This window comes from Cyprinodon tularosa, unplaced genomic scaffold, assembly GCF_016077235.1.
Source record: "Cyprinodon tularosa strain WSP-4 unplaced genomic scaffold, ASM1607723v1 ctg434, whole genome shotgun sequence".
In the NCBI taxonomy this organism is placed as follows: Eukaryota; Metazoa; Chordata; class Actinopteri; order Cyprinodontiformes; family Cyprinodontidae; genus Cyprinodon; species Cyprinodon tularosa.
In genome coordinates, this window is record NW_024039157.1 from 347,268 (window position 1) to 491,446 (window position 144,179).

Sequence of the window (144,179 nt, forward strand, 5' to 3'; positions counted from 1 at the left end):
AGTGGGATTTTCTGCACAATGTAGAGCTAATTTTAAGATAGGAAGGAAAAATAAAATATATATTAATATGTATATTTATATTAAACATATACAATATAATATATATATATATATATATATATATATATAGTATTTTTTTATATTTGGCCTAGAGTAGCTATCAATGCTCAAAGTCAGTACTTTGTAGGAAAAAAATCACTGCAGTTCAAACTTAAACTTTTCTATTTGGTTGGATTATGTATTTGTGAAGGTTCATTTTTAAGCCTTGCAGCAGATTCTAACTGTATCTGGATCCTGGATCCTGACTGGACCAGTTTGACACACAGTTCCATAACCACTGCTGTGGAAACTCCCTTGCCTGTTTCTCTGATTAAATCTCTTCTTTATCTTTTGACGGGTCCTTCCTGGTGTCTACATAGTCATGGTATGCATCACCTTATCACGATACAGTTTTACATAGTGGGAGCTGCCAAAACACAGGACATGAGGAAATGTCAGATATTATCCTTTGGCAGCTTTATGTAACTCCTGAGCGTATGTCAGCGGTAATCCTCTTATAGGGGAGAGTTGCCTCAGTAGGAAACAAACCACAGTTTGTCTCCTCTGTCCCCTCCACTTAATAATGAAAATTGAGGGAGGTTTTTTTTTTTTGGACTAAGGCTGCTAGTGCTGAATAATCCTCGTTGGAGGACAAGCCTCTGATCCCTAATCTATGATTACTTGGATGTTCAGGACGATCCTGTTGGATGAACACGTGTTTGTGCAATGAAGAGTATCTACAGGGATGTCCCACAGCACATTGCCAGTCAGGGTACTGCTGAGGGTGGTGAGAGAAAGGCCATCACAGCAGGAGAGTAAACACGTTTTTTCCTAAAAGGATTGTTTTGTTCATGGTGAAATTTAGTGCGAGTTTTGTTTGTTTGTGTTTTTGCAACTGAAGTTGATGAAGGAGGCCTAACATAAGTCATACAATTTCCCTTTTTTGCATCAAGAACATAAGTATTAATTCATTCATTAATGATCATTCAGGTAGTTCCTTTTCATTAAATGCATTTATTTGACAGGTTAATCCTTAATGGAAAGGATCCTGATGTACTGTTAGAATCTGTGCATATTTAAAATGCAAACAGACTCTAGCCTCCTCTGGTGGTGCAATAGAAATTTGCAATTTTGGCTAAAAATTAGGCTCATAATTAATGTTTCTTTCATTTTAGGCTTCTGTGTTTTTAAAATACAGGAGTATGCAGATGATATATTTACAGTGCCTTGGAAAAGTATTCAGCCCCTTTGAACTTTTGGACCTTTTACCACATTTCAGGCTTCCAACTGAATAATCATCCATCAGTGGTACACAATTATGGAGTGGAATGATTATTATTATTTTTAGATACTTTAAACTATTTTCAAAAAAATAAATAACTGAAGAGTGCAAAATGAATTGGCCCCTTTACTTTCCTTGCAGAAAACTCTCTCCAGAAGTACAGGGAGGATCTCTGAACAGTGGTGTGCACAAATATTTTTGGGGCAGGTGTTCAGGTTGGAAAAAGGGCACCTTTTACATCGCATGGAGCTGCCAACAGCCAGATACCATCTGATGCTGATGTTAAAAGATCTTCCGCAGTCCATAGGTAGAAATGTGAGATCAAATCCACTAATATATATATAGAAACCTGAAAAACAAGATATTTTTTCTTTTTTTCATTTATTGTCACGGCTCAGAACAGAGGACCCAGTATCTGAGGCAAGATGGAAGGTGGGATACTCAAAAAGTGTTTATTTAAAAGCTAACTGCGCATCTGCAGTAGCAGAGGAGAGAAATACAGGTTAGTGCCCACAATAATCTGATGGAGGATGACTATGAATGCGTAAGTCATTAAACTGGTTATAGTTCAGTCCATGCTCAGAGAACGATGCTGATTCCAGCCAGTCAGCTGACAAGACGCAGCAGTTGCCGCACAGATTTTCAGACAATGAAGCCTTTATAGACTACAGAATTGAAAGGAGATAAGATCCAAGCAGACAAAGAAGGCAGAAAAATCCAGACGTCGAAGTCAAGAGGCAGATCCAGGTACAGACCAGTAAAAAGTACAGTAAAGTAAAGTAAAAAGGAGCACTACAGCAGGTCATTCATCCCTGCTGCAACCAGACTCTACAATGTGACACTACAACGACAATAACTTGCGCAATGTATAGTATATATATATATATATATATATATATATATATATATATATATATATATATATATATATATATATATATATATATATATATATATATATATATATATATATATATATATATATATATATATATATATATCCATCTATATAAATACCCATCTATATAAATACCCATGTGCACCCTGTTCAAGAAACCTGTATAATAATAAAAAAATAAATAAAAGTAAAAAACTCATTATTAGAGTTATTTTTGGTGGCATCTATTTGACTCATGTCTTTTAGGTTTTTCTTTAAAAAGAGCAAATCAATAAATACATCTATGAGATGCTGTAAATTCAATTTTTCTTCTAATTTAATGAAAGAGTTGCATTTTAAACTGTTCCTTGGCGCATAGTAGAGGCCATTAAAGACTTTATTCTATAAACTAAGGAGGTAAACATGCGTGTTTAGATACCTGGATGGTTTGCTGGCCCTTCATCAGGGCAAGGCTCTATTGAGATGGTGCCACATGCGTCCTTTTTCAATAAACTTAATAGTATAATTATTAAATTTCTTTGGAATGGGAAGGCCTCTCGTATACGCACTGAACTCTTACAAAGACCTAAAAAGCTTGGGGGGATGGCCTTGCCAAACTTTAGATATTACTATTGGGCTTCAAACATTAGACTTTTAGATACTGGCTCCGGTAAGATAGCCCTTCCTCTCCGACTTAGCTTAATATAGAGGCAAATTCTGTAAAACCTGTGTCCTTGGCAGCCTTACTACATTCACCATTGCAATCTTCAACTAATCCTTATACCTCTAATAAAATAGTTGACGCATCCTTAAGACTGTGGAGACAATTTAGGCGGCATTTTGGTCTGCAATCTCTTTCTGTCTATGCCCCTATAGCCCTGAATCATACGTTCCCGCCGTCCCTCGCAGATGATACTTTCTTGTCATGGCGGAGAAAAGGAATTTCAACCTTTTACGATCTGTACATTGATAATACTTTCGCCTCATTCCAACAAATCTCCGAGAAATTTGATATCCCGCGATGTCAGTTTTTTAGATATTTACAAGCGTGCAGTTTTGTCCGTTCTACTTATTCAAATTTTCCCAACCTTCCCGGGGATTCTCCTTTAGACACTTTTCTGAAACCTATTGTCAAACTGAAGGGGGCCATTTCTCTTATTTACAATCAAATTACGCTTTTCCGTCCACACACCCTGAACTCCCTTAGATCACTTTGGGAGGAAGATCTTGGACGGGACATTTCAGAGGATCTCTGGACACTTATCTTGTCATTGGTACACAAGTCCTCTATTTGTGCCAGACATAATCTAATTCAGTGCAAACTTGTGTATCGTACTTATTATACTAAAGCACGTCTAGCCAAGTTCTACCCCAGCGTTACTCCAGCCTGTGATAGATGCCAACATTCCCCAGCCAATTTGATCCACACCATCTGGCTCTGTCCTTAGCTCTCTAATTATTGGTCTAAAGTTTTTGTTGTTCTATCGGATGTTTTTGGTGTAAAATTTGAGCTTTGTCTCCCCTGATTGCGTTGTTTGGGGTTGCACCTCCACAGCCCATCTTGTCCTCTCTTCAGAGGTCCTCCTTGGCTTTCCTGACCTTTCTGGCTTGGAGAGTGATTATAATGAAATGGAAGTCGCCTCAACCCCCATCATACATCCACTGGCTTCGAGACACATTGTATTTTATTAAACTTGAGAAGATCCGTCTTACCTTAAGAGGCTCTTCCGCAAGATTTTTGGGTTTGTGGAGTCCCTTGTTAAAAGCCCTTAGGAAGATTGATTTCCCTAATATTCCAGACTGATAAAGTTGCATGTATGTAGCTGATGTTTATTATTCTAATCTATTTTTTCTTTTGTCTTCTTCTTTGAGTTAAGTCTGTCTGATTTATCAACAGTGGGGTCTCCTGGCACCTGAGAAGTTTTTCTTTTCTCCTTTTTTTTTTTTTTTTTTTTTAGTATGTACGGACTGAGGGAAAACATTTACATAATTTTAATACTGTGGACCTTTTTACTTCTACCAACTTATTTTTTATTTTTTTATATATCTGTCCCCAGTATCTCATTGTGCTTGCTTTGATTTGATCATTTGCTTATTTCTTTATCTATTCTTTTTTTTTTGTGTATTGAGTGTGTTTGTATGTGGGTTTATTTGGGTTTGTTTTAGCCCAATTATGTTTGTATGCTAAAGGTACTTTACTAACTGTATAACTGTTGCTCCATCTGTACATTGTGCCACATGTAAAAGCATAAATAAACGTGGGAAAAAAAAAAAAAAGAGATGGTGCCACATGTCTCATGGAGCCTAATTATAAAAATCTAGACTTTACAAAACACTATTTCAGGAGGGAACTTTTTTTGTCCAGAGGGGAAAAGGACAGGTGCTCCAGCACCACCTAGTGTCTATCTGTGCATGTGATCCAATTTTACCTAAATGACTGATGTTAAGAAATAGAATCCATCTGTGTTTAATCACATCTCCTTATAAATGCACCTGCTCTGTGATAGTCTCAGAGGTCTGGCTAAAGTGCAGAGAGCATCACGAAGAACAAGGAACACACCAGGTAGGTCCAATATACTGTTGTGGAGAAGTTTAAAGCTGGATGCTGATACAAAAAGATTTTCAAAGCTTTAAACATCCCAATGAGCACTGTGCATGCAATAATATTGGATTGGAAGGAGATTCAGGCCACTGCAAATCTATGAAGACCCTGCCGTCCCTCTGACCTTTCAGCTCAAACAAGGAGAAGACTGATCAGAGATGCAGCCAAGAGTTCCATTATTCCTCTGGATGAACTGCAGTGATCTACAGCTGAGGTGGGAGACTGTAAATAGGGACAATTAGTCGTATACTGCACCAATCTGGCTTTTATCTAAGAAAGAAAGATATCCATAAAAAGTCTTGTTTAAAGTTTGCCACAAGCCACTTGGGAAACACACTAAACGTGTGGAAGAAGGTGCTACAGTGCAAAACGTTATGTTTGGCGGAAAAAACACAGCTCATCACCCTGAACACACCACCCTCACACATAGTGGGGACATAATAATTTTTTGAGCCTACTTTTCTTTAGCAGGGATAGGGAAGATGGTTGAAATTGATGGATGGAGCCAGAATCAGGTAGGCTGACGTAGTCCTACTCAATTCTAGTCAGAATATGAGTCTGATACTGCTCCATAGAGCTGTGATTATGGGGCGTGTTTTGAATGAACCAGGAAAAAAAATGCCTCTGCACTCAATTGGATAGACCTACAAACAATAAGAGCAACGGAGTGCTTGACGTATGTTAAGCAACGCATAGTTGTTGTCAACAAAAATCAAAGCGTGCAGTTGCACGCCTAGAATAAGAAGATGAGCCCTGATCGCGTTTCTCTGTTCCTCTTTTAAAATTAATTTGCTGTCGATATCTTCTAGAACAGACCTAATAGCAGAATCTACTCACCTCAACTCTCCGGCAGCAGCCATTGTTGTTGTCACCCAAGCGCGCATTGGCCACATGGTTGATTACGTTACTGTTGATCATCTGTCCATCATCGTATAAAGCCCGCCCTGACAATTTGATTGGATCGCCAGAGAGTGGGCGATCATACTCGCGCTACTATGGAGCAATGCCAGACCGAACTTCCCGACCTCAAACCTTGTGGGCGGGACTAAGTTCTGACTGGCACCCAGGCTAAGAATCAGGACCATTCTGGAAGAAAACCTGTTGAAGTCTGCTAAAGCCCTGAGACTGGGACGGAGATATATCTTCCAACAAGACAATGGAGTTGTTCACAAACATATTTAGGTTTTAGAATGGCCAAGTCAAAGCCCAGACCTGAATTAAAACAGAAAACTGCTGTTCACAAACTCTCTCCATCCAACCTCACTGAGCTCCAGTTGCTTTGAATGGAAGAATGAGAGACTGATATTTTTGCCCAATCTGCAAAACTAATACAAACAATCCCCAAGTAACTTGCAGCTGCAGTCGCAGCAAAAGGTGGCTGAACAAAGAATTAACTCAAGGGACTGAAGAATTTTTCACACTCACTTTTCCAGTTTTTATTTGATAAAAAAGCTTATAATATCCAATAAAGTTTGTTCCACTTAATGATTGTGTCCCACTTTTTCTTGATTCTTCACAAAAGATTTACATTTAGCCTGAAAGTTGGCAAAAGTTCAGAGTTTAAGGGGGTTGAATATTGACGCAAAGCCCTGCATCACTGGTTTGATTACCTCATATGACGACTTTTGTTGCAAAACTGAGTTGGAAAATTCAGTGTCTTGCAGTGAGGAAAACAGCTTGGTAGAGAACTCACCTTTTATTATCGTTTTTAACAAAAAACAATAAGGTGTAACCTGTTTTTATAAATACTGTACAGTACTCTGGTAGCTCAAATTGCTAAGAGTTAGAAATTCTTGGTGTTTCTTTGTCAAACAGCTTTTATCTCAAATTTGAATACCAGTGAGATTATCAGAAAGTCTCAACAGTGGATTTTCTTTCAGTATAAATTGAAGGACTTTATTAGTAAGAAGCTGTTAAATTCCTACTGTTGTGTGATAGAAACAGATGCGATTGCTGTAAAGTTTGGAAAGGCTTCTGCTGAAAGGAACATTTTAAACCAAGTTTTCCTCTCCGTCACTCTGACTTTAGGTGTTGATTTGTTACACAAAGACTTCCGCCACCATTAAGCATCCTTTGCTTCCTGTTTGAACATCTGTCCTCTAAGAGGAGCAATCAGGTAATAAAAAGGACATCACGTAACAAAAAAGCACTTTACTACAAACTACATTGACTTTACAATGTCTTTAACATGCAATTTACTCTTTTTTACTTTGGTTTTAGTATTTGTTTAGATTTTTTATGTGGCAATCTTGTCATATTTAACTGGGAGGCTTTTTTATAAATGGAAAATCATGAGCGATTTGCTCCTTTTTCCAATACTCACTTTTATATAGTAAATGATAAATTAACCAATAGTGAAAAAAAGCGAAAGACAGAAACAACATATTTCTGCACAAACTGTCATCTATGGAGATGGTTTAGTTATAGACGGTACCAACACTTCAGGATGTTTGAGGGGGAGTTCCATCTAAACTGCAGTAGATAAATATCTTCATCAGAAACCCATATCAGTTGTCCCCAGGCAGAAACTACCAGCTGAACCAATAAGGGCCACAACCAAAGGGTACCTTTATTATTTTTAAATCAGTTTCAGAAAAACACAAACTGACAAAAAAAATTATCTATTAACTGTTAAGAATCCAGTTTGTGTGGGTTGTTTTTGTGTTTTCTTCTCTCCAACACCAGGTGGTGCCCTGTTCCTTGTTGGGCCTCCCTGCATACCTGCGGCACGTTGGATGATTACCGGAGGAGTATTTGAGCAGCGGGCTGTCACTACCTCGACGCCAGAGTGTTTGCCAGTTTTGGGTACTCTAGCCAAGCTGAGATTAGCAGAGTCTGACCGAAGCTAATCTTGTTTTTGTCTTTGCTCTTCGGCAGGAAGCCTTTCCCGTGTATCTGGATAACCTGGACCTTCTCCCCATGGAAGGATTACTGAGGACACACTGAGCAGGGGTAAACCTCCATATGATCGGTTCAAGTCCTCTTCAGAAAACCAAGTGACAGTCTGCTCCTTTACTCCTCTGGGTCCAACGTAAGTCTACCTTTCTGATCTCTAACGAGTTCCCTTTCCTCTGGATTAATTCCCCACAAACTAGATTCAAGGATTAACAAGAGCCCCCTTCAAACGTGAGTTTCTCTCCAGCTATATTCAAGCCTCAGTAAATTTTCCTACGGTCCCTGAACTAATCCCTGTGACCTCTCCTTCAGACTTTCCGGTTCCGGTTCACCAGTCCACCCAGTTCCAGCTCCTACTTCTTTGTTTTATCAACATTCAATAAACCTGTTAAACTTTTTCCCTTGGTCTCTGAGTGGTTCACTGGAAAAAATCAAAATCTAGATAAGTCATTTTTTCTTAAAATAAGTTCATTTGTTCTTGGATTGAGGAGGCAAAAGAGACATTTTGCCAATGGAACAAGACAATTTACATTTAAAATAAGAAAACACAATTGCATTGTCTTATTTCAAGTGCATATTATCTAATTATTTTATTTTAAGAGTAAAAATACTCATTCCATTGGCAGATCATCTTATTTATCTACTCAAATTAAGGGTAAATACACCTAATTAAATAAAAATTTACTTATTTCTAGATCGTTTTTGCAGTACAATGGCACATTTAGTTTGCCAATTTGGTTTAAGAGAACCAGTTCTTGTTTAGACAGAAAATAGAGGCTGGAGGAAGTGCGCCAACAATCGTCTTCCTATGAAAAACATACTGAAACTGTAAAAACAAAACAGACTCAGTTTAAACAAGCAGATTACCTTTGTGTCCAAATTTAGCTTAAAATAAAATAGACAGCTGAAAATAATAGTAGTATACATAAATTTAATTGAATAAAATAAATTAATTAAAAAAGGAAATTCAATTAATCTGAAATTTGTTTTTTTCAGCTTTGGTGAAAATTTCAAAACAAGGAAACAGATTTAAAACAAATCATGTTTTATTACTACATTACAGCAAACTGTAGGAAGTACCACAGCAGCCTGAAAGGAATAAATCTTGTCTAAGTAACTTTTATTGTTATTGCACTACACTACAGCAGAGCGTACGGCCGGACATTCATTCAGTTCCACGTTTTATTTACAAGAAAGCAAAAATGAACCCCCTTAAACAAGGAGAAATGTAAACAAGGTATCCTTCCTTACGCTCTGCGGAGCAGCTCCAGTCACCTACAGAGGAATAGTTTATTTTTGCTTGTGATCTACATTCAGAAGCTGAAGCAGAATACTGCTAAGAGTCTGATTAAGAGAGAAAATATGGAAAAAATCTGCTGCTAAAACTCCCCACGTGCTGAGTAGATCTAACAGAGGCTCCACGGATCACTCTTTGCTGGATGCAGTTCTGGAACCGTCAAACAGGAGGTGCTGGTCTAACATGGCAGGAGGAAGACGTGTCGGTCCAGAACATGCAGAACCCTGGATGCTCCTCCTTTATTTTGAAGTTACCAGATGAGAGCCTAAAAAAAAAGGAGAAAGGATCTGAGTAGAGAGATCATTTACAAAGCCAACTTATCGACAGAAAACAATCTGAAAGTTGGTCTGACACAACAATTACTTCATGTTGTAGCTTCTGTTTTAGTGAATTCGGCTGTAAAATGTAAATTTCTGAAAATATAAAAAAATGAATAAGATGTAAAATATTTTTAACTGGTGCAATGGAGTTAAACCATAAATAAAAAGTACCATATAATTTACAGGTCTATGGAGGACTATTGGCCCTAAATCTACTAAATAAATAAATATAAATAAATAAAAATAAATTATTTTATCATTTCCTTCAATAATCAAATAAATATATATAAACAATTAAAAAAATAATTCAATTTACTTTAATTTTAACTTTTATTGTAGTTTATTTTTTACATTTTCTTATGCTTAGTTTTTTATCACATTCTTTTTAATTATTATTTTTTTATGAAAAAACTAACTTAATAAAAAACAGATTTCAATGGTTAAAGATATTGAAAGCTAATGTTGGAAATGATGGAAAACATCTAATAAGCTGACCTTCAGAAATATGCAATTGGCACCTATTGGTTTCAAGGTTCTAAAGAGGATAATTACTTTCTCTTACAGTCCATCCAAAGACAGTAATATTCATGGCCATTCCTTATGGTGAGCCTTGTTTTTCTTCTTCCTCTCATCCTTCTCCTTCTGCAGTCTCTCCAGCTCAGCCTCGTACATCATCTCCTGGATCAGGTACTTCTCTCTGCGCATCCTGTCCCTCAGGTCCTTGGGTAGATCCGGGATTAGATAAGCAATCAGGGTCTTAATGGCGAAGACCATATGCTGTGAAAACAAACCTGCCATTAGAAGGCTATGATTTCCAGAATGTGAAATTCTACTTGACTGGTGGGTCAAATCAGTGGTACTGATCTAATACACTGTATGGCTGAGGTTTTTGAAGCTTTGGTTTCAACATCTGAATGCCATCTAGTATCAAAGAAACCTTAATCTAGTCATGCTATTACTCCACCCCCCCAAAAAAAATCATTTTATATATATATATATATATATATATATATATATATATATATATATATATATATATATATATATATATATATATATATATATATATATATATATATATATATATATATATATATATATATATATATATATATATATATATACAGTATATATATAAATATAAAACGGACAGAAGTGAGTAGCAACACTACTTTACATAAATTTCTATTTTTTAATGTTGTATTCTGTAGATAAATAAATAATGCTTTCCTTAATCTGTGATCATAAGTGCATCTATATTTCGTATATAAGCGTTCCTGGAGCACAGCGTGCACAAGCAAGCGCCTGGTTCACCTTCCTGTACCAGCTGCTTAATCGCTTGCCATCTCGCCCTGTCTCCCTCAGCAATTCCCCGCGCCATTTAATTTTGAGACCTTTATCTGTGGTTGTGACATCTACCCTGGAGTTCATGAACTGCATTGTGCCCACTCTATGCAATTCATTTCTCTTTATTGTTCTTCACTCCAAACACAAAGTTTAATTTATTTATTTTTCCACTTTTTTACACGTCTCTCCGCTGAATAGAGCCGTAAATGGTGCAAGGTGGCTCTCCGTCTGAAACTTCAGCACTGTACCACAATCTTGCGACTTGTGCAAGAAACGAGAGGAGGAGGTACGCCCTTTCCTAAGATCCGCCCCCTTCTTCTTCTGATTGGTTAATACTGTTAGTTTCAGAGCGCGCCTTTGCTACCATTGGCTGACAAACTCAAGAGGGATTTCGATAGTCTTTTAAAAATTTATTTACCATCAATTCATTTTCAAGTGATTTTTTTTTTTTTACCAATGAACGTAATTGCTACGTTATAATTGATTACAAAAGAAATGTATATGTTCCTAAAACAAACAAAAAAAATTTTTATTTTTTCTTTTTCAGATATTTAGGACCTTTTTGTTCTGTATAACAATTCAATTCAATTCAGTTTATTTATATAGCGCCAAATTCACAACTAGGGTTGTCACGATACTAAACTTTTCAACTCGATACCGATACTAAGGAACATATTCGATACTCGATACCATTTTCGATACCACAAGGAGAAATATTTTCATTAATAAATAAAATACAATAAATAAATACAATAAAGGTTGTATGCTGTGCACTATATTAAGCAAGCTTGATAAAAAACGTATAAAATTAAAATTAAGTGTTCTTTCCTTGGCTATGCTTCGCACACATAACAATGAAACTGGCCAAACCAGTTAAGAAACAAAAATAATTCTCAGCAGCTGCAGTTCTTACAAAAAAAAAGTGTGAAACTGAAAAGTGCACAGAATTATTTAATCACACAGTGCTCTGAAAGTGCATTGTCCTCTATTCTGCACTTTAGATGAATGACTGCTTAGGTGCCACTGGTGGTAGCACTGTATCGATACTTTTAAAAACGAGTATTGTATCCGGATACAACATTTTAGTATCGATACTTTTCTGAGTTTCGATACTTTTGACAACCCTATTCACAACACATGTCATCTCAAGGCACTTTACAGTTCAACCAGATCATACAGTCAAATTGATACAAAGTTTTCTATCTAAGGAAAACCAGTTGATTGCATTGACTCATTGACTCAAATACAATCCCCCACACTAAGCATGCTTGTAGCGACAGTGGAGAGGAAAAACTCCCTTTTAACAGGAAGAAACCTCCAGCAGAACCAGGCTCAGTGTGAGCGGCCATCTGCTGAGGCCGACTGGGGTTCAAGAAGACAGAAGCAGAGATACAAAAAGCAGCTGTAAAAGGCGGAGAAGATCCATCTGTCACTACTTGGTTTTATTTACAAATGTTAGCATTTAAAAGACTTAGCATGTTTAGCTAAAAAATAAACAGCTTATAATAGGTTTCAATAGGAAGAGAGACAAAGTTTGGCTTTGGTTTTGCCAAAACCAGCTAACTTTCAAATTTGAACCAGTTCACTGATCTGGAGAACCAATGAAATAATGAAAATAGATTTTAGACAGAATTTTAAGTTGCTTATTTGATCCTTATCTTTGCCAGCTATAACAAAACTCCTTCTTGTAAAGGCACAAAAATCCTTTAGATTGTCATTTTTATTCATTTTAACTGAACTTTTATTTTGTTAAATTAATATAAATAGTTTATGCAAACATTTTATTGGTTATGTTTCTTGAGATCGCACAGATCTTCTGTGAGCACACTAAAGGCTCTCCTGATATGTCAGTCATTATGGATATCATTTGCTATATAAAATAAAGTTAACCTCACTTTGTTTCGCAAGGGAGGGTGGAGCACAGGCCCCTTAGATAATTGGAATATCAGAAAATGTCTTACTTAATCCTCCTTACATTTTCATTCATTGCTGTAAGACATGACATGCTGGCCTCAACTTTTGCAGATTTTGTATTCTACCGATTCTAGAGATTGTCTGTTGGTGAGGATGGGGTATTTTTAAAGGAAAATAGTATTTCATTTAAATAAGAAACAAAAAAAAATATCTGGTGTCACGGTTTTCTTCATTTGCAGAGATATGTTGAAGGACCTTGATTAACTGATTAGGGATCAGTAACCTGGTCTAGGTCCAGCAGAAAAAGAGTCAGCTGCCATATTATTCACATCATAACAAAAAGTGATGACAGACAATGAGCAGCAATTTTGAATGACAATATTTTAACATTTCTCTACACAGACCTCAAAAACAATAATGAACGCCAGCCGGGCTGCCAGGACGTGCCAGAACTGTAGAGTGTAGGCGTAGGGCTCATCTGAGTCTGGAGGCTCCCTGTAATCCCGATACCTGTTGTGTTAAAAAAAAAAAAAAAAAAAGCATTGTGGTAACAAAAGCAAAAGATTATTAAAATTGTTAATAAAGTGGAAAATATTACAGATGCACCAAAAATCATCAGGTGAGCTTAAGAACCAAAGTTTTTTTGCAGTAACCATAACACTCTTCAATGTGGAAGTTGTCACTGAGGAAAAAAAGGGTTGAAGTTGTATATTTTCTGCAGTTTTAGTTGTTTCTTAACGTTCATCTGATATAAAAATGCAGCAGGATGATAAATTTTACCCATCCTGGGGCTATTTCATTTGATTGGCTAAAGAGCAAACTGACCCACAGCTAACAGATACGACAAAGTTCTGTTTGTTTGTTCAACCCTTTCGAGGCTCTGAAGTCTATGTCACAGAACAAGCATAATTTAGAAATGTTGGTAGGCTTTTGGACATATTGGAGTTCATGACAGGGTCAATATTTTCTCAGGAGTACACAAAAAGAGATGAAAAGTTCCAGATGTCAAATGTCAACCTAAAGTTTTTTTATGCTGTTAAACTGACAAACATCTAAATTCAGAATTAGCAATGTTTGGCAGGTGCAAAAAAGATCAGAACTCTGCAATAAAACTTGTTTTTTTTACGTTTTATTCATTGTCCACATACAAACTTTACCTGCAATACTTCACAGCTTCTTCAAAAAGTTCCGAGCCATTAGTTCTTGGCTGGGATCTCTTTTCAAAGTCAGAAACCCGGAAGACAGACAGACTGGCATTGACGTAACCCATCATACACCTGAGGAACACAAATAATATCATTCAACACATGCATTGTCTAAAGGGGATATCAGACGCCATTGTGGTTTCTGCTTCCTTAATGGACTCTTACCCCTCCCCTGCTCGGCCCTGACCAGCACATGGTCCGTACTTGTAGGCGTAAACTAGACGAGGGATAAAATCCGAGGTAACGGCAATCACAAAGGCGTTGGTGATGACGGACAGGATGCCGATACCCTCCAATATGCCATACCAGATTCCTGAGACAAACAGAAGTTCGACATGGAGAAGAGGAATTTTTAAAAGAATTTACATAGCCCTGCATTTACCGATGTCTTTGGCTTGTGATGGCAGAGGTCGCCGCCACTGTGTCACAAACTTGTACGCATCCAGACGGATCTCAATGATGTTGTTGATCAACGCTAAGAGGGGAGCAAGAGGAAACGCTGCCACAAAGATGGTGGTGAAGCCAAACTGCAAAACTGAGACAAAGAGAGCACGTCTTCAGGAGTCTGTTGACATTTGTTTTTTTAGTGGCTTAGACAGTGAGACCTTCCATTATCTAACACATCACCTTTCAACACTGCTCTGGTTTTCCTTTGTTTATTCCTCAGTTACTTTACTTGCTCCACTATAAGACTGCATCCATTACTCCTTAATTGATTCTCAAAATATAAAGCATGAAAACAACCTTCCTGTGTGATTAATGTGTGCATGTTTGCCAGTGTTTCCTGGCTTGTTCTAACACCCTGCAAACAAAGACAATATCATTTCTGAACATGAGTCATTTTTAGATCCAACATACAACATTTCAAAGAGACATTCTTAGATATGGAGGAGGAAGATCTGAGGGTGAGTTCAGAGAGGCATGGTGAGGCAAGACTGATTTGAAGTGAATGCAATATTTAATAGGACGCAATAGATGTTCTTAATTAAAAGGAGTTATATGATTCGCAGATAGGGTTGTGGTGATGGAGGTGGCAGAGTTATGAGACAGTGAAAATTTATGTAGGGACTAGAGAGCAAGAGCACAGACAGGAGTTGAAATAATCAATGCAGGATGGTGCTACGGATTAAATGAGTATAGAGCTGGGAGTCAGGGATGGACAGAGGGGATTTCTGTAAAGTAGATGGAAATTATTCATGTTGGCTGTGCGGTAAAGTTACACCCCTGATGGCAGCTGTACCTTTATTCTGAAGACAAAGGGAAAATGGTCCCTGGTTTATATAACAAAAGGAGGCCTTAGAAAGAACTTTTGTCTTTTTTTTTTTATTTAGTCAGAGTTTAATTTTGACTAACATTTAATTTAAGACATAGAGGGGATGGGTTTAGAGTTGATTTCTTCTGGTGAGCATTTGAAATGAAAGTTTAATTCATGTTTTACGTTTATTTAAATATTTTCAGAGAGTGAACACTTTTGTTTTTTAATACGTTTATTTAATGTTTTCTGTTTATTTAAATGTTCTTTAGACACTTAACTTTTTTGTTTTTTTTATACGTTTATTTAACATTTTACGTTTACTAAAATGTATTCAGACAGTGTAAACTTTTTTTTTTTATTAACCTTTTATGTTTATTTAAATTAATTCAGACATTGTACACTTTTTTTGTTTTTTAATATGTTTATTTAACGTTTTATGTTTATTTATATATATTCAGACATTGTAAACATTGAGAAAAAAAAATCAAACAGAACAAAACACAAAAAATTTTGCTGACCAATGGAGAAAAAGGAGCCTTTATACATAATAAAAGCTTTAGGACTTCTATGTTCCAATAATATAAATGTTTAGGTGAATGTTTCTTAAGGTAGTGGGTCTCTATATTCTAAAGGGTAACTATTCACTTAAAAAAACAGTATAATCCTGTGACATTTTTAAGAGTCTTATCATGGACAACAGCTCTATTATTTAAGGAAAAAAAAGTTTTTTAGTCTGACTGAGCTGAGTTTTTCCAGTCCAATGCACCAAAAGAAATGTGTGTTTATACATCATGTGCAGAGAAAGGAGTGCTGAAGAAAATTGGAGCAGATGGATGTTAAAATTACGTAACATGTACAACAACTGAAGCAGATCAGCTCCGTAATGAAAAAATGTTTTATTTGAAAATTTGATGATACCATAAGGGATTAAGCTCTGTAATGCATTTGAGGTCATCTCAAAATCCAGTGCTGATATTAACTATTTTCTGAAAGGCAGATTACAAAATATATACAGAAGCTCAACAGAGGTTCAACTTACTCATCTTCAAGTATTCATCAAAGAGTCCATAAGCATTCATTGACTGCAGGTTGTAGTCCTTCTCCCATTGGGGGAGGCTGGCCTTGGGTATGTGGCCATGGTCCCTCTTTAACCTCTGTCGAGTCCACCAGTTTTGAATAAGCCTATAAAAAACGATGGTAGATTACAAGAGCATCTTAAAGGTATAGAGGAGGATCTTTTATTTCCGGGTGGATCATCTAAATAAGTGGTCCTCCTACATGTCAATCATTCTGGTGACATGTTTAGGTAAGGATGCCCAACGTGCTCGTCCCGTTAGGTATCTTTTTCTGCACATGCACACTTTCAGGCGTAAATATGTGGTGAGCTACGGTTTGAAACAGTCATTGAAGGTCACCTTTCTCACCACGGTTCTGTGAAAATGGCCAATGGTCGTAAGGGAAAAAGAGTCTACAAAGTGTATGAGAAGCAGAGAAAGGCCTCAGAAGAGTCAAATTTATCCTAGAATGCTTTTCGGGGAGAGCTCTCCTTGCAAACATTACTTGCTGTCACAGCAGCCCGCTGTCACCATAGGCTGTCGCAACCTGACAGCGGTGACTAATAACAAAGATGGCGCAGGCACCACGCAGTGGAGGAGGAGTTACGTGCCTTATTTGTGTCCTAAAAGCATTAATATGAGGTCCAGTTTCTGGCCGCTGTTTTCATTTTTTTCCTCTGTAATGCATGATGCCAGCAGATGGCAGTACTGCAGTCAGGTCATTTGTTGTCTCTGCAGTGGTCTGTCATCATCTGGGATCTTATTTTTTTTTTTTTTTATTATTGTTTCTTTTTCAATAGTCTTGAAAAGTGCTGTTTTGCTATCGATAATTTTTTTAATAACTTGAATTAAAGCGCGTCAGCGTGGCATGAGTGAAATATACGATAGCATCTCATTGGAGCATCTTTTTTAGATCACCAAATAGAAGCTGTTGGCGTTAACACTTTCCTCCAGATCCATGATGCAACAATCAAAGATTAAAAACAGACTAAATTAAACCTGATAAAAGTTGACAAAGAGCCCACGCCATGCTTAGAGCTTAGCATAGCTTAGAAATTATATTTAGCAGCAAAAAACAACAGTTTTCATCAGCCATATTCTTTAAGATCCCTTTCACATAAGATCAGTACTGCCCCAATGTCTCCAGGAACCATTGCCTTGAATGGTGCTGAATTGTGTAAAACTTTGGACAACCTAGGCCACCGTATACATCCTATCTAGGTACTGTGATGTTGATACTAATTAAATACATTTTTCTTATTGCTTTCTCATGGGCCCTGACCATAGATATCATATTTATATCAGTATGTTAATTCATTGTGTTTGGAATTGCCCTTTTTTTTTTACACAGAAGGTTTATACACCTCTACCATCAGTTTCAGCATTGCTGTTAAGAGACAAACCCTGTCAGACTGAAAACAGCCTTTTTAGCACTATTAGAGGTTCATAGTGTCTTAAAGTGTATCATCCTGCACCAAAGAAATTTCATTGAAAAGTTATGTGTTTGCATATCCAAGAAACTGATCACTCTTAGTGAGGGACACAGAGAATGCAAATGTTATTCAGTTTTGTTCTTTTCACTAATCGTAGATTTTATTTTTAATTTGTTGCCTGTACAATTTCCACCATTAACCAGTAGTTGTATGCACAATTTGGAGTCGTGTGCTTTTTATATAGTTTGGAAACCCCCTCATTAGACAATATTGATTTCTATTTGAAAGGTGGTTGGTGGTGATAACTGTACTTCCACATCACACCCAGGAGGTAGGCATGCTGCCAACTGAATAATTTTGTCCCCAATATCTCACCAAAAAAGTATCACTAAACAATCCTTAGGTTAAACACTCTTGTCTTACATCATGTGCAATGGGGAGGCATTTTGCTCTTGTTGCATCTTGAACATCATGGAGAGACTATCTAAGTAATGGTGGGTTTTTCCTGCTGTGTTATGTTTTAGTTTGGTATAAAGAAGTTAGAAAAAACCTGATTGTTTTGGTTTGAAAGGGGGACAATAAAACAATGGCAATGGGTCATAAACTGTGATGTTCTCAACAAGAGCATAAGGATCTTCTAAATATGCAAAAGATAAGACAAAAGTTGAGAAAAACGAAAAAAGGACCAGAACCTACGGGTAGCCAAGCTCCATGAAGTTGTTCCATGTCTGTTTTAGTACCATAATGATGCCCATCTGCATACAGAGGTCAATCAGACAACCGCTGGGATGGCACTGCAGCGGAACAAAAACAAATCAGATCAGCAATTATGAAAATAAAAATGAAAACAAAGAAAGAGTTATCATTCATATGCTGGGTTTAATTAGTAACTCTGAGTTTGAAACATAAAGCATATCAGTACGTTGGAAAATACATATTTTTAGAAACATTTTTCTCAAGAATCTGTCACTGTCATCCTTACTTTGGGGAAGATTTATGCTTGCAATTTTTTGCTTTTTACAGAAAATGTACAAAAAGCAACAGTGAGTTCTCCCAGGTCAGTCATTTTTCTGCAAAACAAAAGGCAGACTAGGACTCCACTTTATACTATTTTTCTTATTACAAAGGAGTTCTCCAGTTCTGCAGCTGCAGAATCACAAGTGGGAGTACATTAACGCATCAGTGAAAAGTGTCTTTTATCCCAGTAGACTACTTCAGTATCTATTTTTTTCCTTGCATGTTCCCCAAAGTACCACTTATTGATGATTAGGGTTAAATGCTTTTTTGTCTGGGCATACAGTAATAGCACAATGTCTAATTTCTAACTTTATAAATTCATAACTCTGAAATGCTCCCTCAGGAAAAAACAAAACAAACAAAACCTCATTACTCACTTCCTCCAATTTCCAGCGATTGATGAGGCGTAGATATGCACCTGGCCGACCAGTGAATCTGTCAATAAGATAATATTCCTGAAAACCACAGTCAAAGTTTTGGAAATAATCATCTAGTATTTTCTGAACACTAGGCCAACACTCCCCTAAAGCTTAAACAAATTCTTATTATTGCCTTATTTTATATTTTTATGCTGAATTTTATTATTTTATCATGTTTTATTATGTTTAGCTATGTTCAGCACTTTGTTTTCAGTTGTAGATGTTTTAAAGCCCTCTACAAATAAAATTGTGGATGATGATCAAGTCAGTGTAACAAATATCTGTTTGATCTAATTCATGGAACTACATATGTTAGCTTTTTAACTGATATTAGTTGTTTCCAAACAGGATTATATCAAATGAGATAAAAAGAATAATTAATGCACTTGAAATAATGCTTAGTTAACACTTAGCCAAATGGCAGATGATTCAGATCATGAATGTAAAAAACTATGCTGTGTGTTTTCCTGCATATAAGGAATATTATGTCTGCTCTTTATGGTTTTATTTAATCAAAAAAAAAAAAAAAAGATTTTTGTTTAATTAGGTTGCTATATCCCAAAACCACCAAAAGGGGGTGGTGACTTTTCCTCGTTCTGCGGAGGATGAGGAGAGCCCACCTGCCCCCACCCATCCTCACCACCTTCTACAGAAGCACCATAGAGAGCGTTCTGACCAGCTGTCTCACTGTGTGGTGTGGAGGCTGCAGCTCCTCAGACTAGAGGAAGAGTGGTGAGAACAGCAGAGAAGATCATCAGGGCTCCTCATCACTCCATTAAAGACATTTCCTCCCAGTGCTGCGTGTCCCGAGCCTGTAACATCATAATTGACCCCTCACACCCCCACCATAGACTGTTCTCCCTGCTGCCCTCTGGGAAGAGGCTTTACAGCATTCAATGCAAGTCCAGCAGATTCCAGAACACTTTCTTCCCCACTGCCATTAGACTGCTGAATGTTATTTACCGGTAAAATGGGTTATAAAAAAACCCTGAATGTTGGAACTGTAACTATACAGTGTAACTATGTTTACATCATTAATTTTTTTCACCACAGTGAGTTTTTTCATCAGTGTTTTTATGCTTTATGCTTTTCTGCTTACCTTATCAAGGCTGCACACAAAAGTTCTTTTTCTATACACTTGTATGCACAAAATGACAAAGTAAAATCTCTCTCTAAGTCTAAGTTTAACAATGAAGAATACACACAAAGACAAGGTTGTGGTTTATTCTTTTGCACTAGTTTGAAATCATGAAATAAGATCTCTAGATTGATTGCAAACATGTTTAAATCTTTGCATCATTAATATTACTTTTATTTGTTCCCTTTTTTATATATTTTACCAATTTTCTTTTTAATTTTGCAAGTTAGGTTCAGTTTATGCTTTTGCTTCTCTTTTTTTTTCTAAATCTAGTTGTGTAGCATTGTAAGATCCATTTTATGCAGGTGTCTTTACTTAAAGCACTTGTAGACAGTTTCCTCACCTTCCCAAAAAGAAAGCGATGTAGAAGGTTGAGCTGTTGAGATTGACGAACTGGAAAAGGAACATCTTGAAGGTAAAACTGTTCTCCCACTCTGACTCGGTCCTCGGCTGCTCTGTAGTCACAAATAAGAGAAAAATTAAAGACGGAGCACTAAAAAAACTCAAGAATTCACAAGTTCTTTACCAAATCTATAAGATGCAAGCAGTTTGTTTACATTTCCAATTTGTAGGATGCCAACATCCTGAAGGATAAATCAAGTTGAAAGACACAGCGATATTTATGACTACTACTTAAAAACATCTTAACGTGGACTCACCTAAATTTGTGAGGAAAAGAGCAACTTTTTCATAAAGCTGTGGAAAAACAGAGAAGTTATAAAACATTTTACTGACATAACTAAACATGCAAATGCTTACATAATAGTAATAGTAGTTTTGCATGAGTGCAAAATGCCAAAAAAATGAAACACTGAACAGTTTGGCATGCAGTTAGACATATCCACCTCTAGGCTGATACCCCTGGATAAAATGTAGAACAAACAACTGCCCTCTGATTCACCTAATGGCTAGATAGGGGATAATTAAATCCCTGTATTGCAGAGGCCCATCGTTATTTTGGGGAAGCTGCACAGAGACAGCAAGCATGAGAGATTTATTGCTAGTTCACTCCCTAAGTCTTTATTCTGGCCTTTATGATTGCAAGGTTTCTGCATGGTCAGTTAAAAGGAAAACAATTGTAGGCATTCTAAGACCGTTGAGATTACTGTGGCACCCAGGTGAATTAAAGCACATCATTTTAGAGACAGAAGAGAAATTCTATCAGGGTTTCATAGAAACAGTTAATTTCTTGATGTTGCAGTTTGTCACCCTCTTTTAATACCTGAATTAAGTAAAACTCCAATACTAACAATGAAGAAAACAATGAAAATGTTCTATTGAAGAAGGAGCTAAATGTGATTTCAGACTTGTTCATAAAACTTGTTCATAAGCATATTTAACATTTTATTTAACAACATTGATGCAGACCTTTAATTTTCCAAAACTGCATAGAATTCATGGAGGAGAAACAAGACCGATTGTTTGAGGAACATCATAAGAAGTCCAATTTGAAAGTATTCTTAAATGCAAGTGAGGGACAGGGTAAACATGCAAGAGAGTGCTCAAGCCAAAAAAGGACAAATTAAATTATTTGCCAAATACTGAGTGTTTTCAAATCCAGTGTATGACCTGAGATAAACCACTATAAAAACATGGTGGAGGCAGTATCATGATGTGAGGCTACATTTCTTTAACAAGCCCTTGGAAACTGGTCAGATTAAATGGAAATACAGACTGATCTTAATACAGGATACCATGAAAGAAAATGTATTAAAGGCAACAAAAGACTTGAAACTAAAGAGAAGGTCCCACGTCCAGCAGGATAGCATCCTAATCCCATAGCCAGATCTCCAATGAAAAGGTTAAACTACATTGTTTTGTTTGGTTTGACAGTCAAAGTCAATAAGCAAAGCAATATAAGATCCTCTGACAAAACCTCAAAATCGATGCTGACCAAGATTAATCTGTTCTGGAAAGAGGAATGGGCAAAGAATTCAGATTCTAGATGTGCAATACTGGTGTAGAAAGTCACTATAAAAATATAGCTTAATTATAGCTGAAGATAATAAGCAATAAATCATGGCAGCACAGTGGGACAGTGGGTGGCACTGCTGCCTTGCAGTAAGGTTTCAGGTTTGATTCCTGGTCAGGGATCTTTCTGCATGGAGTTTGACTCCCTTTGCATGCATGGGTTCTGTCTGCATACCCCGGCTTCCTCCCACATTCCAAAAAACATGACTGTTAGGTTAACTGGCTTCTCTAAATTCTCCTTATATGTGAGTGTGTTTGTCTCTGTGTTGCCCTGCGACAGACTGGTTCTGAATTTCCTATCTGAATGCAAAGCACACTTTTCAGATTTTTATTTAAAATAAAATTCAATATAGTGCAAACTACTAAGGTATTGTGATGTAACAGACTCTAGAAATGTTCAACTGAAAATAAACCACTATTGCAGGAGAGACTGCACTATAACACAGTAGAGTTTGTATTGAAACAAAAGTGCCTGTTTTTCCTGCTGCAGAGATTAGTAAAGCATGCGTAACTTACCACGTTGAGAAGCATAATGACACAGAAGTTGATGCAGACTGCAGTGCCTGTGGTTGCCACCTGAGAGTTATTCCTGATGAGCGCCCAGCCAAAAGCAGCGAAGGTGCTGACCGTGATCACACGGTAAATCACAATGCCAAACACAGCAGCAATCACCACCAGTATCTTTGAGGTCAGAATAAAAAAAAAAAGAATGTAATATACATAAAAGCTGGTGAGTTTTACTTTAATACTTCTATCTTTATGGCTCTTCTAGCTTTATGTTATTTAAACCTTTAAAAAAATGATAGTTGCTAAGAGACTGAAGGTAAATGAGATGAAGCGGTGGCACTGATGGGATCAGGCAGTCACATAAAGTCTTAAAATGGATAAAACTTACAGACAGACAGACAGACAGATAGTTTACAAACTTTTATATCAAAGATCCAAATAAAATATTGGATTAAATGAGCAACAAATTAAAAGAACAAATTAAGATGTCAGTTTTGACTAAAAGTAACATTACAGCCATATAGATACAAATAAATATCTAAAATATTTAAGTTAAAGAAATTTTTTAAAACTGAACTGTTCTACAGCTAACAGTCTTCAAAATTGTCACACGCTGCATCCAATAAGTAAAGATTATGTGTTTCCACTCAGAGACCAAAGCTGTAAATGGCATTACTAATCAGTTTAGGGTGTTGTAGGTGCAATTAAGAAAAGATTAGGTTTGCTAATTGTTGTGCTGCTAACAAATAGAGGCTAACAACTTTTGTAAATCAGGTTTATAGCTAGATTGTAGCAGAATTCAAAGTCATCTACATACAAGACAGTAATAGATTTATTTTATACATATTGACATTTAAGCCATATACTAAACCTGGGGCTGCTCCATATCTCTGACTCTCCCAGATGGGGGCGCTGTAGTTCAGATTCAGACTGGAAGCTCTAAAACTAGAAGCTCTAAATACAGAAAGGTCAACAGTTTAATTCTGACTGCTTAACGTTTGGTCTATTTATCTTTGACTTCCACATAACTGTCCACATTAACACAGATATTATTGCAAATTTAAAAATAAATCCTAGATTTACCCTTCCTGTAGATTCACTGTAGACTATTTAAAATGATACGATGATCCGCTTTTAAATGTTAGCACATTGTTCTGTGCTAGGAAGTTTTTTTTAAATATTTTTATTTTTGACCCCAAAATGACTCTCACTCTATCCCAACTCTGTTGCTGTCCATGATAACTAATGCTATGTTCAGACCGCAAGCCCTGGAAGCAACAAAGAAGCTTTTGCTGCTTCATTTTTGCTGCTTGTTCACATTAAGGCAGTGGTTCTCAAACTTTTTCTGTCATTCCCCACTTTGGACAAGGGGGAATTTTCAAGCCCCGCCTGTCCCCATCGCCCCAACACAATGCTAATGAAATATGAAACAATCTTAAAATGTTCCAATTTTATTGAAGTAACAAGTAGTATCTAAATACAAACTATCTACATCAAATAACAGCAAGCTCAAAAATAAAGAAAATAAAAATGCAGCTGTGTCAAAATTTGTATCAAGCTCAAAGATAGAAAAAATTAAAGTGCCACTCTGCAATCTGTTAATAAAAGAAAAGAAGTGAAATCCATCTGGCAAGACAGGTCTATTTATCCCTGCATTAGTGGCTGCAATGAGCCTGTTTTGCATTGCAGTTTCTCAAAACGGGGTTGCAGGCTCAATACTGCAACTCTCAAGTCATGCTCAATGTTCAGCTGAGATCTCTATTTTGTTTTCAGTGAAGCAACAGCTGAAAAGCCCATCTCACAGAGATATGTGGCAAAGGGAAGAAGAATGGACACAGCTCTCTGCCCGATGAGTGGATACTCCCTCTCCACTCCAAACCAGAAACATGAACACATGAACATGTGGCTGTGTGAATCAAACGCCGTTATTTATTTAAGATAAAATATTTCAAATTCAGTTATTTATGATCAACCTGCGCCGTCAATCCCGGCGCATGTGCGCTTCATTTGCAGTCTGGACGCTGAGGGTAAACGTGCTGTGTCTCTGACTGCAGCGCTGAGAGGGACTCCTGCGATAGCGGGGGAGAACGGGGTTGGGACGGGGGAGGCGCCCCACGGCAGCAGGACAAGAAAAGGAACGATACGTGCTTTCCCGTAACCCCCAGATTCCACATACTCTTGTCTTTCATGGAAATCAATGAGAGCTGTTCCACATCCACCGCTACTCCTCCGCACGTCTCCGTCCACGTACGTCTTCTCCGTCCGTCACTGACAAATTACGGAGCCGAGCTATTTTTTGCTCCGCTCCGGTCCGGCCAGGTCAAGATCCGCAATTGCAATCGCACCAAACAGGAAAAAGAACCTCGACAAATTCCGGTTCGTCAAATTAAAATATAGTAGCAACAGATCGGTGACTAGAAATTATAGCACAATTCTTATATATAAAAAAAAAAACTAACACCGTAAATGATTGGATGCAAACTATTGGTTATTCACCAACCAGGAAGCAGATTTCTCATCTCCATTAAAACATTTATTTTATACCGAGGGACTTAAAGTTTAATCAAATCCATTCAAAAGAAACTTCTTATTACATGAATGAAAAGAGATGCTGAGTTGTAGAGAACAAGTTCATAAAAAAAAAAAGCAGTTTTGAATTATCCCTATCTCTGTTACAAAAATCTACAAAAATATATATATATATATATATATATATATATATATATATATATATATATATATATATATATATATATATTTGGGCAGAAACTGAACATATGCTGGATGATGGTGGGATTTTTTTAATATGTCATATTAAATTAAGCGCTCACAGGGTTCATACAGGAATGAGTGACTCTAATTTAATGCTATTTTAATGCTATTTGAAATGATTTTAATGCCATTAACAAGAACCATGTACACAAGTTATTAGTGTACATGAAATATGGAGCTGTAAGCAGAGTTCCATGACTCCTGTATGTATGTAAACACACACACATACACACACACATATATACGTATATATATTCTCTAGCTTTTTCTCCGCCTCGAGCTTCCTTTCCGAACATACGGCTTTATAAACAGTTCCACGCAAATTAATAGCGATATAATATATCTGACGAAATTGTTTTTAAAAGCATTTTTATTAAAGAATCATAAATGCAACGATAAACATATTTAATTAATTTTAGTGCCAATTAAGGGCTTGATTAAAAAAAGAATTATGAATTGTAATTATTTTTACTGATCCGCGGAAACCCTGGTTCATCTGGCGCATGCCCTCTACGATCTCCAAGGAACTCAGAGCGGAGCGGAGGGGACAGCGGCGGCTATAGGCTTTGCTTTGTGCAGGCGGTCTGGAGCGCAGCGGGGCGGAGCGGAGCGCTGACGGAGTATGTTCTCCAAAAGTCGCTAGATTTGTCGCTAGTCGCTTTTTTGAAAAAGAGTCGCTGGAGGGTCTGAAATATGGCGACAAAGTCGCTGAGTTGGCAACACTGGGGCGCGAAAGTTTATTCCGTTACAAATAATATGCCGACGTCACGTCAATCATTATTTTGGCACTTCAGTTCCAGGTGAAATGTTTCTCATATCTAATGTTCTTTTAATTAGACTGCATGTAGGCTAGTAATGATTACTTTGTGGGTTTGATTGGTCTAAAAAGCGGCAACATACAGCTATAAGGACAGTTTGCTCTCACACGTTATAGTCACACACACACACACACACACACCGGAACTTGGCGCGCCCCACCTGTCACGTCTCAATTCCCCACCAGTGGGTCGCGCCACACACTTTGAGAACCGCGGCATTAAGGTCAGAGGCACCTCAAGTGCATCCTTGACACTCCTGAAGTGCATCTAATAAAGTGTGTCAAGATGTGGCTGATGCTTCTGCTGCTCCTGTGTTCAATTTGCTTTGCTATATTTGCTGTTATAAGTGGGTGAAAAGTAGTTTTAATATGTTTTTAAGTGTGAAAGTCCACATGAACACTTCTTCTGTGCAGTTCATAAAGATTACGATCCTGCCTTAAAATATTATTTCGCTCTTGGACTAGCTCTGACCCCCGTACACCAGCGGAGCTGTCACTGGAAATCCCCTTCAAAGGCAGCCTCTGGCCCAGTTGCTCTTGAGGAATTTCAGCTACTGTTCCCGGCAGCTGGAAGGTGTTTTTTTTTTCATGTACGTAATCCAAACTGCAGGAACTAGAATAATAAAATCGAACATATTTTGCCAGCAGGTTTTGACATTTTAAGTTAATTTAGACGTTAATAAACTGTTTCAGGGGAGTGATCATAGCAATCTGCATTAGCTGTGCTGTGTCTGTCTCCTTGTCAGCTCCCAGATCAGCTTCTCTGATTGGTTGATGAGGGGCAGCAAAAGTAAAATTTTTCCAACTCTAGCTTTTTTTTTTTTTGTGTGCAGCGCCCCGTAGGTTAGATGCTCATGCAGCTGCTCAGACGCGTCAAGATGCACTGCTCCCGTTGCTCTAGATGCAGTGCAGGACCTTTTGATGCTCGTTGATGCGCGTCAACAAAAGGCTTTGCATGTAAACTAGCCGCTTCTTCTGCCTCTATCACCTGTGGTCTGAATGTAGCATTAGTCTAGGACTGCTTTACAATCAGGATCCAATTTTGCTGCCACTTGCTGGCACAGAATCGGTATTACACCGTTTTTGTGACTAGCATCTCAAAGAACCCCTTAATTTAGAGATGTTCTTTTAAAGGGGAAAACATATGATTAAATAAATAATAACTAGTGCCTGTGTTTTTGTTGCTCTCTGCTTATTAAAAAAGTTTTTGTTTTGTTGTGATTTCTACCAGTTGCCTCTTTCTAGCTTCTTATTGGCTCTTTCCAGCCTATTTAACATCATGTTAAAACAATTAATTAGCCTCCTTTAATTTGAGATTAAACATTTCCTACTGCCAAAAAGTTAGCTTCAAATGTAAATTCAAATGAAAAATCACGTGTTTATACTATTTGTACTACAAATGTTTCAAACCTTTGTAATAGACAATTTTTAAAACATTAGAAGGTGTTAGACATGTTTAGATTTAAAGAATGTCTCATAAACCCACCATGAAGAATATTCCGGACGATGAAACAAGTAGGCGACTGTATTTTTCAGTGAAGGCCTGGTAAGGCTCTGGCTTTCCAGATATAGGGTTCATCCTTTCCTTCTTGGAGTATTTGGCCTCAAATTGGGGTCTTATTTCATCCTAAAGGACAAAAAACAAAGTGTAAATATATCAGAAAGTAATACCTGATAAAAAGAATGCAAATCTTAGCTTCCTAAAGAACAATACAGATAACAAGGAGTAGAGATGAAGGGAATATATTTTACCTCTTCTTCCTCCCAGTCAATAAGATCCCAGTCATATGCCAGGACAGCTCTCCGTCTTTTCCAGAATTCCAGGAAGACTGTTGCTAAAGAGCATAAAATGATGATTTCATTAATAATATTGTGTGTTTGTTTTGTTTTTTTTCCAGGTAAAAGCTAATTTTGCACTACATAATAGCTGATCAGAAAATCCAGTTCACTGCCTTTTTAGAAATGATTATTCCTGTTTTTTGTCATTGTTGCCACGTTTTTTTGTTTGCATTTTCCACAATCTTCTTTCTTCCCTTCATTTAATTTTTGTCTTTCATAAATTCAGAGCAGCCCATCCGCTTAGATGTCCAACCTGGTGCCTTTTACAGTGCTTTCAGTTCAATAAAGGCAATCATGTAACAGGAGAAATACCCCATTCAAACTGCATAACCCAACTCACGGCAGTTTGAACTAAGAAAAGTACTTAAAAATATAAATGTTTGTTCATATCTCAATATGTACTTTTACATTAAAATTCCTTTAAGTGGCTTAAGTGGCTCTAATGTATATTAAGGAATTGCCTACAAATATATATATATATATATATATATATATATATATATATATATATATATATATATATATATATATATATATTTATATATATTTACATATATATGTACATATATATGTGCAATTTTCTAGAGGAAAAAAAAAAAAAAAATAAAAAATATATATATATATATATATATATATATATATATATATATATATATATATATATATATATATATATATATATATATATATATATATAGATTTTCCATTTTGCTGATACTTTCAGTCTTTAAGGTTTTATGTCTAGATTCCAGGGTTCCAATTAAAAATTCTGCCAGCCAAACAATCATTACAGCATTTCCAGTTGGTTAAAGCATCTTTTTAAAAATCAGTAATGAGTGACATAATTAGGTTTGACAGCAAACATGCTTACAGTGCATTCAAAATGTATGATTAAATACTTTACAGTAGGGTTGCTCACTTTGAGGAACAGAGGTTAGTTAGTGTGTCCCTGATCAAAGTCCCATGGATAGCTTACTCATTGAACACATGTTTACCTGCCCCTCTGCTTGGAGCTGCTTTAATCAGTGGCCTTTATTCCCACTATCTCTACCCTCCTCTCACTGCGTTCTGTCTGCCATGCCCACGTCCCTATTTACCACTGAGCAGGGAGAGATGTTTTGAATGTGAAAGGCTCAGCTGTTTGGGAAGGACCCAGCTTTCTACTTGGAACCAGCAGGGAGCACATACTGGAGAGCCATAATGAAGGGATTTGAGCGCATTCTCTGTTGCTAGTGAACCCTAACTACATTCATTAGGACAGCAGAACTAGCAGAACTAAAAGAAGAAAGAGGCAGAAGCTGCAAGGTTGGTATGCTTTCCGTTTGAGATTTCTTCAAAGCTTGACAGAACTACTGTTATTTGGAACTGCTCAGCTGTAAAAACAGGTTTTTTTGTAACTACACAGGGTGGAAGATTCATCAGATGTTTAGTATAAAGGCAGTTTAGGATCCTGTTATCAGTGTTAGAAATATTTTGCAAAACTTACTTATACTCTAATATATACAGTAAATCAGTGGCATTTACAACACAAATTCAATTGCAGTTGTTTTAATTAGAATTAGATGAATCTAATCTGATCTAGATGAATCTAGATGAAAACACATTCTTTATTGCAGCTGTGTTTGTGTATATAAAGCACCTTCTCTGCATGCAACAGAGCCTTCTCAGTCAGTTCAATGCTTATATTTTACAATTCGTGTCTAAAACCGTTTAGTTCACACATTGTGAATAACATAGTATGGTTTGCATTCCTTAATAATTGTTCTCATAAATAAAGTGAAGTTGTTGAACAAACAATGTTGGAGCTAAATGCTGCTAATCCAGTGCACGTGATTAATTGACCATCATCACAGTGATCACCTCTAAGAAAGAGTTTTTTGCAGATGTGGGCCCATGCAGAAGAGCAGAGTGACCGTCAATTATCTTAAAGAGGCAATTGTTGCCACTTAATCTTAGGAGGCTTTTAAGGTCATTTTAAACTATTTCAAGATTAATCTAATCTTTTTAATCCAAAAAGTGAACATCCAAGCAAATTTTCCATGTTAGAACATGCATTGCTTTCAAAAGCCTAAAGAGCTCCCTATCAGACTCTAAAGGCCTCAATCAGCCAGTTACATGTTACAGCAGATTTTAGCATGATTAGCAAAAGGCTGATTATGTTAGGGTTGTTGCAACAGCTGCCAGAACAAGACAGCCTTTTTTCTGTAAAATTAACATTTAAGCTTCATTAATGATTGCAACGCTGCATCTGAATCGAGGATTTCTAAAGGTAAACCAATGACCAAACAAAAATCAAGTAGGGATGTTGAGTCATAACACGCATCTTTTTTTTTTTTTTTACATAAATACCTCATATAAACCAGTACCTATACCGGTGAAGGAGGGATGATGGGCTTTTTTGTGACTACAGAACCTGGGTACCCAGCAGTGTTTGAGGGAGCCATACACCTCTCTGTATAACAAAAGTCTTCAAAGTCTCGATTGCATCTTGTCATCCCAATTGGAACCTTTTTAATACATTAATCTAATCAAGGCAGAGCTGAACTTGGACCAAGATAATGGTCAATAATAACAGACATGACAATCCAGCTCATAAGAGCTGAGGATACTTGTTTCATAAGAGCAAAACACAGACAAGACATTTATTTGCATTGTTGTATGCATAAACAAAATAAAGATGTTGCTAAACAGAGTGTTTTCTATATGAGTTTAATAAATAAATTCTAAATTTGTCAAATCTATAAACTGAAGAATGTATCTATAATTAATTTCTAAGATTGTCATAATCACCAAAATGCTGTAAAAACACTGCAAACCCAAAACTTTCTTTTAGCTATGACTGTATGTCCCAAACTGTGGCAAGTGTGGAGACAATCGATAAAAAGTGACTAAATAATAAACAAGGCTATTTTATACGTAGACATTGTGCTTATTTGCCATCTTCAACACAGCAACACAAAAAACAAGTTATGGTGTAGTGATCGGACTGATGGGCTGTCAGCATTAGATGAAGACTTTGTTTAAAAATACGGCGTGGTTATACTCGCACCAGCCATGGTAGAGGTGGTTTAACTCTGTCCTTGCTGCAGGATCCAAGCATTAAGAAACACTTCTTGGTGATTCTGGTTGTTATACTAATGTTATACGGAGGCAGCTTACTTGGCAGAATATCTGAATAGTAAATAAGAAACTCAGCAAAAGGGAGTCTGACTCCAAAGACTTCTTGTAACAAATTTAAACAAGAGCAACAACATTGTCTTTCTTTGTTTAGAGTATCTAAGAAACTCAGAAGGGGTTCCCCGTTCCAGAGTATTTCAAACCTAATGACCCTCTTAGGGTGCCTCATTCCAAGAATTAACACCCAAACACAAGCGCAGAGGTGAAGTACACTATATTGCCAAAAGTATTTGCTCACCCATCCAAATTATTGGAATCAGGTGTTCCAATCACTTCCATGGCCACAGGTGTATAAATTCAAGCACCTAGGCATGCAGACTGTTTTTACAAACATTTGTGAAAGAATGGGTCGCTCTCAGGAGCTCAGTGAATTCCAGCGTGGAACTGTGATAGGATGCCACCTGTGCAACAAATCCAGTCGTGAAATTTCCTCGCTCCTAAATATTCCACAGTCAACTGTCAGCTGTATTATAAGAAAATGGAAGTGTTTGGGAACGACAGCAACTCAGCCACGAAGTGGTAGGCCACGTAAACTGACGGAGCGGGGTCAGCGGATGCTGACGCGCATAGTGCGAAGAGGTCGCCAACTTTCTGCAGAGTCAATCACTACAGACCTCCAAACTTCATGTGGCCTTCAGATTAGCTCAAGAACAGTGCGCAGAGAGCTTCATGGAATGGGTTTCCATGGTCGAGCAGCTGCATCCAAGCCATACATCACCAAGTGCAATGCAAAGCGTCGGATGCGGTGGTGTAAAGCACGCCGCCACTGGACTCTAGAGCAGTGGAGACGCGTTCTCTGGAGTGACGAATCGCGCTTCTCCATCTGGCAATCTGATGGACGGGTCTGGGTTTGGCGGTTGCCAGGAGAACGGTACTTGTCTGACTGCATTGTGCCAAGTGTAAAGTTTGGTGGAGGGGGGATTATGGTGTGAGGTTGTTTTTCAGGAGCTGGGCTTGGCCCCTTAGTTCCAGTGAAAGGAACTCTGAATGCTTCAGCATCCCAAGACATTTTGGACAATTCCATGCTCCCAACTTTGTGGGAACAGTTTGGAGCTGGCCCCTTCCTCTTCCAACATGACTGTGCACCAGTGCACAAAGCAAGGTCCATAAAGACATGGATGACAGAGTATGGTGTGGATGAACTTGACTGGCCTGCACAGAGTCCTGACCTCAACCCGATAGAACACCTTTGGGATGAATTAGAGCGGAGACTGAGAGCCAGGCCTTCTCGTCCAACATCAGTGTGCGACCTCACAAATGCGCTTCTGGAAGAATGGTCAAAAATTCCCATAAACACACTCCTAAACCTTGTGGACAGCCTTCCCAGAAGAGTTGAAGCTGTTCTAGCTGCAAAGGGTGGACCGACGTCATATTGAACCCTATGGATTAGGAACGGGATGTCACTTAAGCTCATATGTGAGTCAAGGCAGGTGAGCAAATACTTTTGGCAATATAGTGTATATGCAGTCTTTGTAACTTTAACCAAAAAAAATAACAAAATACCTTAGAATTGTTCTTAAACAAAAAGGGAAAAAAGTCTAATTCAAGATTTTTCAGTGTTATAAAAGCTGTATTTGCATATAATTTCCACTACAGTATAATACATTTAACAAAACCAATTCTTTTTTGTCCAGTTTTTTTTAACTGTGAGACTGCAAACAAAAGGTTCTTACTTTTACATACATTTCAAATGCTTTTTTGGAGAAAATGGTTTTATTGTGTATAGTTAATGTTTATTATTCTGTTCTAAACTGTAAACTCAGATACGTTTTTAGTCCATAAATTCAACTATAACATTTCAGAAAGGGTCAAATGGTTCTGTTTTGTTTTGTTTTTTTGCTCTAATCACTAATAAGGTTTGCTATGAATATAATGTTCTGGCTACTGAAATCCTTAACAGAATACATTTTTTTTCTTTTGTTGGCAGTTGGAGAGATAAGGGAGATTGTGATGGGTTTCACTCAGAACCAGAACCTGACTCTGGACTTCATTCAGACAGACATCACTTACTGGGAAGCCACCACACCTTCATCATCTGGTATTGGACCATCTTTATAAATGTCCTAAAAGCTGAAAATCATTTTAACTATGACTTCCATTTGTGTTACACTCAAACGTATGGCTGTGGGATCTGCTAATAATAAAAGTTGCTTGCTGTCAGCATTTAACTGGCTGGTGCTTGTGTATGCTTTTTCTAAGGCACCAAAATAGGGTGGTGTGTGGTTTGTTTGCCAGTCTCCATCTATTTCTGACTCTTTTTTTAAACGAGAGGAAAGTGGATGGCCACTCACACTAAGCCTGGTTCTGCTGGAGGTTTCCTCCAGTTAAAAGGGCGTTTTTCCTCTCCACTGTGGCTACAAGCATGCTTAGTGTGAGGGATTGCCTTCGAGCCAATGAGTCGATGCCGCCATTTAGCACAGAGCAGCCAGCTTGCTTGGACTCGCAATGAATCACAGGATATCCAAGGCTACGTAGGATACACTGGACCTGTCCTTCAAAACAGCCAAAAAGAAGGCTCCATTTGTTGGCTGCATAATGAGGAGTCTTTCAATCTGAACAGGCCATGGCTGCACGCTTTTATGTTAGGGGCCGAGTAGTCTTTGGACGATGCAACAGCCGAATGTGAATGCAATGTGTCGGAATGTCTGCCCTAACCCCTAAATCCATCAATTGCTATATAGTGGACTTTATAGTGACAGTTGAGTTCTCGCAAAGCAATCTGGGATATACCTGCTCGTTTAGTGACCATGGATGATTACTACTTTTAAAGTTGCATTGCGGGAAACTTCCGGTCAAGTACTTTTTCTATTCACTAGACTTTTGGACACTCATCTAAAATGTCGTTACCATTAGAATCCTATATAGTGATTAGTGTGGATGTTGGGACACAGTCTCTATATTGCAACAGAAAAAAATTAGGAATGCACGATATAATCGGCCCCCTAATGGTATCGGCCTGTATCGGCCTTAAAACTGAATATCGGACATCGGCCACCCCACCGATATTTAACCCGATATTTGATCAGCTTCTGAGTTTCTAAAGTCTAAAAAAAAAATAAAAAATACTACTTCTTCTTCTTCCTCAAAAACTTATTTTTTACAGACTTAAAAACTTCTAAAGACGAGGAAAAAAATATTGATACATTAAAATATCACAATATCTTCATATGCTGATATATTGCCATTTAAAAACACCATATCAATCTCTTTTACTAATGAAATATTGCTATATGTCATCAATCCCCCGAAAATTCACAAAATTTTGCCATATTTTTATATGTTGATATATTGACGCAGTATCGATCTATTTTACTAACAAAATCTCACAAGAATTTGCAAAATATCACGAGAGTTTGTAACAGAACAATGAAATTTCACGAGATTTTGAAACTAAAATAGATCGATACCGCGTTTTTAAAAATCTATTTGATATAAGCATATTAAAATATATTTGAGTTTATTATTTTTCAAATTAGAAATGGATAACAAAACTGCTATTTTCAATGACTACTTACTTTTGTCCAGCTTTAACATCGGTATCAATATCGGTTATCGGCTACATGATTTTTAAAATATCGGCATATCGGATATAGGCCAAAATCCCAATATCGTGCATCCCTAAAAAAATATTTTGGCTGTATCCAGAGGTCTTTAGCATCCAGAAGTAGCCTTTACAAGCCACCAATCCACATGACTGACCAAGCTAACAGATTGTCTTTGGTTGGCTCTGACTAGCTGAAACGATCATATTTTTTTTTGCAAAAACTTTGTACCATCCCTGAAATATGTGGCGTTGAAAGCAGCAGTTTATGTCACTCTGAAACCTTTGAAGAATTTTCCTTGTTATAGTCACAGACAGTGCTCAACAACAGCACTGAGGAAACATTGAAGATTTACCTTTTTTCAAATGACAGTCTAGATCTTTTTTTCCTTACGAAAAATAAATCTGGGAACGATTTGTCTGAGCACTTTATGTACTTCCCCAGTTCCAGGGGCCCCCTATCAACTCCATCAGGATTGGTCTCCCAAAGAATTCCAGTGTGGCCCCCTTTTTGGTGCCACTTGTGCAACAAGTCAAGCTGAGAAATGTTCTCAATCCTAAATAGTACTCACTGATATGTCAGCAATATTACAACAAAGTCTAGGCTAATGGAAATCTCATCAACCTAGCCAGGAAATTGAATGCTATCAAATCTAAGAGTGGTTGGCAGGCATACAGTGCGAAGACGTCACCAATTTTCTGCAGAGTTGGCAGCTGCAGACCTCCAAATGTCCTTTGGCTTTCAGATGAGCTCAAGAATAGTTAATACAGAAATTCATGGAATGGATTTCATCGGTAGAGCAGCTGTATCCAAGCCTTACGTCACCAATTGTCATGTAAAACATCAGATGCTGTGATGTAGAGAGTAGAGACATGTTCTACAGAATAACAGATTGCGCCTTTCTGCCTGACAATCCAATAGACGAGTCTTTGTGAGGCAGTTGCCAGGAGAGCAGCACTTGTCTGCCTGTATTGTGTCAAGTATAAATCGTTATAGTGTGGGGCTGTTTTTCAGTTCAGTTCAGCCTCTTACTTCCTCTATAAAGGGACCCCTAATGCTTCAGCATGCCAAAACATTTTTATGCTCCTGATTCTGTGGGGTCAGTTTAGGGAAACGAATGTGCTAACATGACTTGAATAAAGATATGGATCTTATGGAGGTGTTTCAGCACAATGAGGAAAACAGCTTCATGTGTGGATCATGACAACACAGATGGGAGTGTTTTTTCTTGCCAAGCAACAGCTACATTACCATATAGCCTATTTTATTTCCCTGCATTTGTATGTTGAAAGGAAACTGGAGTACATTATAAAACTGTCTGCCTGTTCTCTGTTCCTCCCCCTCAACAGTCAACAGCACCATCATCGTGCTGGGAGTGTTGACCTTTGCCCTGCAGCTGTGCCTAGCTCTTCTCTTCATACTGAGATGTTGGAGGCTTGAACGAAGAGTTCAGGAGGCTCTCAAAAGACCGCACTCTGCTAATAAGCTAAGTGGTGAGTATTTCTGCTGCATTTGTTTGTGTTTCAATGACCAGAGTTACTGAAGATATGGAGGAAAATGATGCAAGATCCCCAATTTGAATAAACCACAGACATAATTGTAACACTGTTTTTATCATGTCTTATAAATAGAGGCCTTGCATGTTTTGTTATTCGGTCCCTTTAGTCTAAAACCCTTAAATAAGCAGTCACATGATTATAAAGCGGGTATCATAATGTCAGTTTTGTTAGAAAACATTAGTGACAAAAAAAATAAAAAAATCATTAAAACCAAGGAACCCAGCAGATGGTTTAGGGATAAAGGAATTGTTAGATTTTGTCAATTGGATTTTACAACAAATTGAACTCTTACCAAATGGCATTTATGGTAGAAATCAAATTAAATCAAAGTTGATTTATATAGCACTTTACAACAACACCAGGAGAACCAAAGTGCTTCACAGAAAAACATTGCAAAAATAAACTAAAATCATAGGCATAAAACAATGTGTCCTAAGTGTTATAAGCCAGCTTGAAAAAAAATAGTCTTTAATCTGGACTTAAAAAGGTGCAGATCAGTGAGAACCCGCAGACCGAGGGGCGGGTTGTTCCAAAGTGTAGGTTCGGTAACCACAAAGGAACAATTGCCCCACTGTTTATACAGAGACCTAGGGACGTCCAGAACCATTTGATCAGCAGACCAGAGAGCTCTGCTGGGGCGATGTATGGTCAACATCTTAGTTAAATATAACGGAGCGAGACCATGAAGGTTTTAAAGACAAGTGTTAAAACTTTAAAATCAATCTGAAAACGGACCAGGCGCCATTGGTGGGAGTGATTTGGCTTTGCCTAGATGAGCAAGAGAGGAGACGAGTTGCTGCATTCTGTACCAACTGTAACCGTTGGAGTGATGACTGTAAAGTAGAAGGCCAGAGTAGAGGGCATTGCAATAATCCAACCGAGAACTAATAAATGCGTGAATCGTCTTCTCCAGGTCTTGTTGTGAGAGGAAGGGTTTCACCTTGATCAAAAGGTGCAGCTGGAAAAAGCTAGCTTTGACAACAGCATTTATTTATTGTTTGAAGTTCAGTTGACCGTCGAAGACAACTCCCAGGTTCCTGACTGCATTGCTCACTAAACCTCCGTCTCTGAACATCCTTGGAACCAAAATTGATGAAGTCAGACTTACTTCATTCGGAATGGCAAAAGTGAAGCTTATTAAAAAATTTAAAGCTGACCAAAAGCTTCTTCATTATTTTTTAGGTTTGTGGCACAATATTGGACCATGCAAAACACAGATTTACCTTTACAAAGCCTCAGAAGGGAAAGATTTATGTACAAAATGTAAAGCTGTTCATGAAATTTTGTTTTGTTTTTATAATGTTTTTTGTTGTAGGCATTCATATAAATATACTAGTGTGATAACTTAGTATACGTTTGACTGTTTTTTTTTTGGTATACGTCTATTTTGAATTTATAGCCCCCCCCCCGGAGAAAACTCCACGAGCCGCCACTGATCAAATGCCTTTAATGTAGAGACATGTTTATGTTTCAACATACAGCTAGAGCTACAATTACATCATTTGGATCAAAGGATATATGTCACAATGGCCTAGTCAAAGTCAAGCCGAAATCTAATTGGGCCTCTTTAAAAAACTTCCAAATCGATCATCGCTCACACTCTCCATTTAAGCCCCGTCCACACGAAGTCAAAACGAACACGAAACGCTGATATTTTCCAAAACGTTTGCCGTAAAGACGGAGACGTAAAATAAATGTGAGCGTCCACACGAATGCATGAAAACGCTGCAAAATGTATGCCAGGCCCGTAAGTGGCGCTGTGGTGCCAAAGCAAAAATAAGCGACGAAATGTTGGGCATGTGCACTAATATTTATACATGGTTGCCCTGCGGGTCCATTTTCGTGGTTAAGTGAAATTCAGGTGCTGAACTATGTCGTCGATATTGCTCTGTTCTTCCTGGAGATATTCCAGAAGAAGAAGATTCTGTTGTAAGCCTGACAGCAGGGTGAGTAGCATTAGCAACGGCGCCATTGTTGTTGTGATACTGGTCGCGCATGCGTGTGTAGAGGCGACGCTATGACGCATGCGTGTAAAAAAAAATATGCGGTTAGGGCGTAAAGATGGAAACGCGAAAACGGCGTTTCAGAATCTTCCCACTCTGAAGGCTGAATAAAAAAATGATCGTTTACAGACCCCCGAAACGCCGGCTTCGTGTGGATGAGAGGCTGGTTTGGTGAAAAATTTGTGCGTTTAGGCCAGGGTTCGTCTTCGTGTGGACGGGGCCTTAATCTGATCAAGTTTTAACTATTTTTGACATAACATTAGCTAACAATAACAATGTGTGAATGTATGAAACTGTTGCTATTAATTTGTTAAAAGTTAGTTTTACTAATGGCTGACTCAGGGGACTGAATATAAATACAAAGTACAATTGTGAAAACCAAGAATAATTCCCCCTTCGACATCACAGCTATGCTCTTTTGTGTTTTGGTCAAAACAAAAAACAAAAAAATCAGTTGAAGTACCTTGATTTATCGGTTTAATGTGACAAAATTTGGAATGTTTGGTGTGTAAAAAGTCTTGTAAAGCACTATATATGAATGAAGTGTTTGTTTAGTTTCTTAATATGTTGAAACTTTTTACACACAGAGAATTTTAATCCTAATTTTTTCATCCAGATTTTTTGATATTATAACTTCACATTTAGAATATAATCTGTCTAATTTCTCATTTGTTTCCTTTCAGAGCTCCCATACTTCTACCCAGCGGGTTATAAGCAGAACACTTATTTCTTCAACAATAATTCCCCTGATGCTGTATTACATACCAAAGCCTCTGCAGTAGAAAACTACAACCATCCAACAGAATTTGCACTTTCACCACCTGTACCCTGGGACCTCGTACAGTAGCATCTGTTCAATTGAACTGGAAGTGATTCAGTGTTACTGTCTACATTTGACGCCTGGTTGACATAAAAAAATGCATTGTATCAAATTTGAAAAATTGAAAAGAGGCAGGAAAATACTTTTAAAAGATATACATGCATGCTGACTGCATAATGGAAAAGTATTGATTGGGAAATTCCACTTACACCAGTGTCAATCAATAATAAGCTTTTATAACTAGCCTTTACCACCTATGTCTCTGACGATCAGGGATGTCAGAAGTCACAAGAAAACTTCTTACCTGAATTCTAAATGCTAAAATTGATCAAAATTATTAAAACTTCTCTGACTGTATAGTGACTTAATTTGAAGAAATTAATGTAAGCCAAGAAAAGTAGTTATTGGCTGTCCTAAAAGGCGCTATATGACATCATCACCTAATTTACATACTTTGTGTCATCCAGCTGCAGATGAGTTTTTTTTTGTTGTTTCTTTTGGCTGTGTGTCAATGCTGCGCAGAGAGATAGGACAGCTGGGAGGAAGAAACATGGAGATTTTAAGAGTTTTAATAAAGACTTGCAGAAACAAGTAAAAAAAAATGCATATAATTCAGCTGTTTAGTTCCAGATTCCATAACAGTTGGTTGTATAAATGCACCATTACTTTGTGTTGTATTGAGAGAATTTACTAATAAAGGAGCTTCCACAATATTTAAATCGTGTAGTTAATACATATAGAAAAAAAAAAAAAAAAATAACTAAAATAAAGAAACCGGAGGGGCCAGTCTTATAATATAATACATATTTTAGAATATTATTAAGATTTCAATCTGCCCTGGATATAAAGAGACACAGACCAGTGGAAGAAATTGTACAGAAATGATTCACGTGTATTTTGAGATACAATAATGATTGTAAATCAACTACTGGCTATGAAAAAACTTTATCTGACATTTTTGTTTTACTTTTTGTGCTTTAGTTCAAGAACATAAAACTGTAAATACTTTCTTTCATCGTCTCATTTTGATTCTTTTAATATTTTAAATAAAAAATGTATTAATACATTATGTGATTTGAATGTATCACAGAGAATCTCAATGAATGGTTAAAGGCGTATTTCATGTACAGCCATTTGTGTTATATTATTTTTTTTTATGCAACATAAAAGTTTTAGGACACAAATCATCAACCATTTATAATATATATATATAATATATGTAAAATATATGTTGACTATTATCTAACAGGAGAGTTAATTTTCCATCAATTGTCTTAATCTTTTCACCTGATACTGCATGTCTAATACCTTTTTTTTAAACATTTTTTAACCTGCAAACTAGATGAGATATCTTACATTACAGTAAACTAAGCAGACAAAAAAAACCCACTAAATGACATCTAACTGATTAATTAAAAGGGACTTACCCCAAACTGCCATGAACACAGCAAAGAAAACCGTTGCGCCGTTGTCAAAAAGATGGGTGACCTTAAAATACAGACAGGAAACTAACATCAAACACTCAAAAAGTAGCTTAAATATGTACATTTTAAACATTAAATTAAAATACCAGATTACTCTAACAAGCTTGGGAGCCTAAAGTGATAGTACCTTAGCATAGATGCAGCTGTCAGACAGCCTCAGGTAGGGGCAGTACTGGTCACATATGGGACACATGATAGTGTCGGTTGCCTGGCAGATTTCTTTGCTGAAAAACCACCAAACCCAAATTTACCACTATAAATTAAGGTTGTTTGTCAAATCAAGCGTAAAATATGAATGAGTTCTGGGGATATAAATACTCCTGAAAGGTGTTGCACATGTAAAAATAGAGCTTCAGTGTTTACCTGACTGAACAGTGCTCCAGAGTGAAAACACCGTATAGAAACACAAGCAGACCGACAAGAGCAGCAGGGAACAGCATCCCTGTGTACCAGCCGAGCCAAGCGAAATACAGGCCGATTTTCTCACCAAAGTACCTCCTGAAACAACAGTAGGAGTACAAAGTGTTTATGGTTAATGCTACTACAGCCTGCTCTAAGGTTTTCCTCTAAATTCAATATAAAATCTAACTTGCTGCATACCTGATGAGGTCCAGAGGTTGGTACTTGTACCAGACCCCCCACCAGGCCCAGCATTCATACAGAAGGTGTCGATGGTTCTCTGCTCCGTGAGTTCGGATGGAGTTTTTGCTGTGGTAGCTGCCCTGGTGCAGTAAAAAAAAAAGGGACAGTTCCAAGCATGCTGACCTCAGCGAGTATTGCTGATATGAAAAACAGGTGGTGCAAATCAGGAAATAAAGGGCTGTGAAGGAAGGTCGATGTAATTACCTCATGCAGAGGAAAAGCCGCTTCATACGAGTTATTGGTCAGAAGACGATTCATTCCTGCAACCAGCAGAGAAAGATGATGGAGCGTCAGATGGTAAGGCTGCAGATAGGCAATGTACTTTTTTATCTGGAATTTTTTTTCAGTGCAGTTGTTAAGCAGGTGAGATCTTACAAGATTCTGGTACTTTTACTTTAAGCAAATGTTAAATATTATTTCCCACAGGCCAAATTTATCCTATTTTTCATTTTACTCTTCAAAAAAAGGCAATTTAAGGGTTAATAACCGATTTGGTGAGTTTGATTTATAAATATAAAATGTTCAGCTGACAATTAAAATATGTATTTTTATCCCTTTAAATGGATTTTTCCCCCTTGTATAGAATATTATCAAGTATTTTCTGAGGTGTGATAAACGAGTTTTAAATTTTTATATCGTGACAACCCTATGAGGGAACAATCATTTTTTATAGAATAGCAGCCAATTAAGTGAGTTATTTTAATAATTATACAACAAAATAAAATATGAGGCTCATAAGAAAAAAAAGCAACATTATTTTAGAAGTGGGTAGAGTACCAAACTAATGTACTCTAAAGGAGCGGTCCCCAACCACCGGGCCGCGGACCGGTACCGGTCCGTCGGTCATTTGGTACCGGGCCGCACAGAAAAAAGAATATATATGTATATATATATATATATATATATATATATATATATATATAAATATATATATATATATATATATTAGGGCTGGGCGATAATTCAATAACGATATATATCGATCGATAGACGTGTGGCGCAATAGAAAAAAAGAGGGTCGATAAAAGTTCGATAAAAAAGAAACACAGTTTCCTTCCTTCTCATTGTAGCCTAGCATGTAGGTTTATGCTAGTCACTGCTTCCTCCCAACCAATCACAATCGCGGACCCAGGCACGCCGTCACCAAGCGCCGCCCTCTCAAACCACAACACAGAGCAATGAAGACGTCGCAGCAAGGAGAGGCGGAGGAAATTGTTTCAAAAAAGGGTTTTTGTAGTTCATCAGTCTGGCAGTATTTCGGACAAAAAACAAACCACAGTCATCTGGAAAATGTGTCGGGAACAAGTGAAAACGAAGCCTGATAACACAACCAACTTTTTTTTTTTTTTTTTTTTTTTTATCGTCTCTCTCAGCCGCTCACAGCCGCAGGAGTACGAGCTGTGTAGGCCCCGACGCGGCTCTCCTCCGAGGAATCTTCGGAAAATATATATATATTTTCAGTTCTGGGAAGTTTCCCACGTAGTTCTAACGATTGAGAGAAAAATGCTGAGGGGCCAGAAACTTCAAAGTACTAACTCAGGTTAAAGCAGGAAACGGGGGCGGCGGTGGGGGGGCATTTATTTATTTGTTATATTTATTTTGGTCACTTTAGTTTATTCTTTGTTAGTATTTAATAACATAACTCAGGTCTCTTAAGTTATTTTTCTTTAAAACAATTCTGTTATGGTAAAAAAAGTTGGTTAAATAAAGATTTAATTCGAAGTCTGTGTTTGTGTTTTTTATTAAAATTAAATCATTTAGCAATATTATAAAAAGTCCAGGCAGAGCTGCACATAAAATATGGTTTCAAATCTTTTCAATAATTATCTAGATCGATCAATATGCATTTTTTTTTATCGATAAGCTTTTTTTCTATATCGCCCAGCCCTAATATATATATATATATTTCTGTGTTTTACACATATATATATATATATATATATATATATATATATATATATATATATATATATATATATATATATATATATATATATATATATATATATATATATATATATAAAATTTATCGACGATCAGAGTCTGAGTGATGTTTTATTTTGAAAAATATAAAAAATTGAGGTATTCTCTCCCAATTACATCAGTCAGTGCATCTGTGCCTCTTGACACAGGTTAATTCAGTTCAAGACTCATCCTATCTATAACATGCTATCTTTGTGAAGCGGGATTTTCTGCGGTTACAGCGACCAAAACAAAGCTACGGAGCAGACTGGACATCAGGAGCACACTTCGTGTGTCATTGTCTCCGATTACGCCTAGATGGGACCGGCTTGTTGTTTTATTTTTATGCTGTTTGTATTTGATTTTATGCCAGTCGTATCAAATATTGTCTGACATATAGCGGTCCGTGGTGCAAAAAAGGTTGGGGACCGCTGCTCTAAAGTATGTAAGTAATGTATCTTAAGGATACATGATGGAACAAGGAAAACAACCTCCAAAGGCAATTACACTTTTTTACTGTATATTACCTTGATAACCTCCAGGTCATAAGAGTATCATAAGATAAAAGTAACAATAAAACAAAAATGATTTTGTAAAAAGGGAATACTTTTTTTTGTTAAACTTAAATAGTTTCCCTGTGTTTTAAGTTTAAATGTGCTTCTTCTTTTTTCAGTAAAGTTACTCACAGTCGATAGAGAGGCCAAAGATTTTACTCGGGCAAGAGTAGTGATACTTCATAATAATAGTACCTGGGCAAAATTAAAAAGTATGGTGCAGTAAAACTACTTGCAAACATAAACTTGCATCAGAAAGTTATTCAAGTAAATGTAACAATGTGAATGCAACTACCCGACTCTGCCCTATCTGCAGAAAAATGATTAAAAATAATGAAAAATGTTCCTGTCGCTTTTGTTTTAAGAAATGTCAACCATTTGTTCCAATTTAAAACTTCTCTCTTCTGTCCGTTAATTTCTTAAATTGTGTAAAGTAGCCACAGAAGGAAAGTTAAACAGCTACATGTGGTTTTGGGCCCTTCTTTCAGGCTCTGTAATTTCTGAAAGCGAATCGCCATAGTGGTCGACCTATTCGAGCAGTTAGTCAATGTGTGATGGATGACCACTGAGTTGCAGGTTGTAAAAACATAAACCAAAATCAACTGAATGAGAAGAGCAAGGCGATAAACTAAATAGTTCTTTGTTATATCCCTTGCTCTTGAGAGACTCTAGAGCACCATACAGGTCAACAGTAAATCAACACTGTGGTCCGTCCGTCCGTCCGTCCGTCCGTCCATCCATCCATCCATCCATCCATCCATCCATCCACTCACCCATTTTATTCTTCCCCTCCTCATATCTGACCCTTTGAAGGATGTGATGTACGATCCGACTTCTGGTGGCATTGTTGAAGAACGTGTCTTTGTTGTGGATGATGAAACTGACGGAAAAAAGAGTGATGGACATCCGTCTATATGCGGCTTCACTTTAAAAATGCATCAGAAATATTTCTAGAGCACCAAATTAAAAACAGTCAAAACAAGCTCACTGATGGATTCTTGATCGACTGAAGGGGGCTGTAAAGCTTTCGTTCTCCTCTAAGTAGGGCAGGGTGTCATCATCAAACTTCATAGGCTTGCGGGGAAGCCATCCGCGAAACTTGTTGATGCGCTTCTCCATTCTGCAAAAGAAGTTTGATCAACTGGAGTAACTGGGTTGAAAACTGGTTAGAGGTTCCTGCAGTTGCAGTCCTACCTGCTCAAAAACTTGTGTCTTCTGTGCATGCAAAAGATCTTCCTCCTATAAAAAATGGCAACAAAAGGTTTAGAAGAAGCTTAATAAGCTCAGGGATACAGTATCATACTAACCTAATTTAACTATTCCTGGTTAAAACTAGATGTTTCCATTCAACAGGAACCTTCTACTTTTATTAAAAAACATTTTCCTGGGTTTGAACAGTACATTTTTTTCTTTTAATTTAGAAAGTTTAGAAACATTTCCAAATGTTTGTCAAATAGCTTTTAAATCCAATCACTTGTACAAATGCCTCTAACTATAGCTTGCTGGAATTTTGTCCCATTCTTCCACACAAGAATGGTGAACCTGGTTTTAAGGTCTTCCCACAGATCTTCTATTGCACTGAGATCAGAACGTTGCAATCAGAGATTGTCAAGGTCGGAACCTCCAAGGCCAAGACCAAGATAGAATCCACAACACCAAGAGAAAGGTTGAATCTTTAGAATTTGAATTTGGGAATATTGTTTTTTTTTCCCCTAAAAAAAGATAACATTTTATAGCACAAAATTAATCTAAGAATGATTACTTGTCCAATTAATGCTACTTATTCATATTAAATAAGAAACAATTTCTACATAACTGTATAAGCACAACATTCTAATGCCCCATACCACAATCTGTGCAAATATTCTTGTGTATAAATATTTTTCTCTATAACTGCACAGTCCTTTTATATTGTTTTTGTAATATTTTTTCCTTTTTTTGGACAATTTGCCTGTACTGTATTGTTTTATATTGTTTTGAGCTGCTGAAACATTTTGTTGTACACTTGAGGAACAATGACAAATAAAGACTTCTGGCTCTTCTTCTGATTCTAGATCAAGCTAACAAGTTCTTGAAAGCAACAATGCATTGATACTTACTAATTTAAAATGTACTTTTAAAAACATAGTCTGACATATATCATTACTGATCAGAAAGAGTGTTTATTAATAGTACTGTAAAGCACTTTTTTTGTAAAACTTGGATAAATTGGTACATTATGATTTATTTTAATAAGACTGAATATGCTAGGGGAAAAAAAGGCATTTGTTTAACGCCTGCACAGTGTTTGCTTACTCTACGCTAACGGCTGGTTAGCTGGATGGATAAAAATGCATTCTTTGGTCAAAGACCAGATGATATATTATTATTGATATTTTTCTGATGCTACACAGAGTGCATAAGGAATTTTCTTTAAAATATTTTTTTTTCTTTTACTTGAAATGGCAGCATGCAGCTATATTCACATTACTTAAGTCAATTTGGCTTGAAATTTAGTTTGCTCCTTTTTTACTGATGTGGACCTGAAGCAAAAGTCAGGTTCTATTTCTGAGTAACTACAGGCTTTTGGACGATCCCAACAAAATTTTTTAAACCAATAATACAAGACAGAACTCAAGAAAGAGGCATCTTCTTCTGTGACAAAGTTTGTTCTTGAGTCCTCCATCCCTGGATATGATGGCTGCTAAACAATGACTTTGTTAAACTTAAGCCCCTTTGTAACTAATCAGGTATCATGCTTACGGTTGGTGTCCCTTTCAGAAGACCCATTTCAGCCCAAAATTTAAATCAACTTCTTCCTCAAAAGTTTTATGACTTTATCTTTAATGGCCAAATATAAATATTTAATCAAGACATGGATTTTCTATTAAAAAAACAAAGATGTTTTGAGATCAAGTGTCTAAGTTGACATTTTCTGGGGACGAAAGGTAATAAAAAAATTTAACTAAAAATTTTGTGCAGAGTGACTAGTTTCTCACATTAACTTTTATGGCAAGAGGTGATTGAAAAAACAGTTTCAATGAAAATAAAAAAACTCACCTGAAAGGCATTCGGATATTCATGAGCTCTGCATAGCGACAGAGAACATCCCACGGTGCATGCAGTTTCAGGAAAATCACATCGCTGTTTGTTAAACAAGCCTGTGCAGGGTGGAAAACAGACATGGAGAAAACAATTTCAGCACCCAGGACAGCTACTTTTCCCCAGGTTGCTCAGGAATGTCTCCTCTAACACAGCACCATGCATATTGTACTCATCTCAGCACTTTAGGTCCTTAAATTTCTATCACACTCCATCCATCTTCTCCTGTTTATTCCATTATACAATACTTTTATGTAGTTTTATGCCTCTACTATGAACCTGATGCTGATTGGCTGCTTTCAAGCAAAATATATTTGGTAACACTGATCACAGATACAATGGTTTTAGAATCTCTAAAAGACATGGGAGGTAGATCTTTTAGCTTATGTAGCTATAGGCTTAGACTGGTGGAGGACAAAGGGACCACTTTTTATCATTCTGATTCATTATATTTCTTTTTACCAATTTGCCATTTTTGTTATTTAAAACCATAACTTTATATTCTCTGTTATTTTATCATCACAGTAGCCTTACCTGATCCTATTTGGCTGTGAGATCATCCTGGAGGAAGTCAAAAACTGGGGTTCTGTCACCAACAACTTTAAATAAAATAAAAGTGTTGTGTCTGTTTTTCTGTGTTTAGTCCTGTTTCTCTCCCCTGCGCTCAGGGTTTATGGAGACTAACTGTATGTGCTCTCTTTATTTCCTATTTATATGAAAAGCCTAAGAGAAGAGTTCATCTGCTTAACTGTTTCTTTTCTAGGCAGAGCCACTTATGGACCTAGTTAGCTGTTATCTTTTCCAACATAGAAAGTATTCATGGATTATTTATTTTTGATCTTTTGCAAAAGATTATTGCTTCTATGTTCCTTTTGTAATGGCTGCATCTTTGTTCTTAAACTCCCCATTCGGCCTCAGCAGAAAGCCGCTCGCACTGGGCCTGGTTCTGCTTAAGATCTCTTCGTGTTAAAAGGGAGGTTTGTTTCTCTCTACTGTTGCTGTATGCATGCTCGGTGTGAGGGATTGCTGTAGAGTCACTGAAAAAATGCTAGAGAATATCTACTCTCAACACATACTACAACGAGGAGGAATAAATGATGCAAAGTTAATGAATTAGTTGCAATCAGCTGGCTTTCCTTTGATAGATTTTTGACCAGTTTGACTGTATGATAAAAATAGTCTCTGTTAAGTTCCTTCAGAAAGCATTTGTTGTGAATCAGTGCTACATAAATAAACTAAGCTCTTGTCAAAAGTTCTTGTGATAAAAAGGTTTTCTTTTATTTTTTTTACCTCTTTTTCCAAGCGCAACCCTTCAGCACGGATGTTCCGCTCAAATATCTCCCTCTTCTCAGACTGGGAGCTGGACTTCCTGTAAACCAGGATGTAGTCTATGAGACTTTTTCCATCGCTGAAGCAAAGACCAGTGGATTTCGCACTCCTCTATGGACAAAAAGTCACAGAGACAATTTTTCTAATTCTGTTGGAAATAGTTTTTCTTATTCATTTATTCATTTTATCTTACTGGCAGGGTGCTGTACCTCTGGGATGTCTAATTGTGATTTGCTGTTTTCATCAAGGATGCTGCTGTGAGTTCCAGGGTTCTGAAGGGTAGCGTCATCATCTCTGGATGGGCTGCTGATGCCATCTGATGTTTCTTTCTGTAGCACCACATTAATGCCCTTCACAGCTAATTTATGATAAATAAGAAAATAAAATGACCTGTTAAAGAAGATCCCCATTTTTCATTTTTCATGCTCGACTCAAACTCTCACCCAGTTGAGGGACATTGCCTTGAATGCTGGAATCCGAGGTTTCAGCCGAGGTCTCCTTCATGACGTCCTCCCTCTCACAGTACAGAAAAACGAGAGGTCTGTCTGCTGGCTGGTAACCAGAGGCAGAGGGCTGCAGCAGCTCTCTGTGTTGGTGGGGGCTCTGCTGCTTGGGCTCAGATCCATGTAGGGACAAACTCACATCTGCAAAAACACAAGGAAGCTCACCCGGAGTTTTTCTTTGTGCCTTGCCCTTATGGGACAAAAAATAGAAAATTATAAACACTATGTGCTTTGTTCTTTTGATATGAAGGGATTCAGAGTTATAAAAGCACTTCTCTCTGCTTTAAAGAGAAATAGAATATTTATTCTATTCCATTCCATTATACTGGTTCTAAATATCATCCCTATTCTTAGACATGCATTCAGGGTTTTATTTTTTTGTTAACTGTGCAGCTTTATTCCTTCATGCTGAGGAAACAAAAATGGCTACCAGCTAATCCACCAAATACGAAGCAACATTTTTCCATTGTGCTGGTCCAGAATGTCTATCAGGGCACACCAAGGAGACGGTTAACCGTCCGTCTCTACAGGATCAACAAGAGGACAATGCAGAAACAATCAACCAGAAACACTGTAGTAGAGATTTTGCCTATTTTGTAGCATATTTTGTCCTTTATAACAGGAAAAGAATGCAATATATCTGCTTCTTGTGAGTTTGAACACTGGGAGACAGATCACTAACCTACAGGGTGGATTCAATTTTATAAGGACCAGTGCTTCTAAAAAGGATAATTGGACCTTGGATAATCGAGCAGGTTTGTTGTTTTCTTTTTATAAACAAATAAATAAAAAGGCGGTTTTCTTTTATCATTAAATACCTCTTACTTATCTTTTATAGGAGGTTCAGAAATACAGACTAAAGCATTTTTTGCAAAGGACCAGAAGTTTTGGAATAAGTTTTTCGGGACAGACGAATCTAAAATGTATATTTTTCTTTGTTTTTGTCTAGATTGTTAATATTGCCACAATGTATGGTTCTTTTACAAGGCAGTGATGGAACATTAATTATAAGTATAAAAGAACTCCTGAAACAAAATAAATTATATAAGACTTTTTTTTTTTTACCTTATTTTTGAAATCTTGGTAAGATCTAGAGATGCGGACAATAATTCAGCATACTTTTTGGAACATCTGATGTTATGAAAGAGCACAATAACTTTTAGCCAGGGAAGACTAAAAATAAGCATGTTGGGAGCTGGAGAAGTTCCACCTTCCTCCAGCAGAGTCCGCCGTGGATCCTTCTGAGTGAGCCTCCTGCACAGCTGCAGCCCATCAGATCATCAGAGGATCCACTACATAAGCTGTCTTCAGACCTTGCCTCAACGCCGCAGTGTTGATCCAGTTGGTCAGCGCCTAAGCCTAGACTCTCAGTGAATCTTTGTGACTTTGAATCCAGCCTGGATTCTAACCGTTGTCTCTATCTTCCAGGAAACCAGTTTCTCCTCTGTGAAGCTCTGGAAGAGTTAACCTGCCGAGCCGACCCTCAGAGCCAAACCCGAAGAACCACAGTGAACTTCCATGCAGCTCAGGACTAAGAGCTGGAAAACCCAAAGCCAAGGTCTGCTCAGTACTAGATGTAAGACGCTGAAGCAGCAAGCGGACTCTGCTGATCAACTCCTCTCCAGATCCAACAGTGACCCTCCCAAAGCTAACCACAGGAACCCTCAAGGTACAATCAGTTATAATCAAGAAAGCAAGCTCCAACGTGCAACGCTAACTGAACTGTCTCTCACGCAGACTCCGGTGAACCAGTATCCAGGCCCGAACCAGAACCAGTATTATCAGTGTGCTTGTGTTCAAATAAACTTGTTGAACTTTTATTCCTGTGTCCGTCAGTGGTGTTTTGCATAATTGGGTCACTCTTAGAGTACCCATCATGACAAAGCAGCCTGCAAGAATCGCTTCTTAGGAAAATTTCCCAAATAAGGGAAGAGATTACTGTGTTCATTAATGGTAATATAATTGTGTTTATTAAAACACATACACGTCTCTTTATAATGTCAAACATAATCTCAAGAAACTTGCTGAGTAAGCAAATTACAGTTATAATCATTCAACTAATAATCATTCATTTGACCCTCGATTTGAATTACTATAACTTCCAAATCTAGCTATTTAATATATTCATAATCTTCTGGTAAACTTGCACATCACTAATAATGAAAAACAAGACAGTTTTATTCATAATGCACAATACATGTACTGCAGTTTTCCTATATCAACTCACTGCAGTTAAAAGAGCTTAAAAGCACAAAAAGCAGAGAGAATTAAATAAACCCTTTATGGACAGGTATTCCTGGATTTAACCAATAAGGCCAATCAGGTCTTACTTCTTTCTCCTCTTAAAAAGATTTACTAATTTTCTGCTCTTATAGTTCAGCTTTAAAATATATATATATATATATATATATATATATATATATATATATATATATATATATATATATATATATATATATATATATATATATATATATATGTGTGTGTGTATATCTATATATATATCTATATATATATATGTATATATATATATATATGTGTATATCTATATATATATATATAAATGCATACAGATGCATTTACAGCCCCTGGAAAAATATATGAATGGTAATGGCAATAATAACATTAAAGATCTCCGGTATCCCAACGTATAGGAATCAGTGGTAATCCATATTTGGCTTCAGGACAAGTGGATAAATGTGGATCCCTATTAAAAATGTGCATAAAATCTATTTCCCGAAGAGCAAAATATGTACAGTTTTTTTATAAGTGGTCTACCGCTTCAAAAGGCCCTCTGTCTTAATGTTTTTTTTTTTTATTTCTATTATAATAGTTTTCTTTCAACCAGAGTAACACCTATATATTTAATTTGTTTTCAGTCTAGCCAAAAGCCTTAAATTAACTCAATCTAATCGAGTCATTTTCTTTTTTTTTTACCTGCAGTTTTTGATGCCTGAATATATTGTGACACTAGTGTGACTCAGCTGTTTTTTTTTTTCTGCTGAAATGTAGTAAGAGAGTCAGAATTGGGGAAAGCCGTGGAACACAGGAGCCCATGGATGCAGCAGAGTAAGACATGAAACGAATGCTCAGCATAGTCTTCTTTTATGGGGTTCTGCTTTGCTGGGTTTTAGCTAATTAAATCCGAGCTGAATCAAAGAGCAAGCTAAAGCTGCTGTCACATTGTAAGCTATTTTACCATGTAAGCTGGAATATTAAAGAAAAAAAGGTGTTAGGATTGGTAAAACAAGGGGAAATTAAGCTGAAACATTGAAGTTTGTGTGTTGCTTCTGATGCCATCATAGTGCATTAATTTTGGGATCACTTTTACTACAACAGGACAGAGGACATTGCTCAGTTTATGATGCCACTATTGCTCCTTATTCATCTTTTATAACATTTGTCCTAAATTTATGCATTACCTTACCCTTTCTGGATGGAATGCTTTAGAGTAGCACAAAGCTGTAGCACAATTAACTACATGAACCAAAAAATAGGCCTTTCCATCTGTTTCACTTTGAGTTTCAAGCATTATGTCTGCTGAGGTGAGGGAATCTTCATCAGTGGATACAAAAGCATCTGTATAGTTAAGTGTGAACAATTAGCAACATTAGCAGTATTAATAACACTGTGAATGATCTAATAAAACAGAAAGTGTTTTATTTACTTTAGTTAAAAAGTAGAATTATAAGATTAGATTTTTGTCTTAATTGTAAAAATAAAGGAATAGTATGGCAATACTTTTTCAAGGGATTCAGACAGAATGGCAGAGATTGCTCAGTTTCTAGAGGATAGTAACTCTCACAGACATCAGAAATTTTTTTTGTCCATTTTACTAAATATATAAGGTATTGATGACCCTCAAGATGGAAGAACCATTTCACTTAACATAACAAAAGTTTTTATAAACAGGATTACAAAATAAAGCTCTAACTTCCACTATTCAATGCATTAATGACACCAAATACCTTTGGAACCACAAAAACTCAACTCCCACTTTCATTAGTGGAAATTGAACTGTTTCCTATAAAAGTTAGCTGTCAGGGGACTACGACATTATATATTGGCGTACATTATGCTTCCAGCCTGCATCCCACTGTTACAGGTCAAACAATGTGACCATCAAACTTTAACAGTGCGACTGCAAATGTGTAACACAAGCCACATCTGAGGCCACATGAACTGAAAGGAACAGACATAAAAGAAAAGGTAATCTGATCTCAGTTTCACCGCTTTCTCTGTCATCTACTTGTAAGTTTGTATATACATATAGTTTGTAAAGACAGATCTGAATTTATTTTATTAAGTTGTCGATCCATAATGCGTAGGTGTTAGTAAAGGTTATTAGTGGGAAATTACAATAGACTTGTGGCTCTTTAGCCAATTCCATTTATGTTTTTTTATTTATTTTAAAGATTGTCTTCAGGGTGAAAATATCCTACTAAACCATTTTAAACTGTGGTATTACGTCATTTGCTGGTTCTTTAATGCTGTCAATGTACTATGAAAATTTTAATTAGGAAAAAATTAAGTCTTATATCCAAGGCATAAAAGCAGTACCCACAAACATAGGTACTTTAAGCTAATTAAGGCTTTTGTGTCAAATTAAAACCCCCAAAAAGAGAATAAAATATACTAAATAACTATTTATCATATGCAATGTGCAACAATGTGTTTCCACCATTATGCTGTGGGTTTAAGCTGAGGTAAATACGGTCCTGCAGATCATAACTAAAATCTGTTTTATTCTGTGAGGCTTGTGTTACAGATGAATAATTACAAACTTGAATGGTTTTGCAATCTACTCTTTAGATAGAAGAGGGTCTTTTTCAGCCAACCATTTCAAATAGTCAAGCTTTTCTCGGTTTTTTAGCCTTTCTGACACAAATTTGAACATTTAAAACACTAACTTGTAAAATCGGAAATGTGGGATTTTTGCAAATTCACCCACGTACAAAATTTTAATAAAAGACTAGATTTACTAATAGTGCAAGATACATAACATGGCGAACATGGACTCATCCTGGGATATGGGTATGTTGCTATTTGTATGTAGCTTGTAGATGTTAGCAGCAGTGTTGCACCGATACCGATACCAGTATCGGACGGGGCCCCGATACTGCCCTAAAATGGTGGTATCGGTATCGGCGAGTACCAACAAATAGGGCACCGATACCATTTTGAGAGCCATAAGTTTATTCAACTATTGTCACCCACTCCTGGTAGGCAATAAAAAGTTCTACTGGATTCACTTTGTATTAGTTTTTTTCCTGCTTCACAAAGGTAGGCAGCAGCTTGACAAAGCCATGATGGCAATTATTTTACATTATTATGGTATCGGTATCAGCCGATACTGCACAGCCAGGTATCGGGGCCAAAAAATGGCATCGGCGCAACACTAGTTAGCAGTAGACCCAACAGAACCAGAGAAGCACTTATTTGCAAGGTGGGATCTCCACAGACAGGACGCGTCTCCCCAGGATCTGACCCATAGCCAAACTCAGGTGCATTATCTGGCAAAAAGAAGCTGTGGCCTTTATGGGATGATATTTCCAAAGCGGGGAACATAGTCAGTGACTGAAGACAGTGAGGTCAAAGCACCCTTAAAACTGATTGAAGTACCCTTAGTTTCCAAAGGGAGGTCTACAATAAAGCATTGTTTCCTTCTCTGGTTCGCCCCCTTCCTATTGTCCATACAAGTGTCATGTTTTTCAGTTCAGCGCCAAGCAAGAAACTATGCAATAACATATAGAAAATACAATTCATCTGATCAGGTAACATTCTGCCATATCTACATGGCCGGTTCTTATTCTCATTCCATTTGTTGGTACTGTGAAGCCATGAAGCAAATTTTCCCGCGTATTTTCAGTGAGAAACATTGATCTCTCGCTATTTAATAGCGTTGTCGTAGAAATTAAGTTCCCTGAAAATAATGTTCCTCGTTTAAAGTTGGAGTTATGTCATGATAACTGGTAATGATGTAGTGATATATTAGGTGGTTTCTCTTTGCATCATTGTCTGGCTGATTCATTTAAGGACTTACTGAGGGAGCTTGTAGTGAAAGTCAGATTTTAAGGATTTTCTGGTCCGGAGATTAAGACATAAAGCAAACCATCAAACAAAAAGCTATTAAGGTTTTTTTTAAGACCTTAGCTTAAAGCTATTAAGGTGTTTGGCTTAGACAAATGTTCATGTTCTCTAAGCTAAAACAAGGCTTTGCTTTTGGTTCACTCTATAAAGCCACAAACTTAACGCTATGTCTGACATTTTGAATTAAAAAGCTTCCTGGATAGGAAGCGAAATGTTTTCAAACTCGGAAACAAAGTCCAGTGGATTTTTTTTTTTTACGTTTTTGGAATCACCTTAAAACTATGTATGATTTTTTTGTTTTGTTCTGTTTATTTTTTTAACATTTTTATTCTTTTTTACACTAAATATAAAGGGTCTAAATGTTCCTCTTTATCTTGTTTCACCACAAAGCAAATATAAATCAAACCTTTGTGTTCTTCTTGGTCAGCTTTGGTTTTGGCTTCGTTATGGTCCTATGACCATGAGGCCTCATTGCACAGCCTATTTTTTATCATTTATTCATGATCTGTGATTTTTACTAAGGTATTTGAGGCATATAGATGTTGTTCCTGCATCTTTTTCTTTTAGTTTTTTGGAAGTCCTTAGGAATATGTTCTAGCCATTCCAGATACAATTAAATTTTTTGAAATCTACTTCGGAATTTCTTTAAATATAGATATTTCCTGTTGCTGTTAAGTGTTTTGACCCTACTACATGCTGACAAACAGGTTCTATCATGCTTTCCTTTTCATTCTAAAGCTTTAGCAGTAATGGAAGCCATATATTAGTTAAAATTGGCATTCAGTTTCTAATCAGTTACTCCCTGTCTGATGTAAAAAAAAAAAAAGATTCCTGCTTTAGTTGTTCTCATTTAAAGCATGTGCCTGCTTTTAGATTATCTATGACACTGAGAGGAGAATAGAATAGGAGATGGAGGGGGTGGGTGGTATGATGCTCAGAGGATCAAGTGTCAGGAAAATCATTCACTCCATCCGATGAGCCCATCATTTTGTTATTTTCCATCAGGAAACATGGAGATTTCATGCTTCCTGAGCTGCCGCTGGCGCACAGACAACACACTTCCAATAGACACTTACTCATACTGCTCGAAGTCAATTACATGACCTATATGTGTGTCTTTGAAGTAATGCATCATGGATGATGGAGAGGTAGAGTGTATAGAAAAGAGTTACCACTACAGCAGATGGGGAGCGAGCGATTGAAGGTCATTTGCTCGCATGGTCAGAGGAAGCTGAGTGTGAGGAATGAGCCAGATTAAAGACAAGTGAGAGGAGGAGGAGGACATGGCAAGACATGAAAGAGAGCACTGCAGCACTCTGAAGAACAAGCTGCCTTTGCTTCAAGACAACTTGACAACACTCACCGTGTAAAGGTGGGCAGATTTAGAGGGAGCTTCACCCCTCATAGCGGAGAGGGGGAGAAGGGAAGGGGAGGAGGGCTTCCCGGCTGAGCTGAAGCAAATGCCAAAACAGCCAGAGGACTCCTCCACATACAAACATGCAAACAAACACACAAACACTGAAACCCAACGATCAGCCCTCGCTTCCCTCCAGAGGCAGCATGCAAACAAACCGAGCGTCCCAAGAGGGTAAAACAGCATTCCCACTTTCTTTTTTTTTTTTACCCCCTTCTCCCCATCACTGCATCGAGCCAATCAACATCCCAAACACGCAGAAGCGCACGCATACTCTCTGACTGCTCTGTCAAGCTTGCAGGCACATTCAAAAGATCCTCAAAGAAAAGAGAAGAAACGCATAAGCAGGATGTTTACAGTTTTAGGGAGAGAGAGAGAGATGGAGTGAGGGGGTGTGCGTGCCGCTCATCAGCTTCTCCGGCAAGACTTTCCTGCCAGCCAATCAGAGGTCATGCAGCTCTGACAGCGGGCCTATAGGAGCAGAGTGCTGGCTATGGCAGTGTTGCTGCAGCACGGCACAATGACAGTTGGCACCGATTACATTTTCAGCAGGTACCATTAATGGAGACTCAAGGGCACATATCCACACGGAAATGAGGGAGCATGTCAAATTAAAGTCTACAGAAGACCATTATACGGCAAACAGAAACAACGACACAGATATTATTCACTTACTTCACAGTTTATAGAAAATTGATTTTTAAAAGCTCGGATTTTGACTTAAAACTGTGTGAAATGTTTATCATTTTCACAATTATACGGAAAAAAGAAACATAACTGCAAATTCATTATGCCAATGTTTGAATCTAACCTAATTAGTTTGCAGGAGCAAAAATCACTTAATAGAATAAAACCATTAAAATAACAAAAACCCCTACCATCACCTACTAGAAGTTATTAACAGAAAAGTCACAGACAATCTAGAAAGGGTTAAAACATTTTCTGCCACAGTACCCAAATTACTCCAAGAGTGTATTACGCACTCATCCAGGAGCCCTGCAAGAATCCTCCACAAAATCAAATGTATTTACGGCAAAAACGATGGGAAAATATTCTGTAGACGGTAGAGGACTATTTCTAAGAATTTGTGCCCAGTGGAAAAAACTAAAAGACACAGGCAGTACAGTGTGTGTAGATAACATTTATAAACTAAATTTATAAAAAGATTCCAGAATAAATTCTTTTATCTTGTTCCAGCCACAAGGTATGTTTTATTTGAATGAACATTATAACATTAAAGTTATAATGAGCGGAGAATATAGCATATGGTTTTCAAAGTATAAACACATAAACAAATGTTAATATAGTTATCCTTCTGAGAAAGCTAGTTCTATAACCAGCTGCATTTATAGCTGCAAGTTTCTTTGGGGATGCTTCAAAAAGCAGCTTTACACGTCGTCTAGAGGCTCTAACAGGTTTTACTTCAGGTTTGCCATATATTTAAGTCTATGCATCTTTTACTAATCAGCTCTGTCCAGCTTTCCTGTCCCCTGCATGCATCCAGCCACCATGTTTTCTGCATAGTTTTTGTATGCATTGTTTCCAAAATTAAGTTTGCTTTAATAAGAACAGATTAAAATGTCTTCTTCTTTTATTTTGGAAAACATAAAATATTTGTTTTTGACCTGTTTTGAAAGAAATAATATTTCGTTCTGTATCTCTGCTTCTGTCTCCTTGAACCCCAGTCGGCCTCAGCAAATTGCCGCTCACACTGAGCGTGGTTCTGCTAAAGGTTTCTTCCTGTTAAAAGGGAGTTTTTCTTCTCCACTGTCGCTACAAGGATGCTTGGTTTGAGGGATTGCCACTGAGTCAATGAGTTGATGCAGTATGCTGGTTTTCCTTAGATAGAAAACTTTGTAGCCTTATTATCTGGTTAAACTGTCTCTGTAAAGGGTCTTGAGATGACATGTGTTTTAAATTGGCGCTATATAAATAAGCTGAATTGAATTGAAATTGAACTTCAATTTTCAAATGACAGCAGAATCTCCTGTCTAAGCAGTGGATCTCTGCTTCTCCTCCATCATAAAGATGTAGCAGCTAAGCTGTTGACAAGTTTTTTTCTTTCAATTCTAACCAGATCACCAGCCTTTAAGCAATTCCTCATGTAGCCTGGAAACCAGCTTATATGTGCGCCATTACAATATCTAACCTACTTGTGCTGCTGTCACAAAGAGTCTCCTGACTGGCACTGCAGGTTGGCAGCGGATTGATGGACAGAGAGGCAGGGCAGGAGACCGGCTCTGGATGGTCCACAATTGGCAGGGCTGCTGAAGCCTCGGAGTGAACACCGTCGGGACTGGGGAGGTTCTGGCTGCTCGATTCGACTGGACTCTTCCAGTGGGAGAAACCGATTTCCACCTGACCCCCGAGATCAAACCCTGTCAAACAAAACATGCAGGATACAGACAGGTGATTGGGACTCTGAGCAGATGTGAAGAAGGTTTTGGTAAAACAACACTGCCCTCTTCTGGTGCCGGATCCAAAATGTTAACAAACCCTAAGAGGTTATAAAGATAATATGCAGAAGATTGTCAATAAAAAAGAATAAATATAATAAAGTAATCATTTTAAATATATTCAGAATAACAGTAGTTTTCCAGTGCAGGTTTAGCAGAGTGAAATGCTCTGAGGCTCCTCTCTGCCACTCTTATTATCTGCTGCTCTCTTGCTTTGTGAAAACCTGCAGACTGCTGATCTGGCCTCCAGCCTTCGATTTTCCCTCTAAAGGCTTTTCCTTCAGCATTACAACATCTCCAAGACTGGTGACCCAATGGAGCTGAGCTGTCTGCTGCAATCTGATTCAGTTTTGTCTTTTAGAAAGTGATGGCTTGAACACGGACATCATGCTTAGAGACAAGCTAAAACTACTGAAATATTATTTCATTCAATGTCATTCAACACAGAATAAATTATGAATCCGAAGTGGATGCTTTTTAACCTGAATGAAGTAGTAAAGTGATGTATTTATTGAGGTTTAAAGCCCCATTTTATCCAGAAAAGGTGGAGATTTACTAAAGTACAGGTAAGAGTAAAGATTGCATCGAAAAGACACTTAATTTCTTCTCATTCTGAAGTTAAATCTGACTAACAGTGGGCTCTTCAATTAAATCTCTAAAAATTAGTCTCTATTTTGTAATTTAAAAATATTGAGAGAAATAATGGAATAATGTAGCTTTGCAGCCTTTTGATAGGCTCGTTTAAAGTATCTAAGTAAGTAGGAGCCAGTAAATGTGTTTTAATGGAAGACCTTAAACATATTGCTTGCTTGTGTGGCCTATTTCTGACTTCTTCCAAAACTAAATCCGAACCGTTTGGCGGGGGGCTACTTAAGTAAAACCTTCTACAAGGAGTTGCTGGTTATCTTCCCAACTTCTGTTAAGTCTATTTTGGGAGTTCTAGACTCAAACAAATAAGTAGACGATATCTGCAGAGAGAATAATCAGGGTTGACCTTCCCACCATCCAGAGCATGTGCAGATCTAGGGTGAGGATAAGGGCTGATAATACCTCTATAGACTCCACATATCCTGGATACAAACTCTTTAGACTGTACCTCTTAGGCTGGAGAAAATTGAATTATGAAAACTATAAAAACTATGTCTAAGAGCTTTCTTCCTTGAGCCTGTTACCCCATGAAACCAATGTATCCAGTACCTTCCTCCCTGCTCAGTGAGCAAAACATAACAGGAGCTATTACAAACTGCCTTCCTTTCTTTTTATAAATGAAATGTCAGTACACAAACGTGTACATTCTGTTCCTTCTATTCTTTTTTCCTATAGTTTATATCTATACTTCATGTCTGTATGAACTGAGTAAATTAAACCAAAGTCACATGTCTTTGTACACCCAGTCTTGCGCAAATAATGTGTTTAGATTGTAATGAGTATTGTTGCATTTGAAGGAAAACGGGGCTGAGAATACTTTATGTGAAGCACACCATGTTTTATTGGTGTTTTGCTGCAGGGGAAACTGTTGTACTTCACCAAAAGGAGGAAATCATGTGAAAAGAACATTAGCTTGAAATATGGAGGCAACATCTCAGAACAGCAGCCAGGAAGTTAAAGCTTGGTTTAAAAGGGACCAAAGGATAAAGATGCCCCCAAGTTAGCAACAAAGGGGCCCTAAGATTACAGTTTTTTTTTTTAAGCCATTTGAGCCGAAAGAACCCTTTTCATTCTCAGATAGAAAGAGTAGAAGATTGCAGAGATAACAAATCTGGTAACTCTGTTCTGCCAGAAGATTTATTTAAATAGACGATTAAAATGAAAGGATTTTGAGAGGTTTGTTGAAGGTTAACCAAAATGTTAAACCCAAATCTTAGTTTATACTTAACTGTAGCCTATATGAAGAACAGAAAAACACAAAAATAAACATCTAAAGTAACATTACTGTATTGTTTTTAAAGTAGAAACAAATCTAGTCATCCAAACTAGATCAAAAGCATTATAATTTTATGTGGTACAAATAAATGTTACTTGATGTGTGTTTTCAAAGAAAGTAGTCCAATTGTATAAGAAAATTAGCATGGGTTCTAACATGGAGCCTTGTGGTACCTCAGAATGGAAACCCCATTGGTATGCATGTCTGGAACCTTTAAGTGCTTTAATGGTTGAGGTATGACAGAAAAATGTGACTGACTGCATCAACGAATGTAGCCAAACCAAACCAAAGACATTTCTGCACTACATTTTGAATAACCCATATTTTACAGCAGCTTTGGAAAAAACAATCACCAGACAAAGCATGGCTGTTAAATAGTTTTATTTATATTTTCTTTTTTAAGTGGATATTATGGTTTTTCTATCACATTTTAAAAATGCTAATCAGGTAAAAATGCAATTTGAAAGTTCTCCACTGAAGGGTGCTAAATAGTACGCATTACTCCTTTAACCGTAATTAAAACTGAAATACTGCGATTTAAACAGTTTTTTTGGCTTCAAAGATGCCACAGAAAATGTGAACATTTAATTTTTAGAACAATGACATCTAATTGGGATGTTACCTAAAATTCATAATGCATAACAGTAGATATGCATTTGTCATTAAATCTACAGCAATACCCAACTTTTTTTGTTGTAGTTTGCCCACAGAGCCAACAGGTCTGTGGATGACTTACTATATCCTTAAGCAACCAAACTCCCCAGGAACCCAGACCAAGATACTGTTTGTGAACATCAGCTCTGCCTTCAACACTTTAATTCCTGCTGCAGGATGAGCTCTTCTTGCTGAGTGTACCTGATTCCACCAGCAGGTGGATCAGTGTTCTTGACAGACAGGAAGCAGCATGAGAACCCCTTTGGTCTCCTTTTGATTGTTGGGAACCATCAGGACCTCAAGCGAGAGCTGAACATCCCATCCACCATTTCACATGATGGACTGAGCTGGGTCTGTGAGATGTTTAAATCTGATGATGCTCTTTAAGACCTTCCTTTATCAGGTATTGGTTTGAAATTATTTGTGTTATATCACTTTCACTGGGTGTTGAGTAGATTTGAAAGGCAAAGCAATCCCTTTCTTGGAGGGTAAACTCTCACATCCAATGCTGCTTTCAAAGAGAACTTCTCTTGGTTTACGTGCTCTATATCTACACATAACTGTAATTGTTCTCTAGGTCCATAACCATACACACTCCGCTTGACTACAGCCAAATAATCTGAGTAGTAAACCATCTGTTACCATTTTTAATGGTTGTTGATCCGAAACCAATGGCCTTCTTTGACCAACTAGTTTAGTTGCTTTTGCAACCAATCTATTCTTAGAGTGTGGGGTAATACTTGACATTATAAACTCATTGTCCAAAAAAACTGAACATGAATTGTAAATGTATATTTCAGCAGCAGCAGAATGAGTCTAAACAAATGTCCAGGTCAATAGAAATGCCCCCCAACCCCCTCACCATTATTATAACTGCATAACCTTATTATGCAGTTTTATTATACAAAATGTACAAATGAAAAGCCTTTTTTCATTCACAGCTTGTATTACTGCCCTCTGTACAGAGGTGAACAGAAGAGCAGGGAAGGTTGGATCAATTATATGATAGCCTCACATATGCAGGTGTATCAGTTACTGATGCACAGTCTAGGGTAGGAAATCAGCTTTGTTATGGTGTTCTTTACACAGCACAGTGAAGCTGCTAGCTGTTTTGGAAAGCATAATTTCTCATGATGTTGCTTGTGTTCACAGCAAAAAAAAAACTGTCTTCAAACATCCTGTTCTCTAGACTGGATATATACGGTACGTCACATGAATACATCATTTGGTATATTCAGATATTATTTCAAATCCTTAAAGTTAGATTCCATCCATCCATCCATCCATCCATCCATCCATCCATCCATCCATCCATCCATCCATCCATCCATCCATCCATCCATCCATCCATCCATCCATCCATCCATCCATCCATCCATCCATCCATCCATCCATCCATCCATCCATCCAATATTTGTAACTTGTATTGTGATAAGGGCTTCAACAGTGAGCCTTTGATTCCATAAAGATTTGAGTGTAAAATGACAAATGTATTAATTCTAAGTGGATAATCTTCAAGAGATTTCATAAAAGTCAATGGAAATGGATGAGGGAGGAGGCGAGGAGCTGTAATGAACACCTGGCCTGTATCCGGATGACCTCCAAAACTTGCAAAGCATGGACATCGTGTGTTCTAAGCAATATATCTCTGTTGCAGTCATCAAAAAAAAAAACGCCCTCCTGGCTCAGTGAGGAGAGCGAGGCCTAGATACGTTAGCTCCTTCACTTCCTCACATCCTTGGAGCTAACCAAACCAGAGGCAGGTGCAGATATCTGGGGCATTCTTTGCATCCTGCTTTTACAGGCCTGAGCCATTCTGTGTGCTCAATAATTGCTCAATAATTGCTCTATGAATGTTCTCTTTGACAAACACAGCAATTAGCCAAAGAACAGTAATTTCTCCTATTTTGAAAGCAAAATATTTTTTATCTGCTTTTTTTCAAAGAGATTCCCAGTGAACGCTTTTTTGAACATTTGTGTTGACAAAACAAAGTTTAGAGAAACAAGTTTAACTTCATGTTTAATCCACCTTTGATATGTAGATACTGGAAGTTTTGTTGATTCCTCTCTGCAAAATAACTAAACCACACTCAGATTTGATGAAGATCATCTGTGAACATTTCTTTTTAAGTTTAAAGTCTTCCTATCCACTCTGATCTGCTTCCCAGTCGCTGTCTCTTTAAGCTGCCACAGTGTTTCACCGTAGAATGGTGGCACAGGATGATTTGTTTGTGAGTCTTTCCTCGACTACATCTGCCTTACTTTTCAAAAAACAGGGCTTCAGACTTGCATACTGCTGTAGCCCTCATTTTCTACATACTTTGGTTGTGGTTTCGACTGTTGATTATGTCAAGAGTGATGGGAACCAAGCTTCACATTCCATATTTGTGCACAAAAACCTGCAAAATAAAGTCACTCTATCTCTGATTTCTATTTATTATCTATTCTGCTCAACTTATTAACTTGATTAATGTTGTTTGTTTCCGAATGTTCTCCAACAAACTGTTTAGGCCTTCACAGAGGAGCTTCATTTACATGTAACATATTGATACACTATATTGCCAAAAGTATTTGCTCACCTGCCTTGACTCACATATGAGCTTAAGTGACATCCCGTTCCTAATCCATAGGGTTCAATATGACGTCGGTCCACCCTTTGCAGCTAGAACAGCTTCAACTCTTCTGGGAAGGCTGTCCACAAGGTTTAGGAGTGTGTTTATGGGAATTTTTGACCATTCTTCCAGAAGCGCATTTGTGAGGTCGCACACTGATGTTGGACGAGAAGGCCTGGCTCTCAGTCTCCGCTCTAATTCATCCCAAAGGTGTTCTATCGGGTTGAGGTCAGGACTCTGTGCAGGCCAGTCAAGTTCATCCACACCAGACTCTGTCATCCATGTCTTTATGGACCTTGCTTTGTGCACTGGTGCACAGTCATGTTGGAAGAGGAAGGGGCCAGCTCCAAACTGTTCCCACAAAGTTGGGAGCATGGAATTGTCCAAAATGTCTTGGTATGCTGAAGCATTCAGAGTTCCTTTCACTGGAACTAAGGGGCCAAGCCCAGCTCCTGAAAAACAACCCCACACCATAATCCCCCCTCCACCAAACTTTACACTTGGCACAATGCAGTCAGACAAGTACCGTTCTCCTGGCAACCGCCAAACCCAGACCCGTCCATCAGATTGCCAGATGGAGAAGCGCGATTCGTCACTCCAGAGAACGCGTCTCCACTGCTCTAGAGTCCAGTGGCGGCGTGCTTTACACCACCGCATCCGACGCTTTGCATTGCACTTGGTGATGTATGGCTTGGATGCAGCTGCTCGACCATGGAAACCCATTCCATGAAGCTCTCTGCGCACTGTTCTTGAGCTAATCTGAAGGCCACATGAAGTTTGGAGGTCTGTAGTGATTGACTCTGCAGAAAGTTGGCGACCTCTTCGCACTATGCGCTTCAGTATCCGCTGACCCCGCTCCGTCAGTTTACGTGGCCTACCACTTCGTGGCTGAGTTGCTGTCGTTCCCAAACACTTTCATTTTCTTATAATACAGCTGACAGTTGACTGTGGAATATTTAGGAGCGAGGAAATTTCACGACTGGATTTGTTGCACAGGTGGCATCCTATCACAGTTCCACGCTGGAATTCACTGAGCTCCTGAGAGCGACCCATTCTTTCACAAATGTTTGTAAAAACAGTCTGCATGCCTAGGTGCTTGAATTTATACACCTGTGGCCATGGAAGTGATTGGAACACCTGATTCCAATAATTTGGATGGGTGAGCAAATACTTTTGGCAATATAGTGTATATGAGATTGAACACTAAATGAATGGACCCTATTTATCTTGATTTTATTTGGGGTTATCGTGACAAAGTTGACTGAGCTACGCTTTAGAAACCTAGAACACTCAGCATCTAAATCAACTAGACTTTTGCCTTTTCTGTGTTTTACTTTAAGCTATAGCGCAAAACAGCAGCAAACATCCAGTAAGAGCAATTCAATGGTTTGAGCCAGAAGGTATACAATCTAGAGGGAAAGCATGGATCCAACCCAAGTTCTTGGTCCTGTAGAATTACAACAAAGTGCTTCAAACTTATCACCAATGTTCATGTAAATCCTTTCCATATTGTCCTTTCCTAAGTTTTACCCAACAGGGGAACACCGACCCTCAGCAGTAAATCCCTATAAAAGAAAAAGAGCCCAGGATTAGAATCCATTAGAACTTTTAAGAGCCTACACTGATCTTGACTTGCCCTCCCCTTTTAAGACAAAAGCCACTGCTAAATCACAGAAGGTTCATTTGATGTCAGATAGAAGGGTATAGATCGTTCCTGTAAGTAAAAAAAACCTAAAGTGAGGCCCAGCAGTCCAAAGCGCTTCCTCAGCACCTCATTAAGATTTTATAAGGAATTCAACACAAAGAGAAGAGAGTTAAATCCCTCGTCTGAACTTAACTTTGTTTCTCGACCAAACTGCAAACACTACCAGACTGTGTGTTTCCAGTCGCACTAGCTAAAGGGCATCTAGCTAAAGTGCATCTACATAAAAGGCATAAGCATAAGAGAATGCAGAAAGAATCTGAAAGACAGAGGCTAAAAAATAAACACAGACATAAATAATTGTAGATTATTTTACAAAATATTTCACCTTGACATCTTTGGTGATTATTAAGCATGCAATTGTTCCCGGTCCAAACTAAAACCTTTACCTTCCATAAAAGCGATTCTAAAAGGCTTGAGCCTAAATATTTACATTTCTGCAGTTAGAAGTTCTAATGAAATGGGTAACTCGGACGGTATATAGAGCATAAAGTAGTGCAGTGGGGGCCCTTTTTTCCTATAGGTGGCTGTGCACTGCCAATCAGCAAGGGGAGGATCCTTTTACCAGCTAAAATCAGTGTATTACATTTACTATGAACTTTAAGGAGAAAATTCTTTGAAATAAAAAAATGAAAAAGAAATGTGTAAGCAAAAATTACATACCTACCATGGTTTGGATTGAAAAATAAGGTTCATTTTATGACATCCACTGCGAGTCGTCCAACTACCAAAGTCAGGCTCCATTATCTATATATTTCAAGACATGTTGACAAGAAATCTAAAATAAACAGCTGTCAACCAATTGGCAACTCCAATAAGGTTATAAGTTTATGACTCGCAATGCTAGTGATAGTTCCATTTAGAGAGGCAGATCAATGTATTTTTTGATATATAATTTTATAATAAGGGAAATTTAAGGGATAGTAATAATATGGAAGAAAGGCGGGAAAAAAGGGGAACAAATATGGTAGTTTCTCGGCCAAAACGGAAGACTTGACAGCTATGTAATTATAAATATGTGCTAAAGGGGGCACAGTTTGTAGCAATGCTGCCTTGCATCAGGAAGCTTCGTTTTTAAATCCCCAGCTTGGGTCTTTCTACATGGAGTTTACATCTCCCCGTGGCCATGTGGATTCTCTCCAGGTATTCTGAATTCCTCCCACAGTCCAAAAACAGGATTGAATTGGTATGTCTAAATTGCCAAGTAAGCAGATATATATTGAGAAACCAGGTTGTCTGCATGTCGCAGTTAACGCAGCTATGTCTCCGCCATTTCTGTAGACACTCTGGTGCACCTCTCCAAAATTGTAGGTGACTGCAGACAGTGCAGCAGACAGGAGGCCTCTGATTGGTCAAATCTACATCCACTCTATACTATGCATATTTCCTGTTTGATACCTTGCGGGCTTGTTTTGTTTGTATGAGCGCCTTTGTGAAAAACAAGTCGTGAAGTTGGACGAACTAGAAGAGGGAGGTACGTGAGAACACTGGGACCCTTTTTCTGCCCGGATCCCCGCTCTTTTTCGCCCTCATGTACCTCCGTTGTCGCACAAAAATCCAGTGACCCTGATGGACAAGCGCTAGAAGATTAATGGATGACAAATATATACTGTAGAACTGTAGCATAGTTCAAATGGGATATTTAGATTCTATGTTGATTGTGTTTCATGTAATCCAGATCTGAACGTATTCAACTGTTGAATGAATGAACCATATGATATCTTGTTATGTGACTGAAGGTTTTAACCCTGACGAAAACATTACTAAGAAAAAGGTAACAAATTAACACAGATTATTATTTTTTTATTTACAGGTTTTCATTCTATTTACATGTTTGGTTTGAGTCTAGATTTGTCATATCGAGAAAATAAATGCAACAGCAGATTGTGTGTGTTGTGCATAATTCCCCTTTATAGCAGCAATATACTAAGTCTTTAAAATGAAAAAAAAACAGTCTTTGTTTTATTAGGCTAATATTCCTTTCTTGTAATTTTTTTTGTACTGAAAAATAATTCCAGCGTTATCGTAAATCTGTCTAGAGGGAAATTAGCCTTTTGTGTGAGGTGATGACCTCTGCCGTGGAGCCCATTTAGACTTTGGAAGATTAAAAAGCTTCCGCAACAACACTCTCCTCCACAAAACTACAGAATGTGTACACAGACAGAAAAGCATTAAAAGGATTTTGTTCTTCCAAAGAAGTTTGCTCAGACTTACCGATGGTGATCTGACTCACGCAGCTGTAAAAAGTTCCAGAAGAGACATTATAGCTGCTGCTGCTGGGTTCACGGTCTGTGAGATGAGCAGAGGCACATAAGTGGGAAAAACATATTGATTTCCTCTGTAGAAACAAGCATGAGTTGGTTTTACAATCAATACTTTTGTAATAAAAGTTAAAAAAATAAAAAGTCCAAAAGTAACTTCAATATTTTACTGTTGCCTAATGTTGCTGATCCTACAAGATTACATGAAGGGGCCTCTAATTCTGGCAGTATTTTTGGCAGTAACTATACTAAAAGTGTAAAATAAATAAATGTCTTGCGATTATGATTTTTTTAAGGGGTTCTGAAGTGAAAATTTTTGTTTCACCTAAAAAAAAACGTTTTGCTATCCGATTATTAATAGATTAGCAAACTAATTAATAGTTGCAGCCCTAGTTCTGGGGAAAGTAAAATTGTAAACTTTTACCAAGCTGATATACATGTTATGCAGCTCATTTTCTACTGGATGTGCTACACAACAAGTAAGACGTTACTTCAATTGCAGTTAAATACTTGAGGCCTGTTTTGTTACCAAAATTAAGCAGCTACAGGAAAAATGTTCCATTATATGACCTAACATTACAGACATATCTACTATCTCTGTCTTAATTATTCTAAAGCATAACATTTAATTCCATGCAACCTTATTTTCTCCTACAGAGAAAGTTTAGTCTACAATAAGAAGCAGAAAGAATGCATCATTAATTTATTTCACGGTCAATGAGAAAAATGACCTCCAAGTTACAGATCTTATGTGGGACACCAGCTATCAGGGGGGCAGCAGTAAACAATGTGCCTTGGGACAAGAAGGCAAACGTGCGCAACATTGCCCCTTTAGCACAACTGTTAGGTTTACACTGTTGGTAGAGATACTGAGTAGTTTTGATCAAACATTTTTTTTTTAAGTAGGAGGGTAAAAAGGACAAGAGTCCATTTATATTCAACAGTAGGGGTGACTCTCTTTACAGTACCTTCCTTCACTGCCCTCATTCTCAGCTTCCTGATTCCTGCATTCATCCAGTCTGTTTTTCATGGCAACTGTTTTTATAGTTCATCCTTGTCATTTGTATTTCATCTCAGGGTGGAACTGAAAATGTATTTTTAATTGTTCAACTTTTTTTTTTTCAATCACTTAATTAGTCATCTGACGGAAAAGCGATCTTTAAAATTTTTTTTATCAGAATTTAAACTGGTGAAGCTAGAGGTGCTCTACATAGCACATGTTGACAGACAAACGTTTTTCATCTTGAGTGTAAATTGTTAATAATTTTTAATAATTTTGGTTTAATTACTGGTTTGAGCGTGTTGCTCTTTCAGCTAATGGTTTATTTTAGAGTCTCCATACTCCAGTGATGATTACTTTAATAAAAATTTATTTCTAGATTTCTTATACTACACCCATGTGGGAAAGTGATTTATACCCTATTCTTTTTTTAAAGGGGGCATAAATCAAGATAAAATATATTTTATGCATAGAACAAAAGCTGTGAAAAATACAATTGAAAATAAGGGACCTAATGTTAGAGTCCTGCTTGTGGGGTTTGTTTTTTTTGTTTTTCTTTTAATTTCTCCTTCCACCTCTAGATGGTGCCCTTTGCCCGTTTTGGCCTGGAGGGTTGTCTCCAGTTTTTCTCCCACACCTGCGGCTCGTTGGGTCATCACCAGAGGAGTATTTGAGCAGGGGACTGTCACTACATCGACGCCAGAGTGTTTGCCAGTATTGGGTACTCTAGCCAATCTGAGATTAGCCGAGTCTAACCATTGTGCCTTTGTCTCTCTGAGTCTAAGTTTGCCTTTTTCTCCTTTGTTTTCTCAGGTAGGATACCGCTTCTGATCTGCTGGATAAGCCTGGTCCTTCTACACCCTTAGAAGGAAATATTCATGTCTCTCTGAGCAAGGGGAAACCTTCACCTGATCCGTTCAAGCCCACCACTGGAAAATCCTGTGACAGTCCGCTCCGTTGCTCCTCTGGACCCATCACTAGTCTGCCTGTCCACCCTCCAATCAGTACAATCTTCTCTGGACCCAAGGAGCAACAAGAAATGTTTCTCCTTTTTATAAAACTTTAAAAAAAAAAATTCTATCCATAGTGATCCAATAATGAAAAATTGCCCCTATAATTAAGATTATTTGAAATTATTGAAAACCTCTTTATTTTTATGTATGTAGTTCACACAACCATTGATCGTGAACGCCGCAAAAAATACTTTTTATTTTATTTTTGACAAATTGAACAACACTTAAATGACTTCTTTTGGTGTTCATTCTTATTTAAATTGCATTATTCCAATGTACTTTATAGCCAAATATTGAAAAATGTCTTAACCTTACCCTAGTAGAGTTCATTTAAATCCACCGAGGGTTTGGTAAGTTAAAATTTGACCCTCGGACAGGTTTTCAAAATGTCCTAAACTCTGTTTTAGGTTTTTCACCAATGAAAATTTGGTCAGTTACTAAATTAAAATAACTGCCAAGATTTTAGCTTTTTGCTTCTTCAAATTATTAAAAAGAACCTTGCAAAAAACTTTTCTGTTCTTATTGTTTAATTGTACACAAACAGCTGCATGGCAACATAAAAAAAAACAGCCGGACAGAGACTGATTTCATTACTAAGTGGATCACATCAACCACAGATGATTACATTTGGTTCCATTTTAAGAGAGAACACATCTGCAAATGTAATTTATTTCCAAAGCTATTGGAAGTCTGCAGGTGGACTCTGGAACAACATTCATAATTGATCACATAATAAACAAATTGCACCAGAGAAAAGAAACTGGTATGAAAATGCAGTCTACAGTCGAGACGTTTGGACATTTGAGCGCAAGAAGTCGATTTGAAGTTGATTTTCAAATAGATAAAACTTATCACTACTTTTATTACAGCTTCAGTTTGCTTGTTTTTTTTGTCATATTATGTTTTAAAAAAAAACTACACATGGCACATGTCTAAGTCTGGATGCTGCACAGGATGCTTTTTCACCTGCGGATCCAGAGGAGAGGCGCGTCGCGAAGCCGCGGCGCGGACTGCGCGGACAGACCCGCACCACCTCATCCTGGCATTGCAAACACACGACCTGGCTGTCCTGCCCGTCTCCAACCTCTCTGCAGCCGACGTCCTGGATCTTCATCCCTGCGCTTATCTGCTGGACCAGTCGCATGTCGGCCGCCGCGTCATGATCCAGCATCTTTCTCCTGGGCGCTCCAACATTACGCGCTGCTTCTCCGCGCGCGGCACCGCTGCCGCACCTACTGCTTATTTGTGACACAAATGGAACCCCATAGAACTCCTACCACTGCAAACACAAAGCTCGGATATGAGTTCACCTTTAGTCCCGCGGGCCAGCTGAGCTCGTGTGCTCTCGGATGTTACGTGAGCGCCGCAGGCGTGGCTGCTCCATGCAGTGTCGCAGTGACAAGATTGCAGGCTGGCGAGGATATTTGTTTTTATTTGTTGGAAATCACATTTGAAAGTCTTAGTAAGGCAACACAGAAGTGAGTAAAGGAGAAATTCTATTTTCTTTTGAAGGAATAACTTGCTTTCGTTTTTCGGTGTTTTCACTAAAGTGCTTACTCACTTATGAAGGTTCGTCCCTGTTTTTACTCAGAGGAGCAACACGAAAAATGTAATCACTAGGGCGCACATTTCAGATTTTGATTCATTGTTTTTTTTATTTTATTTTTTATTAGGGTATGCCCAACCAGGGGAGGAGCTAGATGGGGGGCCAGGGGTGGCCTTGGCCACCCTTAACCAATCTTTAGCCACCCCTACCATTTTCCCCCCTCTAATACAGATGGTGGCAGCAGTGATACTCTCAAGTGGAATATTAAAAAAATAATAATTTATTGTGGTTAATCATGCACATCAATAAACTAACATCAAAGATGATAAATACAGAACTTATCAAATCATCAATTTATGTAGATATTAGTGATTGTAAAGATGTTTTATGCAGAATGTTTATTGATACAAGTAGGTAATGGAAAAGATTTACACCCCAGAGCTCAAAACTGAAAGAGTTTTGTCCACTAAACCATTTATCTAGAAATTACGGATGGGTAAATATATGCGTCTATTTGTTAGTAAAGGCTGTAGGAAAGTATAGTTTGTTTAGAAAATATGGATGTTTTGCTCGTTAATTTTCCTGTTGGAACAGAGTAGATTGACCGAGAGGTTCTGGTGCCTATCCGCTTTCAGCCACCCCTCATTGTACATTGGTTTTTGCCTGGTCACCCTTATAAAAAAATTCTGGCTACACCTCTGGTGACTGGCTATTGATGTGCAGAAACAAAGGTTTTAACCATGATTGTCTGTGTCATGAAGCAGGGGCGGTTCTAGACAGGGGCCCCTGTGGAACAACAATTGGCTCCTATGCCGAAAACATACACTGCAAATATTGAAATCTGAGTAAGTCATTTTTTTTAAATGTATTTTCCCTTTATTTAAGCACAAGATACAAGTTTTCAAAAGAATGTGATTTTTTAAATTTGAAATAAGAGGGAAAAAAAACGTAATTATCTTATCCCAAGAGCAATATATCTAATTATCTTATAAGGGCAAAAGCACAAATTTATTCGGCAGATTATCTTATCTACCTCTTTAAATTAAAGGCAAATACTCTTATTTTGAGAACTTTTAAAATCCCTTTTTATCAGCCTTTGCAGTGAAATATTAAGTCAATTCCTTATGAAAATATTGTATGTGCTGACAGAAGATGACTTAAATGACTAATCCCTTGGACCAATTGAATATTTCAACTTTACATTTCAGTTTATCAATTAATTAAAATTTACAGTCAGCTTTAAGCTCCAGGTATATTTAGATGGGATCAATGTTTTTATCTGTTTTATCAGGGGTCTGCAATCTTGGCCCCATGGCTCTTTTAATATGCTAAACGATGCACTTTTGCCATGTTTTTCTGTGTTTGTGTTCTTTTGTTCTGTGCCATCATAAAACAAAGCTGGCCACACCTTGGCCCCCTTGGTAAATTTAATCTAGAATCACCACTAGTGTAGTGAAACCCCTTTCCTAAAGCATAGAAAGTATAAGCTGTCCAATACAATATTATGTGTTATTGGTAATAAAACAAATGCCTAATCCGTCTAATCAAGTGCTGTCCCAACATCTGCCAGCTGGGGGAGCTGAAGAGACCCTTTAGACAGCAAAATAAACAAAAGATAAAAACTGCTGAATAAATAAAGGAAAACAAACTCTAACGTCCCCGTGCTTAATCAACTAGCCTGCAAATTCTGAAAGAACAGCAGTATTTTTTTTTACTGACATATGAATTGTTGTAGAATCAATATTTTTAAAGTTTTCACATAGGCTGTACATAAAGAAAGGCACACAATTAGCTACATTTTTCTCTGGATTTTTGTTTTTTCTTATTTTTAGAAAAGGTTATGTTGTCTATTCTTAGCAGCAGGAACATCATTTAGATCACTCTTTCCTTGCAGGATGGATGAACCCAAATATTTGTTGGGATACATTCACATCAAGCATTTTAATTTGAGCCCTGGCTCTTTGGCTGTTAAAGGCTGTTTGGGGTTCAAACTGGTGCAAATAAAAAAACTATCACTGGTGCATCCTGTTCTGACTAAAATATGAGGCATTGTGAGTATATGCAACAACAACAAAAAAAACAAACGGTCACAATCTTCTTTTATGTCCTTTTCTACCTCCATATGACAGACGATTCCAGTCACAAGAACTCAGCAGGCTCTTTACTAAAGAGGTTTATATCAAAATGACAGAAACAGAATCGGATTATGTAGCCTTCCATGAAAGCATGTCAAAGTGTTCATGAAGTAACACGCCCTGCTTCCTTCTTTGGGCCTTGTGTGGCTGTTAAAGCAGACAGAATGGGACCTCCTGACAGTGTTGGTAAAAAATCTACCATCACCTCACCCGCAGCTCAAAGTCTTTTCCACTTCAATTAACTTTGTTCTTTCTGCTAGTCCAGTCTCCAAAGGTCCATTAGATGTCTCAGCATTAGTTCATGCTGACTTTGCTGATGCTGGCTGGGTGCCTGCCGCTGCTGCATGCTTATGTCACAAGCGGGGGCACAAGGCTACAGCGGTATTTAAGCCTTGCACAGCAGCTGAACACTCCATGTCCTCAGCAGCTTTTTCTTGTTAAGGTTTGCGCTGTGCTCCAGTCTTAGAGAGTCTTCTGGATGCTGCACCAGCTGTCTCTAAGGGGTCTCCACGACCCCCTTAGGGGTCCATCCAATGCATCTTGTATCATTCCTGGTGGCTGTGGCTGTCTAGGTGGACACACCCAGAGTTCTACTTAGGATCCTGTAGGCTTCTACGCCTCACTCCTTGGCTCCAACAAGGATTCAGGCATACTGGATCCTTCCAAGTTTCCAGGGGAAATCTAAGCCTTCCAAGTTTCAGTCATAACCCAAGCCTCTACAGCTCAACCCAAGCCCTGTCAACTTCAGCCTCTGATTCTGTGGCTGTCTTGGAGCCTGAAAATGCTAGGCTTAAGAACACATACACCATATTTGCCAACCCCAATTTCAGTGTCAGTAGCTCTTCACCTTCTCCTTCCACAATTGCTTGCTGTCAGGACTTTGTCTTCACATCACTTAACTCGAAAGACGCTGCTTATCCTACCGCCTGAAGTGTTTTTCCGCCTGGGACAACTTCGTGGACGCCTGTCTAAACCATCTCTTGGTTTCTCACTTAAATTCACTCACTTGTTTGACAAGATTAATCTTCAAGCATCCTTTTTAATTATATTAATAACATTTAATATAATTAAAACAATATATTTCCTTAATGTTCAATTGTATCCTTACATTCTAGATGTATTTTCTTTTGTGTACTCTCTATTTTCAATTATGTTATTTACTTTCAGTCTCTTTCTGCAGAGTAAAACAATCACAGGAAATTTAGAATAGGCTTTAATCTTTCTAAGAGAAACCAGTTTTATTTCATGATAAAGGCCCCATTTCCACCTATATTTCACAATTACAGGGTTAAATAAAAAAAGCAAAGAAAAACACAAGTATGCATTGTAAAATTTTTTGGCTCTTGACTCTTTTGGTTCATTGCCGGGCACCTTCAGCTCAGGGGAATAGCCCAGGTTTGTTTGACAGGCTAAAACAGACTGCAACCATATTTTATATTGCTCCACATTAACAGGCACAGCTGCATATGAGTTTGTTGACTTTGCTGTTTTTAGCTGTTCAGTAATCTCATGTTAAACTTGGAAGGTTTTCAAGCCCTTTTTTGTGTTTTTGGAATGTGGGTTAACTTTTCTTTTATGAATAACATCAAATTGCCATGGCCCAGTGAGACAAGAGATTATAACAAATGTTCGGACATGTTCATGTCTATTAATTGAGGTAGGATGAAGTTTAGCTTTGAATCTGCTGTAAACAGCACCACCTGCAGTCCCACGAAGGTAAACCCACACAGCCATACATCCATGAACATTTTACTATACTTTACAAAAAGTCGCAATGCCTCCAGAACCTTGTTGAGTCTTCGGGGGTTAGATTGATTCAAGTGTCTAAAACGTTCCTTGAAAGTTTTAATTCATATTGACACAATGTATCACACAGGTCCTACAGATTTTGTCATCTCCACTTCCACTCAATAAATCTCTTTTCTACCACATCTCAAAAATTATCTACTCGACAGAGATCTGCTGACTGTCTATGCCATTGTAGTAGACTGTATTTATTTTAATGCTTGGGGAAGTGTTGGTCTAGTGGGTTAGAGCAGTGCGCTTGTGCTTTGAGAAGGGGGCAAGTACCCGGTTTGATTCCCACAGCCTGTCCTCTGGGTCCCTGAGCAAGACCATTAACCCCACACTGCTCCCTGGGCACAGTGTGTGGTTAATTTCTCCCATCAGAGGCTTAGGCCACACATTAAACTGAAAACAATTAACTTTTAGCTTTTACCTTTACAAAGCTACCATATCAAAAACATGCATTAAGTCTGGATAGGCATTGAGCTATTTATTTTATTTTTTGTGCTTTCAGGTAGAAATTCATACACCAAACCCTCTGGGCTTACAATGTTATTCTCTTAACTGGCTCTTCACTCTCAACAGTGATCATCCTCCGGATTTCTCCCCAGACCTGGACAACATACACTGAACTGTAAGCTCTATAATATAGTCTGTTATAAACCTAAACACTCCTTTCTTCTCTTCCACACACCACTGACTCCGAAAGCTTACATGATATAATAGAATAAATATTTTAGAGTTGTAGTCTTTGTGGTATTTGGCAGGGGTGTCTAGATACAGCTTTTTCTTTTCCGATGCGATATTGCAGCCTTGAGAATTTGCTGATACCAATATGACTCGATACAATATTAGATCAACTCATATAAGCTTCTTTTTTTTTTTTTTTTTTACTTTCCGTATACTGTAGAATATTAGAAAATGCTTGTTCAAGTAACATTACTAACAGTAGCAGAGTGCTTCCATCTGCATGAAAATTTCTGAGATGTTAGATGCTTGCCGATAAAATCCGGCATAATCTTTTTAAAATATTTTTGGACAAATATCTGATATTAATAACAGATGAGGACAGCTCTAGTGTGTTGTGGTGTATATGAGTCCTTGAACTTATATATTTATTTTTTTACATTCTTTTTTTCCTATATTTTGAAAGAGATAGATTTGTTTGTTTTTCACAGTTAAAAGCCATAAGCACCTGAATTAAGATGAAGAAAAAAGTATATCTCTTTTTATTGCCATCATGTAAATCTTTCCAACTCTTCCCTCCTAAATATGAATTAGCTCATTCTGCTGTTGATTCTTGTTTGGTTTTGCTGGATCTCACCTTAATGCAATTTTATCCTATAGTTCAGTTTGCATTTGTTGCAGTGTAAATCTATTGGCTACAATGACACAAACAGTTTAATCTGATCCAACAATTGCCAGATCTTGTGACGAAGAATCTTAAGAACCAGGGATGAGCATGATGATAAGAGATGAATCCACAACAGAGCAGAAAATACAGAGATGAATATAAAGGGGTCAACGGAAATCAGGTAAGTGCAATCATCTGAAACTTAAACTTTTGTGAGCTATGATAATACGCTCATCCTACAAGTGTTGAGGGCATCCCATCTTGTCCAAAATGCCGTTAGTTGATTTTCATTGCTCTGCTGGGAGCAGTTCTTACAACTAAAATAAACATTACATGGTCCTCAACTGCTGAAATGGGTATCTGAAAGTTACAGGGCCGTATTATAATAACGTTTTTAGATTGTTCCAATGAAGCCTAAATTTTCCAGTTAGAGAGATATTAAATAAAATCAAAGCATCACCTTCAACAAAAACTATCAACCCTGTCAGCAGGGCAGAGGCATAGTGAATCATTAGCCATCTCTGGAAGCTGATTCACTCAGGGCAATTGACAGGTTACTACACCTGGCATTAAAATATGCTCGATGAGAGTATAAAAAACAAAGACCAAAATGACTTTGGGTCACCATGGCTGTGTCCAAAAATCTGCCCTTACCACTATAAAGGGGACTCTAACACTATATAGCGCCCTATATAGATTGTCAGGTAGCTGCGACACTATATAGGCCACTCTAAAGTGGTTAAGCCATTTTAGATGAGTGTTTGAATGTCTAGCGGATGAAAAAGTAGTGGAGTCGAAATTTCCCACAATGCACCTCAAAAAGAAATAATAATCCATGGTCATTAGACGAGCAGATATATATCCCGGAATGCTTGGCGAGGAGGGCTCTCCTTACAAAGCATCATAGGATTTATTGTCACAGCGACCCGCTGTCTTCCATGGCTGTCGTTACCCAACAGCAGCAACAAATAAAGATGGCGTAGGCACAGCGTGGTGGAGGCGGAGTTACGTGACCAACAGAGAGCGAAAAGAAGGGATCATCTTCGTCAGTTGACTGAGGTCACTATAAAGACCACTATACGCCCCACTTTATATAGTGATTGAGAGATTTAGAGGTTAGAACGGAGGTTCGGACGCAGCCCATAACTGTCCATGTACAAGAAAACTCAAATGATGTGCACATTTGTTGATGTTATAGGGCCGTCTGGCTGGTCACATATATCCTAGATTTAAAACAGTAAATCGTTGTAGTGAGACATGTGTTAGGATAGGACACCTTCTGTCTACGAGTTCATGCTGATTTATCTGTAGTGCTGTCCACTGTTTACCATAAAAAAAACAGTGTTTCAGCTACACCATATGTGAATAGTCATGACATGCAGAATTAAAAGAACTAATTAATCCCATAAATGGCAAAAGATAAAAATAAAAAAGGATGTCTGAGAGTAAGAAATTACTGCTTTATACTCTCTAAATGTAAGGAAGTTGAGGAAAATTAAAGCTACTTAAAAACATAATCTTCCTTTTTGAACTACAAATCATACACTGTACATAATACTGATATTGAATCTGATAACTGGCAATAAGGGAAATATTTATGGCATTTCATATCCAGTTGCAAAGCGTGATTCCAGTTCTGAGGTAAGGTTACATGCGAGTGAATGGTCTTTAGTTTCCAGGGCCACATTTCACAAAGCAGAGTTAGTGGTAATATAGAGTTTTATCAATTTCTTCTTTGATAAATCATTTTATACATTTTAGTTTTTCTGTTTCAGAAAGCTATGAAACAGCCACCCGGAAAAGATAAAAATCTAAAATTACATCCTGAAACAACCCCTCTCTGTCAGGGTTGTTTGAAATTTCTCATCCTACTTCTCAGCCAATATCTGCACAAGGAAGTGTCAGAAAAGGCGTGTCAGTTTCTGGAAGAACCTGCTGTGGGCAAAGTGCAAATACTCATTAGATATACCCATCAGGATGGAGTGGTTACACAGCGGTTAGTTTTTTTTTTAATCATCTACAGAGGAATATCTTTTTAAATTTGCTTCAATATTGACATTTCAATATTTTCAGCAAGCACTAAACTGACAGTTGGTTAGATTCTTGAGTTAACTTACACATCTGAAATCCCCATTTCTGACCCTTGAGTAGGGAAGAGAGGGTAGAAATACTCAAAAAATATTTTCTACTCATGGTAGGACAGCAATTCTTCGTGAAACAGAGCAGAGAACCAGTATATTTCATCTTTACCTCCTAGTAAAACTTTGATTTGGCAAAAAGAATTTCAATAGTTTTCAAATGTCACGATCCACATCTTCATCTCTGCTACTCAACCTACAAAGGCATTTTCTTACAAATGTGGCACCATTTAAGAGAAATTATGTTAAGGGTTGTTGTGACTGTATCAGCCTCCCAGACCACTCGGGTTATCTGTTAAAGATTCTCAGTCATTCACGTCATAGTCATTCCAAAAAAGTTAAACAATCCAACTTTTTTTCCAAGTTTGAAGAGCTTTTGCTTCCCATCCAGGAAGCTTTTTCAATTCAAAATGTCAGAAATAGCATTGAGTTCAGATCCATATCCTCAGAATCAGCAGCATTCAATTTGAAACATTCCACTAATCTGAAACAAACTTAAAGGAAATAAAAAAAACACTTAAAACTTACATTATTCAACTCAAGGTTAAACACATTTATTTAGACTTATCTTTGATTGTTTTATTTAAATTGATCACTGAAACCTCATCAATTTAAATCTGTGGTCGAAATTGTTTTGTGTATTCTGGTTTTATGTTATTATCATGCTCGGCATTTTGACATGTAATGTTGCAATGTAAATGAGCGGTGCTTTTGCAAATAACCGACTTTTTAAAGGAATGCAGTCCGACCTGTAAGGCAGCAGGAAGTACACGGTATAAGAGCAGACAGAACAGGCTGACAGAAAAGTTGCAGAAGAAGACTAGAGGCTACAAGACGACTGCTCCTCTTAAATCATGTCATAAGACGTTTGATATATTTTTAAATGCTTAGAGGGGGGTTATCTATGCAGCAAATGGTCGTGTTCCCTTTTTGACAACATTTCCTCACAAGCTTCAGGTAAAAAACGTAATGTTCTTCTTTAACATAATGTAAACACCTGAGAAGATTTACTTGCACTATGAAAACAACTATAGCTGTATTTCATGAAAGATGCTTTCAAAGTCCTAAAAATGCATTTTTAACCATTTCCTGCATGATAACTTTATTTAATCTGATCTTGTAGCCCTTTTTTTTCAAGCAGGATCCGTTAGTCTTTCAAGTGTTTCAGCCTACTTCATGTTGTGAAGCAGTTACTGCTTAAGTTATTTACGAGTGCTTAAAGTCAGGTAGTGATCCAGCCTGGCTGGGACTAAGAAACTGAACACCATTGAAATAGAGGCAACGGAGAACAGGATGGGAAGAGGTTACAAAAACTCTTTATCTTACCTTCCAAAGATACAAACCATATTTCTGTATTCTTCCCGGTTTAAATACAGGAAATGTTGAGCTAGCAGCACAAAAAAAGGTATTTATCACTTCAAACATTTCATAAAATGGAATATCAAATGTATGCAAAAGCAAACATGACATGGCCTCTAGGTCATGATTAGGTAATGGTCAACAATAGCTTTTCCACAATGATGCCTATTGTTGGTTTATCTGTCAGGATGGTTTTAAACAAATGTAACCTGTTATTAAACAGGATGTTTTTTAAGAAAATAGCTTCATGTAGAAAATTGCGGAGTCCTAAAGGAACAGTAGATGAATATAATGATACATCTATAGTAAAAAAAAACTTTGTCAAGATGATGACTTATGGTTCCCGAAGGTTTACCAAAATCCAAAATAACTTTTGCTACATCCTACCAAAGTTTTATAGCATTGGCTTTTATCTACACATCATAAGGTTTTTTGTGTATATAAATCACGAATGATTTAGGCATCTGTCTAACAATAATAACCAGAATCTTATGAAACCTTTGGGAGATTCTAGGAAGATTTTTTTTTTTTTTTACATATTTTTTAGTGTTCATCACAAGGCTCAATGATTAATAAAGAAAACATATTTGTAATACCTATGCCAAACCTAAAAACCACCTCCTATAAATAAAATCTGTCTGGAGCCTAGTTCTATACAGGCCAAACTTAGCTAAACACTTCAAGAAAAACATAGTATTTTTATTTTAGCTTTTTTTTTCTCTCTTTTTGTAATAAACCTGATAAAGAAGCAGATAAAGAAACAGTAATTTTGATTTGTAAGGCTGAAATAAATAATAAGCCACTTAAAAAAGGGTAACTTAGATCAGTGTTTCCTAATCTTTTCTAACTTATGTAACCCTTTGGGCATTTTTTCTTACCATGAGTCTCCCTCTCAGTCAAAAGTATTGATGACTGTCCAAAAGTGGAACGTACAATACATGATTTTAAAATTAAAAACTATTTTGCTTGATCTTTTCATTTAAGCATTTGATTCTTTGGCATTTTATGCTTTCCATTTCAAATAAAAAAACAACACAAATATGTTGCGTGTTAGTATGGAATCGAAATTAATACAAAATATAATATTATAAAACTGGAGCTCCTCTGAGAAATTCCCTTATAATCACTTTTAAACTAGATGAAATGGAAACAAAATACAGAACAAAACTTATTGTCAGACTGACTTAATTAGTTATACTCTGTTTTCATCAATACACCTGAGCTGCTTTGATGAGCTCCGATAGCTCAGTGTGAAAAACATCAGATACTAGGCTGTTCATCAGTCCAGTCTGTTACTCTGCTTGGTTTGTACGTATGTCACAGCTGAAGCTGAATTCACAAATATAAGAAAAACATATTTTTTGGTTGATAAAAGCTTGTTTAATTTTTCAATTGGGCCTCACAAAGCAAAGCAGATCCCAGCCCAATTTTATTTTGCACCCCTTGCAATGCACTTGCAGCCACTAGGGGTACAAGTACCCCCGGTCGGGAATCACTGACATAGACTAACATAAGAAGAATGCAAAAATAATTTTTATCAGAATGTTTTTAATATAAAATTAACCGATTTTCTCTTTTCTTCCTTTACATTTTAATCAAGGATCAAAAAGACATCCCTGATAATGAGATCAAGAGCTTTCAGACGTATTTGCAGTCCAAAGTTCCGACCTTTCTACCTCACCTTGGTTTTGAGTATCATTATTCTGCTGCTGTACAGTAACTGGGTCACATATTTAACAACATATGAAGTAGTCAAGGTGAGTAGTCCTGTTCAAAACAATGACATTCCATTTTCTTTCTCCCCATTATCTCAGTATGTAAATAATGCATAATTTATTTGAATTTATTTGAATGTTCTTGTTGTTTTCAGACCCCCAACAGTATTGCTAAACACAGCTGCTCCTTCCATTCACTACCACCAAAGGAGGCTCATCTGGCAGATTTACTAAAACAATTAATTATCTGGCCCAAAGGACCAGATTTAGCATCTTTCTTCTTCCTGTATGACACCAGTGATCCAGCTCGGAGCAGCTTCACCATTCTGCCACCTAATGGATGGAGAAGTTGGCATGTAGGAGATCAGCTGGAGGTTTTGATTAAGATGTATGACTTCTATGGTCGCCCTAAGGAGTTTGGTGGAGACTTCCTGCTAGTTCGACTGCACAACCCTATTCTTGATGCAGGTGTGGCAGGAAAGGTGTTGGATCATCGCAACGGCACCTATTCTGCTATATTTTCTTTGCTCTGGGAAGGACGTGCAGAGGTTGAGGTAATGCTAGACTTGTAACAATGTGTCTATGTCATCTTAACTATAAAGGGAAATTGTCTGATTTAGCCTTTAATCTAGGGTACCATGGACTGTTTGGACTTGTTAAAATCCTTAGTTTGAACCCTGTGGTTTGTATATACTGTGTATGTAGAAATCATAGGTGCTCCATACAGGGTCTAAGTCTATGAGTGGTAATTGTGAAAAAAAAATGGCCCCAGGCAGTGACATAGTTACAACTCTGTTAACACAATACCCTGCTGCTCATTCACCTCAGCATTTTCAGAGATTCAACTGAAAGTAAACCTGATAGCTTCACTTACTTTCCTCATTAACCAGCTCTTAAATATGATATTTGACATGTGCTTTCAACATAACAGAAACCGGTACTGATAATTACCTTTAATACAGGGCATAAAAAATGTTAAATTGTTAAATGCCAATTACAAATCAGGCTCTATACATTTAGACACTCCAATCATATTTCACAAAATACGACACACATGAAACACTAAGGTCATTTAGAGGAACAGAAACCAGAATTAAACCAGCATGAACCCAGAAACTTGGCTTATTACGCAGGGTTACACTGCTCTCTAGTGACACAACACCACAACTGCCTCACTTTCTTCTGGGTTATATTGCTCAAAATGAGTCCCTTTCAGTGTTAGACCTGTGTTATAAGTTTGCCTATAAGGATAAATATGAAGTTTTGTAATATCTACTTTTTTAACATAAACTGAACATAATAATCATATTACTATAGATAAGTTGTAAACTTGATTCACTTGTCTTACCGATAGTAAAGTTAACTGGTTTGAAACAACCATAACTTGAAATGCGAAAAAACCCCTAAGATTCAGCATGAGATAAAACACTTCTTTTGATTGTGCTGTAAAGTCTGATATATTAACTATTTTGGAAATAATTGGTATTATCTCTTGTCCTCCCAGGTGATCTTGGTCCACCCTAGTGAGGGAATTGTGGTGCTAGAAAAACTGACCCAGGAGCAGCCTGACAGAATCTATTTCCGTAGCCTCTTCCGTCAGGGTTCGGTGAATAAATCCACGATCTGTAACATATGCCTTAATAAACCTCACAGGCTGTGCAACTACTCTGATCCCATCACGGGTGAACCCTGGTTCTGCTACAAGCCAAAGAATATAAGTTGCAATGCTAGGATCACCCACTCCAAAGGAGGATTCATACAAAACCTACAGCCAATGGAGGAGGAGCTCTTTCAAATGTGAGTGTAGATTTAAAATCATAAATAAAGCTCTGCACAAACACACAACCAAATGAAAATACTTAGAGGTTTTGTGTTTTTTAGATTATTAACAACTTTTGGTAACCCCCTGCACAAAAAAGACTTAGGGTGAGGCTAAATTGTGTAATATTTGGCTTTCATAAACAAAAGGCAAAAAATTTTAGGAAAGTTGTAGAAGAATCTTTTTGGCTCCAAAATCTTCAGTCTCGTGTGGTTAAAGATGTGCACAATCACTCCACACAGTTGACCTGCACAGAGCCTGATATTGCTTGAGCTGGTGCCGTCTGGACCTCTCCTGACTTTCATCCTCCTAAGTTCCCTTCCAACTTGGATGGGTGAGATAGACAACCAAGAGGCATCTGAGGTGGAACAGAAGATGAAGGTGGGGGAACTATAGCAGATTTTAAGACTGCATAGAAGTGGGATGTGTAGATGGAAAAGCAGAGGCAGCTTAGTCAAACCTTTTGAAAACATTATTTGCCCACCTTACATCTCCTATTGCCAGAGAGCTCTGTTTTTTGTAGCCTGCGATGGTAATAAAGCCTCTTCAGACTCCAAAGACATTTTTCTTTTATAGCTGGTTCTCAGGTCTCTGCCTGGAGCTGCCTTTCCAATCTGTGAGCAGTCTTTTTGTCTCACCATCCATCCTTTTCAGCTCCTATATTCTCCTCATATGAATGCCATTTTTTTTTTCTGCATAAACATGGGTTCATATTCAGAAGCAATTCATGGTTTATGTTCAGGAAACACCATAAAGTTTTGGTGTGTACTATCTTATCCACACATAAAGTTAATGAAGTCTAAAATACAGGTCAGAAGAAGTTTGTTTCATCCCCATCAGCATCTAAAAACACTTTCCACTTAGTAGACTCAAAACTGTCCTTTAGAGCCTCCTTACATTCTGCCCTGTGCGAGCGACTACTCGCACCCTGTGCAAAAGATTGTAGTTCTATATGCCATGTAGAACTAAATATATATAGAGTTCCAACCTCTGCAGAGCCAAAAACGTTAGGTCTTAAGTCATTTTTTTCTTCATAACACATCTTGATGATCCCCAAGACTCCTGGAAGAAAAATCTGTAGACTGACAGAAGTTGAACTTTTTCGAAGGTGTGTGTCCCATTACATCTGGCATGAAAATTGCACTTCATGAAAGGAACATCATATCAACAGCAACATATGGTGGTTGTTGCTTGATGACATGGGGCTGTTCTGCTGCCCCATGACCAGGAAGACCTGCTAGAGTATGTTAAATGAAACCAAGAATTCTGCATCCAAAGGACAATGCCATCTGGTTGTGATCTTAGGCTGAAATCAAACTAGGTTCTGAATCAGGATAAGGAGCCCAAACACACCTCCAGATCCACCTCTGAATGGCTGAAGAAAATCAACACTCAGTGAAGAAAAACAAAACTGTCATGATTTTATCTAAAGCTCGGACCCACATGCAGTGAAGCCAAACACAGAGACACAGAGTAAAAGTTTGAACGGGTTTTATTGAAAGGTATTTAGCGTTTGGTGCAGAGTTTCTCCGAACTCTGCTCGGCCGGAAGAGTTTCCAGAGAAGAGGAGACACGTAGACTCCAGTCTGTGTGTGTTGGTCTTTCAGGGTTTGTTTGATTTGGTGGAGGGCGGAACAGGGTTTACCCAGAACTCGGACGGAGTGGAATGATGTAGCCGCTGGTTGCAACTCAGATTTCCTGTGGTACTTGAACGGGTGGTGGTGAAGATGACTTCCTTACTCAGAGAGTGATCTCAGCGTGCTCAAAGGAGGCTGGATCCAAACCTCCTGTTTGGAATCCGTCATTCAGTGTAAGACTCAGTTGATCCCACTTGGGAGAAGGCGGTCCGAAAAGGTCCAGTTTGAAGGAAGGCTTCCTGCCGAAAGGCAAAGAACAAACAAAGTGGAGACTCAGGGAGAAACAAGCACTCCGTAAAAAACTGATCTCAGCTTGGCTTGGCAAGAGGACAATAACTCAAAATGCAAAAAAACTCAGATTAGACTCAGCATAAACAAGGCTTGGCTAGAGTACCCCAAACTGGCAAACACTCTGGCCCCGAAGTAGTGACAACCAGCAGCTTAAGAGCAGTCCAGTGATGAGGCAATCGCTTGTGCGTGAGGAGGCGAACCGGAGCAAGGCGCCTCCTGGTGGTGGAAAAAAGGAAACACAGAAACAACCAACAAAAACTGGATTCCTGACAAAAACAAAGATTCTGAAGTAACCTCGTCAGTCCTACTTGAAATGGTAATGTAGCATGACCTAAAACTGTGAAATGAACCTGAAATACCACAGTTCTACAAAGACGATTTTGCCAAAATCCTCAACAGCAAAGTGAAATACTAATTTCAAGTTATCACAAACCCTAGATTACAGTACTAGCTATTAGGGTTAGGGGGAATCCCTTTTCACACAAGGCAATGTAGGTTTCAATATTTTCTTTCTTAATCATAAAATCCTCTATTTAAAATTACACTTCGAGCTGATTGGGTGACGTGCCAGCTAGTACCCGCCTTCCATTATACACTTTCAGCCAATCGCAGCGAAATTCTTGCTATTTTAGCTAAAACCGTGTCAATTGCAGTATCGACAGATGAGTCCTCCAGCGTAGCCATGTTTGTTAGGCCCCGGCAAGGCCCTTATAACTGTTATCATTCCTACATGCCCCGCCCCAAAAAACTCTGCAGGCATGGCATTGGTCCGACTTGCTGGTTGTTACGAGACGGATGTATTAGGGGCAGTCTTTCAAAATGGATTTATTGTGAGACTGAAAACTCAGATCTCATGACAATCCAGCCTGCAGCACATGGTTAGCTTCAAATACCGCAGAAAAAAATGTGGCACTACAAATCGAGTGTATATACCATATCATATTAGAGGTATTTTGACATCATTTGGTGATTTTTGCAACCCTGTTTACAACCTGCAGTCTGTCTCGTGCAAAAAAAGGAAACTTTCGATTGATCACTTGGTTCATTGAATTAAAAGTGTGTTATATATTTTTGTGCTCTTTGTGTTAGTGGTGTCAACTTGAAGGTGCCCATTCCAGCCTCAGGACCTGCACACATCCAAGGTATAATAATTTTAACACTAACTGTAAACAACAATGATTAGATATGCCAGGCTATGCAGGACAAAGGCAGGCTATGAATGGCCGAGATAAAAAAAAAAAAATAATTATCTACTGATCTCCTTGTTTATACCCTTTAGAAAATTTGTTCTCAATTAAAAAAGTACAACTTGCATAAGAACCTAATCAATCTCACTAACTTCCAACCTCTTTCTCTTTCCAGTTCTGAAGAAAAAGGATGACTTTTATGAATCAGGTGAAGTTATATTTTAAGTGTCATTACACATATTGATCATTAGGTTATAGATTTGCAATAACCCTTATATTTACACATTTAACAACCTAAATTTGGTGTATGGTAAATAGTTTCTACAAGAAAACAGTTATTTGATAGGATGAACATCTAATTTTTTTAAGAGTGTTAATAATAACTCAGCATTATATGTATTTTATTTTATTTTATTCAGCTTTCAACTACTTTTTGGACTATCCTGGTGAAGTGAGAAATGCTGTCTCAAATGGGCCTGCGGGTTATTACTACCTCGGTGTTTGGCGAGCACTGGATGGCACCACTGTTCACCAGTTTAACACCGCCACAGAAATCAGTCAGTGCCTGAAAAACAAAAGGATCCACCTGTATGGAGACTCCACCATCAGGCAGTGGTTTGAATATTTAAATGGAACTCTACCAGGTATGTGACCATTACACATGTTATGTCATTTTGCTTTAAATTTGTTCACATAGCAGCCTCTTCTCTGTGTTCTACTTGGCATAGATCTCAAGGAGTTTCCCATGGAGAGCTTAAATCAAACAGGACCTTTCCTAGCCTTGGATTATACAAACAACATTTTATTGACTTTCCGCAGCCACGGACCTCCCATCCGTTTTCGCTATGTGCCTGTCAGCCAGCTTCGCTATATTGCCAATGAACTTGACCGTGTTGTAGGGGGAGAAAACACTGTTGTAATTATTGGCATCTGGTCTCACTTCAGCACATTTCCTGTAGAGGTCTACATTCGACGTCTGCTGAACATTCGGAAAGCAGTGGTCCGGCTGTTAAACAGGGCTCCAGGTACTATGGTCATCATCAGGACTGCAAACCCCAAAACACTGACGCTGTACGAGAGTCTGACCAATAGTGACTGGTATTCCCTACAGCGTGATAAGATCCTAAGGGCAATATTTCAGAGAGTAAAAGTAAAGCTGGTGGATGCCTGGGCGATGACTGTAGCTCACCACCTGCCACACAACCTCCATCCACAACCTCCCATCATCAAGAATATGATCAATGTTATTTTATCCTACATTTGTCCCTAAGGAGCAAGTTGATAAAGAGCAAAGAGTAGAGGGGACTTTGATGAATGTGATCAATGTTTTCTATGGATGTTTCTTTTGTTTTCTATTGTGTTTTCTGCTGTGTTTTGTGGTGGACAGAAAGAAATCAACCTTTAAGTTACTGTAACCCACTCAGAAAAACTGGGTTAGAATTTAGCCCAGATAAGGAAAGTATTTGCTCTGATTTGGGTTATCACTTGTTGTTTTTTTCTATTTATAATTAATAATTTTAACCTCCCGTGACCCAAGCTTTTGATTGGTGTGTCTTTTTTATTTTTCTGATGTACATGGGATTTGTAGGACCTAGGAATTGTAAAAGCTCTGCCTCAGTAAATTAACAGTTTCTACTTTCTAATTTTTTAACAAGAGAAAAACACGACAAAAAAAAAAATGTTCTTATATCTTATGTGATATCTTATATCCGCCCCTTTTATTCATTGCACAAGAAATTGCATCATTTCAGTTACAGTATTTACATCACTCATTTCTCAGTTATCCACATTAACTGTGATTTCTTTTATAGTATTTAAATAATTTCATAAGTATTTAAATATTCAAAATGTAATACCATCATTATGTCCATGCACTAACTGTCATACATCCTGACATTCAGGTTTTTTTTACTAAATATCTTTTTGAATGACATCACATCATGGCTCTTCACTCTTTTATCCCTTGAATAAGTCCATTCCTGAAAATAATTCTTTTTACCACAAAGATCCTTTGCATAATTGTTGTTTGTAATGTTTTTTTTTTTATTTTTTTATTTCAGATTATAGTAACTATCTGTTTTCCCATCCTTTCTCAGATTATCACTGGCTATATGTTCTTATTTGTTGTATACAAAACCTGGAGAATTGTGTAATATACTAAATCATGACCTTTTAATAACCAGTGTTGGGCACGTTACTTTGAAAAAGTAATTAGTTATAGTTACTAGTTACTTCTCCCAAAAAGTAACTGAGTTACTAACTGAGTTACTCCACAATAAAAGTAACTAGTTACTAGTAAAAGTAACTATTGCGTTACTTTTGCGTTTCTCGCCCCCGTAAACCTCACCACCCGGCCCCCACCTTCTCGCCTGTGTTTCCAAAGCCAGCTGAATAGAGCGGACGACAAAGACAAGAACCTGCAGACAGTTTAGCATTTATTGCAACTCAACGTAAATGACATCAGGGGGAACGCGATGTGAAGTTTTATAACAGGACATTCAGGTCCGGTGAGTATATGAAATTAATAACTGGGGATGTCTAATTCTGAAATCCTGTGTGTTTGGGTTGTTATAGATACTGCAACATCTATCATCTATCTATCTATCTAGATGTATACTCTGTGTGTGACATAAAATATGGATCTCCATCCCTGCCACAAAGGCCATCAAATAATGTTTAAAATAAAAAATACAGTAGGTTGAGAAGGCAGAGTATCCATCCATCCATCCATCCATCCATCCATCCATCCATCCATCCATCCATCCAGATTTCTCCCTTTCTCCATACAGGCTATCATTTCTGGCTGTTGTCAGGTTCATTTGATCGTTCACGCTCTCCATAGTTCTCCTGTGGCGCGAACACAGAGCGACTGTTGCGCGCCTTTAGCGAGCATGCGCGTTTCCTGTCGCTTGCGCGGTGACTCTTGCCGCCTGCGCTGTGTGGAGATGCAGAGGTAACCGTTATGTGATGGGGAAACGCAGCTCGACGTAACACCGGTATTTCCATGTGGAAAACGCTGTTTTGCTGCTGGAGTCATCCTCACTCTCCATCTCTCTGTGTGTGCTGTACGTTAACACCCACCAGCAGAAACACCCACCTATTCAACTGACAGACGGAATCTCATCCTCCCCTCTCTCATGACAAGGCGCGCACCTCTGGATGACCTAAAAAAATAATCTTTAATATCTCTTAAACAAAAGTAGAACAAACAATATTTTTTTCCGCACAAATCTGCACTAACGTTGCACTAACCATTCAGTCTATTTGCAGAGTTTTTTGATGTGGGTGGGGTGTCAGCTTCACGCAGCTGCGCACGAGTCCTATAATGAAAAAAGGTTCATTGTGCGACCTGAGTAACGCGCAGTAACGGGGTGTCTGCAATGGTAACTGCGTTATAGTTACAGTCAAAGTAATTAGTTAGATTACTCGTTACTAAAACAAGGTAACGGCGTTAGTAACGCCGTTAGTTTCAACGCCGTTAGTCCCATCACTGTTAATAACTTACATTTAAGAAGAAGTTGTTTAGAACAGTTTGTCACCATGTGATAAAGCTGGGTCATGAACAAGAATGAATTAGTTTAAAAAACAACTATAAAACAATTTATTTCATACTGCAAACATTAGGACAGTGATGCCAAACCAATCGGTCACAATTGATCAGTTGATCTTCAGATGATCATAGGTGGATTTGAAGTGCCTTCCTCTCTATTACTGTTTTGCAATAGTTCTGTCAAATACAGCCATCTCCTGGTTCATTTATATCATTACAATTTAGGCTGGGAAAATGCCCCTCTGGGGGGTCTGCCAAGGAAAAAAAATAAAAAATACCAGAAGTGAATTAGCTTAAAAAGCACTACACATCTTTATTGTTTGCAGTGTTTTCATTAGTAAGGGGTGTTTGTTATGTTTGTCTAATATCTACAACCAGGATTTCAATAGCAAAAAAAAAAAGAAACCTGTAAAGGAGTTTTTAAATTACTTATAACCTAGGAAAGGGATTATACTGCCAAATGTGACTGTAGTGGCAATCTTCCTTCAGCTTTCAAAAATACCACTTAGAGCTGCAGACACTGTAATTTCTTCATGTGCACGACATGAAAAGTTCTTAGAGTTTTGGTGTCTTTACTTAGAAAATAAAAAGGGTTACAAATCAGAAGGCGCACGGTAAGAAAACTTTCTGCTCCCATGCCTTGCACAGCTCTGACTAAACTGGTGCTGCAGGTTCTCAGTTACATCACTCTAAGGCAGCTTCATCAAACTGTTTCTATATCGATAACTTTTTTTCTTAGAACTATTAAATGCACAATGACATGAACTAAGAATGAAATAAAATATAAACTGCAACTATGAATTTTACATAGTTTTTGCATATTCTATCTTTTTTGCTTTATTGCTCTTACAGTTACTACAAATGTTTAGAATTAGAGAATTACAGCCTCAACCAGCTTAGCAGTCCCTTCTTATGAGACCAAATGCAACTGAAAAGGCATCTACCACTGCATCATTTTCAGTAAGTCGCATTCCAGAAAAACAGAAAAAAACATTCGGACATAGCAAGTTGGTGAAGGGCTCTTTCTAGGGCGTACTTACACTCTTTTTTTTTTTTTTTGAATTTGAACATTAAATCTGAAATAATAAAAGTTAATACGCATGTGCAGTTGTCCAGAAACTATCACAAGGCTTTGTGCAAAACATTCATGAACAGCTCATGAAGGACATCAATGTGAGTTTTTTTTCACTTTATTTTGATGAGTCCAAGGACATAACCAGCATAATGCAACGGTTGTGGCCTTTCTGTAAACTTTTTTCTATTTCCACAGATGGAGTGCCAGCTATAGTCATTTTCCACAAATGTCTTCATAGCTTTATGTAAGAAACATTATGCTTTTTCTAACCTTATCCACTACCACCTCCTCATCGACCAACAAGCTCCAGGCTCCGTGAACATGCAGGACACTGACGTGGAGCATTTGAGTTATTGCTGCATACTGATGTAGGGTAAACAAACAGAGGAAAAATTGTGGCACATTTCTGAGCTGAAACCTTTTTTAGTCATAGTAAAGTTCCTCTGCTAAACAAGATCTGTGACCAATGACTAATGAACTTGGCTGGAAAGGATGTGCCTTGCACATTGGCCAAGATAAGAACATTGCAGCAGAGTTTGAAAGACGATTCACAGACTTTACCTCACCGGAGCCAGTTGTGATGTACAAGTTTCCCATCTGACCCAGACATTGATGTGGATGACATGCCCTCAAAAATAGTGGGAATTTCTCTCCTCTTTACTTCTGCAGTGGAGAATAAAAATTCTCACTCTCAGTTCATCACATGCAGGAAATAACCAGCTTGCTCACCACAGTGGCTGGCTAGCCTCTCACCATCCTCAGAACCCATTTTGCATACCTACGGTACGCCAGCAACAACCTCACCACACTGCAAAAATGATCTCAAAATGAGTAAAAATGTCTTAAATTAAGGGTATTTACCCCTAATTTGAGCAGGTAGATAAGATTATCTGCCAATGGAATTAGTATTTTTACTCTTAAAATAAGGTATTTAGATATTATGCACCTGAAATAAGAAAATGCAATTGTTTTTTTCTTATTTTAAGTGTAAATTGTCTTGTTCCATTGGCAGTCTCACTTAAATCCTTAATTCAAGAAAAAATGCACTTATTTAAAGAAAAGATTACTAATTTAGATGTCATTTTTTTGCAGTGCACACATAACCCTGGCAACAGATACTTTACAACTCCCACTTCTTCCTATTCTCCATCAATTACCTCATTCTATGCACACCAAATATCTCTTTTTAGCATCTCAGTTAACATTTTGCTGTCAGATAGCCCTGGACCATATTTCTTCCTGTTTATGTAGTTCTGCAAGTTCAAGCAAGGACCAGTTTAAGGCCATCATTCCATACAGGGAAGAGAAAGAAATTAATTGGAACCACTTTTTTTTTTTTTTCCTGCCAAACAGTACAAGAGCTAAATTCTGTTCCCAATCAGGACGAGACTTCTTTTATGCAGCCTGTAGGATTGGTAAAAAATATGATCCAGTTTGGTGATAACCAAGGTGGCAAATCTTACCTTATGTAGTGCCTGTATGAGAGATGTCTACTGTACCTCTCAGGAAAGTGGGCTGTTTTGTGTTTACTACTTGTAACCACATTAAGTCTATAAACAGGATTCAGATTTTACCATCTGGGTACAGCATCCATATTCTGTGTCAACATGCAAATGTGTAGTCTTCTCCCCTCTACATTATCCCATTACAGCAAGGACTTTTGTTTCCACCGGTACTAGAGGTAAGTGTGTAGTATATGCTAAAGACAAGGACACATATATTTATCATTTATTATAAATCAAATTGTGCTGCACATTCTATCCAAATTAACTGAAAGATGGCCACTATGATGTGGAGAAGACTTGCTGTCATGATGGGTTTTAGGTTCCTAACCCACATGCAGAACACACACTGAGTCAGACAGGTGTTGGAAACGGGTTCGGGGCTGGTATCACAGGATCATCGGTCCAGAGCTTCAGGCTGAGCGTCAGAGGGAGAGTACCGGTTGGGTCCAGAGACAGAGGATTTGCAGAGGGCTTAGCAGAGGCAGGAACTGGCTTCAGAGTTGTTCAGAGTTGGTTCAGACCTTGAGTGGGTCTCCAAGTTCTCTCCAGAGAACTGGCAGGGTGGTGCAGGCTGAGGTTCTTCAGGTTTGGCTTCTCAGAGCAGGCTGGCAGGTTTCCCAAACATGAGCTCCACCAGAGCTCCAGGTTTCAGTCAGGATCTTCCTAGAAGAACAGAGAGGACAAAAACTGATCAGGATCTGGTTCTAGGTTTCAAGGGAGTCAGAGAGTCAAACAGACTGGTTGGCTCAGGTAGGCTACCATAACTTATTCAACACTCTGGCAATGAAGGGAAGCTCAGCCGCTGCTTATAAAGCTGATCTCCTGATGACTGATGGATCTCAGGTGTGGTCCTCAGCTCAGCTCCAGGAGACCAAGGGGCACTATTGGAGCCAAATATGTGTATTTTTTGTTTCTTTTTATTTATTTATTTTTTTGTTTGTTTTGTTTGTGATCACTAGATGGGGCTGTCGGCTCCAGTATATAAATGAAGAGATGACAGGTAATTGACAGGTGTTGAATCCGGAAGGGCATACAAGTTTTTGACCGCTGTGGCGGAGTCGTTGTTATCCCTGTGGCCGTGCATTGTGGAATAAATGATTTTTTATGCACAAAATGGTTCATCTGGCTGGAACAACTTATGTACTGCAAGAGGATCGTTTGAATCACGTTTACACGCGATCGACAGGTACGTTAGCCGCCAGGCGCGTCATAACAAGCAGCAACGGATCAACGCAAAATAGTGCAGTGTGAAACTGGCTATAATACTGTCAAAAACTTGCCCTTTGTTATTCGAACTTTGATGAACTGCGATGTCTTTGAACAAAGTAATGGAGACTACGTGGAGCAGACTGAGACAGTTTGGGCTGAGATGAGCTGGTGTTCGTCACTTGGACTATTGCTACAAGAGCTTAAGCATCAGGCTGCGGCCGCTGCAGCAACGGATCATATGGACGCGGTGACAGTCAGAGATTGAGGAGGATCAGATCGCTGGATGGAGTTCCTGGACCTTTGAATGTCGTCGTGGATTGGATCACGGAATGTCAACAGGCGCCCAACGAGGTATGTGTAGCGCTACACCTTGATGGCCTTCTTTTTTTGTTTTTTTGTTTTTGTTTTGTGTGCACACATTAAAACCAATGCATTGGTAACTGCGTCGTTTAAATAATAATTGGGCATACCTCTTTGCGTTCGAGGCTCATTTATTAGTTGTTGTTCGCGCGTTCTTCCAAGTGGACCCTTGCATTATGGAAATGGACAAAAATACTGAGACTGAACAGATGGCTACCGGTGGGGAAACTCAAAAACGTACTGTTAAATTAACAGAAAAGGCCTTGGCTGAAAAACTTGAAACATTACAAAAGGAACGAAAATCAAAATTAAACAAAACGGGTAATATAAGATATGAAATTCATGATTTAATGTCTAAAGGTGAAAGAACAAAAGTTTTAAGTGCTCTTGATATGTTGATTAAGTTGTGTGATGATGCTAAATGTTTGCATGAGTCTTTTTTGGGTTTTTTGCCACATGATGAAAAAGAAAATCATGAAGTATGGTTTAAAGCAAAAATGATTTCTAATAATGAGTCTATTTCTAGTGTGAATAAGTGGCTCTCTCAAACTGAAATGAGCAAAAATGATGATAATGATGATGACGATGGTGTAAATCCCATTGACAGTGTGTCAAATGTTAGTGGACATTCACAAAGGAGTGTTAATTCCAGCATCACTTCATCTGTAAAGTTAAAGGCAGCAGCCAAAAGGGCTTCAGTTTTGGCCCGTGTGAAGGCTATAAAGGAAAGACATGCTATTGAAGAAGAGGAGGAAAAATTGAGGAAAAGAAAAGAGATGCTTGCACTGGAAACTGAGTTGGCTGAATCTGACTTGCAGATGGAGATGTATAAAAAGCTGGAGTGTTCCTCACAAACTTCAAACTCAGTGAGCTCATACTATAAAAAGAAAACAAAGGAAAAGGGATTGAAACAAAGTTTGGACCCATCTGTAAAAGAGTTTCTTCCTAAAAATGAAATTGAAAATCCAACAACTCAACAGGATGGTGTAAACCAAATTAAACAAAGAGATGAACTAAAATTGGCATCAAAGGAAAATAAATATATGGATGTAAGATCAAAGAGAACCACAGCAACAAAACAGTACCCTGTTGGGAGTCCACATAACGAGAGTACAACCCAACCATCTAACAGTTTACAATTACCTGAAGAACTTCTTACCATTATGAGCAGACAAACTGAAATCACAGCAGCCTTAGTAAAGCAGCAACGGAGTATGACTCTCCCACCACGGGACATTCCTGTTTTTGATGGTGATCCTTTACAATACAAAGCCTTTATTAAAGCCTTTGAACAAGGAGTTGAAACCAAAACAACTAATGCTGACTGTTTGTACTACCTCGAACAGTTTACTAAAGGTCAGCCTCATGAGCTGGTGCGCAGTTGTCAGCATATGGATCCCGATTATGGCTATACTGTAGCAAAGACTTTATTGCAAGAACATTTTGGAAACCCTTACAAGGTTGCAACTGCATATATTAACAAGGCTTTGTCTTGGCCAACAATAAGAACTGAGGATATAAGGGCATTGCAGAGCTATTCTTTGTTTTTGCGTGGCTGCTGTAATGTAATGGAAGAGCTGGAGTATGTGCAAGAGCTTGACATGCCCGTAAATATGAGAGCAATCCTTGCTAAGCTGCCATATAAGTTACGAGAGCATTGGAGAAATAAGGCCTATGATATAATGGAGACAACTGGACACCGGGCAGGATTTAGTAATATGGTTGCATTCATTGAACGACATGTTAAGATTTTGTCAGATCCTTTTTTTGGAGAATTACAAGATTACGGGTTCAGTACATCATCCATTAGTCGTCAACGGCAACCTGGGATTAAGACCAAGGGGAATGTAGTGGCTAGCACTGTGACATCTGTAAATGCTTCAGGAGAGGTTGATCAGCAACATGCTGCAACTAGAGGAAGTGATTGCTGTTGTGCTTGTTGTTCAGAAGCCCACCCACTAGAAGAATGCAAACAATTTAAAAGAAAACTTCACAAGGACAAAGTTTTTCTGCTGAGAAGAAAAGGATTATGTTTTGGCTGTCTGCAGCGGGGCCACCTCAGCAGGAACTGTGAAGCACGATTAACTTGTGGAATTTGCAATGAAAGGCATCCAACTGTGCTACATATAAGAAGAGAAACAAGTTCTCCTGAGTCTGAAACAGAAATATCGGAATCCTCCTCAATTGTGAATGCAACTTGTGGCCATACAGGGGCCGGTAAGGATCGTGGAATGCTGTCAGTGCTCCCTGTAAAGGTTAAAGCAATAAAAGGACAATGCACCATCCAAACATATGCCTTCTTGGATCCAGGTAGCACTGGAACATTTTGCTCTGAAAGGCTAATGCATCAACTGAACCTCACTGGAAAGCGAACACAAGTGCTTCTTCGAACAATGGGCCAATCTAAAATAAGTCCAGCATTTTCTCTGTGTGATCTTGAGGTGGCTGGTTTTGAGAGCAATACATTTTACCCTCTGCCAGAAGTTATCACACAGAGACAAATGCCTGTGACCAAAAATGATATGATAACATCAAAAGATTTAATAAGATGGCCATATTTGTCAAGCATTAAAATGCCATCTATAAATTCTGAGGTTGATCTGTTGATTGGTACCAATGCTCCAAGGTTATTAGAACCTTGGGAAGTCATTAACAGTAAAGATAATGGCCCATATGGTGTCAGAACTGTACTTGGCTGGGTAGTCAATGGGCCCTTGGATAGCAGTGGTGTTCAAGAAGATCCATCTGTAACAGTGAACAGAATTTCAGTGAACAAGCTGGAGGAACTGCTCAAGAGCCAGTACAATCATGATTTCTGTGAAGGATCAACTGATAAACAAGAAATGTCTAGAGAAGACCAAAAGTTTCTCAATATTATGGAAACATCTGCAGCAATACAGGATGGAAAATATTGCTTGAACCTGCCATTTAAAAGAATGGATGTCTGTCTACCAAACAATTTTGCAGTAGCCAAACAAAGAATACGAAGTCTCAGGAAAAGATTTTTGTTCAATCAGAACTTTCACCAGGAGTATGTGGAGTATATGAACAATATAATTTCATGCAGGTATGCAGAACGTGTACCTGAGCATCTTTTGCATTGTGACAATGGAAGAATTTGGTACATTCCCCACCATGGGGTGTACCATCCAAAAAAGAGAACTTTACGAGTGGTGTTTGACTGTGCTGCGGTGTTTAAAGGAGTGTCCTTGAATAGTGAGTTGCTGCCAGGCCCCAACCTCACTAACACTCTGTTGGGGGTCCTTCTGAGGTTTAGAGAAGAGTCAATAGCCATAATGGGAGACATTAAAGCTATGTTTCATCAAGTACAGGTGCCAGAAGGAGATCGAGACTTCCTCCGCTTTCTCTGGTGGCCAGATGGGGACATTACACAGGAACCAGTGCCTTATAGAATGAAGGTCCATCTATTTGGAGCTGTCTCGTCCCCCAGCTGTGCAGCCTTTGCTTTAAGAAGAACTGCCCAAGACAATCAGAATGAATTTCCACCAGAGGTCATAGAAACTGTAAGACAGAACTTTTATGTTGATGATTGCCTGAAAAGTGCAGCCACAGAAGAGGAAGCTATCCATTTGATAAAAGATCTTGTTGCTCTGTGTGAAAAAGGAGGCTTCACATTGGAAAAATGGATAAGCAACAGTCGTGTTGTTCTGCAGGCCATCTCCGAAGAGCAGAGGGCTAAAGATCTGAAAATGTTGGATCTGGATATCGATAAGCTTCCAATGGAAAGAGCTTTGGGTCTGCAGTGGTGTGTGGAGACTGATGCCTTCCAGTTTAAGATGAAGCTGAACCAGCAAGCCCTGACCAGACGGGGAATGTTATCCGTGAATAGTTCTGTATATGACCCTTTGGGTTTCCTGGCACCAGTAACATTGCAGGCAAAACTTATGCAGCAGGAACTGTGCAGAAGAAGCTGTGGCTGGGATGATGCACTCCCACAAGATATTTTGCACAAATGGAAAAAATGGCTGGAGGAGCTTGAGCTACTATCCACATTTAGTGTTGACCGCTGCATAAAACCTGTGGGGTTTGGAGCCATAAAGCATGCACAATTGCACAATTTTTCAGATGCTAGTGAAACTGGATATGGAACTGTTGTGTATATTCGTATGATAAATTATGAAAACATCATTCATGTTGCTTTCCTTATGGGGAAGGCCAGAGTAACACCACTAAAGGTTATCACCATTCCCAAGCTTGAAGTGTCAGCTGCTGTCTTAGCTGTGAAGGTGGATGCCATGGTCAACGCAGAGCTGAATATGCAACTGGATAAATCAATGTTCTGGACTGATAGCACATCTGTGTTGAGATACATTAATAATGAAGACAGACGCTTTCACACATTTGTTGCTAATAGAATTGCAACCATCAGAAATTTCTCTGAACCTACTCAGTGGAATCATGTCAGTACAAAAGAAAATTCTGCTGATTATGTGTCTCGTGGAATGAAAGTTTCAGACTTCCTGAAAACCAGGACGTGGCTGGATGGACCACAATTTTTGTGGAAAGATGAAGAAAAGTGGCCCAAAGGGGTGATTGATGTAGAATTAGATGTCAGCGACAAAGAGATTAAGAAGGAGGCTGCAGTTAACATCATTGGCCTCGACACTCCTGCACCTACTGACCAGCTTATTTCACATTTTTCTGACTGGAGAAGACTTAAAAGAGCAGTGGCTTGGTACCTCAGGCTGAAGTGTGTCTTAAAGGAGAAATGTAGAAGGAGAAAACAGCTGGACCCTTTAATGGACAAGAATGCGTTTGTGCATCAGATGAACACAAGAAGGCGCCAAAGCACAACTAATCACTCAAAAGGTCGAAGTTTGTCATTGGCAGAGCTTCAAAATGCAGAGATCTTCATCATTTTGTACTGTCAGCAGCAGAAATTCCAACATGAAATTGAAGCCTTGTCACACAACTCTAAAGTGAGCCGTATGAGCCCTATCTATGTATTGGATCCTGTTTTGGAAGATAAAGTTTTAAGAGTTGGAGGCCGGCTTCATAGAAGTGCAATGCCAGACGAAGAAAAACATCCAATAATTCTGGCCAAAGAACAACACATCTCCAAGTTAATCCTCAGACATTTTCATCAGGTTCTTGGACATGCAGGACGGGCACATACACTGTCGGCTGTAAGAAAAAGGTTCTGGATTACAAAGGGAAATTCTGCTGTGAGAAAGGTTATTGGTGAGTGCAGCATCTGCAGGCGATATAACAGTCGACCTTTAATGCAAAAAATGGCTGACTTGCCTGTTGCAAGGATTCTCCCAGACAATCCTCCATTTTTTAATACAGGGATTGATTATTTTGGGCCTTTTGAAGTTAAAAGAGGAAGAACATGTTGCAAGAGATATGGTGTGTTGTTTACTTGCCTGGCAAGTCGAGCCATCCATTTGGAGGTTGCAGCTACACTTGATACAGATTCTTGCATCAATGCATTGAGAAGATTTATCAGCAGAAGAGGACAAGTTAAACAGTTATGGTCTGATAACGGAACAAACTTTGTTGGTGCTGAGAGAGAACTGAAAGAAGCTCTTGTTAATCTAAACCAGGACACAATAAAGTCCTTTTTGGCACAGGTGGAAATAAATTGGATTTTTAATCCACCTGCCGCTTCACATTTTGGTGGTGTTTGGGAGCGAATGATTCGTCTGGTGAGAAAGGTACTTAACTCAGTGCTGCGTCAGCAAATTCTTGATGACGAAGGGCTAAGTACAGTGTTCTGTGAAGCAGAAGCCATCTTGAATGATCACCCTATTACAACCCTCTCAGATGATCCAAATGATTTGGAGCCACTTACCCCAAATCATCTGCTCTTGCTCCGAGGAAAGCCTTCACTTCCCCCTGGAATGTTTACGCCGCAAGATCAGTATGGAAGAAGAAGGTGGAGACAGGTACAATACCTGGCTGATCTGTTTTGGAAGAGATGGGTTCGAGAATACTTACCTTTGCTTCAAGAAAGACAGAAATGGAACGAGAAGCGGAAAAACCTTGTTGTTGGAGATATTGTGGTCATAATGGATCCTTCTGCGCCTCAAGGATCCTGGCCTCTTGGAAAGGTTCTGGAATTGTTTCCAGATAGTCGTGGTTTCGTGAGATCAGTGAAATTGAAAACTAAGTCCAATATTATCGAGAGACCAATTTCCAAACTTTGCATGGTGTATGGTGTCTAAATTAATGTTGCATTTGTATCACATATTGCCTCCTGTATTATTATTGTTTGAGAATTGGCATATTTGTTTATTATGCCAATTAGGGGCCGGTGTATTGGAGCCAAATATGTGTATTTTTTGTTTCTTTTTATTTATTTATTTTTTTGTTTGTTTTGTTTGTGATCACTAGATGGGGCTGTCGGCTCCAGTATATAAATGAAGAGATGACAGGTAATTGACAGGTGTTGAATCCGGAAGGGCATACAAGTTTTTGACCGCTGTGGCGAATTAACAAACAATTCAGTCATTCATATTCAGTCATTCATAAATGTAACATTTGGTAGATTTATGCTCCTTTGAATGCATTTACAGGCCTGGAGATTTAGTAATGAAGCTTTAGGATACAGCAGAATAGCTTTGCAGATTGAATTGAGAGGAGTTTCTCTGATTTAAACAGAGTGCATTAGCTGTTTTCTAACCTCAGACCCATAGCAGCAACTTCCTCTGTTCAACCGGATTTTGAATCTTAGCTTAAAGCATGTTCTAAAGTTTGACTAGATTCTCCATTTCTAAATTTAAAATTAAAACCTGGATTGTGGATAAATAGAAACATTTCACAGTCTTACGATATTAAAGGAGGCACTTTCGGTCAGTTCTTGTTCCTACCAATTGACCTTTTAATAAACCTTTTAAATGCTTCTATTTCTTTCAGCTGGATTTTGAGTCTTCAGATTGTAAATCAATAAGCCATTATATATGTTTTGGACATTGGGGGACCAAGTCAAGGCTTTGTTTTCTCACATACTCATTAAATTTGATTAGCACAATTTAAAGGGTTAATTTTAAATGAGTTCCCTTGTGTCTACTACGAGCTCCATCTTTTATTTTTTTATTTTTTTTTATTTTATTAAGGCAAGCATAGAGATGCTAGGTGGGCCTTACATTTAACTATTTACTAAATATTCAATTAACTACTCCAGACACTTTAAATAGAGAAAGCTTTTTGGATGTGAAGCGAAACGTCTTCAAACATGGAGAAAAAAGTCCAGTGGTTTTGTTTTTAACTTTTTAACAAACCATATGCCCAGTCCACTACATATAAATATAGGTATTTTATTTGTATAAATGGGGGGAAAAATGCATCTGAAAGAAATCACAAAAAGTACAAGAAGGCAGTTTTGATTTCAAAAGAATTTCTTACCATCTTTTTTGTCGACCAAATTGTTGGTAACATTTGATTGCATTGGATAAAAGTTGGAATCTGTTCAGCTGCATTAATATCTCTAGCATTATACATGTACATATCATATGTACATATCATATGTAATGTTAAAACTGAAAAGGGTTTTAAACAAAAGAGTAAAAAAAACAAAACATTTTTAAGTACTAAAGCAGTCAAACGCTTTCTTCTTAAAGAAAACTGGCACTGGTTAACTAGAATGAAAATGAAAGGACACAGTTATATTTGCATGTAGATGGGTGGGGCATAAAATAGGAGTGAGCATTAAAGACTAAAGGTAAGCAGAAGATGCAGGAGGATCATGGAGGAAGCAGGAAGCAGATACAACAAGGTAGAATGAATAACTTTATATAACTTTATTCCTAATAATGCTTTCTGTATTATTTTGATTTCTTTTTTTCCATTTAGTTTCTCTCCTTTTTGAGATAACCAACTCCAGACAGAAAATTAAGCATACTTTTGAGCTGAAATACTAAACTATGCCTGTTGATGATCAGTCAAGTGTACTTTATCAATCATTTGTCTTTGATAGAAAAAATATACACTCAATTTACTTTATTCTCTTTTGTTAAATTCAAAGGACTGGACCAAGTTTTTTTTTTTTCCACTAAGTGCAAAATGCTCTGCTTTCTGCGAATGACTAATTACTTAACTTTTTCTGCATAAGGCCCTGAGTTGATTCAGGTTAAGACAGCCTGTTCTAAAACAAAAGCAAAGCTATGTTACAAAGTTGATTTTAAGCATAACTGTACACTGTATTTACGCATTTAAATAAACAAACACATTCATTCTTTTTTTAAGTTATTGAAGGAATATTTCGTTATTAGGCATAAGGTCAGAGTATGAGATAGAAATGGACACTGATTCTTGGATTCCTCTAGTAAATGAAATGTATGAGTTTAATATTCCAAGTTACATGTGTTTAGATTAATACTTACCATGCATTGATGTTTATATTGCTACCAACAAGTAGGATATAAAGGTAGCTTCAGCCAAAGCAACCGAAATCACACTAAATAAATCTGGATCAACCGGTTTATGGCTTTTATTTTGGTTGGTTACTTGTTTCCTGTTATTTACATATTAATGTAGTGTATATTTTGTGACTGTGTACACTTAAATATTTATTATTACATTTTAAAATGCATAATGATCTGTTAAATACAGAGTATTTACAAATACCCTTAAATTCCTTTCACAGAGCTCCTATCTTTGCTCAAATCTCTTGGCAATGTGTTGTAACTTTATTCGGCTCTCTGCTGACAGCTAGTCTTGGTTATAAGGGAGATGTGGTTAAACCACATTGCTAGGGGTGATGCAATCTATAAAAGTGATTAGGCTGGATTAGAACATTTTGAGCATTCTGAATATTCTAACAACCCTTCTGTGCAAAGGGACTAATTTTTAGGCACTGATTATCAGCATGAATGTAAAAATGTATCATGTGAAAAGTTGCTTTGCACATGATAAATGTTTACATTTATATGTCCCTCATGCATTTCATGGTTTCGTCATTAGAATGTGATCAGCATGTTGATCATGTCAAACAGGTAACAAATGATTTGCACACACCCTCTGCTGAATGGAAAATGCCATTCCCTCTGCACCTCCTTTGAAGATCTGTTCTGCATGCACAGACATGATACAGTTCAGTTAAGTCAAAAGTATGACAAAAAATGTATATCTGAAGAACTATTAAATATATTTAAGTTTTAATTAAGTTCATGGGTTTGTTTTAGAAACTCTTGTGAAAACCAATAAATGCAAGTATGGAAATAAATCTGTGTTGCTGGGATTTGAATTAACGATGCCACTGAAATTTAAATGTTGTCACATGACTAAGAAACCGTAACAGGATTGGCTGGGTGTTGGACACCACAATCCATTGCTAATGTCTATGACCTGAAGTAACCCTTCCCTTTTTACAACGAATTTAGACACCGAATTTAAGACAGTGAAATAGAGCCAGTTGAATCTAAAGGAGGCTGAAAATATTGAGTTTGAATTTTGAAAGGTTGAATTTTTTTATATGCATATTTTTTTATCACTGAAAAATTAAACTGAAAAATAAGTATTGAAAATGTAATCACTTTGAAATAGGAATGTAAATTTTTAGCTTGAAGAGAAAATAACATGAAATTTCTACTTTGTAGAAATAATGACAATTAATTTTTTTTTAGGTCAAAAATGTGTTCTGAATATATTTTAACACTGAAACAGTAAGTACAAAAAACAACATTAAAATTTCAGTGGCATTTTTAATTCAAATCCCAGCGACACAAATTTACTTCCATATGCAAGAAGTTATGGATTTCTGTTTTCTGTCAGATATTGATATTTTCACAAATTTCCTAAAGGCTCTACCCAGTGTCATGCTCGGTGTAGGGTCTTTGATGCTGTGAGCTATTTCAGCTTAAAGAAGTTCTTTGCTCTATTTTAAATGCATGTCATGCTGAACACTATGAAATAAGAAGCCTTAAATTAATACATATGTGGCAGAAAACTGAAATTTAATTAATGATATTCATATAAAAAACAAACATGTTTTCAGATTTTATCATTGTGGTATTTCATCTCATTACTTTCAAGTTCTCCAATCATAAATGTGTGTTGTTCCTAACCTAACCACTAGATGGCCCATTTCTAACAAGAGAGCATCAATAAGCATCTTGACTGAACCAAAATACGATTGAGGCAAATTCACAGCACCTGTGTCAAATGGTTAGTTTGAAATGGACCAGAAGATGTATATTTTTTGCCATGTTGCACAACTGAGGCCTTAATATATCTAATGACTTTGCCTTTTTTTGCCTTTGTCTTCAGTGAAAAGCCAGATCGAGTCACCAGCGATAATGGGAGGCCAGTATTGCAGAAAGCATTACTGTCTTGCTGTTGTCTTCACCTCCTTGACTTTATGTGTTTTATGTTTCCTGATTTACAACGAGAACATCATGAATGAGAGGAGCAGTAAATTAGTAGAGGTGAGTATTTGACTTTGGCTATATTCACACTGCAAGCCTTAATGCTCGAAATAAAGACTATTCTCTGCATTATCATTCTCCATTAAAAGATGCAGAATAGGGACCTTTGTTTAGTATTTATGACGTTCAGGTCAGATGAATGCGATCTGGCCGTTCAGACACAAGTTGCATTTGTAAAGATCAGATATGTATCTGACTAAGGACCACATAGCCATGTGGTCTGGGTCGCATTTGAAAATATTGGATCTGCGTTGTTCAGACTGTCATGAAAAGATCACAGACAAGTTGCCTGTGGGCAAAAAACATCGGATTTGGGTCCCTTCAAGCTGCAGTGCGAATGTAGCCATATTGTATAAACCTTAGGGATCCATTGCTGAGAAAAAATACATTTATGGTGAACAAACTGTTGTTTTATTACAGTTATATTAGGGTAGCTCAAATAGATGATAGGTTAATTGATGGCATCAATGATATTGTCTTTAGGGGTTTCATCTTTCTCTCTTTGAAGGTCTCTGCACTATGTTTCCCTTTCAGATTAATTTTTTCACTCATTGCTGTCCTAACCCTTTTATCTTATCTTTCTTTTCTTACACATCCAGAATCACTTAACATCATTAAAATAAACAGTTGATTCTTTTTTTTAAACAGAAACTTTATTCATGGCATTTTATTTGTTTGCTCTCTAAACTCTTCTCTTGTTTAAGAATAAAATTTCCTTCGACGTACCCCAAGTGCAATCCCCTGAGCATCCCGTGCTCCGACGTCTACTCCTTTCATTCACTATCACCTGAAGACACCCTTGAATGGAACCATATGAAGGACTCTATTGCCTGGCCTGAAACCCCCCCTTTCCCAACCAACTTTTCTCTACATGACACCAGTGATCCAGCTCACAGCACTTTCACCATCCTTCCAGGAAACAGAGGGGGGAGTTGGCATGTAGGGGATCAGTTGGAAGTTTTGGTAAAAATCAATGATTTCTACGGTCATCCCAAGAGGTCTGGTGGAGACTTCTTGCTTGCTCGGTTGCACAACCCTACTCTGTTTGCAGGGGTGGCAGGACAAGTGTTGGATCATCAGAATGGTTCCTACACTGCTGTATTCCCTTTACTCTGGGAGGGAAGTGCAGAAGTTGAGGTAAGACTAAATCCTACAATGTCATGCGTACCAATATTGGGTCTCAGCTATGACTTTTTTTCTGTTAGCGAAGGTCTCAGTCCTACAAATAATGAAAAAAAAAAAGCTGGATATATTTAGTAATGAAAACCTAATTATTCCATATATTTTCCCATACACCCTAACTCAATCACATGCTGACCTTGATGTTGCTCAAAAATCTGTGAGCCTTTGTATGAATGTTGTGCCATTCCTCTTGCCAGAAGATTATGAATATATTAAATAACTAGAACTAGAAGTTAGTTAATTAATAGGTCATTCAAATCAAGGGTAAATTTAGTTATTTGTTATCAGTTGAATGATGATAACTGTAATCTGACCAGGGTTTTAGCCCCTTTCCTAAAAGGGTTAGACTCCTGCTGTCAGAAATCCAGTTGTCTTTCACCAATTTATTAATTTCTGCTATGGCTCTTTACAACGGTATTAATCACCAACCAAATAAATGTGTCTCTGTTCTTTCGGCTGCTAGTGAAAGAAGAGTGAATCCAGCCTGAGTGATAAATCGTTCACTGTGTAAAATGAACACAATGGTACAATGGTACCTTTATCAGCTACAATCAGGGGCGGATCTAGAAAAATATTTATGGGGTGGCAAGAAGGGGGCAGGAATTTTTTAGGGGTGGCAACATATGGCATTTGTTTACACTGAATTTAATCCCAGTTATCACAGTTTGGTGAGAATAGTATGTACAGTAAGTGTTTCATGTGAAACAGTTCATATTAATAATACATCGTACAATGAGATCTCACCTAATAGGAGGTAGAAGAATGATAACACTACTTCTAGAGGGGCCTTATGACAGGAAAGGTATTAAGGTAAGACACAGGTGCTGAGTCGCAGATGTGTGAGATTGACTGTCAGAGAGGCAGCTTTGCAGCATTTGCACAAGAAGAAACTATAGACAGAAAAAGTTTCCCATCAGAGATCTATGGACTGAGCTGGAACAAAGTGAGCAGAACTACACAGTAGAAATAAATGGGTCAAGGCACCCGAACAAGGTACTGGACATCTATGTAATGTTTACTCTGAACACACATTTACCCCATCTGCTCCTCAGTAACTAGTCATACAGCAGTTAAGGCAACATGAAAGGGACATTTCATGCATGTAGATCTGCTGTAGATAGAGCTGTATATGGAGGACCAACTCTGCCATATTTAAAAATAAATACAGAAATAAATAAATGCTCAATAAATAAATAAGCATACAATTAATTGCCACCAAAAATACAATCAACAAATAAATGTAATTAGACATTTTATTATAATGGCAGGCAGAAATGTTAAAAGGGCAGGCAGAAAAAAATAGCGGTGAAGAAATAACTAGGGTAACAAAATACAAAGGAAGATTAAAACAGACAAAAATATGATAACATGCACATAAATAAATACTTAAAAATATAAGTATTGAAAAAATGAAGTTGAAGATAATAAATGACAAAAAAAATAAATAAGGTAAATATTAAAAAGGCAAAGAAATAAAGAAGCCAATTAAAAGAGTTATATCCCTTTATGACTAGCTGTATAATTTAATTTCTACTTACATTTATTTGTTGTTCGTATTTTTGGTGGCAATTAATTATATGCTTATTTATTTATTAAGCATTTATTTATTTCTCTATTTATTTTTAAATATGGCAGAGTTGGTCCTCCATACTGCTGTATCAAAAAATCAACAAAAAGGCGGGTTCTGTATGTTACATCAAAATCTCCACAAATCTGAAAAGAAGCAACATAAAAATACATTTTGCTTGTGAGTAGGTTCATACAGGTCATTTCTGGATAGTTTCATATTATATATACAAAAAAGAAACAACAACACTGCTTCATATTAAGCAGGATTTACACCAGTATCACATTTTTAACTTTTAACACTTTTGGTTTTATTAAATGGTAAATGGTAAATGGCATGTACTTATATAGCGCCTTTATTCAAGTTAGGAGACTTGACCAAAGCACTTTACACTACATTCATTCACCCATTCACACACACACTCACACACTGATGGTGGCAAGCTACATTGTAGCCACAGCTGCCCTGGGGCTCACTGACAGAAGCGAGGCTGCCATACACTGGCGCCACCGGGCCCTCTGACCACCATCAGTAGACAATGCAGGTGAAGTGTCTTGCCCAAGGACACAACGACAATGAAAGTCGGAGTCGGGGCTTGAACCGTCAACCCTTCGATTACAGGGCAAACTCCTCCATCCAACGCCACTGTCGTTGGAAATATCAGATTTGCTCAGGTGCCAAAACAAAATGTAACAGCTCTATAAAGGCTCACCAGAGAGCATAACATAAAGTTAACATGACTATAACAGCTGAATGCAGTGATTTCCATGTTGCTCAGCAAAACGCTTCACTAATGTATTTAGATCCAATGCCTTTGTGCGTTTTGATTTGAGTAAAACCAAACTTGATCGTCTCTTTTCTGTCATAGTTGACCGCAAATATGTCTTTATGAGCCTTAGACGTCAGGCCTAACTAACATCATAGTTAGAGAAATAACGTTCTGCAGCCTGATTTTTATCATCTCATAATCAGCATTGCAGCTATGCTAGCAACATTGTGCTTTCATTATGATTTCATTTCTCGATAGATAGTTAATCAGTTTTTACCTGTTTCATCCTGTGTCTCCTCTCCCCATCACCCCTGGCTGCCTCGCTTTGCAGCACTCGGTTTTCAAAACAGTCAGTCTCAGTCGCTCTCGCGTCATCTCGTGCTGCATTCACTGCAGTCCGACATTAGAAATTAGCGGTCGTAATTCTCAAATTATCCATAATTTATAAGCCTCGCCACCCCTACCGCCAACTGGGGTGGCAGCAGGGGTGGCAAGGCTGTCATTTAGGGTGGCAGTTGCCACCCTATGCCACCCCAGTAGATCCGCCTATGGCTACAATCACACAGTATTATATCTAATAACTAAGCAAAACAATTAACACTACTAAAAATAAGCAGAGGTGTCAAGTAACGAAGTACAAATACTTCTTTACTGTACTTAAGTACACTTTTTAGGTATCTTTACTTTACTCCATTACTTATTTTTCTACCTACTTCTGACTTCTACTCATTACATTTTCATACAAATATCTGTACTTTCTATTCCTTACATTTTTAAAACAAACGTTACTCGTTACTCTTGGCTTCGGTTTAATGTTTATAAATATTTATTTCCCGTCATGTGCTCCATCCAATGCAGATCATTGGCTCCATCCACATCTAGTGAAAACTAGTGTGATTGGATGAGTCATAAAACGCAAACACTCATTGGTTAGCTAAAGGAAATCATCAGAAGCAAGCAGGTGTTCTTCAAACTGCAAACGCGAATAGTCTATGCCATGCTACAATGTGGGATTCAGAAAAAGATGCTGAAAGGTCGGACACAGACGAGAGCGTATCGGGAGATGGAGACCAACAAGTCCTCCCTCATCCTTGGCCCTATCTCAAAGAATTTTTAGAAATAGTCGAAAAATTGAGCTTTCAATTCATATAGTGGCATCCGGCTGTTTTTTTTTTTTTAAAGGTTACTTTATACTTCTATACTTTAAGTAGTTTTTGGAGCACATACTTTTTCACTTTTACTTGAGTAAAGAGGTCAAGATGATACTTCAACTTTTACCAGAGTGTTTTTAAACTGCAGTATCTATACTTCTACTTAAGTAACAAATGTGAGGACTTTTGACACCACTGAAAATAAGCTACCGTATTTTCGCGACTATAAGGCGCATATAAACGTCTGTTTATGTGCGGCGCGCCCTATAGTGCGGTGCGCCCTATGTGTGCTGTTACTGTGGACGTTGTTGAGACCACCATGAGAACGTTAAAGGGGGAAGTGTGGGAGTGGATTGTGTGTGGGCGACAGAAACTGCCGCCTAAGGTGATTTTTAAGAGAAAGACTTTGCCTAAAGAGACTTTTCCAGATGGAGTCGTTATTAAGGCAAAAGAAAAGGGCTGGATGGATGAGGAGATGATGAAAGAGTGGCTGAGGGAGGTGTATATAAGGAGACTAGGTGGTTTTTTCCACGCATTACCATCGCTGTTAATCTGTGACTCCATGCGTGCCCATCTCACAACCGATGTGAAAAACAAGGTGAAACAAATGAACGCTGTGCTTGCTGTTATTCCGGGAGGTCTGACAAAGGAACTTCAACCGCTCGACATCGGTGTGAACCGGCCGTTCAAGGTAAGGCTGCGAGCGGCGTGGGAGCGATGGATGAAAGACAGAGACCACCATTTCACGAAAAGTGGAAGGCAGCGGCGGGCAAGTTATGGCACAGTTTGCGGATGGATTGTAGATCCTTGGGCTAACATGTCTGCTGGCACTGTTGTTCGAGCTTTCACAAAAGCCGGAAATTATTTCCGAGGAGCTGCACGGCACGGAAAGTGACTCTGACAGCGAAGAAGGGGAAATTGGGATGTCTGATTTAGTGCAGCTGTTTAATTCAGAAACAGAGGATGATGACTTTGATGGGTTTGATTAATACTTTGTAATAAATACATGAATAAAGCACAAACATACTCAGTTTTGCTTCCGCTCTATTTTTAAATACGCAGTAGTGGTATTTAAACGTACTAGAGGATATGTACCGGTATATAAAACCCGCGCCCTATAATCCGTTGCGCCTTATGTGTGTAATGGCACACATAACTGAGACTGCGCCTTTTAGTATGGTGCCCCTTATGATCATGAAAATAAGCTAAATAAAAAAAAAATGGGAAGAGGGGTTTAAGAGTCTGTTCAAAGTCTGTGATGTTCAAAGTTTAAGGCCAAAGGCCAAAGTTTGCAAAAGGACAAATGAAATGTAAATAAACCCTAAAACACGGATGTTAGCTGCAGTGAAAACAGCGAAGATTCATTCAGTTTATGAAGAAAAATTAATAATGAATCAGGAATGCAGTAAACTATGATGAGGAGTGATGGTCTTCGGCTTAGCATTTGAGTAGACAAAGGACCTTATCCATCGCTCCTCATCAATATAGACCAGTTTTCCTGACATTCCACATCAAATAGGTCAAACACTTTAGCAAGCAAACACCTTTTCAATCCTTTTGCGCTTTCTGCCATTTAAATACAACAATCACACTGTAGCTTCAACAAAACTATTGTTTTTTATTAATCATATTATTTGATTTGTGCGATACATTCTACATCATCGATATCGATTCACTGTCAGATACTTTGGAATATCCTAATCAAAGCTTCAGTGATTTCCTGAAAAATAGATTACACCTTGTGTGGTTATGACTCTGGACATAAGCACCACCAGGGACTAAAATCTTATTGCTTATACAGACAATTTATGCAAGGCATTTTAAGACTCTGTCTTATTGCAAGACAGAGTCCTGTCACCTAAAGAAATCCTGAGCAATTTCAAAATTTTATAGTTAAATTAGAGGTAGGGATAGCAAGTTTAGGCCTGTGAACCAATTTAACACAACTGGCCAAAACTCGGCACCATGCTTGATATATTTGATACACTTTATAATGGTGACATCTGCTGGATAACTATCAGAACTACAATTGAGCGGGTATCCTAATGCTTGCTTTATTTGTGTGCGTCTCTCTCTCTCTCTCCCCCTCTCGCTAGTTGGTTAGAGCAGTGCGCCTGTGCCCTGTAAACATTGGGGACTGTAAGCAAGACCCTTAACCCAACCCTTTTACCCATGCGCCGCACAATTGCAGCCCATTGCTCCCAAAGGGGATGGGTGTCAAGTGGTTAATATCACCGCTTTCACTTTTTAATAAAATAAACCACCAATAATATTGAAATATGAAATGTACAAGTGTAGGTATAACTGAGACAAAGATTGGTGAGAGGGTGAATACAGAGATCAATTAAGCAAGAAGCCCAACTGAGATAACCTCAATCCTCTCTAACCACAGCTCTGCCATATTTACATCATCAGCAGCCGTTCAGATTCAATATGCATCTAATTACCAGATAAAATGATGCATAAAGTATGAAAATGAATTATATCAAACTCACCAGAGATGTTTATAAACAAAATCCATTATGCTGTCTTTGTGCAAGAAGTCTTAGTATCTCCATTTCGTATCAGGAATTGAGGCCAGAGAAACCTTTAAGAAAAGCAAATCTAAAATGCAGATTATCTCTAGTTTAACTTGGCTGTAAACATTTTGCTCTAACTGACCAATCAGAGGACAGTAAATGCTGATGTAGGGCACGGCCCTCTAGCTGCCCCCCCCTAGGGCAAATCTGAAATCAGATTGGTTGAAGAAAATACTCCTCAATAATATTGTTAAGGTATCATCAGCCAGCACTGCTGAATCAGAAGGCCCTGGGCTTTCAGTATCCTTTGATTGACATGGTAATGCACTAAGGCTTAAATCTGATTGGACTATATAGAGACAACGTAAATATAATGGAATCAGCGCAGCCAAGAGAAATTAAGAGAATGGAATGTTTAGAATAAATAAGCACAGCTGGAAAGAAGAAAATTAAAAATTAGCTTATGTATTTAGGTTAGTTTTTCTGATTGATTTAAGATTAGCAAAAAAAGGCTTTGAAGGCCCTCACAGCCCAACAATACTGTATTATACATTACATCAATATAAAACAAAAAAGTATAATTTGATTTTTACAGATATTGATACAACAACTTATCTCACGGTTTTCTGTGGAAAAAAAAAATCTTGCTCTTCTCAAAAGGTGATCCTGGTTCACCCAAGTGAGGCTATCACAGTGCTGGAAAGAGTGACCCAAGAGCAGCCAGACAGAGTTTATTTTAACAGCATCTTTCGCTCAGGCTCCGTCACCCAAACCACGACATGCAATGTATGCCTCAAGGCAGCTCAGCAGAATCTGTGCAACTATACAGATGTCCGCACTGGTGAGCCCTGGTTCTGCTACAAGCCAAAAAACCTGGGCTGTGACACCAGGATCACCCATGCTGAAGGAGGTTTCAAACAAAATCTAAAGCCCAGGGAGGAGAACCTCTTTAAAAGGTAAGTGTTACGCCATTTTTATTAATTTCATTTACACTATGCATCCTAGTATTAATTGGTGCTAAATGAATTCTTGGAGTTGTTTGCTTACAGTTAGTCACAAGCATCTCATCCATTGTATAAGCTGAACCTTATACCTTATTCTGTAAAATAAAACAAGTTGACTTGTGGAGCCAATCAAAGAGACAAACTTTGATACACCTAGAGTACTTAGTGAGACCACAGGGAATCAATGCAGGGTCCCACAATGCCCCCATATATATATATATATATATATATATAGAGGAAAACTTGGTACTGATGAAATGCTACTATACAAGCGTCCCCAGTGAGAGAGGTTACATGCAGAGACTATGGAAATTATGGCAGCTCCAACAACCATTGTCATCATTGACAAAGAAACAACTACTAACTCAGTGTTCTAAAATCGCAAAAGGCAGCTCCTATCACAGCTAGAAATTGACGAGGTACAACTGACATGCTGCGGCAAGGGGGAGTCAGGACAACAGGTCAGTAGGGAAAAATCAAAAACCCAACACAAAGAGACTGGGTCCCCAGCCCCAACAACAACAAGGCCACTAAACGTAAGGGCAGCTGACCTGCGACAGCAGATCATAACGAAACTGGATCCCCTAGTACGACGACCAAGACTGCCAAGGCTAAGTGACAGAGTACCCTCTGAAAGTCTTCTAGAAGATGTAAATGCAGCACTACATACTATCCCTACTAAAGATATAACTGAGACCAATAAGCTGACCTACGCCACAGCTACAGTGATCCTAGAGATGCTTGGCTATAAGATAAACACCACAGGCCACAAAGCAGAGTCCCCATGGAGAAGAAGGCTGGAAGTCAAGATCAAGGCAACATGAAGAGAGGTTAGTCAGCTCTCAGACCTGCAGAAAGGTGTAGGGAAGAGGTTACCTAAGTACAACAAGCTGTCGATTCCTGAGGCTCTGGAAACTGCCAAACAAAGACTCGCCGCCCTGGCCACCCGCCTAAAGAGATACAAGGGAGAAGCAGAAGCCAGGAGAATAAACCAGGTGTTCTCCACCAACCCATCCAAAGTGTACTCACAGTGGCAGGGTAATTCAAGATCAGATCCACCCAGGGCTGAGACTGAACAGTACTGGAGAAACATATGGGAGAAGGAGGCATCCCACAACACCAATGCTCAGTGGCTGGAAGATCTAAGAACAGATCACAGCAATCTCCCAGAACAAGAACCAGTAACCGTTACAATGGCAGATGTCCAAGAAAGAGCGGCAGGTATGAAGAGCTGGACAGCACCAGGCCCTGACATGATCCACACCTACTGGCTGAAAAAACTAACTGCACTTCATGCATGCCTCGCAGCACAAATTAACCAACTGCTGATGGATGAGACCCACCCAGAATGGTTAACCCAAGGACGGACAATCCTGATCATGAAGGATCCGCAGAAGGGAACAACCCCATCCAACTACCGGCCAATAACTTGCCTATGTAAAACATGGAAGCTCGTGTCAGGCATCATAGCGGCTAAGATGAATAGGCACATGGCTCAATACATGCACCCTTCCCAGAAGGGAATAGGCAGCAACACCAGAGGAGCCAAACACCAGCTACTAGTGGATAGAGCAGTCACCCGAGACTTTAAGGCCAGGCAGACAAATCTGTGCACTGCCTGGATTGACTATAAGAAAGCCTATGACTCAATGCCACATACATGGATACTGGAATGCCTGGAAATGTACAAGATCAACAGGACTCTAATAGCCTTCATCAAGAACTCAATGAAGCTGTGGAAAACAAGTTTGGAAGCCAATGCAAAGCCAATAGCACAAGTCACCATCAAGTGCGGCATATACCAGGGTGATGCACTATCCCCGCTGCTGTTCTGCATAGGCCTGAACCCCCTCAGCCAGATCATCACAAAGACTGGCTACGGATACCAATTCCAAAGCGGAACAATCATCAGTCACCTCCTCTACATGGATGACATCAAGCTGTATGCCAGGAGTGAGCGAGACATCGACTCACTGATCCACACTACCAGGATCTACAGCAACGACATTGGGATGTCATTCGGACTGGACAAGTGTGGTCGCATGGTCTCAAAGAGAGGGAAGATGATCAGAACCGAGGGGGTTGAACTACCAGAAGGCCACATAACAGATGTTCAGGACAGCTACAAATACCTTGGGGTGCCACAGGCTAACGGAAACCACAAGGAGATGGCAAGAAAGACTGCCACAGCTAAATACCTACAAAGAGTAAGGCAGGTCCTGCAAAGCCAGCTGAATGGGAAAAACAAGATCCAAGCCATCAACACATATGCCCTACCAGTCATCAGATACCCCGCTGGTATAATAAACTGGCCAAAGGAGGAGATAGAGGCTACTGACATCAAGACGAGAAAGCTCCTCACAATGCATGGAGGGTTCCACCCCAAATCCAGCACTCTGAGACTGTACACCAAGCGTAGCGAGGGAGGCCGAGGGCTAGTGAGTATCAAGACCACTGTCCAGGATGAAACAACTAAGATCCAGGAGTACATCAGAAAGATGGCCCCCAAAGACAAATGGCTCGGTGAGTACCTCAGGCAGGAGAAAACCGAAAGTGAGGACAAGAAAGAGGAAGGAGAACCATCATGGAGGGACAAGCCGCTGCACGGCATATACCACAGACAAATAGAAGAAGTGGCTGATATCAAAAAATCCTACCAGTGGCTGGAAAAGGCTGGACTGAAGGACAGCACAGAGGCACTAATCATGGCAGCACAAGAACAGGCACTCAGTACAAGATCAATAGAGGCCAGGGTCTACCACACCAGGCAGGACCCCCGATGCAGACTGTGCAAAGATGCCTCTGAAACAATACAGCACATAACAGCAGGGTGTAAAATGCAGGCAGGAAGTGCATACATGGAACGCCACAACCAGGTAGCTGTCATAGTGTACAGGAACATCTGCTATGAGTATGGGCTGGAAGTCCCAAGGTCAAAATGGAAGACACCTCCTAAGGTAGTTGAGAATGACAGAGCTAAGATCCTCTAATGTTGGCCTGTATTCCATTAGCAGCTGGGTCTCTAATAATGGCCTGTCTGGCTGTCGGCAGAGGTAAATACTGGCCGGACTCTTATACAGGCCGGGGCTATAATTAGAACCAACAATGTTCCTGGGCAGTCCTCAACAACTTGTCATAGTGACATACAACTACTACAGGGGGGACATATTTGCTAACAAATCCAAGCCATTAGCATGGGAAGTCCCATCCTTAAGACAGACAGTGCCGCAGACAGGAGGTCGGCTTGTTTTGTTTTTATGACCAAAATTGCGGAAAACAACACGTGAAGTTTCACCAGCTACATGTGCGAGGTGCGCGAGAACGCTGGGACCCTTTTTCCACCTGGATCTCCGCTCTTTTTCACCCTCATGTCCCTCCGTTGTCGGACTAATCGCCCCCACTTCCTAATATTTTAGCATGGGAAGTCCCATCCTTAGCACAGACAGTGCCGCAGACAGGAGGTCGGCTTGTTTTGTTTTTATGACCAAAATTGCGGAAAACAACACGTTAAGTTTCACCAGCTACAAGTGCGAGGTGCGCGAGAACGCTGGGACCCTTTTTCCACCTGGATCTCCGCTCTTTTTAACCGTTATTTCCTTCAGTTGTCGTACTACTTGCCCCCACTTCCTCACCACCTTGGCCGTATCTAGACCCGCAGTCTATTATAGCGGGGACCACGCTTCAATATTGAGCATTAATAAAAAATGTCTGCGTCAAGCTCACTGTGACACTCTGCTGCAGGAGTATAACCAGTCACACAATCATTCTGATCTGAAAGACAGATGTGATTACCGGCAGGTCTGGTGGTAACCAGGCAGCATTAAAATTTTGTTGGCTTTCGTTGTTCTGAATTTCTCTTTAAATATATGATACCGGTAGCTTTCTTCCACTTAGTCTGCCTCAAATAAAATTTCGCTGTGATGGCAGAACAGTTTCCATTTTTTACTTTTTTTTTTTTTTTTACTTTTTTCCCAAGTCAGTTCGGCCAAGATTCCATTCTGTATCTTTTTTTTTGCCATGCAGAAAAATTGCAGCTGCTGGAAGATGTCTGAATAATGTTCTGTATACCGTTATGTTAACTGTACTTTTTCAATAAATGAACCTAGTATTTTATAGGTTCAAAGAGACACAAAATCTTGTTTTTTTCATTCCCCTGGTAGTCTGTTTTGATCAAATAGAAATAGAGGCCTGCCTCTAATTCTGGCCTCCTTCCAATAATGGCCTGGACCAAGCTGTACCTGAGTGAAATAAAGAACCCCGGCCTATATTAGAGGATTTACGGTAGGCAAGTTATTGGCCGGTAGTTGGATGGGGTTGTTCCCTTCTGGGGATCCTTCATGATCAGGATTGTCCGTCCTTGGGTTAACCATTCTGGGTGGGTCTCATCCATCAGCAGTTGGTTAATTTGTGCTGCGAGGCATGCATGAAGTGCAGTTAGTTTTTCAGCCAGTAGGTGTGGATCATGTCAGGGCCTGGTGCTGTCCAGCTCTTCATACCTGCCGCTCTTTCTTGGACATCTGCCATTGTAATGGTTACTGGTTCTTGTTCTGGGAGATTGCTGTGATCTGTTCTTAGATCTTCCAGCCACTGAGCATTGGTGTTGTGGGATGCCTCCTTCTCCCATATGTTTCTCCAGTACTGTTCAGTCTCAGCCCTGGGTGGATCTGATCTTGAATTACCCTGCCACTGTGAGTACACTTTGGATGGGTTGGTGGAGAACACCTGGTTTATTCTCCTGGCTTCTGCTTCTCCCTTGTATCTCTTTAGGCGGGTGGCCAGGGCAGCGAGTCTTTGTTTGGCAGTTTCTAGAGCCTCCGAAATCGACAGCTTGTTGTACTTAGGTAACCTCTTCCCTACACCTTTCTGCAGGTCTGAGAGCTGACTAACCTCTCTTCGTGTTGCCTTGATCTTGGCTTCCAGCCTTCTCCTCCATGGGGGCTCTGCTTTGTGGCCTGTGGTGTTTATCTTATAGCCAAGCATCTCTAGGATCACTGTAGCTGTGGCATAGGTCAGCTCGTTGGTCTCAGTTATGTCTTTAGTAGGGATAGTATGTAGTGCTGCATTTACATCTTCTAGAAGACTTTCAGAGGGTACTCTGTCACTTAGCCTTGGCAGTCTTGGTCGTCATACTAGGGGATCCAGTTTGGTTATGATCTGCTGTCGTAGATCAGCTGCCCTTACGTTTAGTGGGCTTTTTGTTGTTGGGGCTGGGGACCCAATCTCTGTGTGTTGGGATGATGATATTTCCCTACTGACCTGTTGTCCTGACTCCCCCTTGCCACAGCATGTCAGTTGTACCTCATCAATTTCTAGCTGTGATAGGAGCTGCCGTTTGTGGATGTTAGAACACTGAGTTAGTAGTTGTTTCTTTGTCAATGCTGACGATGGTTGTTGGAGCTGCCATAATTCCCATAGTCTCTGCATGTAACCTCTCTCACTGGGGACGCTTGTATAGTAGCATTTCATCAGTACCAAGTTTTCTGCTCTAGTCCATCTATGTCTTATTCCAGTAGCCAATTTGTCATCAAGTTGCCCTGGTTCCCTGGCAACTGACGCGGACCTTGTTATATATATATATATACATATATATATATACACATATATATATATATATATACATATATATATATACACATATATATATATATATATATATATATATATATATATATATATATATATATATATATATATATATATATATATATATATATATATATATATATATATAATCATTCTCACTTTAGGAGACAATAGGGACAGATGACAGATTTCTGCCATTTTCAGATTCTAAAAACACCTCTGCTAAGGAGGGAATTACTGTAAATGATTTATAAAGTTTGCTTTTTCATAAATATTTTTTATTTTCTGTCCTTTGCTGCAGTGGTGTCAACATGAAAGTCTCCATTCGGGCCTCAGGAATTTCTAATATCAATATTTTGCCAAAAGTAAAAGGTATAACATTTTAGCATGGTCACCATGTTGTCAGGACATTATATATCACATTATATAAAATTAATGAATCTGAATTGTTTGACACTAACAAGCCAAAAAGCATTAGGTCATAATCAGCTAATATTTGGACACTTCTTTATTTATTTATTTATTCCTTTATTTAACCAGGAAAAGTCCCATTGAGATTAACAATCTCTTTTTCAAGGGACTCCATGCCAAGACAGCGGCAAAAGATTACATTACAAATTACATTACAGTTTACAATTACATCTATCTATAATTAGAAATTCATAAAACAGTTACAAACCATAGATCTAATTTCCAAACCTTTGTGCAATCGTTTAAAATATCCGATTGGAATCAAATCCTTCAACTTCCAGTCTTTCTGAAGATTGTTCCATGCTGTGGGGGCAGAGTACTGAAAAGCTGTCTTTCCAGCTTCAGTGCGGACAATAGGTACAGACAGAAGCAAAGCCTCTTGAGAACGTAGAGAATACAGTCCAGCCACTCTTGCTTGAATGTACTCACAGAGGTATGAGGGCAGCAGACACAGAATACCCTTATACATGATCATATACCAGTGAGTGAGTCTACGAGTCTCTAATGCTGGCCAGCCCACACGTATGTAAAGTTCACAGTGGTGTGTGCGAGGCTTACAATTTGTGATAAATCGCAGGGAGGCATGGTAAACTGAGTCTAACATTTTTAAAACCTGAAATACTTCAAACAAATAAAAAAAGCTTTTATATTTTATTTATTTGACTGAAACTAAAAAAAAGCAAGAATATATATGATTTTAGCAATTATGTTTCCGTATTTGTTTTTAACTGTCCTTCTTATCTTTTCAAGGGGACGCCAGTCCAAGTCTGAATATTAGACCTGCTGGTTATTATTACCAGGGTCTGTGGCGGGTAATACACGGCACTCCGGTTAAACAGTTTAACACATCCACAGCAATCAGCCAGTGTCTCAAAGACAAGTTGATCCACCTGTACGGGGACTCCACCATCAGGCAGTGGTTTGAGTACTTAATTGAATCAGTACCAGGTAGATGGAAAGCAAACATATTTACCCACAGGATAATATTTAGTTTCAGCCTAATTTTTTTTTTTTTTTTTTCTCTTCAGGACTAAAAAAGTTTGACCTGAAAACCCTAAAGCAAAGTGGACCATTCCTTGCTTTGGATTATGCCAACAACATCTTATTGACATTCCATTGCCACGGTCCTCCAATCCGTTTTGGCACTATGGCTGCCAGTCAGACACGTTATGTTGCCAATGAACTGGACAGTGTGATTGGAGGCACAGGCACCGCTGTGGTCATTGGCATCTGGTCTCACTTAAGCACTTTTCCCGTTGAGGTCTATATTCGACGTCTACTAAACGTACGGAGGGCGGTGGAGCGGCTGTTGATCAGAGCTCCAGGTACACTGGTCATCATCAGGACTGCTAATCCCAAAGCATTAGACCTTTTCAAGACACTGACCAATAGTGACTGGTATTCCTTACAGCGTGATAAAATCCTAAGAGCAATATTCAAAGGGGTGAAATACCAACTGGTGGATGCCTGGGAGATGACTGTTGCACATTACCTGCCACACAACCTCCATCCAGAACCCCCCATTATCAAAAATATGATCAATATCATTTTGACCCACTTGTGCCCCCCTGGTGAAAGTTTTAATGAAGCAACCAAGCCGTAGAAAGGGATTTAAAGAAAGACAGATTAGGACTTTGTAAACTACAAGTGAATGATTCCACCACTTACACTGCAAAAAATAAGTAGAAACTTCTTAAAATAAATATATTCAACCTTAATTTGAGTAGGTATATATGGTGATCTGCTAATGGAATGAGTATATTTACACTTAAAATAAGATAATTATATATTATAGACTTGAAATAAGACAATGCAGTTGTTTTTTTCTTATTTCAAATGTAAATTGCCTTATACGGTTGGTAAAGAGTCTCACCTTACTTTTGAATTGTTGACTTACTTAGATTAACATTTTTTGCAGCGTACCTTCATCGTTACCCTAACAGAAATGTGAACCTGAAGTCAAGGAGTTGATCTTTCATATCTGTAGTAGGAAGCACCGTACAGTACAGTATGATGTGACATGTACAGTATGATAAGGTTACAAAATAGAATATTAGCTGGAAAACTATTCCTATTGCCTCAACTGAAAAGTTTAGTTACATATGCATGAATGATACATCGATGGTGCTGAAAATAAATTTTTCTTTAAAGAAATGTATCTTGTTTTGAAATATAGGTTGTCAAAGTCAGATAGGTTGAGTGGCTTGGCCAGGAGTGAGGTGTTACCTCTAGCTAAATAAACTAAAACACTTTTGTGATTTTTTTTTCTTCTCAGGAATTACCCTTACAGTGCATATGGATAAATGTAAATAAAGTTTATTCCTTAAAATAACAGTGTCATGAACCGAGGACAGATGGACCCAATATTCAAGGGGAGACAGTCAGTAGGAAAGTTCAAAAGGTTTATTACATAAAACAAAAACTAAAGTGGAACTGTGGCTCGTGGACACTGCAGAATAGGGAGCGGGGCACCGCCCAATCACAGAAACTCTGGTTTAACAGTCCAGTCCAAGAATGTCCCTAAGTTCTGCAGTCCCTGAGGACATGCTGGAAGCCTATCCTGGTCAGGGATCCAGAACAGACAGGAACAGGATCCACATCAGGCAGGAACAGAATAGGTGGCAGGATCCAGACTTCCAGCCATCCACAAGCTCCCAGGGGGGTTTAGAGTCTGACAGGGTCCAAAAGCGTGACCAGGTGGTCATGCACAGGGGCTGACAGGATCAGGTGCAGATGAGCAGGCTCAGTGGAAGAGGGTAGCCAAGACAGGACGTGTAGCCAGAACTTGATGCAGGACTTTAAACTGGTCTCCTCCCTGGAGCCAGGCTTACTGAGATAAAAATTGAACCTCCCCACATATAGAGCCAAAAACCCAGAGGACTCCGTGGGGGAGAAACAGTGGACAATCAGGAGACGAGACAAACACTAAAACCCTCTTTCCACTAGCCGCTAGGATCCAGGACATGAACCATGAAATAAAACTCAACAGACAGACTCACTGAAAACAAATAATGATGTGGACCCGAATACTCACGCTGAACAGAATTTAACCCAGAAGAAAAAGGTGAGATGAATAAATTATAATTGAGGCAGGGAGGGAAAATGACAGGTGAAAGGAATTACTAATTAGGAGGAACAAACAGGCCAGATCATGACAAACAGTGATAAATGTCTGTTGAAAACCTTGATGCACTTTTGGCAATTTATTACACTTAGGGACAAACACTGCTGAATTACATGCAGATGGTTAAAGGAAACTGAAGAAGCCCTGCAAGGTTCTTTTGAGGTTATAGACTGGGATGCACTGGGAGAGGACAACAATGCAATGACTGAGTGTTTGAATGATTACTTAAACTTATGTGTAGATAACACTGTCCACACCAGAACAGTGAAATGCTTCCCAAATAATAAAGCATGGATAATAAGTGATGTGGAGCAATTAATTAACCAGAAAAAACAAGCCTTTAAAAGAGGAGACATGGAACTAATAAGCATTATACAGAAGCAACTTGTGATCAATATAAGAGAAAGCAAGGAGACATACAGGAAAAGACTGGAAAACAGGCTTCAGCAGAGCAATATGTGAGATGTGTGGTTAGGGAAGGAGATAACAGGCTTCAAGTGGAAGGATGATCAGACGGATTGAAGTCTGGACAGAGCCAATGAACTGATTACATTCTTCAACAGATTCAGTTCAGGAACAAGCTCAGCATCTTTCTCCCATGGCCAAAGTCACATGGACTTCGCTTCCTCCTCTGCCATTGACTCTCCTGCTTCTATTAGTTTTTTTATCACCCAAGTCAGAATATGGTTCTGCTCCCCCCACCTTTCATCTGTCTTTCTCTAGAAGTCAAGTAAAGAGGCAACTAGAGAGACTGAATCTCAATAAGTTTTTATGGAATTATGGAAATGTAGGTGTGTAACAGATCTTTTAAACCTTATTTTAAATTGTGCAAGGTTTTAAGAGATTTGAACTCTTCTGCAAGGCTGTTCCAAAACAGAACTCCCTCCACAGACTGACACATTGATTTTAACAGTGTTTGGGCTGATAAAATTCATTAGTTCCTCTCAGATTACGTAATTATGATGAGCAAAAAAAAGTTTTTTGATACATAATATGGGCAATCTTATAAGTTACTAATCTTATAAGTGTTCTAAACTGAAATTGCATGAAGTGAAAAAAAGTGGATTGGTGTGCTCATTAGGAGGCAATACAAAGCATTTGCACTTAGGGCACCCACAAAAAACTAGCACAGTCCCTGATCATGCCACCTGTGACTAACCTTTTGGTTTGAATAGCCTTGTATTTTGGCGACTTGAGTATGGTGTATGACTGTCCTTTCCCAACTGCCACACCTCTCATAATACTGAATAAAAAGTAATATTTATTTCAGTTTCCAAACAACAAAGATAAGAATCAGAACTCTGCAATTTTCTATGGTAATGATTGACCCGGATTAAACCCGGAACTAGAGCCAAAAGAATTTTCATTTGTAAGGACAGCGTCTACTGGTTACACCCTGTGAGGAGATTGGGGTAGAGACGTCTTTGTGCATATGACAACATTTCAGACGACAATGAAGAAAAACATAAAGGTAAGCCTAAAAAAGACAGGAGAAAGTTACTAAAAACTTTTAAAAATTCTACATGAACCACTCTTTGCCAGTCATTTCAAATTTTGAAAAGTCACTATTTTTGATACAATAAAAAATGACTTGAGCCTTCGAGCCCTACCTTTTTTCACTCTGCAGAGGTTGGAATGCTTGAAACTCTATATATATGATCTTTTGAACAGGATGTGAGCAGTCACTTGCAAAGTGCAGAGTGTAAGGAGGCTTCGTTTAGCCTTCCTGATCATCTCGTACTTCCCTAGAGACTCCTTTTTTTTTTTTTATCTCTAGGGCGTTCCCAACAGAGGTGTAGATCACTTTTTTTGTTAATGATTGATTTAAGCTCTGTTTTCCAACGCTTTAAAAGCACCCACTCACCTGGAAGCACCATCGTAAATTTAGACTACAGTCTATTAAGCACAGCTTTACAATGTTAAAAGAAAAACCTATTTACAACATTTGAAGTTGCCAACACCAATGTGCTACAGTCAAATCATTTACCATGAACATTATGTTTTCAGAATGTTGGCTAGAAATGTAGTTGAAGGAGGCAGAGGATGTGTATTTAAAAACAACTGTTCACAATTCAGTCATTCATATTCAGTCATTCACAAACGTAACATTTGGTAGATTTATTCTCCTTTGAATGCAGTCCTTCTGTGATTTGAACAGAGCGCATTAGCTGTTTTCTAAACTCAGACCCACAGCAGCAACTTCCTCTGTTCAACCGGATTTTGAATCTTAACTTAAAGCATGTTCTAAAGTTTGACTAGATTCTCCATTTCTAATTTTAAAATTAAAGCACCAATTGACCTTTTGATAAACCTTCTAAATGCTTCTACTTCTTTCAGCTGGATTTTGAGTCTTCAGATTGTAATGCCATAAGCCATTATATATGTTTTGGACATTGGGGGACCAATCTCAAGTCTTTGTTTTCTCACATGCTCATTAAATTTAATTAGCACAATTTGAAGGATTAATTTTTAATGAGTTCCTTGGTTAACTTGAATGAAAATGAAATGAAACAGTTATATTTGCATGTAGAGGGGTGGGGCATAAAATAGGAGTGAGCATTAAAGACTAAAGGTAAGCAGAAGATAAGGGAGGATTATGGAGGAAGCAGGAAGCAGATACAATAAGGTAGAATGAATAACGTTACATAACTTTATTCCTAATAATGCTTTCTGTATTATTTTGATTTCTTTTTTTCCATTTAGTTTCTCTCCTTTTTGAGATAACCAACTCCAGACAGAAAACTAAGCATACTTTTGAGCTGAAATACTAAACTATGCCTGTCGATGATCAGTCAAGTGTACTTTATCAATCATTTGTCTTTGATAGAAAAAATATACACTCAATTTACTTTATTCTCTTTTGTTAAATTCAAAGGACTGAACCAAGTTTTTTTTTAGCACTAAGTGCAAAATGCTCTGCTTTCTGAGAATGACTAATTACTTAACTTTTTCTGCTTTTTGCATAAGGCCCTGAGTTGATTCAGGTTAAGACAGCCTGTTCTAAACCAAAAGCAAAGCTATGTTACAAAGATGATTTTAAGCATAACTGTACACTGTATTAAAACATTTAAATAAACAAACATATTCATTCTTTTTTTTTAGTTATTGAAGGAATATTTCGTTGTTATTAGGCATAAGGTCAGAGTATGAGATAGAAATGGAAATTGATTCTTGGATTCCCCTAGTAAATGAAATGTATGAGCATAATATTCCAAGTTGCATGCGTTTAGTTTAATATTTACCATGCATTGATGTTTTTATTGCTACCAACAAGTAGGACATAAAGGTAGCTTCAGCCAAAGCAACCGAAATCACACTGTGACTGTGTACACCTAAATATTTAGTATTACATGTTAAAATGCAATATAGTCCGTTAAATACAGAGTATTTAGAAATACCCTTAAATTCCTTTCACAGAGCTCCTATCTTTGCTAAAATCTCTTGGCAATGTGTTGTAACTTTATTCAGCTCTCTGCTGACAGCTAGTCTTGGTTATAAGGGAGATGTGGTTAAACCACATTGCTAGGGGTGATCCAATCTATAAAAGTGACTTTTTTTTTTAAACAACAAAAGGTACTCCTTGCAATTAGTGGAAAGAAATAAACCCTATACACAATTTAGGCTGGATTAGAACATTTTGAGCATTCTGAACATTCTAACTACCCTTCTGTGAGAAGGGATTCATTTTTAGGCACTGATTATCAGCATGAATGTAAAAATGTATCATGTGCAAAGTCACTTTGCATATGATAAATGTTTACATTTATATATCCCCCATGAATATCATGGTTTGTTCATTAGAATGTGATCAACATATTGATCAAGGCAAACAGGTAACAAATGGTTTGCACACACCCTCTTCTGAATTGCAAATGCAAATCCCTCTGCACCTCCTTTGAAGATCTGCTCTGCATGCACAGACACAATACAGTTCACTTAGATCAAAAGCATGATAAAAAAAAATGTATATCTGAAGAACTATTAAATATATTTAAGTTTTAATGAAGTTCATGGGTTTGTTTTAGAAACTCTTGTGAAAAACAATACATGCAAGAAGTTATGGATTTCTGTTTTCTGTCAGATATTGATATTTTCACAAATTTCCTTAAGGCTCTACCCAGTGTCATGCTCGGTGTAGGGTCTTTGATGCTGTGAGCTATTTCAGCTTAAAGAAGTTCTTTGCTCTGTTTTAAATGCATGTCATGCTATGAAATAAGAAGCCTTAAATTAATACATATGTGGCAGAAAACTGAAATTTAATCAATGATATTGATATAAAAAATGAACATGTTTTCAGATGTTATCATTGTGGTAATTCATCTCATTACTTTCAAGTTCTCCAATCATAAATGTGTGTTGTTCCTAACCTAACCACTAGATGGCCCATTTCTAACAAGAGAGCATCAATAAGCATCTTGACTGAACCAAAATACGATTGAGGCAAATTCACAGCACCTGTGTCAAATGGTTAGTTTGAAATGGACCAGAAGATGTATATTTTTTGCCATGTTGCACAACTGAGGCCTTAATATATCTAATGACTTTGCCTTTTTTTGCCTTTGTCTTCAGTGAAAAGCCAGATCGAGTCACCAGCGATAATGGGAGGCCAGTATTGCAGAAAGCATTACTGTCTTGCTGTTGTCTTCACCTCCTTGACTTTATGTGTTTTATGTTTCCTGATTTACAACGAGAACATCATGAATGAGAGGAGCAGTAAATTAGTAGAGGTGAGTATTTGACTTTGGCTATATTCACACTGCAAGCCTTAATGCTCGGAATAAAGACTATTCTCTGCATTATCATTCTGCATTGAAAGATGCAGAATAGGGACCTTTGTTTAGTATTAATGACGTTCAGGTCGGATGAATGCGATCTGGTCATTCAGACACAAGTTGCATTGGTAAAGATCAGATATGTATCTGATTAAGGACCACATAGCCAGGTGGTCTGGGTCACATTTGAAAATATTGGATCTGCGTTGTTCATACTGTCATGAAAATATTACAGACAAGTTACCTGTGGGCAAAAAAAAAATCGGATTTGGGCCCCTTCAAGCTGCAGTGCGAATGTAGCCATATTGTGTAAACATTAGGGATCTATTGCTGAGAAAAAATGCATTTATGGTGAACAAACAGTTGTTTTATTACAGTTATATTAGGGTAGCTCAAATGGATGATAGGTTAATTGATGGCATCAATGATATTGTCTTTAGGGGTTTCTACTTTCTCTCTTTGAAGGTCTCTGCACTATGTTTCCCTATCAGATTCATTTTCTCACTCATTGCTGTCATAAACCTTTTTTCTTATCTTTCTTTTTTTACACATCCAGAATCACTTAGCATCATTAAAATAAACAGTTGATTATTTTTATTAAAAATAAACTTTATTCATGGCATTTTATTTGTTTGCTCTCTAAACTCTTCTCTTGTTAAAGAATAAAACTTTCTTCGCCAAACCCCAAGTGCAATCCCCTGAGCATCCCTTGCCCTCCGACGTCTGCTCCTTTCATTCACTATCACCTGAAGACGCCCTTGAATGGAACCATATGAAGGACTCTGTTGCCTGGCCTGAAACCCCCCCTTTACCAACCAACTTTTCTATACATGACACTAGTGATCCAGCTCACAGCACTTTCACCATCCTTCCAGGAAACAGAGGGGGGAGTTGGCATGTAGGGGATCAGTTGGAAGTTTTGGTAAAAATCAATGATTTCTACGGTCATCCCAAGAAGTTTGGTGGAGACTTCTTGCTTGCTCGGTTGCACAACCCTACTCTGTTTGCAGGGGTGGCAGGACAAGTGTTGGATCACCAGAATGGTTCCTACACTGCTGTATTCCCTTTACTCTGGGAGGGAAGTGCAGAAGTTCAGGTAAGACTTTTTTCTGTTAGCAAACGTCTCAGTCCTACAAATAATGAAAAAAAAAAAGCTGAATGTATTTCGTAATGAAAACCTACTTATTCCATATATATTCCCATACACCCTAACTCAATCACATGCTGACCTTGATGCTCAAAAATCTGTGAGCCTTTGTATGAATGTTGTGCCATTCATCTTGCCAGAAGATTTCGAATATATTAAATAACTAGAACTGGAAGTTAGTTAACTAACAGGTAATACAAATCAAGGGTAAAGCTAGTTATTTGTTATCAGTTGAATGATGATAACTGTAATCTGACCAGGGTTTTAGCCTCTTTCCTAAAAGGGTTAGACTCCTGAATCCGGCTGTCAGAAATCCAGTTGTCTTTCACCAATTTATTAATTTCTGCTATGGCTCTTGGCAACGGTATTAATCACCAACCAAATAAATGTGTCTCTGTTCATTTGGATGCTACTGAAAGAAGAGTGAATCCAGCCTGAGTGATAAATTGTTCACTGTGTAAAATGAACACAATGGTACAATGGTACGTTTATTAGTTACAATCAAAAAGTATTATATCTAATAACTAAGCAAAACAATTAACACTACTGAAAATAAGCTAAATAAAAAAAAACTGGGAAGAGGGGTTTAAGAGTCTGTTCAAAGTCTGTGATGTTCAAAGTTTAAGACTAATACATTTTAAAGTGTCCTTTGCAATAGGACTAATGAAATTTAAATAAACCCTAAAACACGATTGTTAACTGCAGTCAAAACAGCAAAGTTTCATTCAGTTTATGAAGAAAAATTAATAATGAATCAGGAATGCATTAAACTATGATGAGGAGTGACGGTCTTCGGCTTGGTCCGGTTTCTGCAGGCCCCTATTCGGTCAAGTCCGTTCGTCAACAGCAACTCAAAGAGATTTGGATCAATCCGATGCAACAATAACTGGCGATTTGCAAGGGGGTTGGTTTTATAACTCATGGTAGCAGGGACGTCTCCCTTTAGCTACGTTGGTTAGCACGTAACCACAGCTTGTAGTAGCAGCTCCGCGGCGCTACTCCGTACCTCCCATCTCAGACGGTCCAGGTCCGATGGCTTCTTCGGCGAACAGCAATCAGGACTCCCATTGTTCAGCAGTAAGCAGAGCTTGATTAGCTCTGCTCTGTCTCAGGATTCAAGATTCACCTCGGTTGGAGGGGTGTATCTTCAGAATGGCAGAATGGATTGCAACAATGTGAAATAAGTAACATGTGCTGATAGTTAGTTAGTGAGAATAGTAATTTGCTTTAAAGCTGTTTCTACTCACCACAAATCAGAACAAGACAGATGTCTATATGTTGTTAGCATTTGAGTAGACAAAGGACCTTATCCATCGCTCCTCCATCAATATAGACCAGTTTTCCACATCAAATAGGTCAACCACTTTAGCAAGCAAACACCTTTCCAATCCTTTTGCGCTTTCTGCCATTCAAATACAACAATCACACTGTAGCTTCAAAAAAACTATTGAATCATAATATTTGATTTGTGCAATACATTATACATTATCCATATTGATTCACTATCAGAAACTTTGGAATATCCTAATCAAAGCTTCAGTGATTTCCTGAAAAATAGATTACACATTGTGTGGTTATGACTCTGGACATAAGCACCATGAGGAACTAAAATCTTATTGCTTAAACAGACAATTTATGCATGGCATTTTAAGAATCTGTCATATTGCAAGACAGAGTCCTGTCACCTAAAGAAATACTGAGTAATTTCAACATTTGTTAGTTATATTAGAGGTAGGGATAGCAAGTTTAAAGGCCTGTGAACCAATTTAACACAACTGGCCAAAACTCGGCACCATGCTTGATACATTTGATACACTTTATAATGGCGACATCTGCTGGATAACTATCAGAACTACAATTATGCGGGTATCCTAATGCTTGCTTTATTTGTGTGCGTCTCTCTCTCTCTCTCTCCCTCTCGCTAGTTGGTTAAAGCAGTGCACTTGTGCCCTGTAAACATTGGGGACTGTAAGCAAGACCCTTAACCCAACCCTTTTACCTATGCGCCACACAATTACTGCCCACTGCTCCCAAAGGGGATGGGTGTGAAGGGGTTAATATCACCACTTTCACTTTTTAATAAAATATACCACCAATAATATTGAAATATGAAATTTAAAAGCGTAGGTATAACAGAGACAAAGTCTGGTGTGAGGGTGAATACAGACATCAACTAATCAAGAAGCCTAACTGAGATAACCTCAATCGTCTCTAACCGCAGCTCCGCCATATTTACATCATCAGATTCGATATGCATCTAATTACCAGATAAAATAGCGCATAAAGCATGAAAATAAAGTATATCACGCTCACCAGAGATACTTATAAACAAACCATTATTCTGTCTTTGTGCAAGAAGTCTTAGTATCTCCATTTCTTATCAGCAATTGAGGCCAGAGAAACCTTTAAGAAAAGCAAATCTAAAATGCAGATTATCTCTAGTTTAACTTGGCTGTAAACATTTTGCTCTAACTGACCAATCAGAGGACAGTAAATGCTGATGTAGGGCACGGCCCTCTAGCTTCCCCTTCTAGGGCAAATCTGAAATCAGATTGGTTGAAGAAAATACTCCTCAATAATATTGTTAAGGTATCATCAGCCAGCACTGCTGAATCAGAAGGCCCTGGGCTTTCAGTATCCTTTCATTGACATGGTAATGCGCAAACTATATAGAGACAACATTAATGTAATGGAATCAGCGCAGCCAAGAGAAATTAAGAGAATGAAATGTTTAGAATAAATAAGCACAGCTGGAAAGAAGAAAATTTAAGTTTAGCTTATGTATTTAGGTTAGTTTTTCTGATTGATTTAAGATTAGCAAAAAAAGGCTTTGAAGGCCCTCACAGCCCAACAATACTGTATTATACATTAGATCAATATAAAACAAAAAAGTATAATTTTATTTTGACAGATATTGATACTACAACTTATCTTACGGTTTTCTGTGGAAAAAAAAAATCTTGCTCTTCTCTAAAGGTGATCCTGGTTCACCCAAGTGAGGCTATCACAGTGCTGGAAAGAGTGACCCAAGAGCAGCCAGACAGAGTTTATTTTAAAAGCATCTTTCGCTCAGGCTCCGTCACCCAAACCACGACATGCAATGTATGCCTCAAGGCAGCTCAGCAGAATCTGTGCAACTATACAGATGTCCGCACTGGTGAGCCCTGGTTCTGCTACAAGCCAAAAAAACTGGGCTGTGACACCAGGATCACCCATGCTGAAGGAGGTTTCAAACAACCTCTAAAGCCCGGGGAGGGGAACCTCTTTAAACGGTAAGTGTTACGCCATTTTTATTAATTTCATTTACACTATGCATCCTAGTATTAATTGGTGCTAAATAAATTCTTGGGGTTGTTTGCTTACAGTTAGTCACAAGCATCTCATCCATTGTATAAGCTGAACCTTTAAAACATAGAGGGGCATATATTCTGTAGAATAAAACAAGTTGACTTGTGGAGCCAATCAAAGAGACAAACTTTGATACACCTAGAGTACTTAGTGAGTCCACAGGGAATCGATGCAGGGTCCCTTAATGCCCCCATATATATATATATATATATATATATATATATATATATATATATATATATATATATATATATATATATATATATATATATATATATATATATATATACACTATATTGCCAAAAGTATTTGCTCACCTGCCTTGACTCACATATGAGCTTAAGTGACATCCCGTTCCTAATCCATAGGGTTCAATATGACGTCGGTCCACCCTTTGCAGCTAGAACAGCTTCAACTCTTCTGGGAAGGCTGTCCACAAGGTTTAGGAGTGTGTTTATGGGAATTTTTGACCATTCTTCCAGAAGCGCATTTGTGAGGTCGCACACTGATGTTGGACGAGAAGGCCTGGCTCTCAGTCTCCGCTCTAATTCATCCCAAAGGTGTTCTATCGGGTTGAGGTCAGGACTCTGTGCAGGCCAGTCAAGTTCATCCACACCAGACTCTGTCATCCATGTCTTTATGGACCTTGCTTTGTGCACTGGTGCACAGTCATGTTGGAAGAGGAAGGGGCCAGCTCCAAACTGTTCCCACAAAGTTGGGAGCATGGAATTGTCCAAAATGTCTTGGTATGCTGAAGCATTCAGAGTTCCTTTCACTGGAACTAAGGGGCCAAGCCCAGCTCCTGAAAAACAACCCCACACCATAATCCCCCCTCCACCAAACTTTACACTTGGCACAATGCAGTCAGACAAGTACCGTTCTCCTGGCAACCGCCAAACCCAGACCCGTCCATCAGATTGCCAGATGGAGAAGCGCGATTCGTCACTCCAGAGAACGCGTCTCCACTGCTCTAGAGTCCAGTGGCGGCGTGCTTTACACCACCGCATCCGACGCTTTGCATTGCACTTGGTGATGTATGGCTTGGATGCAGCTGCTCGACCATGGAAACCCATTCCATGAAGCTCTCTGCGCACTGTTCTTGAGCTAATCTGAAGGCCACATGAAGTTTGGAGGTCTGTAGTGATTGACTCTGCAGAAAGTTGGCGACCTCTTCGCACTATGCGCTTCAGCATCCGCTGACCCCGCTCCGTCAGTTTACGTGGCCTACCACTTCGTGGCTGAGTTGCTGTCGTTCCCAAACACTTCCATTTTCTTATAATACAGCTGACAGTTGACTGTGGAATATTTAGGAGCGAGGAAATTTCACGACTGGATTTGTTGCACAGGTGGCATCCTATCACAGTTCCACGCTGGAATTCACTGAGCTCCTGAGAGCGACCCATTCTTTCACAAATGTTTGTAAAAACAGTCTGCATGCCTAGGTGCTTGAATTTATACACCTGTGGCCATGGAAGTGATTGGAACACCTGATTCCAATAATTTGGATGGGTGAGCAAATACTTTTGGCAATATAGTGTATATACAATCATTCTCACTTTAGGAGACAATTGGGACAGATTTCTGCCATTTTCAGATTCTTTTTTTTTTTTTTTTTACAGTGTCCTGTCTGGCAATGTGGCAATAAGAATAATTGTCTTGATGCCAAAAAGAGCCAAACAGATTTTACTTTCACAAGTGTAGTAGTATGGCAATTGCCATACTGCTACCCTTGTTTCATGCATATAAATTGCTTTATTATAATTATGCAGGGAGTTTTACAGTTAATATGGACACTGCAATGTAAATAGAGCAGAAAAACAGAAGAAGAAAAGGAAAAAAGAAAAACAAAAGAGAAAAAGATGAAAGAAAGAAGAGATAGAAAGGAGATAATGACAAAATATTTCCAGTCTGCTTCATCACCTGTAATGATGAAAAAAGAATAGCACAACCGAAAGACATGGTACGAGACATACAATAAAGCAACATCTTGAACTATCTCTAAAGTAATATTATTAAGTCTGACATGTACTCTGTGTTACCTGAAGATATGAATGTGGGGTTTCTGTATGGAAGTGAATCTCTAAGTACCTGGAGCCAAGCACCTGTAATTGTTTGTGAAGGTGCACTTGTGCATGTAAAGTTTATCCATAGAAAAAATGCTCAATAGTGGTTGTGGAGAGCTGCAGAGACACCCCCCCCCCAGAGCACTGAGTCCAGCGCCGGGAGACCCAAAGCCCCAGGCGCCCAAAGGGACGCCAAGAGTGAAGGCACCAAGGAGGGGCCAGCCCCGGAAATCAGACCACCACCAAGGGAGGAGGAGAGACAGCCCCGAAGATTCTAAAAACACCTCTGCTAAGGAGGGAATTAATGTAAATGATTGATAAAGTTTGTTTTTTCATGAATATTTTCATTTTCTGTCCTTTGCTGCAGTGGTGTCAACATGAAAGTCTCCATTCGGGCCTCAGGAATTTCTAATATCGATATTTTGCCAAAAGTAAAAGGTATAACATTTTAGCATGGTCACCATGTTGTCAGGACATTACATATCATAATATATAAAATAAATGAATCTGAATTGTTTGACACTAACAAGCCAAAAAGCATTAGGTCATAGTGAGATTATTTGGGCACTTTTGCATAAATACATGTGTAAAACCTGAAATACTTCAAACAAAAACAAAAAAAACTTCTATATTTTATTTATTTGACTGAAACTAAAAAAAAAAGCAAGAATATATATGATTTTAGCAATTATGTTTCCATATATTTTTTTAACTGTCCTTCTTATCTTTTCAAGGGGATGCCAGTCCAAGTCTGAATATTAGACCTGCTGGTTATTATTACCAGGGTGTGTGGCGGGTAATACAAGGCACTCCGGTTAAACAGTTTAACACATCCACAGCAATTAGCCAGTGTCTCAAAGGCAAGGTGCTCCACCTGTACGGGGACTCCACCATCAGGCAGTGGTTTGAGTACTTAATTGAATCAGTACCAGGTAGATGGTAGGCAAATATATTTACCCACAGGATAATAATTGGTTTCAGCCTAATTTTTTGCTGTTGTTTTCTCTCCAGGACTAAAAAAGTTTGACCTGAAAACCCTAAAGCAAAGTGGACCATTCCTTGCTTTGGATTATGCCAACAACATCTTATTGACATTCCGTTGCCACGGTCCTCCAATCCGTTTTGGCACAATGGCTGCCAGTCAGACACGTTATGTTGCCAATGAACTGGACAGTGTGATTGGAGGCACAGGCACCGCTGTGGTTATTGGTATCTGGACTCACTTAAGCACTTTTCCCTTTGAGGTCTATGTTCGACGTCTACTAAACGTACGGAGGGCGGTGGAGCGGCTGTTGATCAGAGCTCCAGGTACACTGGTCATCATCAGGACTGCTAATCCCAAAGCATTAGACCTTTTGAAGACACTGACCGATAGTGACTGGTATTCCTTACAGCGTGATAAAATCCTAAGAGCAATATTTAAAGGGGTACAAGTCCAACTGGTGGATGCCTGGGAGATGACTATTGCACATTACCTGCCACACAACCTCCATCCAGAACCCCCCATTATCAAAAATATGATCAATATCATTTTGACCCACTTGTGCCCCCCTGGTGAAAGTTTTAATGACGCAACCAAGCCGTAGAAAGGGATTTAAAGAAAGACAAATTAGGACTTTGTAAATTACAAGTGAATGATTCCACCACTTACACTGCAAAAAATAAGTAGAAACTTCTTACAATAAATATATTCAACCTTAATTTGAGTAGGTATACACTCACCGGCCACTTTATTAGGTACACCTGTCCAACTGCTCGTTAACACTTAATTTCTAAGCAGCCAATCACATGGCGGCAACTCAGTGCATTTAGGCATGTAGACATGGTCAAGACAATCTCCTACAGTTCAAACTGAGCATTAGTATGGGGAAGAAAGGTGATTTGAGTGACTTTGAACGTGGCATGATTGTTGGTGCCAGAAGGGCTGGTCTGAGTATTTCAGAAACTGCTGATCTACTGGGATTTTCACGCACAACCATCTCTAGGGTTTACAGAGAATGGTCCGAAAAGGAAAAAACATCCAGTGAGCGGCAGTTCTGTGAGCGGAAATGCCTTGTTGATGCCAGAATTCAGAGGAGAATGGCCAGACTGGTTCGAACTGATAGAAGGGCAACAGTGACTCAAATAACCACCCGTTATAACCAAGGTGGGCAGAAGAGCATCTCAGAACGCACAGTACGTCGAACTTTGAGGCAGATGGGCTACAGCAGCAGAAGACCACACCGGGTGCCACTCCTTTCAGCTAAGAACAGGAAACTGAGGCTACAATTTGCACAAGCTCATCGAAATTGGACAATATAAGATTGGAAAAACGTTGCCTGGTCTGAGTCTCGATTTCTGCTGCGACATTTGGATGGTAGGGTCAGAATTCGGCGTCTACTACATGAAAGCATGGATCCATCCTGCCTTGTATCAACGGTTCAGGCTGGTGGTGGTGGTGTCATGGTGTGGGGAATATTTTCTTGGCACTCTTTGGGCCCCTTGGTATCAATTGAGCATTGTTGCAACGCCACAGCCTACCTGAGTATTGTTGCTGACCATGTCCATCCCTTTATGACCACAATGTACCCAACTTGTGATGGCTACTTTCAGCAGGATAATGAGCCATGTGATAAAGCTGGAATCATCTCAGACTGGTTTCTTGAACATGACAATGAGTTCACTGTACTCAAATGGCCTCCACAGTCACCAGATCTCAATCCAATAGAGCATCTTTGGGATGTTGTGGAATGGGAGATTTGCATCATGGATGTGCAGCCGACAAATCTGCGGCAACTGTGTGATGCCATCATGTCAATATGGACCAAACTCCCTGAGGAATGCTTCCAGCACCTTGTTGAATCTATGCCATGAAGAATTGAGGCAGTTCTGAAGGCAAAAAGGGGTCCAACCCGTTACTACTGTAGCATGGGGTACCTAATAAAGTGGCCGGTGAGTGTATATGGGGGTCTGCTGATGGAATGAGTATAAATACACTTAAAATAAGATTATATATTATAGACTTGAAATAAGACAATGCAGTTGTTTTTTTCTTATTTCAAATGTAAATTGCCTTATTCGGTTGGTAAAGAGTCTCACCTTACTTTTATAATGCTGACTTACTTAGATTAACATTTTTTGCAGCGTACGTTGATCTTTACCCGAACAGAAATGTGAACCTGAAGTCAAGGAGTTGGTCTTTTATATCTGTAGTAGGAAGCACCATACAGTATGATGTGATATGTACCGTATGATAAGGCTGCACAATGGAATATTAGCAGGAAAACTATTCCTATTGGCTAAACTGAAAAGTTTAGTTACATATGCATGAATGATACATCGATGGTGCTGAAAATAAATGTTTCTTTAAAGAAATGTATCTAGTTTTGAAATATAGGTTGTCAAAGTCAGATAGGTTGAGTGGCTTGGCCAGGAGTAAGGTGTTGCCTCTAGCTAAATAAACTAAAACCCTATTGTGATTTTTTTTCTCTTCTCAGGAATTACCCTTAAAGTGCATATGGATAAATGTAAATACAGTTTATTCCTTAAAATAACAGTAATAAATGTCTGTTGAAAATCTTGATGCACTTTTTGCAATTTATTACACTTAGGGACAAACACTGCTGAATTACATGCAAATATGAATAAAAAGTTTAGTTTTTATTTGTAAATTGTGATTTGCCCACGACGGTCGGGAGAAAATCAAACATGATTCCTGATCAGGTTGTCTTGAAAGGGCTGATCCTCATTACCCCTCATTACCCCTCATTACCCCCCTGTACACTACACGACGCACGATCAGGCTGAAAGTCGGCCCGATCGAAAAATACTTGCATGACTGGAAAATCGCCCCAAAAATCGTACAGTGTATGCCGGGCTTTATGTGTTTGACTGAAACTTGGCTGCAGGATCACATGTAACTCGAGTGTCTCACTGCCAGGCCTTCTGACCATACATGCAGACAGAGAGGACTGGGAAATTCAAAGGATGTGGGTTAGCAGTGTTTCTGATGGTGTCATCTGTTACACGTTATTGTGAAGATTTGTCACTGCAGCCAAGATATTGAACTGTTGGCAGTTGGTTTTTCAGGCATATTATTTGCACAGAGAGTTCAGCAGTGTTCTTTTAGGAACCATTGATATACCACCTTATGTGGTTGCCAACACTGCATGTGATGTAATCTGTTCCGACAACCTGCAATCAGACAAGCTGCATTAAAAACAACTCTAAGAAGATGGTCAAAGGAAACTGAAGAAGCCCTGCAAGGTTCTTTTGAGGTTATAGACTGGGATGCACTGTGTCAGCCACATGGAGAGGACATTAATGCAATAACTAAGTGTTTGAATGATTACATAAACTTATGTGTAGATAACACTATCCACACCAGAACAGTGAAATGCTTCCCAAATAATAAACCATGGATAATAAGTGATGTGGAGCAATTGCTGAACCAGAAAAAGCAAGCCTTTAAAAGAGGAGACAGGGAACTAATGAGCAGTATACAGAAGCAACTTGTGATCAATATAAGAGAAAGCAAGGAGACATACAGGAAAAGGTTGTAAAACAAGCTTCAGCAGAGCAATATCTGAGATCTGTGGTCAGGGAAGGAGATCACAGGCTTCAAGTGGATGGATGATCAGACGGACTGAAGTCTGGAAAGAGCCATGAACTGATTACATTCTTCAACAGATTCAGTTCAGGGAGAGGCTCAGCATCTTTCTCCCCTGGCCAAAGTCAAATGGACATCCTGCCCTCCTCGGGCAAATGGCTTAAAAAAGCTCAACAAGCTAATTAAGAAGGTCGGCTCTGTTCTAGGAACTCCTCTAGTACCTCTGGAGATTTTTTCACAAAAATAATTCTTCATAAAGTGAAGAAAATTGGGGACAACAGTGGGCTTCCTCTTTAGAATGTTTTTAAACTACAGTGTCTTCAGTTAGAGGCTTCTGCAGATCCAGTGCAAGACAGACCGCTACAGAAGATCCTTTGTGCTTACAGCTATCAACACCTGTTTAAAAACATAACGAATGAATTTCTGCAACATTTAATTTCCTTTTGGGAAATTCAGTTGAATTGAATTTGAATTTTAAGGAAGAAACAGGTTTTTGGAGTTACTAATGTAGTCTGACTTGACAATGAAAACACCTTTGGTTCTTGGCAGGCCAAAGCGAGTAGTGAGGTTCTGCTTGGGACCTCTGGAGACCTCGTTCAGGGACTTGTTCAACCCCTGCCTCCGGAAGAGGATCAATGTCCCTACCAAAGTTGAACTCAAACCTAGCCCTTGGGCCGGGCACTCCCTCAGAGATGGGTTGAGGAGATCTGTCATTTAGGCTTGGAGTAGAGCCGCTTCTCTACTACATCGAAAGGAATCAGCTGAGGTGGCTTGAACATCTTTTTTTTGCCTGCCTCCCTGACAAAGCAGAAGATGACCAGTAACTTTGTTTCAAATTTAATCATTTATCTAATCTCCTCAATATGTGCAATAGTCTATTGCCCATATCTATTGCACATATTGATTGATGTGAAGATGACTAAAGAGACAAAGCATCAAGTTTGCTGTTAATGGTAAATGACCTGCATTTATTTATCCTAACATAGTCATATCATTAGCAGACTTGACGAAAGCTCTTTACACCACATTTAGTCATTCATCCAAACTACAGTGCAGCCGCAGCTGCCCTGGGGCTTACTGACAGAAGCAAAGCTGATATACACTGGTGCTGCCGGGCCCTCTGACCACCATCAGTAGGCAATGAGGGTGAAGCGTCACCACGGTACCTGTCTTAGTGCTTTTGGGAAACCAATGCGCCAGGATATTAGGAAAATCCCGATTAAATCTGTTTTGTTGGTTTTATGAACAAACTTAAAAGCTGCATTGGATTTCTTTTTGTTTTAATTATTTTTTATATTTTTTAGTTAGTTAAAGCCTTTGAGTGTATGACTGACCTTTCCAACACTGGTATCCCTCTTATAATGCTGGAACAAAAGCGATATATTTTTCATATAAAAAAGATGTCATTACAAAGGAAAAGTTAGACAATGATTAATATAATGCCAAAAACTGGAGCCCAAAATAAATACATGAGGATGATTACACCCTGTGATGAGAGTGAGGGATATATTTGTAGATATACAAACATGAGGACAACAATAAAAGAAAAATGCAAATGTAACCCCCAATATAAAACAGGAAAAGTTACATTAATCTTATATTGCAGTTTATTTACCTTTAAACTATAGAGATAACTCAGGATAGCCTCAGCCACTTTAACCATAGGCTTTTATCAAAGTGGAATGTGATCAATATAAGAGATCACATGCAGCCACGAAATATCCTTGAGTGCCCCAAGGATACTTCTAATTTTGGCATTTTCTTGAAGGTGAAAAAGGGAAATTCTGAAAAGTTTTTCTTATTGTGTATTGTAATAGTTTTTTGGGTTTTTTTTAAAGTTGTGTTTTGTCAAGGTGAGTCAAAGTCTAAGGCCCCGTCCACACGAAGCCGAACCCTGGCCTAAACGCACAAATTTTTCACCAAACCAACCTGTCATTCATACGAAGCCGGCGTTTCGGGGGTCTGTAAACGATCTTTTTTTTATTCAGCCTTCAGAGTGGGAAGATTTTGAAACGCCGTTTTGCGTTTCCATCTTTAAGCTCTAACCGCATTTTTTTTTTTTTACACGCATGCGTCATAGTGTCGCCTCTAAACACGCATGCGCGACACAGTATCACAACAACAATGGCGCCGTACTGTGTTGAATCGTTGCTGCTCATGCTACTCACCCTGCTGTCGGGCTTACAACAGAATCTTCTTCTTCTGGAATATCTCCAGGAAGAACAGAGCAATATCGACGACATAGTTCAGCACCTGAATTTGACTGAACCACGAAAATGGACCCGCAGGGCAACCATGTATAAATATTAGTGTGCATGCCCAACATTTCGTCGCCTATTTTTGCTTTGGCACGACAGCGCCACTTACAGGCCTGGCATACATTTTGCAGCGTTTTCATGCATTCGTGTGGACGATCACATTTATTTTACGTCTCCGTCTTTACGACAAACGTTCTGGAAAATATTAGTGTTTCGTGTTCGTTTTGACTTCGTGTGGACAGGGCCTAAGATTGCTAACTGAACTTTCAGGGACTGACAGAAAACACATATTTTATGACACATCATATAACGTCAAAAAGGAAGAACTCTGCTGTGATGTAATCAAGCTTGGGTTTTAAGCACTGCACCAACAGTTAGGCAAGAGAGTTAAGGAGAAACAGGTAGTGGGTACAACGAAGTAAGGACGACAACGGAGTGAAACGCAAAGGTAAAGCAAAAGAAGGCAATAAAAGTCATGATATTCAAAATTTTTTTACTTTTTGAACACAATATCAGTAATCAAAATGTAAAAGCTTTTACAAGCATTTTTAGTTAACATTCTTATTGATAAATATGTTTTTTTTAAATTGGCGACTTTTATAGTAAAATAGTCACATTACTATCCTTTCATTGCAAAAAAAAACAAAAAACTAAAAGGTTACTATGGAGGAATACATGACTCCAGGTTAAAAGATCGTGTGCATTTCAAAAATGAAACAGATTAAACCAACAATCTTGTGATCTTAAAAATATTAACGTTTGTCCTGTTTGTTTATCTGATATAAAGAAGACAAAAACCTTCATAGATGGGTAAATATGCGCTAAAATACTTTGTATAAAATAATCTAGGCAAGACCATTTATTTGGATGAAATTTTATTTTTTTACCTGTGTAAAATTTTACAGAAATGAAAGTATCACTCTAAAGTGAAAGTTTTAGCTTGAGTATAAGTTACTTAGTAACTTCATTGTGAGCAGACAGACTTCCTTCTTATTGATTTATGTAAAAAAATAAAGGATAATATTCTTAGACTATCTATAATTGAAGAAGTACCATTATAAATCATATAACAAAAAACTTCACAAAAATAAAACATATTAACTTTATACATTTTTCAGATGTATTACAGTGTGCTTGTTTTTAATTTACAATGTTTTCCTGTTAGCCTCTGCCTTTAAGGTTCTCCGCAGCTGATAATTTCCCTCATATCAGCATCCCTTTCTGTCGCAGCAAACTATCTTTCCCTACATCTATGAAGCTTCTCTCTGTTCTCTTTATCAGAACCTGGCAGTTCTGATCAATTCTGTCCCATATCATCAACCATCCCTTATATCCAAGGCTGGACTGCCCATTGGGCATAATAGATGGGGAGGGACACAGTTTTTTCTTGTCCAAAACTCCTCTATTATTTGATCCAAAAAGTTTTAATAAAGAATTCATCTTAAATATGAAATTTCTTTTTTTTTTTTTTTATACGGGGAATTAATGAATGAATTAAATAACTTTTAATTTTTTGTTAAAACCTCTCTAAACCTTCTTATCTTGGACTGCTTCTCTTATCACTGCAAACAGGTTAGTTAGCCATTGAGGTGAATAGAGAAGTCACTTTTGCTAAGTTCACACTGCAGCCTGAAGTGACCCGAATCCAATTTTTTTTTTATTTTTTCATGGCTGTCTGAACAACACAGATCCGATTTTTTTCCAGTGCAACCCAGGCCATGTGACTATGTGGTCCTGAATCCGATACGAATCTGATCTATTCAAATGCGATCTGTGTCTGAACAGCCAGGTCGCATTCATCTTACCTGAACGCCATTAATACCCCACAAAGGTCACTATTTTAGATCTTGCTATGAAGAAGCCGCAAGAAAAACAACAACCATGGCAGACGATGATGCGGAGAGCAGTATTTATGTTTAACCATCTTGAAAAGATTGTGTTTTTATGGTTAGGAAAAATTGCAACATGTAGGGGATAAAACTGCTTGTCCCTCCTATTCTATTACTCACTCACTCAGTTTGGCACACTAAAATAGCCTTAGGAAAACTGTTTCAAGGTCTATTAGACAATCTTTTCTCCCATGCACTTTTCTATGTAGTATCCCTAGTTCAGGGTTGCTTTAACTATCTTTTTTTTTTTTTTTTATGTAAACTAAATTCATCATTAAATTCAACACCTACTTTCACCTTTTCCACTTACTATCCGTATGCTCCTAAAATTTATTTTTTAATGTTTTCTTTTCAATGCAATGTTGAATTGTGCTGTTACTGAAAATTGTTAGACAAATAATCTTGCCTCACTTTGCCTTGCTTAAGAATTATTGCAGTATTGATACTCTACACAGCTTAACAGAAGGGACTTATTTAAAGCCACTTAAGCCAGAGCTAAACAGGGTAACCTAACTTTGATAGTTTTAATAGACTGATGTTGCAACCAACCAGTATGAGCAAAAAAAGTTATGCATTATGAGAGCAGAAGGTCGGTGTTTCAAGCTTTATAAAGAGACTCCTTTGTAGGCAACTGTGGACACCAGAGAAAAGTTAAAACATTTTTTTGAAAATAAGATGGTTGTTCTTTATCAACTGGCTGTTTTATTTAGGAGAGGTAAGTCGGTTGAAGAGATACTGCATAAGAAACGTAGAATCTGTAATAAAGCTGGATTCGTACTGGTGATTAATGAGAAGGAATTCAATTATTTTTAATTATTTGTTGGTTTGCAGTGCAAACAGAGAGCAAATGCAGGACAGTGAGCAGTCACCTAAAGGAGGCCAGCCAAAAATGGACACTAAGGAACATTTCTGCAAAAGGTGCATGCAACAACAGACTGTGGAAGTCCAAGGACCAGAGGTGGATAATCCAGTTCGAAAAAGAAAAAGGCCTGTAAGGAAGATTAAAGACAGAAAAGACATGAGAATGATTACTGGTGATGATTACGATCAATTCCTCTGTAAGCTCCTCCTGATGAGTCTTACCGTGCTCCATTCGTGAGGACAGCTCCTGCTGGCCACACCCTTTAGGGAGAGAGTCGCAGAGGAAAACAGACACATATTAGTCTGCACAGACCTCTGCTGACTTGATAAAGTGAGGACGACAATGACAAAGGTAAAACAAAACACATCAAAAAGTTACATTATTTTTAATTTTCTTTTCTTTATATTTTGAAAACATAAAGCCAGCCATCTAAGATTAATGCTTTTTAAAATTTGACAACTTGAGTGGAGCGCTTTTCATCTTGAGTTCGTTAGGATTTTTTTCTAACAATATTTAGTTAAATTAAAAGCTGTCATGTTTTAATGGTGACAAAATTTCTAGCAAATCTATCAACCTTCATTCTAATAAAAAAAACATAAATAAACTTTCATTGCTAAATATGCTGAAGTTTAGAGGAAGAATTTATTCCAGTTTGAAAAATTTTTTTTGTATATATCATACATAGAGTTCTAAATAATTTATACTATATTATATACTTATATTATAAAAGATAAAATCTAACACTATATATGTAATGTATTCACACGAGGAATGTGTGCACATGTTGTGCTCACACTTCCTCCGTTCGTCTTGCACAATTGTTGCTACATATTATCCTGCATAGCGTTTTACAGAGATTGCCTTCTCATTCGGATAAGCTCATAATGAAAGGCTCTGAATAATTATAACCTCTGACAAATCCAAAATAACTAAACAATGTCATGCAAAAACATTAAGCCAGTCATAAAACATATTCCCTCATAGATATGAAAAGAATACACAAAGTTTCTTAATTTATTACAGGATCATACTTGTTAGCAAAGATT

The 144,179-nt window shown here is 38.3% G+C and overlaps 4 protein-coding genes and 3 long non-coding RNA genes across 12 annotated transcripts; 6 read left to right on the forward strand and 1 right to left on the reverse strand.

Moving 5' to 3' along the window:
* The first annotated feature begins 7,483 nt into the window (after positions 1 to 7,483).
* Positions 7,484 to 8,083, forward strand: LOC119792924. The gene is made up of 3 exons (XR_005282044.1): positions 7,484 to 7,605; positions 7,678 to 7,926; positions 8,008 to 8,083. It is a non-coding gene; the product is annotated as an uncharacterized LOC119792924 (long non-coding RNA).
* Positions 8,084 to 8,675: 592 nt separating this feature from the next.
* Positions 8,676 to 71,111, reverse strand: LOC119792922 (anoctamin-4-like). 5 transcript variants are annotated; one of them, XM_038299770.1, is made up of 29 exons: positions 70,750 to 70,954; positions 67,724 to 67,798; positions 58,315 to 58,539; positions 48,598 to 48,798; positions 48,364 to 48,512; positions 48,116 to 48,265; positions 46,784 to 46,884; positions 44,939 to 44,983; positions 44,733 to 44,864; positions 44,518 to 44,624; positions 41,433 to 41,488; positions 41,187 to 41,308; positions 40,950 to 41,084; positions 40,714 to 40,810; positions 40,530 to 40,590; positions 27,915 to 27,997; positions 27,649 to 27,789; positions 22,583 to 22,747; positions 20,755 to 20,791; positions 20,439 to 20,550; positions 18,916 to 18,973; positions 18,218 to 18,315; positions 16,073 to 16,215; positions 14,161 to 14,313; positions 13,944 to 14,091; positions 13,731 to 13,850; positions 12,978 to 13,083; positions 9,875 to 10,089; positions 8,676 to 9,257 (listed from the first exon to the last, which is right to left on the reverse strand). In XM_038299770.1, the coding sequence occupies exons 1-28, from the start codon at positions 70,952 to 70,954 to the stop codon at positions 9,898 to 9,900; spliced, it is 3,417 nt and encodes a 1,138-aa protein (XP_038155698.1). In that variant the 3' UTR covers positions 8,676 to 9,257; positions 9,875 to 9,897. The 5 variants fall into 5 exon arrangements, with proteins under 5 accessions (XP_038155698.1, XP_038155697.1, XP_038155699.1 ...); XM_038299769.1 differs by having other exon boundaries at positions 8,677 to 9,257; positions 9,865 to 10,089; positions 70,750 to 71,111; XM_038299771.1 differs by lacking the exon at positions 58,315 to 58,539 and having other exon boundaries at positions 8,678 to 9,257; positions 9,865 to 10,089; positions 70,750 to 71,109.
* Positions 70,745 to 76,792, forward strand: LOC119792923. 2 transcript variants are annotated; one of them, XR_005282042.1, is made up of 4 exons: positions 70,745 to 71,261; positions 72,091 to 72,174; positions 75,835 to 75,883; positions 76,675 to 76,792. It is a non-coding gene; the product is annotated as an uncharacterized LOC119792923 (long non-coding RNA). The 2 variants fall into 2 exon arrangements; XR_005282043.1 differs by having other exon boundaries at positions 72,094 to 72,174.
* Positions 76,793 to 79,532: 2,740 nt separating this feature from the next.
* On the forward strand, positions 79,533 to 88,255 carry LOC119792913 (NXPE family member 3-like). Its single transcript, XM_038299759.1, has 8 exons — positions 79,533 to 79,698; positions 81,701 to 81,857; positions 81,971 to 82,369; positions 83,320 to 83,612; positions 86,652 to 86,704; positions 86,925 to 86,957; positions 87,169 to 87,393; positions 87,478 to 88,255. The coding sequence occupies exons 2-8, from the start codon at positions 81,723 to 81,725 to the stop codon at positions 88,017 to 88,019; spliced, it is 1,680 nt and encodes a 559-aa protein (XP_038155687.1). The 5' UTR covers positions 79,533 to 79,698; positions 81,701 to 81,722; the 3' UTR covers positions 88,020 to 88,255.
* Positions 88,256 to 102,136: 13,881 nt separating this feature from the next.
* On the forward strand, positions 102,137 to 104,830 carry LOC119792921. The gene is made up of 3 exons (XR_005282041.1): positions 102,137 to 102,186; positions 104,488 to 104,576; positions 104,679 to 104,830. It is a non-coding gene; the product is annotated as an uncharacterized LOC119792921 (long non-coding RNA).
* A 125-nt stretch (positions 104,831 to 104,955) lies between these two features.
* LOC119792918 (NXPE family member 3-like) lies at positions 104,956 to 120,837 on the forward strand. Its single transcript, XM_038299765.1, has 6 exons — positions 104,956 to 104,966; positions 105,541 to 105,973; positions 112,685 to 112,980; positions 118,913 to 118,983; positions 119,833 to 120,030; positions 120,111 to 120,837. Exons 1-6 carry the CDS (start codon positions 104,956 to 104,958, stop codon positions 120,683 to 120,685), a joined length of 1,584 nt encoding a protein of 527 aa, XP_038155693.1. The 3' UTR covers positions 120,686 to 120,837.
* A 5,952-nt stretch (positions 120,838 to 126,789) lies between these two features.
* LOC119792920 (NXPE family member 3-like) lies at positions 126,790 to 135,182 on the forward strand. Its single transcript, XM_038299767.1, has 6 exons — positions 126,790 to 126,933; positions 127,640 to 128,074; positions 131,102 to 131,397; positions 133,904 to 133,974; positions 134,271 to 134,468; positions 134,548 to 135,182. The coding sequence occupies exons 1-6, from the start codon at positions 126,805 to 126,807 to the stop codon at positions 135,120 to 135,122; spliced, it is 1,704 nt and encodes a 567-aa protein (XP_038155695.1). The 5' UTR covers positions 126,790 to 126,804; the 3' UTR covers positions 135,123 to 135,182.
* Positions 135,183 to 144,179: the final 8,997 nt, after the last annotated feature.

Coding starts and splice junctions, on each gene's coding strand:
- LOC119792918 (XM_038299765.1), top strand. Junction 105,974..112,684: donor AGGGAAGTGCAGAAGTTGAG/GTAAGACTAAAT, acceptor TCTTCTCAAAAG/GTGATCCTGGTTCACCCAAG. Junction 112,981..118,912: donor GAGGAGAACCTCTTTAAAAG/GTAAGTGTTACG, acceptor CCTTTGCTGCAG/TGGTGTCAACATGAAAGTCT.
- LOC119792920 (XM_038299767.1), top strand. CDS start 126,805: ATGGGAGGCCAGTATTGCAGAAAGCATTACTGTCTTGCTGTTGTCTTC. Junction 126,934..127,639: donor GGAGCAGTAAATTAGTAGAG/GTGAGTATTTGA, acceptor CTCTTGTTAAAG/AATAAAACTTTCTTCGCCAA. Junction 131,398..133,903: donor GAGGGGAACCTCTTTAAACG/GTAAGTGTTACG, acceptor CCTTTGCTGCAG/TGGTGTCAACATGAAAGTCT.
- LOC119792913 (XM_038299759.1), top strand. CDS start 81,723: ATGAGATCAAGAGCTTTCAGACGTATTTGCAGTCCAAAGTTCCGACCT. Junction 86,958..87,168: donor GGATGACTTTTATGAATCAG/GTGAAGTTATAT, acceptor TATTTTATTCAG/CTTTCAACTACTTTTTGGAC. Junction 87,394..87,477: donor TTTAAATGGAACTCTACCAG/GTATGTGACCAT, acceptor TACTTGGCATAG/ATCTCAAGGAGTTTCCCATG.
- LOC119792922 (XM_038299770.1), bottom strand. CDS start 70,954: ATGCTGGATCATGACGCGGCGGCCGACATGCGACTGGTCCAGCAGATA. Junction 40,591..40,713: donor ACAGCTGCATCTATGCTAAG/GTACTATCACTT, acceptor CTGTATTTTAAG/GTCACCCATCTTTTTGACAA. Junction 13,851..13,943: donor CAGGGCCGAGCAGGGGAGGG/GTAAGAGTCCAT, acceptor TGTGTTCCTCAG/GTGTATGATGGGTTACGTCA.